Source organism: Pelobates fuscus, chromosome 6, assembly GCF_036172605.1.
Source record: "Pelobates fuscus isolate aPelFus1 chromosome 6, aPelFus1.pri, whole genome shotgun sequence".
NCBI classification, from domain to species: domain Eukaryota; kingdom Metazoa; phylum Chordata; class Amphibia; order Anura; family Pelobatidae; genus Pelobates; species Pelobates fuscus.
In genome coordinates, this window is record NC_086322.1 from 289,270,908 (window position 1) to 289,415,086 (window position 144,179).

At 41.5% G+C, this 144,179-nt stretch overlaps 1 protein-coding gene across 1 annotated transcript; it reads left to right on the plus strand.

The window, feature by feature from the left end:
• Positions 1-56,584: 56,584 nt before the first annotated feature.
• Positions 56,585-118,535, plus strand: LOC134615054 (thyrotropin-releasing hormone receptor-like). The gene is made up of 3 exons (XM_063459415.1): positions 56,585-56,742; positions 57,993-58,907; positions 118,119-118,535. The coding sequence occupies exons 2-3, from the start codon at positions 58,104-58,106 to the stop codon at positions 118,527-118,529; spliced, it is 1,215 nt and encodes a 404-aa protein (XP_063315485.1). The 5' UTR covers positions 56,585-56,742; positions 57,993-58,103; the 3' UTR covers positions 118,530-118,535.
• Positions 118,536-144,179: the final 25,644 nt, after the last annotated feature.

A 144,179-nucleotide genomic window follows, 5' to 3' on the forward strand; every position in this document is an offset into this window, starting at 1 on the left:
ACTTAATGCATTTGATAGACGTTGGCCTCCTTTATATGCTGTATATTTTGCATGCTCAAAACATCACACAACATGCACAAAACATGCACAAAAATAAAAGAAATGTTTTGCAGAATTCTGCACCATAAGCCTGCCTCTTTAGCCACGCCCCCTCATACCAAAAAGACTTCCTTATCAAAGGTATGCACACAGTCTCAGCCACTAAAGCACTGAGTGAGCTGCTTTTAATTCACAACCTGGCTGCTGACATTCAGAGAAACTACAAACAAGTAGTGATGAACTTACTATATGCCTCCCTGGGTGTCCTCTACTAATGCAGGCTGTTTTGTTGTCCGGATCATTCAGTATTGTCACTGGCTGAGCTGTGTACATACATTTGATAAGGAAGTATTTTTTCTGGAGTGAGGGGGTGTGGCTAGCCTTATGGTGAAGAATTCTGCAAAATATTACATTATTTTTATGTAAAAACTATAAAGATTTGAGCATGACAAAAATACAGTATATTAATGAGGCCGAAATCTATCAAATGTATTAAAGCAGTATTGGTACCCATAGTGTCCCTTTAATTATACTTATCTTATTGATTTAGGGAGTGTGAAAGGATGAGTTGAACTTACCAGGGGTTAACTAAAGGCACATTGAATGGGTTAACTAAAGGCACATACACAATATATAAAATACCTTTAAAAAAATGTATATTTACAGTGTATGAAGGCAAATTTAAAGGTTCGGTCTAAATTAAAGTTTTAAGAATTGACATGTTGTTTGGTAATTACCTGAACACTAACCCAAATCTGTGTATTTGAATAACAGAGGTGTTTTGTTTTTGTTTTTTAAACCACTGCAATGGTCATTAAAGTGTAAGCTCAACTGCCAATGTCTAGACAATTCCAAGGCAAGTCTTGTACTACCATATCACTTTAGTGGTTCCAGCTAAAAGCCACCATCACTAATAATACCGAAGAGCGTATCATAAGTAATTTAAGGGAATGGCTTTAATGAGCTTAAGCCATGGATCTGCATTCTCCAAACAAGCCACAATACGATAAACCAGGGATAGGCAACCTTCAGCACTCCAGATGTTGTGAACTACATCTCCCGTGATGTTTGCCAGTATTACGGCTGTAACAGGACTATGGGAGCAACTTCTGGAGTGCTGAAGATTGCCTAGCCCTGCCATAGACGATTTTACAGATGAACTGTGGTCACCAACAATTATCATGGCACTATGTTTTTTAATAATGTCAGGTTAGATTGCCCCTATCAGCACCTGGCATAACTCCAGAACCAGGGCTGGACTGGTCCACCGGGTGGCAGCCTCACCGGGCCGGGTGGCAGCCTCGCCGGTCCGGCGGCACTTCTAATGCTGAGGACGGAAGGAGGAGGGAGGAGCATGTCTCTCTACCATGCTCCCTCATGGTTCCTGTGCTGTGAATTGGGAACCGCGATGGCCCCCTCTGACTCCTCTCAGGTAAATGTAGGGGATGGGGGGGAAGGTAATATAGAGACACAAGGGGAGGGGGAAAAATAAAACAGAGAGAGGGTGAATAGATAGACGCAGGGGAAGAAAGAGACAGTGGGAGAATAGAGTGAGACAGAGGGGGAGGGAGAGTGCCACAGGGAAAGGAGGGAGAAAGAGACAGAGAGGGGAGAGTGAGACACAATGGGAGAAAGAGGGGGAATAGAGAGATGGTAGAGAGGGAGAGAGAGACACAGGGAAAAGGGGAAAAAGAGACAGAGGCGAAGAGAGAGATACACAAGGGGAGGGGCAGAAAGAGGCAGAGGGGGAAGAGAGAGACTTGGAAGGAGAGGGGAGACATGGACATAGAGGAGCAGTGAGTCCAAGCACCATGTGCCTTCACGGACCGGAGGGGGGATCAGAGATCAGCCTGCAGCTCATCTGGGTCCTTCTTGCGCGAGTACAGAGCGTTGCCGCGGTTACAGTGGCAACGCTCCAGCTCTCGCAAGAGTGAACTCTAGCACTGAAGCTACGGGCTAGAGTTCACTTTCACCACTGCGACCTCTAGCCCCATACACACACTGCCCCCCCCATACACACACACAGAAGACCCCCCATACACATATTGCCCCACACACATACACACACACACAGCCACCCAAACACACATTGCCCCACACACCCTACACACTGAACCTTTCACACAAACTGCACCCCTCACACATTGCACCACTACTCTTATACCCTACTACAGCCCCATATCCCAGCAGACCCCAGGTAAGTTGTCAAACTGTTCTTAAACGGTTTGACTACTTACTCTGGGAGCGGGTCTTGGCACTCCTGTCACCATAACCACTACACAGAGCAGTAGTGGTTATTGTGCATGGATTATTTCTTTAAATAATCTATAAGTGCCCCTCCCGAGATCAGGCTCTGGATCCGCCACTGGTGTATGTGTGTGTATATATCATGTATATATATATATATCATGTATCATGTATATTAATGTGTGTATTAGTTATATATATATATATAATTATGCCTATTATATTTACACATATATTAATGTACATCTATATATGCATAATACACAGAGAAATGTCATTAATATATAACATATATGTAATGAGCACGTATTGGCCCAGTCTTGTTGCTAGGTGCATACTCCAGCACAATAACATATTTAAAGTGAAGAGCGCACCAACAGGACTTCAAAATAAACAAGATAACGTCATTTTTTACAGTTATGCCCTACATACATTCACCATTTCAGTCACATTACCAAGCTTTCCTTAATATGTCAAGGTAGTTGGACTGAAACATTGATTACATGCACGTCTGCTTAAAATAAATCTGCACTCTAGTTTTTTTTGAAGCCTATATGAGCTTTTTTTTCACGTTGGAGTAATAATTTTTAATTTTAAGTTATCTTTTCTAACTCTGTATCTGCACACTATGCTGGCGTGACGCATTATGGGGCTGGTAAATAATTTTTTTCCAGGGCTGCTTTTAATTCCCAGTCCAGCCCTGTCCAGAACCCATGTTACCCTTCCAGTCTCTAACGTGTATGCATGATAATTAGGAAGTGGTCTGCATCAAACAGAGAGACAGGCGAAGAGTCTCCTAAAAAAGCCGAGCAGCAAGGCACGAAAAGTAAGACTTCATTTTTACCGGTTTACAAAGTAGAACGGCACCTTGTGTTGGTGACAATATTTTTTTATCACACCATTGAAAAATTTTTGGGGGGTGAGCGATGTAGTGGAAAAAAATATATACATCTTGATTTGAAAATAAAGAAGCAAAACCAATAATTATTTTTTAGTTGGTCAACCTGGTGTAAAATGATCGCTATGGTGACAGATCTTTTACAGAAGGGTTGTCAAATTCCAACTCCCCTTATTTTAGGGGTTGCTTGTCCATGGAGCTTTACAGAGGTATACCATTAATTATGCACCAACCTAAAGAGAGCGCAAGATCACCTAAAGTGTATCCTGATTTGAAAACCACTGTGTTCAGATTTACTCATTTTCACATTAGGTAATTTCAGATGGAAATGTGTCTCATTACAAAACATTCCTTTCTTGTCTGGAGTCATAAATTATAATTTGTATCTACAGGTTGAATTCACATGTGAATTGCAATGCATATGTCTCCACATCTCTCATTTGCATACGTTTTCAAAGTCAGTACTTGAGTAGTATAACAAGTGTGGTTATTTAAAACCCTCTGAATTACTAGATTTAATCAATGTACATATCTTTCGGATGCATCCAGTTATACTGATGAAACAGTCAGTGCATTCTGTAAGATTTCTTTAAAAAATCCCAAACTGAAGGCACTGTGTTTCTTTGTCCAAAGTGCAACAATCCTGGCCTCAAACACACAATCTGGACAAAATAGCCAGCACTCACGAGATTTGTATGTAGACAAAAACAATACAAAAACAATACAAAATAAAATTTAATCGATAAACGATAAACAGCAACGTTTCAGTCCTACCCACAAGATCTTTATAAATGTGCCGCCACTGTCTACGGATATATTAGATTATTTATATTTATCAATCAATTATTATGAAGTGCACCAATGAACAGTTTGCAATTATGTCACATTTATTTATACAGCATGGTGTCAGACACTCGGTGTGTGCCAACATTATGGTATAAATCTGGTGAACACCGCAATGTTTTGTAACTTATATAGTGAGCAATTAAAAAACAAGCTCGGGTCCTCAAGAAGTCACATAGTGTTCGAAACACGTATAAGGACATGCAGATATTCTTTAAGAAGAAAGGAGATGGAGTGTCAGCACAGGGGTCAAGGAGAGAAGAGGAGTCCAAAGAACAGTTTCGTGTAGACTAAACTGTGCTCATGCTGAGTGATGATTTTGGAAGAATCTGTGTCCTTCTATGTGTGTGTTTTAGCTATGGAGATATTTATAGCGTATATCCCAGGAGCAGCAACAATAAGAGGTTATCAAGTATTTTGTGTGATTGACACAATCCATAGTAGTTATCATTACAGCCCCTTTAAACATTGTCTATATATGATAGTAATAGCTAAGACCCTGTCCCTGAAAGCAATCTCAGAGGTCGTAAGTAATATAAATAGCTTGTTGGCAAAGGTTTTACAACCGAATGTCTTAATTGAAATCAATGTGATACACAAATAAAAAAAAAAGAAACCAAGAAAAATCGAGAAAACAAAATAGAGAAATCAAACGATGGCAATCGTCTGATACAGTACTGTCTACAAAGTTACAATGTATATATGTTACCAGGCAGTAAACTAAAGTAATATTTTCTAATATAAACCTTTAAAATGAAATATTTGGAAATATTTGCTGTTTTTTCCCCCCGTTACACTGCAAATTGTAGTGAATTGCAAAATGTTGCCCAAAACCAGCTGATTTTGGAAATTTTCTTCACCTTAGCTATAATCAAAGCTGGACTATTTCAGTTTAGATTCTACAGTCTGGTTTTCAAATCTCTCTAACAATTCTATTTGTAAATCCAACACAAGTACACAATACAGCATATGCTATACATCCTATGAGTGTTGCGTTGCACATATGTGGTTTTAGGGAAACAGAAAGCAGAAGAACAGCATTATAGACTACGAGTATAAGTAAAAAAAATAGGAGAGAATTTTTACTTTTAAAAAGGGTCATCATAATAATTTATTTGTTGGCTTGCTTAGTATCCATTGCTGTGAGCCAACAGACACGTTCCTTGACTGACTTGTGCACAAAAGCGTTTGGTTCAAACTAATTGAATTTCCTTTTAATCTACACCCAAACAAACTGACCAGCCCGGGGTTTGCCGATTTATTTACACGTAGATTAAAAGGCATTTGATTCATTCGAGCCACCTGAAAAGCATTTGTGCACAAGTCTAATTTATATCGCTGTAAATGATTGGGGACATCTACTAACCTAAAAAAAAATTATGAGATTTAAGGGGATCAGAAAACACTGTCAGTGCTACCTACCCCTCTCTCTATTTTTACATCAGTCTGTCCTACATATACCACATGGTCTATATTGCCAGAAGGCTATTACTCCTGTTACCGAAATGTATTCATAAAGTTATTTTTTTGCTAACGCACAATAGTGCAATAAAACGTTTTGCTGTGCACTTTTTGCTGTAAATTAAATGGTGAGAAAATATCACACGATCCTACTTGTTTTCATTTGCCTTCATTTAAATACCCCTATAAAGTAACCCAGTAACATTACACTGGGACCAATTTGATGTTCCATTAACTTGTTGCGTTGACTACAGTGCACAGGTGTGTGTATATATACTGGTGAGTTTTTATAAGTCTATTCAAATGTATAAAATCTTATAATTAAAATACGGAATCGATGCAATGCATCTAGAAGTCTGCTGTTGGCTCATAATTAAATTAGTATTGCATCGCCAAGTCCTTTTGTCTAAATGTGTCAGGATAATTGTATGGTCTAATCATGAACTAATCGGATTTGGATGTAGCAATTAATACAAAAGGTTTATTCTTGCGCCACCCACATCATTTTAAGTGTGAAATTAACCAGTAGCATATTGGATGCTTATTAAGATGTGCTGATAACTTGTGCTATTTGTGTGTAACAATCAACGCAGTAACAGGAAATAAATGTCAAGAAAACAATTGCATTTGGTCAAACAATCAATAACAATTTCCATAGGGCAGTTGAGGTGAAAGTTGGGAGCATGGAGGGTGGCTAAATCATCAATAAATGGTGTGCATGTTGATAATGCGCGTGTTTTGTGATATAAATAAAGTTATTCAGGATCATTGAGGTGCTTTTTAATGTAAAGTGTTTTGTTTTTTTAAATAAATTACTTGTTTATCAAGAAATGAAAGCTAAATATAAAAATATATATATATATATTTTTAAAGTAGAAATTCACACCATTGTAATTAGAGCTATCCTGGAACCTAGTGCCTCCATCTTGGATCAATGTCAATCAGTGTTCTGAGCTACTGGAGAAGGCCTCCCCCCAAAGCTGGCATGCGCTTATGTTGCGGGACGCGCGAGGGAGCACTGTCCCCTGAGCTCTCCCCTGTTCAGCTCCCTCGTGCGCACCGCAGTGATTCCGGAACTGGGATATGATGTCGCTCCGGCATCACTAAGAGGCGCGTGAGAGAGCTAAGCAGGGAGATCAGAGCTCCCTCGCCGTCTCCAATATGAGCCTGCCTGCCCGTCCTCCCGACCGACCACCTGCCCGCGTGCCTGCCAGCCCAGCCAGCAGAAACCCTACTGGACCCCACAGAAGAATCCACTCCACAAAATAGTGAGTGTGTTAGTGTGTGTCTGTTAATATGTCACAGTGCACCCTGAGCCCTGCAGACAGCAAGACATAGCCTCCCCTTTAATAGACCTGGCTGAGTTTGAACTCAAAGCTCCAGCATCCTAGTCTGCTTCTCTATCTTGCTGTCCACTAGGTGGGTTCAGTATCTGCTCTGATTCATGTGCTACCTGATTCCTTTACATTTACTCCCTGCCACTTCACAGCAGCGTGCAGAAGTGTCCTTGCAAACCTCCGCCGACGGACGGATCAGGTGACATGTGTAACATGACCCCCACGCTGCTCCAGGATTCTATTTAAACTCTTAGAATCCTGTGCACCCCAGTATGAGTTACCCGGAGGCAGTGTGGAGGTCAGTGAGTATACAAATGGACATAGCGTCCCGCCCACATAGGGGCGTTGTCTCACCAGACCTCTGGCTACCCTGTCTTTTTATATAGGCCCTTGGACCCCTCCTCATGGGAGGGACCTTATTCCCTTTCCCCTATAAAAGCACAGAACACCCTTGGTTCTTTGCTCAGTTGTTTTGTTCATCCCTAGGAGTAAAGAGCCATCTCCTAAGGCATATTGCCTACCTTTGTTTATGGAAAACCCTTGCTGTGTATCCTGTGTTCCTGTTTCCTGCTGATTTCCCTTTAAAACGACTTTTGAAATAATTACTTTACTGTTCCTTTATTTTCTGCATTTGAAACCTGCATTTACATTACAAATAAAAGTTGATTTGGTGACTGTGCTCACCGTCATCTCTGCATCCTGAGCCCATTCATCTAAACTCGCGACATAGTGAGTGTTAGTGTGTATGTTAGTGTATCTGTGTCTGAGAGTGTGTGTCTGTCAGTATGTGTATGCATGTTTTAGCATGTGTATGTTTGTCTGTCAGTGAATGTTTATGTCTGTTAGTGTGTGTCAGTCAATGTGTATCTGACACTGAGTGTATAGGTCTATAAGTGAGAGTTGTTTATGTGTCTTTGTCAGTGTGTATCTGTCAGTGAGTATATGTGTGTCTGTCAGTGAGTGTGTGTGTGTCTGTCAGTGACTGTGGATGAGTGAGTGCGAATGTCTGTGAATGTATATGTTTCAGTGAAAGTGTGCGTTGACTAAACCGTGTGTGTGACAATTACTGTGTATCTGTGAGTGAATGTCAGTGCATGCATCGGTGAGGGCGTGTGTCTGTCATGAAGAGAAATCTGGAAGGGCGGGGAGGTTGCAGAGTTTTGTTATGCCTAGGGCAGCACAAAACCAGAATACACCACTGATCACATGGAAAGGTTAACACAAGTTATTGGTGATTTTTAAATGATTTTATTCAATGGTGTAAATTCCTGAGAAGTATGGTTCCTCTTTAAATACATACAATAAAAACAAATATATATAAGCAAAACATGAAAACAAAATTGGAAGCGCTTCAGACTAGGTTTTTTGCCTTCTTTTGGATCAACAGCAAAAACATATGCGAGGACGGCTGAACTTGATGGACACAAGTCTCTTTTCAGCTATGTAACTATGTAACTATGTATTGTCCCCTCTGCCTTTGCCTCTTCAGCTTCATTCTCAACTCTGCCTGCAATGTGATTAGCTCTAGCCTTTATAAAGGCGCTGCAGAGTTATCAAGTAACAACATTTTAATATGTAGTGTTTCCATTGCTACCATTATAAGCCCCTTTCAGAGGCTCTTGGGACCAGGTCCATAGTCTGTGGGTAACCGGTTGCCCTTCAAGTCTCTCCAAAAGAGCATGGCATGGGAGCTGCTGTCACATTACCATGGATTTTTTATGTAAGATCAGTCACTGCAATAAAAAAAATGTAATTTGTAAATATATTTGCTCAATTTTAAAACACATCAATTACCTGCTATTTACATGTTACTACAAGTGCAATCCTTAGAAATAAAGTATAATCATTAAATAGGATTTTTTCTTTATGCTCTTTGGCCAGAGCATCATCTTTATCCCCTTTTCAGTACTCACTGCTCTCCGTTATCAACGTACTTGTTACGTGACCCACTACCGCCCTCTCCAGCTGAAGCTCTACGTGTGCAGTTTGTTACCGATTTAATATTTCACTCGTTTTATATTCTGTAAATGATCGCAGATAGCCACCAATAACTAGATCAGTGTATCTACAAAGTTTGAATAAACGTAATCAAAGGTTTTTATGTATAATAAATTCTGTGACTAAATTATAGCATGACTAGCTACTGATGACTATATCATTGCTAATTGATATGCAGTGCTCTGGATATAACATGTTAAATAAACCATTATTCTTACCCAGCATGCCAATGGGTTTCCACACAAACTCACACAGTTGGAAAAATGGTTTGGAAAAACGGTGTGGAAAAACGAAAACAGAAGTGATATGTTAGCATTATACAAATATATTCGGGACCAATACAAAACATTGTCTGGAAATCTATTCATAAACAGGACTATACATAGAACACAAGGTCACACATTTAGACTGGAAGAAAGGAGATTTAGTCTAAGGCAAAGGAAATGTTTTTTTTTTGTTTTTGTTTTTTTTTTACAGTAAGAACAATAAGGATGTGGAATTATCTGCCTGAAAATGTGGTTTAATCAGAGTCTGCACAGATGTGTAAAAAACAACTTGATAAATACTTGCAAAAACACAATATTTAGGAATATTTTTCTTAATTAGTGGGGTAATAGCTTCTTGATCCATGGATAAATCTGACTGCCATTCTGGGGTTAAGATTAATTTTTTTCCTAGTTTGTTGCAAAATTGGAAGCGCTTTTGACTGGGTTTTTTGCCTTCTTTTGGATTAGCAGCAAAAAGAAATGTGAGAGAGGCTGAACTTGTTGGACACGTCTCTTTTCAGCTATGTAACTATGTAACTATGTAATATAAAAAAAAAAGAACTTTTGTTATTTTGATGCTTATGAAGTCTGAGCTACCATTATTTACCTGTTGCCTTTCATTTTGTGTATATGGATTATAAAATGGAGCACTTCATTTCCCTTTTGATCCCACACTGGTCCTCAACTTGCAAATAAACAAAAATCCCTGCAGTCCTTCCTCTATATTCTATACCCAGCAGCCTGGGTGTGGGAAGGAGGGATGGTTCTTAATGTATTACATGTCTTCCTGGCAGACAATCTTATATAATTTCCGTAGATATCATTCAACAGCAGTCTATGCACAATATATTATTTTTTTAACCAATTTTAAAACTTAGTGTTAAAGGGTTAATGGCAATTACGGCACACTCTTTCCTGACTTCTGTTTATAATTCACTTACAGCATTCCCATACCGATCTGCTCGGCATCCTAATACATATTTATAGCATTTGTGTTTTTTAAGAAGCTTTGTGCACTAACATTCTTCTTTTTTGAATCTATTGAGTTAATCGGCAGAGTCAGACACCCATGGTCTGCAAAATATATTCAAATCCCCTTAGCAGAAGAGCACAAATGAGTTCATCCATAGCGTACGTAGGCACTATATAATCTGCATTTAAAATAACTATAATAAACAAACTAAAACTGCATCTAAAATTACTAAAATGTATGTCTCTCATCATTAGATCGTGGAGTATGGAATAGCACCCCTGTCTGTCTTCATTAATTTAAAAAATTAGGGTGATAAAGAATGTGGCTTTTAAATTGATGGGAAAGATTCGCCCACTAGTTATGCATTTTAACCCCTTAAGGACACATGACATGTGTGACATGTCATGATTCCCTTTTATTCCAGAAGTTTGGTCCTTAAGGGGTTAAAAGGACTTTACTAGGATTCCAATAAATTCAGAGCACTAAACATTAATAATAAAGACAGCTATCAAATCAGAATCAGAACAGGAAGCTGAAACAGAGTCAGAGATTCATAGAGAGGACAGGACATATAGACAGACTGTACTTCCTGCTATTATAGAAAATGTACACATGTTGCTACAGCTCCACCTACTGTTTCATTTGCTCAATACACAAATTATAGATGTTGAATGACGTTATTACACCTCAAATGCATTTGGTAAGTGCACCGCTCTTGATTTTAGATTATCTATAACAATTCTTAAGCTGTCTACAGCTGCGGTGGGGGGTTGTTCACCATACTAAAAATTGTACGGATTTGCCAAATTTGGGCTGAACGAGAAAAATAGCATAGTTGTAGGATATATTTAAAAAATTACTATTTTGGCTACAAATGTGCTCCTCAATTATCTACAGGTCACAATTTACTGCATAAACCCCCATATGTCTTCAGCAAATAATTGAGCCCCCTATGTGTCTACTGGGACATTGTTTTATGTAAAAAAAAATAAAAAGAAAAATAGAGAATCCAGCCTGCATGGTTATAGGAATGCCCAGCTATGTACTAATCTCCTGTTTTTGCTGATCACAGCTGGATCATGTATGCAATTTATTGATTAGACTAACTATACAGTTAGATTGACTGGCTGCTGCAAGCTGACAAAATTCTATTAACCCAAGATCAATATGAAACCCTAAGTAAGATATATGGGGTCAAAGGCATGAGACAAAGTCAATAGAAATAAGAACTCTGTGTTAGAGGTAGGCTTACAATTCCAGAAATGGCTCCACAAATAGTTTATGATCGGACAGCCGGAGGTCCCCTGGAATGAAGACTGTACTGTAATTCATGGCAAAGGTATACACTAATCAATATAAATGGTTGAAAGGAAAAACATCTATTCTAGAGTTCAATATCCATATAAACAAGTAACAAAATTTGCTGTTCTATAGATGGAAGCTGAAATATTGTTTGGTATTAAAATTAAGTTGGCTTGATGCATTTAACCTTGAATTACTTTTAGAGAAACAAGGCGTTATCATGTAAACAGCTTTTTTGTGGCACACTATGGATTCATGGGGCCCCTGTCAGCAAATGGTGGTGAAATGTTTTTATTAAAGGGGCCCTCTAAGGCACATAACCAAAATATCTAGGGAGCGCTGGTGTTGTCCCCTGTTTTAATGTCAAACTGTCCCAAATAGTTTGACACAAATTGGGTCTCGTTCTGGCACCCCAAACCTGTCCCCTTCTCAGCACCATTGTGGAATTAACACTTTCGCATTATTAATGCCATTTTTTTTCCAACCAGGACAGCAATGCTTAGCTGTGAGTAGTGGGCTAACACTCTCTCAGCCATTAAGTACCTCAGATTTTCTAACCCTGCATCTAGACCAGTGGTTCCCAATACAGTATTTGTGGAACCGCTACCAGTCCAGGATTCAGGGATCTCCAAGTTGTATCTAAGGTATACAGAAATAAGGTATACAAATTATACCAAACAAGTGGAGCGCTCTAAACAGTAGAGGGGTTTACTCACCCCTTTGGTACACTCACCCCTTTGGTACACTGTATCTAAGGTGTTTTTAGAAAGAAAGAAAGAAAAATAAAACCTTGGACACAACAGAGTGATCCCTAAATCCTGGACTGGTTGGGGCTCCACGAGGACTGGTTTGGGAACCACTGATCTAGACCATTAGGTTTAATGGTTTCCCAGAGAGCTCAGAGCTGAGACATTGTTGCTCCGATATAAGGAATGATCATGTGTGGGGGAAGGCATCCAATTGTATCAGACCAGAGCAACAAGCAAGCAGCACGTAATCCGATTCTGCGATACCGGGTAACTTTGTTTAAACACTCACATTTGATGGATTAATGGCTCATTTCTTCTGACCATTGCAAATAATCTTTACTTTGTATTATGATACAGAGCTGTACAGGGGATGTCCCATAATTATATTAGCATTTAGATTGTCTTCATTTTCCTCATTACCATATTTCTTTGTAATTGCTCGTTGTACAAATTAGATCTCTGTGTAAAAACAGATTTGTATTCGGGTGTCTCTGGGTAAGCAGCATGTCTTGTATTTCGGCTCTGTGTATAAACAGCACACAAAGTATTTAGGTCTTTATGTATAAACAGTATAAACAATATGTATAAACAATGTACAGTATTTCCTGTAACCAGGTATCTGTGTATAAGCAAAAAGTCTTACTCATTTACTATGAAGCTTATGATGCCAAATGAGCAGTACAATTTTGGTGCCGAATTCGCAAAGACATCGATGATGACATCGCCGCTGGGGGTCCGGTGGCCGGGGAGGTGGCAGGTAAAGGTGAGATTTACTTACCTGAACCTTTCCCTTGCAGGCATGGTCATCTTGTTCTGGCAGTTCCTCTTCAGCTGAAGCACCAGGAGCCGATGTCACTTGCCATTGTAATCTCGCACAGAATCTAAAAAAGTCAGGCGGAAGAAATATGTATAGACAAAATGGTTATTAAAATGGGTGGTGGGGGGGGGGGGGGGTTGTGACATTGCCGCTTTAAGGACCAAATTGTAAGGAGTGAAACAAATCCTTTGCCAACCTGTTTAGCATGTATCCGGCATTTCTGTCTTTCTTGCTTTATGTCTTCTGATAAATTGGATCCAATATAAACATCAAGCCGTTGAATGACAGCCTACTGCTCTGTACATCTCCCGTTGAACAAACTGCAAAATATCCATTTTGTATTTAGGAATGAGATACAGTGCCTCAGCTTATTCTGTCAAGAGAGAAATGCCAATCTCAAGCACAGAACCTCAGAAGATTTGATTCTTATTTACTGGACTGTTGTAAGGACGGGCACTTGGATACATTTATGTCCGTCACTTTACATCCAATTATCCTTTCCTAGAAACAGTAGAATGTTCTTACTTTCTTACTTTCCTTACTTTCCATTTGGAGTTTGCAAGTGATTGATAATGTTTTTTGACTTTTGGCCAATATCGCAGAACAGTGATCACATCGAAAATCACAAAACCTTTTTTAACGGTAATTCTATCAAAGTCAGCAAACGTTATTTGCTGTAAAACAACGCCTAAAACCATGATTTAGTTGCCATTTTTTTTATTTACAGTGCGTATTTGTCCTTTAATTACAAAAAAATAAAAAAATCCCACTAATGAGGAACCATAAATGAACGCGGCCTTTACATGTCATCGAGTGACAGGAGATTTTGGTGTTTTCCATTCAGTTTATGTGCTAACATTTATTAGAAAAACAAACTTTATTTTTCGACAAAAGCCAACAACCTCTCTTTGGCCGAATTGTGATACCAACAAATGAATGTTAAAGTAAATATATACCGTACAAACATATTTTCTATTTTTTTTTTTTTTTTAAATGTAATCTGTTCCCAGTACACCTCACTGCTGTACCACCCCCTTTTACGATTAAAAATATAAAGCTAAATAACCATTTACTTACCTTTTCCCCGGCACTGCTTCATCTCTTTTCTTGCCAGCAAGCTTGCCAATGTCTTCCAACGTCTTGTCCAATCCAATGCTTCTCATTGAGAAGCATTGTGGAGGAGAAGCACATGTGCGGCAGGTGGATCCATTCCCTACTCCAAACCAGGGCCGGATTAACATAGGGGCTGATGGAGCTGCAGCTCCAGGCCCAGGCCCATGGAATAGGCCCATTTAAAAAAAATAAAAAAATAAAAAAAAAAAATTTTTTTTTTTTTTTTTTTTTTACACACTACTCTAGGTTTACTCTTAGGTTTGCCATCTGACTGGTATTTTACTGGTTTGCCACCTGACTGGTATTTGAGGCTGCCTGGCCGTGCCAGTATTGCAGTAATACCGGCAATACAAATGCAGGTATTTTTCTCAGAATAAATGGAGATTACTCTGCAATACCAGCACCGGCCAGTAGGGGTCACTGTGTGTGGAGAGAGGCAGGGATAGGAAGTTACAGCATATCCCTGCCTCTCTCTACTACTTACTGATCCGTGGGGGAGCAGCAATACAGCACAGAGTCCAGACAGCAGCTCTACAGCTCAGGTAAGAGAGGGATGGGGGGAAAGGCAGCAGGGACACACGGGGACACTGAGACACTAGGGGACACTGAGGCACTAGGGGACATATGGGGACACTGAGACACTAGGGAAAACAGACACTAGGGGACAAATGTGGACACAGACACTAGGGGACACAGACACTGGGAGACCTGGAAACACTCAGACACTTGGGGACACTGGAAAACATGGGGACACTGAGACACTAGGGGACACTGGGACACATGGGGATGCTGAGACATATGGGGATGCTGTGAAACATAGGGACATTGGGAGACACTGAGAAATTGGGACACAGAGACACTATGTCCCCGTTTCTCCCCATGTCCCCCATCCAGTGTCGCTAGTGTCTCAGTGTCCCCAAGTCTCCCAGTGTCTGTGTCCCATGTCTCTCAGTGTCACTAGTGTCCCCATGTGTCCCAGTGTCCCAGTGTTCCCATGTCTATGTCCACAACTGTCCCCATGTCTCCCAGTGTCCCCAAGTGTCTGTCTCCCAGCCAGTGTCCCATAGTCTCCCGGTGTCCCCATGTCTCTGTGTCCCTAGTGTCTTAGTGTCCCCAAATGTTTCAGTGTCCCCATGTCTCCCAGTGTCTGTGTTCCTAGTGTCTCAGTGTGCCTAGTGTCCCCATGTCTCCCAGTGTCCCTATATGTCCCAGTGTCCCCATGTCTATGTCCACAACTGTCCCCATGTCTCCCAGTGTCTCCAAGTGTCTGTCTCCCAGCAAGTGTCCCCAGTGTCCCCTAGTCTCCCAGTTTCCCCTAGTCTCTCAGTGTCTGTGTTCCCATGTCTCTGTGTCCCTAGTGTCCACAAATGTTTCAGTGTCCCCATGTCTCCCTAGTGTCTCAGTGTCCCCATTTCTCCCAGTTTCCCTAAATGTCTCTGTGTCCCCATGTCTCAGTGTCCCCGGGTGTCTCAGTGTCCCCCGGTCTCTCAGTGTCCCCGGGTGTCTCAGTGTCCCCGGGTCTCTCAGTGCCCCCATGTCTCACTGTGTCCCCAGTATCCTAGTGACATGGGGACACACTGAGACATTGGGACACTGGGAGAAATGGGGACATTGAGACACTGAGAGACTAGGGGACTGGGCGACATGGGGACACTGACACTGTGATACCTCGGGACACTGAGACACTGGGTGACTTGTGAGACTGAGACACTGGGAGCAATCCACCTATACAGCAGAATCAAACTGTGAGTAGTCTGTTGGTGATTTTACAGAATTTTCTCTGATGTCACTCCTTGTGATTATACAAATGATTAAGGCTGGTATTTTTTTCCAAGAAAGGTGGCAACCCTAACTACTCTTCACATACTCTTGTTTAAAGGAGCACTATATGGTCAGGAACACAATCATGTATTTCTGACCCTATTATGTTAAAACCACCACCCTGGCCCCTTCTTGCCTCCCTAAGTATAGTTAAATATAACTTGTATTCAAGTCTGCAGCTGCTGGCTCTGCCTCTGAACTGACTGTCTGCTGACATCATCAGAAGTGGTGGTCTGAGCAAATTACAATACTTCCCCATAGGATTGGCTGAGACTGTCAACTATGCAGATCAGGGGCAGAGCCAGCACAAGTCCAACATAGCCCTGGCCAATCAGCATCTCCTCATAAAGATAAATTGAATCAATGCATCTGTATGAGGAAAGTTCAGTGTCTGCATGCCGAGGGTGGAGACACTGAATGGCAGTGCTGCACACTAGGCAGTACTGCCCCAGGAAGCACCTCTAGAAGCCATCTAAGGAGTGCCCAGTGGAGTTATTTTCTCTGAAAAGACAGTGTTTACTGCAAAAGGCCTGGATGGAATGATTCTACTTACCAGAAAAAAATACAATAAGCTGTAGTTGTTATGGTGACTATAGTGTCCCTTTAAGTTTGGAAGCTTAAGAGGGATGTATGGGAACAAAACTTGTGTGGACTGGCTGACAATAAAATTAGTTTGGGTAATGCAGACGCTGGTCTCTCTAACACTGTGGCATGTCCCCTTTCTTCTACACTCACTACATACACCTTTTCTCTGTCTCAGACTATATACCAGGAACTTCTGCCTGCTAATAAGAAGGTAAGGAGACAAGTGGACATGTGAGTGCTAGGGGACCGCCCTTAGAAAGCATGGAGTGAGCGCATTTTAGGATGCATTTATGTCAAGCTCAGGATGCTGCCTGCATAGTATGCCCTTAGTTGGACAGCCTGCAGGATTGGCTGGCAGCCTGACATGCATTCATACCAGGCTGTCCTTCAAATTCTTTAGACAGACATGCCCCCTTTTTGGGAGGCATGACTGTTTTAGTGTTTTTGGTCAATAAGATCCCGTAATTAGGCCCATCATAATTGTCAGCACCAGGCCCAGTGTGCTCTTAATCCGGCCCTGCTCCAAACAAATGCTTCAGTCTGAGAAGCACTGAATCCACTGCGTCTTCATGAGAAGCATTGATTGAATGTTCGACATCCTCATGAATTAAAATAGCAGAATTCAATATTTTTTTTTTTAAATCAACTATTGTGGCCTAAAATGTGTTATGTGTGAAATCTGTGCCTAAAATAAAAACATATTTTTTTTTTATTGATTAACAAATTCAGTGGTGAACGATGGCTTCTGAAATGGTAATAACATTTAACTAATCTGTATTCCTGTTTCTACTTCGGATTCTCGATAGAAGCCAAAATGCTGTTACATGATCTTTTAAATAATGAATTAAACAAAATAAAGGAACATTTTCAGTGGGAGCTTGTTTAACGCATGCATAAAATTTGGCAGTGGCAATTTGTCATCGCCTTTCTAAATAAATATCACGCACTTTCACAAGTAGCTTGCGTCTTCCGGCTGGAGTTTTGCCACAAAACACAATTTCATTCTGTTTATTTCTCTGTAATATATTTCATAACTGTAAATAGTGAGTCATCGATCTCCTTCGGGAACGCACTTCATCTTGTTTATTACGCCAGGTCTCTCAGCAACACTGAAATTAATTATACAAAGGGAATCTACCACAAACACATTTTCTAATGTCTAGATGTCAAAGAAAAACAAACTTTTCTGAAATCCCAGTCATTAATTTACTTTCAGATGCCCCCATGCAATTTGATCAGGGCTGTTTGTTTTGTCTGGGCTGTTTTGTACATATTTTTTTTAGTCTTGCGCAATTAATTCCAAATTTAAGTTCGTCCGAATTCTTGAATTTCGGCAATTGGGAAGCGCCCAAAAATCCTAATCGACGGAAAACAAAACAAAATGAAAACAAAAGGATCTGTAACGAAACAAAACAAATTGTTTTGATAAGGACAGCAAATAAGGGAGTTATCTACTAAACAACAGAAAGAGCAACATTTTAAACAAAGGGCGTTTCTTAATTTTGCTTTTTCAGCAGTTTAAAAGATAACTCCCGAAACTGGTACTCTTATGTTGGGTTGCCGTATTAAAAGAAACTGAACTATGGTGCTGTTTAGCCGATAGCTCTCTTATTTGTTAAATGGTATCCTTTTGGCAATCGCACGTAAGGAAAGAAAATTAGGGGTTTATCTATTAAACAGCTGAAAGACCATTACATAAAGACTTTCCTTTATTTAGATTTTTTTTCTTTGGATGGACTGAATTTTGTCAAAAAATGTCATTCATTTTCCAGATAACACTATGAATGAAATAGATAGGCTGAGAATGATGGGAGTTGTAGTTCAGCAACATCTGGAGGGCCGGAGTTTGGGGAAGCCTGGTCTGGCAGATAACTCTTTGTAACTCTGTGACAGCTCCCTTCATTCATCCCCCCGTTGAAAATAATCCAGATCTGGAAAATTAATGACATTTTTTGACAAAATTCAGTCCGTCCAAATCAATATTTCCCGAATGTCAGATGAACCGAAATTTGAATATAAACGAAACAAAGCATGTTTTCCCCCTGTGCAAAACTCTAAAATGTTTCAGTTGCAATTTAATAATAATAACACTTGATCTGTGCATCACCTCTGACTTCTTCATTACAATTTCCAATTAATTTCATATATCCCTATAACGTAACTTGAAAACAATACAATGTGGCACTCCAGGGGACAGTAGTGGTGTCAAGAAGAGAATCCACACATTCCACAGGGTAGGTGCATCATGGGGTTTAATTGAAGACAGGAACACAAAACAATACAAAAAAACATCAATAGAGGCCGAAATGGCCTGTCTTCAATAAAACTAAAATGCTAAATCTCGAGACTTGGAAGAAACAACAAAAAAGCAGTTTTGTGAAGCGGTATCAGCTTTCTGATTCAAGTCACGGACTGCGGTGGAAGGAGATGGGCAGAGTAATCAGGCACCAGATTCAGCACTTCGGGGGTTAAACCATTCATTATCAGTTTAACCTCTTGAGGTAAGTTGGCGCACGGGGACATCCTCCCCCCATAACAACTTAATTGCAAGAAAGTTGGTATGGTGCCAAGAATGTCCCACTTATATACAGTGGGACCTCGGTTTACGAATTCAATGCGTTCTCCGGGACATTTCTTATTGCGAAACATTTGTAAACCGAAACGCGGTTTCCCATAGGAATGCATTGAAAACCAATTAATCCGTTCTGGAGGTAAGAAATAGGTAAAATGAGCTGGCATGGAAACCAACCCACAATGCAGAACACACAATAAAAGGCATGCAAAGCAATACGATGCTTATAAGAACCTAAAACCTCATGATGGAATGTAGTGTACTTAGTATTTCATGTCTACAATGTCTTCAAAATGAACACCTTATCTATATTATCTATAAGGGAAACAGGTAGTGTATTATTTTCGTACGCTACAGCCATACACTTGCTTATCAAAGAATTTGACTTTACAAATACTAATGTATCTACAACATGTTCCTCTACGTTAGTTTTGATCCACATGCGCTTGGAGAGTCTGTATTACTTTATTTGTGGAATGCCAATGAAATTATAAAAACTAAAATCTGAGTCATATATAACAATACCAGCGAAGTCAAGATATACTTTCATTCTTCTAATGTTGTTGAAATTGGTACCATTATAATAGCTAATGTTAAACGCCTATTGTGAGAGATATTTCTGTTTGCTTTGTATAGCGCGGTGAGAAAGTAGAGTTATAATGTCTGAATGACTGAATATTTCATGTGAGATCGGTGATTATCGTGAATGGAAGGAACAAAAGCGGCTTAATGTTTTTCTAATGCTAATCTCAAGTATTGCGGCTACAGAAATGACAGATGTGCATTGGAAAAAAAACAACAGTTAATTGTACGGATTAACGTTATAATTTCTTTTTCAAATTTGACATTTTATCCTTTACAGAAATATCGGCTTCATAAAACTGTCACCAAAATGTACAAAAAAAATATGCCTTAATATGTGCACAATTCCTATTTATATTAAGCATAACTGGATATCTGTACAACTGGGGACACAGCAGACTGCTTTTGCAGACTGCAAAGAAAATCTGCAGTGTGTTCAGATACCTTCTTTCCACTACACATGCTAAAATGCAGCCATGTATTTTGAGCCTTAAATGATCTTGTAGCTTAGCAGAAAAAAATTGCATATTAGAAGGTAGTTCCCCTTCTGTTCCAACAAATGTAAACAAAAGTTGATAAATAAATTACCCTTGATTAAGACATCACCCTGGACACTTGGGAAGGGGGATCATGAATGTTGCACACTTGGTTTGGAGGCCTGGCTTTGTGGGGACATGGTAACAATGTTGCAAAATGTTGGCGGGTCTATATAAGGAGAGAAAGGGGGTGGGCTTACCACTTGGTTGAAGAGAAATCGAAGAAGGTTCAGCTATTTTCCGTCCTCCCGTCCAGTGATGAATTTCATTGTTTCAGTTATTGGTATCTGTTTGTTGTCTTTGCTTGTTGGGCTTTGTCTTTGTGTTGTCACAGCAGCTTTCTCCTTGACAACATAGCAGTACAGTCAAGAAGATTCGCCTGGGGAGTCACGGTCTGCAGAGGAGCTGATGGCCACTTACAAGCCACTTTGGACTCATGGAAAAAGTTACTGTAATCTGCATGATGGCTCTCACTCAGCAACTGGCGGGTTGTAAATTTCTTTGGTTTTGTTGGCAAGCTGTGCACTAAAATTAAAAGCTGTGGCCTAAGCCCTACCCAATTTAAGATGGTTTCAGTCTCATTATTGAATGGTGGCAACGGTAATTTGAAATGGTACAATACTAACAGTGTAGCTTTGTCTTGGGTCAGCCGCCTAATTGAAAGCCTACAATTTGTTCATATTTTGTGAAGCAATAAAATACTTGCCTAAATATTGTAAGTGGTGTGGTTTCTACATTTTCCATGGATATCGTTAGGGAAAACCATAAACCACAGGAAAGGTTTGCGTTTGTAGTGGGTATGTTTACCATTGCTTGCATTGGAACTTACATAATTATTTTACACTAACTTTAAAATTTTCCTTTTTAAGGCAACTTCCCCTTTAATCTGTAAGCATTAAAGGGGATCTTCGGGCACCATATCAACCTCATCAGAATTAGGTTGTTGAAGCCAATGGTGCGAAGAGGTCCCCATGCACCAACTTACTGCTAGGGGTAACGAACTGTTTAACACCAAAACGCTAAATCTCGAGACTTGGAAGAAACAACAAAAACACGTAAGTTTTTAAAGCAGTTTTGTGAAGCAGCATAAGCTTTCTGATTCAAGTCACGGACTGTGGTGGAAGGAGATGGGCAGAGTAACCTCTTGAGGTAAGTCAGCTCACGGGGACATCCTCCCACCATAACAACTTCATTGCAAGAAAGTTGCTATGGTGCCCAGAATGTCCCACTAATATACATTGATAATCTATATTGATCTATATCTATATTGTACTATAAACTAAGATGGGTACATATATGCACTTCCTTGCTAGGCTTTATACAGGTGCAATATCAGGGCTAATCATATTTAAAGATTAATATTTTAAAAAATAAGGTCTTTATTCATAAAGGTTATTTGAGTAACCCCTTGCCGTATAGGTTTTTATAGATTTGCTAGTATTATAAATCCTGTTCTGCGGACAGTTTAACATTAAGGGTAAGCATAATTACGTTTTTACTGAAAAATTAAACAAAGAAACGTTGATTAAACTTCTGAGATAAGTAGGCAATCTAGATGGGCCAATTCATTTTCTGCTAATTCCATTTCAGTATTTAAATACAAGCAGGCGAAATATTATATATATATAGAAAAAAGCATTTCAACTAATCAAAGATTCCCACTTATTCCACTTTGATCATAAGCTTTTATCTTTGGACGAATAAAAAAAAAAACCCTTCTTTTCATGACTAATGTTCAGCAATAAAATATAACTTGCATGTTGACACGAATTAAATATTTATTTTCCAAATGAAAAAAATGCACTTTTTTTGTCTTAATAATACTATTCTTTAAAGTAAACTGCAATGAATTTTCAATTATTCATCTTGTCTCCGTTCTATGATATGCCTATGGCTGTATAAGAGATTTTGTTTTGTCTGTACCAGAATCCAGTGTGCATGTATATAGGATATTCTGGCGCAGTGAAATTGATGCTGAATCAAAATGCTATTTAAACTTTTTAACATCGCTTCCTCTGCCCCTTTTTTTTGGTTTCTAATGAGCATTAATTGAATTCCTCTGTATGTAGCATGTATTTAATAGTTTTGGCTAAACTTTTGAAATGATTTAAAATTTTGAAAATTATTTTTATATTTTTTTCATATATTGATTTTATAATGATATACGGTTTGACGTTTTAAGATTTTGTAAAAAAAATATTTAAAAAGCTTATTCAAAAATATTAAGTTGTTCGGTTTGCCTTATCATTTCCGTGTATTTTCATCTTCCTGACTACAGTGGGCCTCTCGCATTGCTTACTTGACTCGGTTTGCCTGTTACCTTCTCTGAGATTTTATCACCTTGGAGATTTCCTGAATCCTTATTAAGACCGTTGTATATGGAATTTACTTGCAACAGATGTTGCTCTCATCTTGCAGATATGCATACAAAGAATGTATTTGTAGTGTAAAAGGAACACTCCGGGAACCATAACAAGTTCATTGAAATTTAGTTTTTATAATGCTAAGAGGTCCCTGGTATTTTTTTTAAGAATGAGGAGCTTTGGTTGGCTTAGAGCATCAGCTGGCTGCAGGGCCGGATTAAGAGCCCAGTGGGCCTGGTGCTGTTAATTATGATGGGCCTAATTACAAATTAGGGGACACTGATACATAGGGGACATTAGAGACTTGATAAAGACCTGGGTACAGGTCGAAACGTTGCGGTGTCCAATAAACCTGCCTAAATCTATCACAGTGAGTGCCTGAGATTTTTTCTTTTATACTAGGGGACACTGAGACACTATGAGAAATGGGGACACAGAGACATTGGGAGACTAGGGGACTTTGGGAGTCTAGGGAACACTGAGACACTAGGGACACTGGCACACTACATACACTGAGAGACACCAGGGACACATGGGGATACTGAGATACTAGGGACAGTGGCTGGGAGACATGGGGACACTGCCATGTCTCCTATGTTTCAAAGTCGCCCAGTGTCCCCATGTCTCCCTGTGTCTCCATGCCTCTCAGTGTCCCCATGTCTCCCAGTGTCCCTTAGAGTCTGTGTCCTCGTGTCTCCCAGTGTCCTGATGTCACTAGGACACTAGGGGACACTTAGAGACATGGGGACACTGGGAGACATGGGGCCACTGAGCCACTAGGGACAGTGGCTGGGAGACATGGGGACACAGACTAGGGGCCACTGGGAGACATGGGGCCACTGTGTCCCTAGTGTCTCAGGGTCATGGGCGTCCGAATGGGGAGGGTAAAGGGGGGTACTTGGCCCTTCCTCCCCCCCCCCCCAGATTTTTCAGCTTGTGCTGCTATTTTTCGTTTTAGTGTGAGAATACAGTGCAATACCAGCGCTGGCCAGTAGGTGGCGCTGTGAATGGAGAAAGACAGGAAGCTACAGCTTATCCCTGCCTCTCTCTCATGACTGAAACCACAGGGGAGCAGCACAGAGGCAGCCTACAGAGCAGGTAAGTGAGGGATGGGGGGTGGGGGAGACCGCATAGAGGAAGGTAAAGTAGAAGGAGCAGAAAGGTTCTGCAAGGGGCAGGAGGGGTCAGCAAGGAATAGAAAGGGGCAGCAAGAAGCAGGAAGGGGTCGAAAGGTTTTCAAGGAGCAGAAGGGTAAAGTAGAAGGAGCAGCAAGGAGCATGAGGGGTCAGCAAGGAGCAGGAGGGGTCAGCAAGGAGTAGAAAGGGTCTGCAAGAGGCAGGAGGGGTCAGCAAGGAATAGGAAGGGGCAGCAGGAAGGGGTAGGGACGGTCTGCAAGGAGCAGGAGGGGTCACCAAGGAGTAGGAAGGGTCTGCAAGGAGCAAGAGGGGTCAGCAAGGAGTAGGAAGAGGCAGCAAGGAGCAGGAAGGGGCAGCAAGGAGTAGGAAGGGGCAGCAAGGAGTAGGAAGAGGCAGCAAGGAGTAGGAAGAGGGAGCAGGAAGGGTCTGCAAGGAGCAGGAAGGGTCTGCAAGGAGCAGGAAGGGGCAGCATGGAGTAGGAAGGGGCAGCACAGAGTAGGAAGAGGCAGCAAGGAGCAGGAGGGGTCAGCAAGGAGTAGAAGGGGTCTGCAAGGGGCAGGAGGGGTCAGCAAGGAGTAGTAAGGGTCTGCTAGGAGTAGGAAGGGGCAGCAAGGAGAAAGAAGAGGCAGAAAGGAGTAGGAAGGGTCTGCAAAAAGCAGGAAGAGTCTGCAAGGAGCAGGAAGGGTCTGCAAGGAGCAGGAAGGGGCAGCAAGGAGCAGGAAGGTGCAGGAAGAATCAGAAGGAACAGAAAGGATCAGCAAGGGGCTGCAAGAAGCTGGAAGGGGCAGGAAGAAGCAGGAAGGGCAGTAAGAAGCAGGAAGGGTCTGCAAGAAGCAGGAAGGGCCATCAAGGAGCAGGAAGAGCCATCAAGGAGCAGAAAGGGATCAGAAAGAGAAAGGAGCAGAAGGGCGCAAAATAAGCAGAAAGAAGCAGAAAGGTAAAGGAGCAGAAGGAGCCTCAGAAGACAAAGAAGACTGTGTCAAATGAAGGAGAAGAAAATGAGATTGGAGCACTTCATTCTGGACACCACATCATAAGGCGTTGGTATCTGGGCCTGGCAGGGACACTTTGGACCTTCTCATCTCCCCAGGTAAAAACAAACAATATCAGTGTTAATGTGTTCACTTTTATTTACTGAATGTCAGGAAACACAGAGGGCCGCTGGGTAGGGGTGCCGCTGATTGGCTAGATGGGTCAGCTAGCACTCTAAGCCAATCAGTAGCTCCCCATTCATAAAAACTTAAAACATTTTTATGAATTGGGAACTAGCGATTGGCTTAGAGTGTCAGCTGACCACTCTAGCCAATCAGCGGCACCCATGCCCAACGTCAATCTGCACTTCCTGACACTCTGTTTCAGAAGTCGAATACCACTGAGCGACCTGGAGATCTGGAGCTGAAGGAAGCCTTTGGGGGTAAACCATTTGAGAGCGGTTTCACCCCTTCAAAGAAAGAGCACCCAGGGGCCTCCTTGCATCACAGCATTTTCATTTAGATAAAGTTGTTATGGTGACCAGAATGTTCCTGTAATTTGATGAAAGGAACACTATAGTGTCAGGAATACAAACATAAATTCCTGACACCATAGTTGTGAAAACGCTATTCATCCTTGCATTATGTGAAAATGACTATGCTCCTTCCTTTTCATGACACTGTCAAAAAGGGGCCAAGCATGGATGTCATTACAATTATGCCCCCCCCCACAGAAAAATCCCTGCGGACGTCCATGCTCAGAGTCCCCATGTTCCCCAGTGTCCCAATGTCTCAGCGTCCCCATGTCTCGGAGCTGCTGTCTGGACTCTCTGTGCAGAGCTGCTCCCCCGCGGATCAGTGAGTGGAGAGAGGCAGGGAGGGAGATGCCGTAACTTCTTATCACTGCCTCTCTCCATACAAACAGCGACCCCTACTGGCCGGCGCTGGTATTGCAGAATAATCTATGTTTATACTCAGACAGACATTTGTATTGCCGGTATTACTGCAATACCGGCACCGGCTAGGCAGCCTCAAATACCTGAGAAATACTTCTTAGAAATGCCTGGCAACCCTAAGAAATACATGAGAAATACCTGGCAACCCTAAGAGTAGTGTGTAAAAAAAAAAAAAAAAATTTTTTTTTTTTTTTTTTTTAAACCAATGGGCCTATTCCATGGGCCTGGGCCTGGAGCTGCAGCTCCATCAGCCCCTATGTTAATCCGGCCCTGGCTGGCTGCTCCAAACCCTTAGTGGCACCTCTAAGTGTGGTGGTCCGAGACTTCTGTTTTGAAGATTTTCAGAAAGCGGATGTTGAAAGGGGCAGAGCGAAATTTTGCATGAGAGAAAATTTGGGGGATAACCTTTCATAAACAGTTTAAACCCTAAAGGTAAGCCAGCGCCAGGGACCTCCTGGAACCATAACAACTTAATTTGAATGAAGTTGTTTTGGTGCCCATAGTGTGCCTTTTAAATGTTATAAAAACATGAGAGTATAACTGGAACATCTTTGGCTTTGTGTTAAATATATTTAAAAAAAAATACAAAAATGTATTAGCTGGTTCTGGCTGGTTCAAAAATGACTAAATAACAAAATAGACCAGATAAAGTAATAGAGAACACGGTGATTTCAATCAATACCAATGTCACACAATTCACATTTATTTATATCCACCACAGACACAGATTTCCACCTGTGTGTGCACGTGATCAGACTGTCCAAGATAAATAGCTGGGCCAAATGTTTTCAAAATGAATGATTCTGCAAACCTTTGTTGGTTGCCCAATTTGTCATTATATGATTTGTAATATACACTAATGTAAAAATAAAGTCTAAAGTACTTGTTCCAATCCATTTGCCACTTGTAATAGAAGATGACCTCATTATGAGGTCTATTTGTTAAACACAAATTGTGATAAATTGACAACGAAATAAAACACAATATCTTCGTGTTACTGCCGTACAGAAAAACATTCTTTAGCTCGAAAACTCAACTCTTTCAAATTTTTTAGTTATTTTCATAAACAATTTTCTCCAATTTCCTGTTTACTGAATAATCTCTTCTAGATTAAAATATCGCTCTATTTTGCCACGTCTTTCTGTGTTTTTCCTCGTCTTGAACATATGTCCTTCCCCGTTCTACCAGAGAAGAATATTTGAAATACTAAAACGCTACTGCTCTGCTGCTATTTATTTTAATTCACCATCAAAGTTAATTCATGTCATGATAGTGCTTTGACTTTTCTATGCAGGTTCCATGACAACCTTTTTTTTGACATAGACACGTCTTATCTCAAGGGGCCTGTTGACTTAGATAATGGATTGTATATCATAACTCGGCCTTTCATCTCGCACGCTACTGCTCTTATAATTAATACATTTTTCCAAAGATACTGTGCTGTAGTAGTACTTGTGTATCTGCTATATGGATACATAAATAAGACACCTAAAATAATCTTGCTTTCATTTGATGTTTTTCCAATTAAAAAACGTGCACTTTTTTTAAAGACTATCTGTATATATATATATATATATATATATATATATATATATATATACAGTTGCAAGAAAAAGTATGTTAACCCTTTGGAATGATATGGATTTCTGCACAAATTGGTCATAAAATGTGATCTGATCATCATCTAAGTCACAATAATAGACAATCACAGTCTGCTTAAACTAATGACACACAAAGAATGAAATGTTGCCATGTTTTAATTGAACACACCATGTAAACATTCACAGTGCAGGTGGAAAAAGTATGTGAACCCCTAGACTAATAACATCTCCAAGAGCTAATTGGAGTGAGATGTCAGCCAACTGGAGTCCAATCAATGAGATGAGATTGGAGGTGTTGGCTACAGCTGCCCTGCCCTATAAAAAACACACACACCAGTTCTGGGTTTGCTTTTCACAAGAAGCATTGCCTGATGTGAATGATGCCTCGCACAAAAGAGCTCTCAGAAGACCTACGATTAAGAATTGTTGACTTGCATAAAGCTGGAAAGGGTTATAAAAGTATCTCCAAAAGCCTTGCTGTTCATCAGTCCACGGTAAGACAAATTGTCTATAAATGGAGAAAGTTCAGCACTGCTGCTACTCTCCCTAGGAGTGGCCGTACCATAATGATGACTGCAAGAGCACAGCGCAGACTGCTCAATGAGGTGAAGAAGAATCCTAGAGTGTCAGCTAAAGACTTACAAAAGTCACTGGCAAATGCTAACATCCCTGTTAGCGAATCTACAATACGTAAAACACTAAACAAGAATAAATTTCGTGGGAGGATACCACAGAGGAAGCCACTGCTGTCCAACCAAAACATTGCTGCACGTTTACAGTTTGCACAAGGGCACCTGGATGTTCCACAGCAGTACTGGCAAAATATTTTGTGGACAGATGAAACCAAAGATGAGTTTTTTGGAAGAAACACACAACACTCTGTGTGTGCGAAAAAGAGGCACAGCACACCAAGATCAAAACCTCATCCCAACTGTGAAGTATGGTGGTGGGGGCATCATGGTTTGGGGCTGCTTCAGGGCCTGGATGGATTGCTATCATCGAAGGAAAAATGAATTCCCAAGTTTATCAAGACATTTTGCAGGAGAATTTAAGGCCATCTGTCTACCAGCTGAAGCTCAACAGAAGATGGGTGTTGCAACAGGACAATGACCCAAAGCATAGAAGTAAATCAACCACAGAATGGCTTAAACAGAAGAAAATACACCTTCTGAAGTGGCCCAGTCAGAGTCCTGACCTCAACTCGGATGTGGGTCCGTGACGTCATTTCCGCCAATTGCCCGAACACAAGCGGACTATTTCCGCCAACCACTGTCCACCAATGAAATTTAAAGGAAAAAGGCGCCCAGTATTAAAACCAATTAAAGAGGTACACATGTAATACACCATACAAGGGAAATGTAACCACTACTATGATTAGACAATATGGACTGCAGCCATTAAAGGGGAGGACCCCTATAAACATTTAAAAAGGAAGATCTAGAGGACCAAACATTACAGCTGACTGAGGAAGCTCCACAGCAAGGAGTGAAACGCGTATTGGCTACCTCAGGAAACCTCAGGAATATCTTCCCAGGGGTAGTGCCATCCCCATTCAAATTGGCACAATACTTTTATACCTAGAGCCGGGACCCCCATTTATTTCTTAAATATTGTGCTTTTACAAACACCTCCTACACATTGGTCTGCTTCTCCCATTCTTTTCTTTTGAGGAATACCCCACACTGAAGGAGACGGGAGGTGCTACCCCAAATAAGCACACAAGCCATAATACGGAGCCAGTGTTCTCATATACAGGCTCCTTTAAATGTGAGTGTTCCATTTTTTAAGATACCACCAATTGTATTATATTTTACTATTATCCTGAAACCATCTGCACTATATTGTACCCTTTATATTCTTTTCTCGATATCTACCTTGCATACCATCATTGAATGAGAGACCATTTGGTAAGCTATATGTGTTAAAGCGCTCCACTTACTGGTATAAGTTCTCTGTCACTTACACCGCACTTATAATTTAAAACTTTTTCTGTGCAATAGAGGATATTTCCACATTAGTGTATTGAGCAGCTTGATAATTATTGTATTTGTTTCAAAAGACACTCTGGTATACACATTCCTCTGTAAAAGGAGGTACTGTCAGGATCCCGCGGGCGGCTGCGAGGGGAGGCTGCAATCCGCTCGCGGCACTCACCCTCCAGCCGTCCGCGGTCCCCTTCCTGCCATGTGTTTGGCGGGCGGCATCCTCCCAGCCACGGGTGCCGCCCGCGTCTTCTTCCGGGTCCCCCGGCGGCAGCATGCATGACGCTGCACGCTGGGAGACCGGCCAATTTGTTACACGCCGGGGTCAGTCACCTGATCCGGCATTAAAGGCACAGTGCCTCAATCACAGTGGGAGGTTTAGATATCTCCCACGTGTGATTGTTAATTCTGATTGGAAATTAGCCAATCAGAATTAACCTTCTGGTTTAAATACTTACCTTTCCTGTTCCTCCCTGCCCTGTTGTGGTCTTTGCTTTATAGTATTGATTCTGAACGTGTGCTTTCTGGTTACGTACTCTCTGGCTTGTTATACTGTCTTTGTGACTTTCTCCTACCCTTTGACCTCGGCTTGTTTCTCGTTATTCTGTTTTCTGGTTCCCCTTACTCGGCTTGTCTCCTGACTATTCTGTGTGTGCTTAGCCCGGCCACTCTAAGGACCGGTACGGCACACTTTCTGTGTGTGTGTCTGTGTGTGTGTTAGCGTGTTGGGTTCCCCGAATCGTGACATTACAACAGGGCCATAATGGAACCTGCTGACATACCACAGCTCCTAGTTAATCAGGAGGCTAGAATGGATGGCTTGGACCACCGTATGGATCAGTTTGCTCAAGCTTTGCAAACCATACTGGCTCGCACTGCACACTTGCAGTCTGCCATTCAGGAGGCTGCTGCTGCTGTGCCCGAGCCCATTCCCACTCCGGTACCCGTTCCTGCCCATGTAGTGCATATGACGCCGCCACAGCGCTACAGCGGTGACCCGGCATTGTGTCGTGGTTTCCTCAACCAAATTGACATCCATTTGGTGATGAATCCACGTTCCTATCCCACTGACAGATCTAAAATAGCCTTTTTGATAAACCACTTGTCAGGGAGAGCTTTAGCATGGGCTAATCCCATGTGGGAGAATGCTTCCCCAATGTCCTTTGCAGACTTTTTGACCGCTTTCAAACGCACATTTGATCAACCCGGTAGGGTTGCTTCTGCTGGCAAAGCTCTGCTTAGGGTACGACAGGGTAATAGATCTGTAGCGGATTACACTATCGAATTCCGCACTCTAGCAGCTGAAGTGGTTTGGAACAATGACGCCCTCGTAACAGCCTTTCAGGAGGGTTTGGCCACTTACATACTGGATGAAATAGCATCCAGGGAATTGCCTGTTCTTTTGGATGATGTTATAGACTATGTGATCCTTATTGATAACCGTATTAGAGAGAGGCGTAGTCAAAGACGGCTGGATACACGGGTGTTACCTGCTCTACCCAGTACTGCATTACTAGCACTACCCGCTCCTAGGCCACCATCCCCTGAACCCATGCAATTAGGCGCTACGGGGTTAACTGAGGCTGAAAGAGCGTACCGTAGAAGGGTTATGCCTTTATTGTGGTAAGAGGGGGCACCACTGTAATGCATGCCCTAAGGTACAGGGAAACTACAGCACCTAAGGCCTAGAGAGGGGTCGGCCTCGGGTGTTATGACTTTGTCCCCTCATGTGTCCATCTCCAGACCATTTATTACGGTTTCTCTTTTGGTCAATAAAACCACCATAACAACTAAAGCCTTGATCGATTCAGGTGCGGCAGACAACCTTATGGATGAGAACTTTGCCAAAACCGCAGCCTTGACTTTGATCCAAAAGGCCACACCCTTGGCCGTTGAGGCCATAGATGGTAGACCGCTTGAGAAACCTCTGGTAACCCATGAAACCCAAGAAATCATTATGTCTGTGGGTGCTTTGCACAAGGAAAGGTTAACCTTTCAAATAATTGACTCCCCTACTGCTTCCATCGTTTTGGGTTTTCCCTGGTTAGTTAAGCACAACCCGGTACTTGACTGGGGTTGTTTAGATATACTCTCCTGGGGGGAATCTTGTCAACGAGACTGTATGGCTCATGTACGTCCTGTTTGTTCACTCAATGTGCCCACGGCTAAACCACTTTCTGTTTATGTCCCTTCTGTGTATGCAGACCTTGCATTGGTTTTTGAGAAAAGGGAAGCAGATAAACTACCCCCACATCGGGAGTATGACTGTGCCATAAACCTGTTACCGGGTACTATGCCTCCTAGGGGTAAGGTCTACCCTCTTTCTGAGAAAGAAAACCAGATCATGGAGGAGTACATACGGGAATCCTTAAGTAAAGGTTTTATTAGAAGGTCCTCTTCTCCTGCTGGTGCTGGTTTCTTTTTTGTGGCAAAGAAGGAGGGCGACTTGAGGCCATGTATAGACTACAGGGGTCTGAACAACATAACGATTAAAAATGCCTACCCTATCCCCCTCATCACTGAGTTGTTTGATCGTGTGAAAGGTTCTAAGTACTTCACCAAATTAGACCTCAGGGGGGCTTATAACCTCGTCCGTATAAAGGAGAATGACGAGTGGAAAACAGCGTTTAATACGCGCAGTGGGCATTACGAATATCTGGTCATGCCTTTTGGACTGTGTAATGCCCCTGCTGTGTTTCAGGACCTCATAAACGATGTCCTTAGGGATCTTTTGCATGTCTGTGCCGTGGTGTACCTTGACGACATACTTGTGTATTCCCCTGATTTGAAGTCACACCATAATCATGTTAGGATGGTGCTCAAGAAATTATTACAGAACGGACTCTACTGTAAGTTAGAAAAATGTTTGTTCGATCAAACCTCGGTGCAATTCCTTGGTTATATAATTACTGAACAGGGTTTCAGTATGGATCCTGCTAAATTGGAAGCCATACTGTCCTGGCCACTTCCCCAAGGACTTAAGGCTATCCAGCGTTTTATAGGATTTGCCAACTATTATAGGAAATTTATAAAGAACTTTTCACCCCTTATCTCTCCTATAACGAAGCTGACTAAGAAAGGTCTACACCAGGGGCGTATTAGCCGCGAGGCAAACAAGGCATTTGCCTTGGGCGGCATTTTCCAGGGGGCGGCAAAAAAAGCCGCCCCCAAATGCCCAAGGCAAATGTCTTGTTAGCCTTGCGGCTAACAGACATGCCGGCGGGCTGCTGGGCGATCGGGCGGCACTGCCTGACTGCCTGCCTGCATGGAGGCGGAGCCGGAATATGACGTCATATTCCGGCTCCCAGCCTCACTCTGAGGCGCGCGAGGCAGCTGAGCAGCAGAAGTGCTCCCTCGCCGGCCGGCCGGCCGCCCGCCAGCCAGGCAGGCAGTGCCGCCCGATCAAATGTGTTAAAAATAATTTTTTTTAAAAAATGTGTTAAAAAAAAGTGTTAAAAATAAATTTAAAAAAAATTTGTTAATGTGGGTGGGTGAGTGTGTGTCTGTGTCTGTTAGTGTGTGTGTCTGTTAGTGTGTGTGTGTGTGTCAGTGTGTGTGTCTGTTAGTGTGTGTGTCTGTGTCTGTTAGTGTGTGTGTCTGTTAGTGTGTGTGTGTGTGTCTGACTGTGTGTGTATGTTAGTGAGTGTGTGTGTCTGTTAGTGTGTGTGTCTGTTAGTGTTTCTGTCTGTGTCTGTTAGTGTGTGTGTCTGTTAGTGTTTGTGTCTATTAGTGTTTGTGTCTGTTAGTGTGTGTGTCTGTGTCTGACTGTGTGTGTATGTTAGTGAGTGTGTATGTTAGTGAGTGTGTGTGTCTGCTAGTGAGTGAGTGTGTGTCTGTTAGTGTGTGTCTGTTAGTGAGTGTGTTTGTCTGTTACTGAGTGTGAGTGTGTCTGTTAGTGTGTGTGTGTTTCTGTTAGCTAGTGTATGCGTATCTGTCAGTGAATGTGTGTGTGTGTATTTAGTATGCACGGCGGGGGGAAAGGTTGGGTGGGGGTGGCGCGGGAGGAGGGGGGGCGCGGGGGGAGGGGGGGCGCCTGAGTTTTGTCCTGCCTAGGGCAGCACAAAACCAGGATACACCACTGGTCTACACCCTAGGGTTTGGACTCCCGAAGCCCTTAAGGCCTTCGAAACTCTCAAGAAGGCATTTGCCTCTGCTCCAGTACTGCACCACCCTAATCCTTCTCTTCCCTTTGTTATGGAAGTAGACGCTTCTGAATCAGGTGTGGGAGCAGTACTGTCACAGAGGTTATCGCATGACGAACCCCTCCATCCCTGTTGTTTCTTTTCAAAAAGGTTGTCCGATTCAGAAAAGAATTACGATGTTGGGAACAGGGAACTATTAGCTATTGTGTTAGCTTTTAAGGAATGGAGGTACTTATTAGAGGGTTCTAGACACAAAATCATGGTTATTACTGATCATAAAAACCTCTCCTATATAGCTGACGCTAGAAGGTTATCTGCCCGGCAGGCTAGATGGTCTCTATTTCTTTCACGTTTTCAATACGTTATTACCTATAGATCTGGTTGCCGTAATGCCAAAGCTGACGCTATCTCCCGACAGCATGAACCTTTCGAATTTGTTAACCTGACTCCTGTACCTATTGTTCCTGCGTCTCAGATAATAGCTGCTACCCGTTTGGTTGTTTCATCTCCTTTTCTTGATAGTATTAAGACATACCAAACCCAAGCACCCCCTGAGACGCCGGCTCGTAAACTATATGTTAAAACAAAGGACAGAAAAAAGCTGTTAACTTTATTTCACACCGCCAAAACTGCTGGTCATCCGGGGGTAGCCAAAACCTATAAGGGCCTCCTTCAACAGTTCTGGTGGCCTTCGCTTAAGCAGGACGTAGTAGATTTTGTACAGGCTTGTCGGGTCTGTACGCAGTGTAAGTCCCCTAATGTGAGACCCCAGGGTCTACTCTTGCCTCTGTCTATACCAAAGAAACCATGGACCCACTTATCCATGGATTTCATTGTAGACCTTCCTCTTTCTGATGGTCAGACGGTGATTTTGACTGTGACGGATAGGTTCTCTAAAATGGCGCACTTCATTCCGCTTAGAAAGCTTCCTTCTGCGGTTCAGTTGGCTCAGGTGTTTGCCAAAGAAGTGTTCCGCTTGCATGGGATTCCTCAGGATATCGTGTCTGACAGGGGTCCTCAATTTGTCTCTCGGTTTTGGAGGGGCTTTTGTGCTGAGATGGGGGTCTCCTTGTCATTCACTTCCTCCTATCACCCGCAATCTAATGGTGCAGCCGAACGTGCTAACCAGTCTGTGGAATTGTATTTGCGCTGCTTCACTAATGCGCACCAGGACGACTGGTCTCACCTCCTTCCGTGAGTTTGCCAGGAATACGGTGTCTCACTCGTCTACTGGCTTAAGTCCTTTTGAGGTTGCTTATGGGTTTCGGCCTTCTGTCCTTCCCGGTGCATTCTCCGACAAGGGAATGCCCGCCTTGGACCAGCACCTCGCCTCTTTGCGGAAGATGTGGGATCAGGTCCATGTTGCGCTGTCTCGTTCGGCTGCTGCTCAGAAGAGGTTTGCTGATCGCCGTAGGGTTGCGGCCCCTTCTTATATTCCGGGTGATAGGGTTTGGTTGTCCTCCAGGAACCTCCGTCTCAAGGTTCCCTCGATGAAATTTGCTCCCAGATTTTTGGGTCCCTACAAGGTGTTGCGTAGGGTTAACCCCGTTTCCTACTCCCTTGACCTGCCTCCTTCCATGCGTATTCCGAACACGTTTCACGTCTCGCTTTTGAAACCCTTGCTGTGTAACCGGTTCTCTCGTCCCCTCGGGCGGCCCGTTTCCCCTCGCGCGGTCTCCAGTGACGTGTACGAGGTGGCTGCCCTTCTCGACTCTCGTGTTTCTAGGGGTCAGTTACAGTATCTGGTGGATTGGAAGGGGTACGGCCCTGAGGAGCGGTCTTGGGTTTCGAGCTCTGATTTGCACACTCCCTCTTTGGTCCGCTCCTTTCATGCCGGTTTCCTTTGAAGCCTTCTGCTTCCCGCCCTCCGGGCGGTCTTCGAGGGGGGGTAATGTCAGGATCCCGCGGGCGGCTGCGAGGGGAGGCTGCAATCCGCTCGCGGCACTCACCCTCCAGCCGTCCGCGTCCCCTTCCTGCCATGTGTTCGGCGGGCGGCATCCTCCCAGCCACGGGTGCCGCCCGCGTCTTCTTCCGGGTCCCCCGGTGGCAGCATGCATGACGCTGCACGCTGGGAGACCGGCCAATTTGTTACACGCCGGGGTCAGTCACCTGATCCGGCATTAAAGGCACAGTGCCTCAATCACAGTGGGAGGTTTAGATATCTCCCACGTGTGATTGTTAATTCTGATTGGAAATTAGCCAATCAGAATTAACCTTCTGGTTTAAATACTTACCTTTCCTGTTCCTCCCTGCCCTGTTGTGGTCTTTGCTTTATAGTATTGATTCTGAACGTGTGCTTTCTGGTTACGTACTCTCTGGCTTGTTATACTGTCTTTGTGACTTTCTCCTACCCTTTGACCTCGGCTTGTTTCTCGTTATTCTGTTTTCTGGTTCCCCTTACTCGGCTTGTCTCCTGACTATTCTGTGTGTGCTTAGCCCGGCCACTCTAAGGACCGGTACGGCACACTTTCTGTGTGTGTGTCTGTGTGTGTGTTAGCATGTTGGGTTCCCCGAATCGTGACAGCAGAGGCGGCTCTCTAATTAGGCGGTTTAGGCGGCCGCCTAAGGCCTCGCGCTAGAAGGGGCCTCGCGGCCGCCTAAACCGTGTAATTAGAGAACCACTTCAGGGCTTTCTTTCCCAGTAAAAAAAAAAAAAAAAAATTAAATACTTTAATGCCGGTCGGCGGCCGCATCAAGATTGCCGCGGCGCCGGCGCTATTAAAAGATGAAACCCTCTCAAATGGGTTTCCCCGTGCAGGAGTGAGTCCCCTCCCCTCCTCCTGCACACTTCCTGGTAATCGGCCAATCCGCGATGTCGATGACGTCACGACGCGGCGACGTCACGACGTAACCCCTCCCTGCATTCCCCCGCCTGCGGTACCAAGAAGAAGAGAGAAGAGTAGCTGCTACTGAAGAAAAGAGAGCAGAGGAGAAGAGAGAAAACTGAGAAAACGGAAGGACTCAGGAGAGCAGAGGAGAAGAGAGAAAAAGGTAAGGAGAGCAAAGGAAAATACATTAAAGAGAAGGGAAGGAGTGCAAAGGAAAATAAATGAAAGGGGAAGGGAAGGAGAGACAAAGAAAATAAATTAAAGGGGAGGGGAGGGGAGGGGAAGGAGAGACAAAGAAAATAAATTACAGGGGAGGGGAAGGAGAGCAAAGTAAAATCAATTAAAGGAGAGCAAAATAAAATAAATTAAAGGGGAGGGGAAGGGAAGGAGAGCAAAATAAAATTAATTAAAGGGGAGGGGAGGGGAAGGAGAGACAAAGAAAATAAATTACAGGGGAGGGGAAGGAGAACAAAGTAAAATAAATTAAAGGAGAGCAAAATAAAATAAATTAAATGGGAGGGGAAGGAGAGACAAAATAAATAAATTAAAGGGGAGGGGAAGGAGAGACAAAGAAAATAAATTAAAGGGGAAGGGAAGGAGAGCAAAATAAAATAAATTAAAGGGGAGGGGAGGGGAAGGAGAGCAAAATAAAATAAATTAAAGGGGAGGGGAAGGGAAGGAGAGCAAAATAAATTAAAGGGGATGGGAAGGAGAGACAAAGAAAATAAATTAAAGGGGAAGGGAAGGAGAGCAAAATAAAATAAATTAAAGGGGAGGGGAGGGGAAGGAGAGCAAAATAAAATAAATTAAAGGGGAGGGGAAGGGAAGGAGAGCAAAATAAATTAAAGGGGAGGGGAAGGAGAGACAAAGAAAATAAATTACAGGGGAGGGGAAGGAGAGCTAAGTAAAATCAATTAAAGGAGAGCAAAATAAAATAAATTAAAGGGGAGGGGAAGGAGAGCAAAATAAAATAAATTAAAGGGGAGGGGAGGGGAAGGAGAGACAAAGAAAATAAATTACAGGGGAGGGGAAGGAGAGCAAAATAAAATAAATTAAAGGGGAGGGGAGGGGAAGGAGAGACAAAGAAAATAAATTACAGGGGAGGGGAAGGAGAGCTTAGTAAAATCAATTAAAGGAGAGCAAAATAAAATAAATTAAAGGGGAGGGGAAGGAGAGCAAAATAAAATAAATTAAAGGGGAGGGGAGGGGAAGGAGAGACGAAGAAAATAAATTACAGGGGAGGGGAAGGAGAGCAAAATAAAATAAATTAAAGGGGAAGGGAAGGAGAGCAAAAGAAAATAAATTAAAGGGGAAGGGAAGGAGAGCACATGGAAAATAAATTGAAGGGAAAGGGAAAGAGAACAAATGGAAAATAAATTAAAGGGGAAGGGAAGGAGAGCAAAAGAAAATAAATTAAAGGGGAAGGGAAGGAGAGCAAAAGAAAATAAATTAAAGGGGAAGGGAAGGAGAGCAAAAGAAAATAAATTAAAGGGGAAGGGAAGGAGAGCACATGGAAAATAAATTGAAGGGAAAGGGAAAGAGAACAAATGGAAAATAAATTAAAGGGGAAGGGAAGGAGAGCAAAGGAAAATAAAGAAAAGGGAAGGAGAGCAGAGCAGAAGAGAGAAAAAAAGCAGGAGAGCTGTACCCCCCATCTTTCCACAGAATAATGGTGGTATATCATGACAATATTACTTAACAATATTAAATATTATTAATAATATAATAATTATATTATTTACTATAATTATATATTATCCTAATTATTATATTAATTATTATCATTAAAGGAAAAATCCAGTGCCAGGAAAACAATCGGTTTTCCTGGCACTGGAGGTACCCTCTCCCTCCCACCCCCCAATACCCGGTTACTGAAGGGGTGAAAACCCCTTCAGTCACTTACCTGAGGCAGTGACGATGTCCCTCGTCGCTGTCTCCTCCTCCGCGCCGTTCCTCCTACTGTCTCCGTCGGCCGGTGGGCGAGACTAATCCCGCCCACCGGCCGAGGAGACCTAATGTGCATGCGCGGCATTAGCGCTCCCCATAGGAAAGCATTGAAAAAGATTTTCAATGCTTTCCTATGAGGAAATGAGCGACGCTGGAGGTCCTCACACAGCGTGAGGATGTCCAGCGACGCTCTAGCACAGATAATCTGTGCTATGAAGGAGGAAGTGACCTCTAGTGGCTGTCTAGTAGACAGCCACTAGAGGTGGAGCTAACCCTGCAAGGTAATTATTGCAGTTTATAAAAATAATAATTACACTTGCAGGGTTAAGAGTAGTGGGAGTTGGCACCCAGACCACTCCAATGAGCAGAAGTGGTCTGGGTGCCTGGAGTGTCCCTATATTAATTGTTAATATGTTAATATTAACAATAATATTATGATAATATGTAATATGTTCTAATCACAGTATAGTATTATAGTATAGTATTGACTCCTTGACTGACATCAAAATTGAAGATCTCAGCCAATCCGATGCTTTCCTATGGGAAAGCATTGTGATTGACTGAGATCATCAGTTTAGATTATGTTAGCCAATTGGGCGGATCCGGCGCTGGCGGACTTGTGCAGCTCTAGAAATTAGGTACGTTTTTACTACATTGGGGGGGGGGTGGGGGCTAAATAGTTAAACACGATAGGGTCAGGAATACACATTTGTGCTCCTGATACTGTAGTGTTCTTTTAATACACTGTTGAACTTTATTTCAACTTTATTTCAGTTTTAGGAGACATCAACAAGAATAACTAAGTAGTCAGCCACAAACCCAATGTTTGTGTATAGGTATTTTGTAGAATAATTTAATAACAAAAATAAGTTTGTGAATAGTGAGATTATGAGGTTTATTAATGTTTGCCTTAAAATATATAATTTATACAGTTCATTTTAATATCGGCTGCTTATTTTTTCTTTTTAGCGCGCGTGGCGCGGGGGGGGGGGGGGGGGGGGCCTCATATTTGATTTTCGCCTAAGGCCTCAAAAAGTCTAGAGCCGCCTCTGCGTGACAGGTACTCTTTGATCGGTATTTAATATACAACATATCTTTACATTAACACATGAACACACTTAATGCCTAAAACATATACTTTTACAGCATACCATGCTCCGCTTGCCAAGGGGGGCAATTTGGGACTTTAGAAAACATTAACATCGACTGCCTTCCCACAAGGTACTGCTAGCTTGCTTGCCATCTCTCAAATCCCATGCCTCCGCGCCGCTCATGGCAGCTTCGCTTACCCCGTCACTGCGAGTGGCGCCATCTGGTCCCTGTCCGCGGTGTACGGCTGTGTTCTAGACTGAAAGTGTTTCTGACGCTGCACGCTCCAGAACAGCATCCTTATATGTGTGCCAGACCCGATCATGTAACCTGGCACACAGTGATGACCTCAGAGACCACAAGGGAGGGAAGAAACACCTCCCACGTGTTGTGGTTAACACTAATTGGAGGTTAGCCAATCAGACTCACCCTGTGTGTATAAGCTAACCTCCCCCTTGCCTCAGTGCCCTGTTGTGGTCTTTTTTTAGCCCAATAGCACGTTATACTCTGTCTGATTAATTGGCTACCAAACTTTGGCTTGTCTTACGTTTACTCTGTTTTCTCTGCTCCCTGACCTTGGCTTGTCTCTTCACATTCCATCTCTCTATTTCCCTTTGACCATTGCTTACTTTGACTATTCTTTTGCAAAGCCCGGCCATTCTAAGGACCGGTATTGCAATTCTGTCTGTTGTGTCCTGTCTGTGTGTTAGGTTAACTACCAATTGTGGCAATCTAAACGCAGTGTCACAGAGAGCTTTTGCCGCCGGATCTAGAGGAAGGAGGGACTACTTGTTTGTACAAGTTCTGGGGCAATGACTCTGGTGAAGTCAGTGCGGAACAATGATTCGAAAATTACTAGCGGACACTTACCATTCCAGCTGTTAACCCAAAGGCATGAGTGCCACACTGCTCTCCAATCATCTCTTCCTCAGAGATCTCCATCCCTTGCAAAAAAAGTCAACTGTACATGTATTCTCGTATCTTCTGGCACATCCAAATTAACAAAATAATCTTGCAGAATTTACCCCTATGAGCTTAAAACCACTGGAGACTCACGGTTGGCCCCTTTGTGGTTCCAAGTGATCCACAAATGCTTTACGTGTTTGTCGACTTTTGTAAATTTTAGTTTGGCTTTTTCACCTGTTCTAATCTATGTTTCCATGACTTATTTAGTTTTTTGTTTTTTTGTTTATTACATTTTATTACATTTTATTACATTTGAACTACGAGCTCATCCTAATAGTCTGGATTCAATGGTAAACTAATGAAGCAATATGAATTGCCTAAATAACCCAAATTTGAAGTTAAAGAACTAATTCCAAGTATGGACATCTGTCCATGTGAACATAATTTGATGTGCTGGCTAAATTTGACTTGGGCATCAAGTTTTTTTTCATTTTATTTTTCAGAGGCCGATTCAAGAAGTTAGAACTGCTCTTGTCTATTCATCTCAGACGTTAATAATTTTATAGCTCATGACGGGGACCCGGAATATGTAATTACTTTTACTCTATGCAGACAGAATGGCACTAATACCAAAATGAAATAAAAAATATCAGAATTATTTCTAAATAAGTAAAAAGTTAAGAAAGAAAAAAAAATGTTTAGAACGAGAAATAAAGTGGTATATAATGTTGCACGGCAACTGTGATTTTCTTAATGTGCATGTTTATATTGCTTTTAAGAATATTAAAATAATCTATTTCACGATGTTAATAGCTTGAATGTCCACTGCGAACAGATGAGCCTTTTCAGAACAAGTGCTGTGAGTACTGGTTTTTGTTTCTATGCTTTTTAAAATTCGGATGACCACTTAATGCAGATGAATGGATACCCCTGGGCCTCGTCTCGTTTGGTGATTCGAAAAAAAGCCTATGAAAATCTGTGTTTTGTTGAAAACTATTTCAAAAGAACTTATATCAGTAAAATGAGTGCACCATGTTTGTCTATACAAAAAATAAAGACAGATATAGATATTAAAGGGATACGTCATTGTTCAAATACAAAACAAAAATCACAATTTAGTATATACACCCCAATGAAAACATGCATGCATTTAATTCTGAATTTTTTTGGGGGGGGCGTATATCTAGAAACAGCTTGCAAAAGCTGCAGATCTCTTGTCTGTAGCCTCTGCAAGCCCTCCCCTTTTAACTCCGCCCAGACTTTCTGTAGCTACCCAATGCAGCTCAGAGGTCTTTGCAAGACAGGTGGTCTAGGCAAATGCTGTCTCTTCAGGAAGTAACAGAACCAATCATCTGATTGACAGCCAAGATAGGTAAACTAGGTTAATTTATAAAAGTTCCAAATTCTATTAAAATCTGCACTCTTTGCAAATCGAAAAAAAAGAGGACACAATCTTCGTGCATAAGGCACATCAGCAAGCAAAAGTGGTCTAGGTATTTGGAGTGTTCCTTTAACTTGATTATAGACCACTGAATGAATGTTTGAAAAGGACACACTGTATTGTGGTGGGATCAGAAGTCAGATTGCAGTCCAACAGCTCATGAACTGACGTAGAACTAAAAGCTATGCGTGACCACAGCCAAAGTTCAACATTCAATACAAGTATGTGATATAAATTACATAGACATACTTTTTCTGTGTAGACCAAGCTAGAAGATTGGAGCATACTCGTAACATGCATTGGAATAAGACATCTGCTGCCTATACACACCAAAAACTGCTGGGCTCCATAAATTATATAGAAAAACAAATGTTATAGAAAGTCAATGGTAAAAAATAATTGTGTAGTAGGAAATGAAGTCTTTGGTAGGAAATCGAGTGCCTAACATTTTTCTTGAACTGGTGATGCAGATATATTTTAGATTTAAGCATTTTTGGCGGATGACTTACTGTGTTGGTCCATAACATCCGATACTACTTAGCAGACAGTAAAAGATGACTACAAAGAATATTCACAGAAGCCTAATGTCACTAATAGAGCAGCAGGACTAAGTTCTTAAAAAATGAAGCGATCACCAAAGAAATGTTTGTTCCGAGATCACTGGTTTCCATCGTGATTGTTTTACTTTTAGAACTTTGTCTAGTTTTTTTTTTTTATTAGCGATACTTTGAATCTCAACTAATGAGTCTTGTGACTTAGGGGACTTTCACGTGACAAGCCATTTTCTGCGTTCCTCTTATTTTCATACTATATACATATTCTATTCATATGTTGTTGTGGCAATATCTCATATATCTATTTTTTTATTTTATTTTTAACTTCACAATAACATACTAGCACTCTCAATTTTTGTTATTGACTCTAACAAAGGACCACGGCAGGAACAAACGTTTGGTTGTCCTAGTTTGGATTCTGCAATGCTGGACAAATCACCGCATCTCAAACGTCTACAGCAACAGCTGCTTACAATTTTATGGACACACCATCATCCTCTATTCTTTCATCCCAGCTGCATCACAGACTGCAAGCAGGGGAGAAGGGAGAGTACACGACAGATGGATAAACCACCCACCTCACCCACAGCCTCTCGGTAAACAACGCTGAATCTTGTTTATCCCAGAGCCATTTAACTGCTTCCTGTTAACGACACTTAGGATGAGCACGTGTGTTCCCAAAACATCACGTTGATGTGAATATTGAACATCCTTAATGGATGTGTTCTTTGGATTGCTAGTTTTTCAAGATGTTTATATCTCGGCATGGATCGTAGTAGATTCTTTGACGAACCTGCCCATCCTTTTCCTCTCCGTCACCTGCAAATTTACTACGTCCTTGGGTGTTATGTTATGGGTGTTATGCTACAGCTCGGGGCTTGGTGGCTTAAACTGGGCATCCATTCTCTTGAATGAGAAATTCATTACCCAATCACCTTTAACTCCTTAAAGAAAAACTCCAGACCCCTAAAACACTTTAGCTTGCTGTCAATCAGACAACCGACCATGTTACTTCCTGGTTATTTAGCTCAGTTGAGCTAAACTCAGGGGGCAACAAATTGCCCATAGCACATGCCTTGCAAAGACTTCTCATTGAGCTGCATTAGGAAGTCTGTGATTGGACAGCCTCGGAAAGTCTGGGCGGGTTTAGAAGAGAAGGTCTTGCAAAGTCTTCAGACAAGATATCTGCAGCTTTTGCAAGCTGTTTTTAGACACCACCAATGAACAAATGCATACTTAAATACATGCATGTTTTCATTGTGAGTTTATTTACTAAACAGTCATTTTTATTTGTTTTGCATTTGGAGAATGGAGTGTCCCTTTAAAGATCAATAGAAACTTTTTTTTCATAACAGTGCGATCATGGCAAACCGTGTGCCAGTGTCAATTGTCCTGCTAGCTCTACTGAGCCCTATTCTCACTAAATGCATAGCACGATACTTCTCTATGTAGAATCTTTAGGTATTACATTATTGTGATGACTGGGCTGTCATTGGTCGTTAGCAGGGGTCAAGTCCTGGGGAAAAAAGTGTGGGAACTCACCCAAGATTCCCGCCCCTCCCCCTTAAAAACATTTTTTTTTACACTCCCATGCATATAGTGCAGTGTGTGTATAATGAATGTAGTGTGTTTGTAGTGAGTGCATAATGTGTATAATGAATGTAGTGTGTGTAGTAAGTGCAGTGTGTATAATGAATGTAGTGTGTTTGCAGTGAGTGCAAAGTGTGTATAGTGAATGTAGTGTGTGTGTAGTGAGTGCAGTGTGTATAGTGAATGTAGTGTGTTTGTAGTGAGTGCAGAGTGTGTATAATGAATGTAGTGTGTTTGTAGTGAGTGCAGAGTGTGTATAAGGAATGTAGTGTGTTTGTAGTGAGTGCAGAGTGTGTATAATGAATGTAGTGTGTGTAGTAAGTGCAGTGTGTATAATGAATAGTGTGTTTGCAGTGAGTGCAAAGTGTGTATAGTGAATGTAGTGTGTTTGTAGTGAGTGCAGAGTGTGTATAATGAATGCAGTGTGTTTGTAGTGAGTGCATAGTGTGTATAATTAATGTAGTGTGTTTGTAGTGAGTGCATAATGGGTATAATGAATGTAGTGTGTGTAGTAAGTGCAGTGTGTATAATGAATGTAGTGTGTTTGCAGTGAGTGCAACGTGTGTATAGTGAATGTAGTGTGTGTGTAGTGAGTGCAGTGTGTATAGTGAATGTAGTGTGTTTGTAGTGAGTGCAGAGTGTGTATAAGGAATGCAGAGTGTGTATAGTGAATCTAGTGTGTTTGTAATGAGTGCAGAGTGTGTATAATGAATGTAGTGTGTTTGTAATTAGTGCAGATTGTGTATAATGAATGCAGTGTGTGTGTGCTGGATTATGTGTGTGTGTGTGTGTGCTGGATGATGTGTGTGTGCGTGTGCTGGATGATGTGTGTGTGCGTGTGCTGGATGGTGTGTGTGTGAGTGTGTGTGCGCGCGCTGGATGGTGTGTGTGTGTGTTGGATGATGTGTGTATGTTGGATTATTTGTGTGTGTGTGTTGGATTATGTGTGTGTGTTGGATGATGTGTGTGTGTGTGCTGGATGGTGTGTGTGTGTGTGTGTGTGCTGGATGATGTGTGTGTGTGTGATGGATGATGTGTGTGTGTGTGTGTGTGTGCTGGATGCTGTGTGTGTGTGCTGGATGATGTGTGTGTGTGTGCTGGATGATGTGTGTGTGTGCTGGATGATGTGTGTGTGTGTGTGTGTGCTGGATGATGTGTGTGTGTGTGTGCTGGATGATGTGTGTGTGTGTGTGTGTGCTGGATGATGTGTGTGTGTGTGTGTGTGTGCTGGATGATGTGTGTGTGTGTGTGTGTGCTGGATGATGTGTGTGTGTGTGTGTGCTGGATGATGTGTGTGTGTGTGTGTGTGCTGGATGATGTGTGTGTGTGTGCTGGATGATGTGTGTGTGTGTGTGTGCTGGATGATGTGTGTGTGTGTGTGTGTGCTGGATGATGTGTGTGTGTGTGTGTGTGTGCTGGATGATGCGTGTGTGTGTGTGTGTGTGTGTGCAGGATGATAGGGGGGGGAGCATTTTTTGTTTTAAAACTTTACGTGTGTATATTTTTTTTTATTCCCCCCTCCCTGCTTCTTACCTTGTCAGGGAGGGGGGAGATCGCCTGGTGGTCCGGTGGAGGGAGCCAGCCGCTGCACACAGGGCCCATCACACGCTGTGTTCCTCTCCAGCACTAACTCTCGCGAGACTCGCCTGTGCGGAGCGTTGCCATGGTAACCCGTGGCAACGCTCTTACAGCCGCGGGTCTCGCGAGAGTTAGTGCTGGAGAGGGAACACAGCGTGTGATGGGCCCTGTGTGCAGGTAGCAGGGCCGGTCCTGCAGGACTGGGAACGGGAACGGCGTTCCTGCATTGGAAAAAGTGCAGGAACGCCGTTCCCATGCGTTCCTGCAGGACTTGAGCCCTGGGACTCGTTAGGCAGTTAAAGCACACTAGTTAATTACATTACCCTATATGGCTTAATTTTCAGAAAACACAGCTCAGGACATTTTTTCTTCCTGTTGTTATTTTATTACCAAGATATCTAGATACACCCCCTTTTCTCATTTAGAAAATAAATAAATAATAATTAAAAAATAAAATATTCAGGTTAATTAACTGTTTAAAGGGAAACTCCAGTGCCAGGAAAACAATCCTGGCACTGCAGGTCCCCCTCTCCCTCCCACCTCCCAATCCCCGGTTGCTGAAGGGGTGAAAACCCCTTCAGTGACTTACCAGAGGCAGCGACATGCCCCACGTCGCTGCTTCTTCCTCCGCCGCCGCTCATGGGCATGCTCATGCGCATGCTCATGCCGTGCATGCGCATTAGAGCTCCCCATAGGAAAGCATTTAAAAGGCTTTTCAATGCTTTCCTATGGGGAATTGAGCGACGCTGGAGGTCCTCACACAGCGTGAGGATGTCCAGCGACGCTCTAGCACAGGTTTTCTGTGCTATAATCCAGGAAGTGCCCTCTAGTGGCTGTCTAGTAGAGTTAACCCTGCAAGGTAATTATTGCAGTTTATAAAAAAACTGTACTAATTACACTTGCAGAGTTAAGAGTAGTGGGAGTTGGCACCCAGACCACTCCAATGGGCAGAAGTGGTCTGGGTGCCTGGAGTGTCCCTTTGATGTTATTTGTAGCATTGGACCACATTAGAGCTGAAAAAAGAGATCTTAGGTTAGTAAACATTCATAACAAGTTAATTGACATGCTTTGTCCATTTGACACTCTGCAACCAGGAGTGACATTTTGTCGGCCTGTTATAGAAAGCACAATCTGTTTTCAAAATATAGATTTTTCCAGTTCTTTTTTTATAATCAATTAACACTTGATATTGTATGCTATGACTAGCACCAGCTGTTAATTTTTATAGTTAAAGTTTGCGTCTTTTAATTTTTTAGTTGAAATATTTATGTATGTATTTATGTATGTATGTACGTACAGGTGATACTCGAAAAATTAGAATACCGTGCAAAAGTTCATTTATTTCAGTAATGCAACGTAAAAGGGAAAACTAATATATGAGATAGACGCATTACATGCAAAGCAAGATAGTTCAAGCTGTGATTTGTCATAAGTGCGATGATTATGGCTTACAGCTCATGAAAACCCCAAATCCACAATCTCAGTAAATTAGAATATTGTGAAAAGGTGCAATATTCTAGGCTCACAGTGTCCCACTCTAATCATATTTTTCGAGTATCACCTGTATGTACAGAAATCTTTCAATGGAAGAGTGTCAAAGCGAAGTGTGAATGCTGAAATTGGGAGTAAATATTCGCCACAAAAGGCACTCGAAAGGACGAGGGGGAGTTTTAATAAAAACAGCCGCTTTTTCTGCAAATCTCTTCATCTCTATAAAATATAGGGAAATTAAAAACGCAAAGAAATACTATTAGAGTAGGCAAATTTAGCAAGTTAAAAATGTCAAAAGTAACAAGTTCACTTTGAACAATGAGAAGGAGTTGATCATTTTTTTCAAAACATTTTTTCCTCGTAGTTTTACAGGTTTATATTTATATGAAACTGAAGCTAACGAGTTTTTGACTAAGGCCTAAATTACGATCCAACTTTGTTGACCGATAGATATTCTTCTGACTTTCGGCCTGAACTAGGCAGCGGTTGATCAATACAATCAAAATCCACTTATCACAGACTTTTTCTCCATTGATAATGCCACCAAATGAAGTGTATAAAAAAAATGAATTTCTGTCTGACAAACAGACCCATAGGTATTCTTATTTTTTCTATCAAGCAGGGCCAGACTGGGGATACAAAGCAGCCCTGGAAAAAAATCTATGCCAGCCCCATAAGTCATTGCGCCATATATTGTCACATGTAATATGTACGGCTATGTCTTGCCACCCCAGATGATTGAGTAATATATAAACACACACACACATATATATACAGTATCTCACAAAAGTGAGTACACCCATCACATTTTTGTAAATATTTTATTATAACTTTTCATGTGACAACACTGAAGAAATGACACTCTGCTACAATGTAAAGTAGTAAGTGTACATCCTATATAACAGTATAAATTTGCTGTCCCCTCAAAATAATTCAACGCACAGCCATTAATGCAGGGGTGTATCCTGGTTTTGTGCTGCCCTAGGCAGGACAAAACTCAGGCGCCCCCCTCACCCCCCCCCCCCCCCGCCACCCCCACCCAACCCTTCCCCCGCCTTCTAAATACACACACACTGACAGATACGCATCCATTAGCTAACTGTTAGCTAATGGATGCGTATCTGTCAGTGTGTGTGTGTGAGTGTATGAGTGTGTCTGTGGGTGAGTGTGTCTGTTAGTGAGTGTGAGTGTGTCTGTTAGTGAGTGTGTCTGTTAGTGAGTGTGTCTGTTAGTGAGTGTGTCTGTTAGTGTGTGTGTCTGTTAGTGTGTGTATGTCAGTGTGTGTGAGTGTCTGTTAGTGAGTGTGTGAGTGTGTCTGTTAGCTGCTAACAGACACACTCACACACTCACTAACAGACACACTCACACACACTGACATACACACACTAACAGACACACACAGTCAGACACACACACACACTCTAACAGACACACTCTCACACACACACACTCTAACAGACAAACAGACACACTCACACTCACTAACAGACACACACTAACAGACACACCCACACACACTAACAGACACACTCACACACACTAACAGACACACTCATACACACTAACAGACACACACAGTCAGACACACTAACAGACACACACACACACTAACAGACACACTCACTAACAGACACACTCACTCACATTAACTCATTTTTTTTTTAATTTACCCCCCCCAGCCTCCTTACCTTTGGGAATGCTGGGGGGGTTCTCCCTCTCCCTGGGGTCTAGTGGGGCTGCCGGTCGGGCTGCTGGGCTGGTTGCTGGGCGGGCGGCTGGCGAGGGAGCACTTCCTCTGAGCTGTCTGCTCAGCTCCCTCGCGCGCCGCAGAGTGAGGCTGGGAGGCGGAGCCGGAATATGACGTCATATTCCGGCTCCCAGCCTCACTCTGCGGCGCGCGAGGGAGCTGAGCAGACAGCTCAGAGGAAGTGCTCCCTCGCCAGCCGCCCGCCCGCCCGCCCAGCAACCAGCCCAGCAGCCACCAGCCCAGGATGTCTGTTAGCCGCAAGGCTAACAAGGCATTTGCCCTGGGCGTTTGGGGGCTGCTTTTTTTGCGGCCCCCTGGAAAATGCCGCCCAATGCAAATGCCTTGTTTGCCTCGCGGCAAATACGCCCCTGCATTAATGTCTAAACCGTTGGCAACAAAAGTGAGTGCACCCCTAAGTGGAAATGTCCAAATTGGATACAGCTTTGTATTCCGGGCACTATAGTATCCCATTAAATAAATAAGCGTGTGATAACGGAGTTTAAAAATAAAAGTAATTCATGTATAAATCAATGTTTGCTTCTGAATTGTCCCCTGTCTTTTCCTGCAGTGAAATAGCCACTGTAAACTCTTTATTGGTCTCACAGAATAAGAGCATCAAATAAAACCGTATTAAGCAGGAAAAAGCTCAAGCCAGTTTTTTAAATGAATGTATCTGTTCAAATAAAATTGTACATATTAATATTAGGCGCGGAATAGCGTGTTATACTTGGTGTTATTGGAAAATAGTTAATTGTCTTAATATTTCAAAGGAGTCACATAATTTAATCTTATTAGAAAAACTTAAAAAATTATGTATGGGTGGATAAATCTGGCAATTAGTGAGCATGGGATGTAGAAATAAAGCAAATTCCACAAGTTTCTTTACATTGCATATTCCCAAATACATGTCCAATGGCTGCGATTCACTGTGGCGTAACCAAAATTTCCCATGATGCTCAGACAGCCTTAAAGGGATACTATAATTGCAGAAATACAAAGCTGTATTCCTGGCACTATCGCTCCCCCTGCCTCCCTCCTCCCTCGCGCCCCCACCAGTAAATAAATGGTAAAAAAAACCTTATCCCAGCCGCAATGTCCCTTGGCACTGGGCTGATGCTCCACCCCCTCTGATGTTCCACGACGAGCAGGCTCTAGTGCGTATGCATTAGACCTCCCCATAGTAAAGCATTGAATCAATGCTTTCCTACGTGGATTTTCTCATGCAGAGTGTCCAGCATTAGATACCGGAACACAGGTCCTCAGATGGCCACTGGAGGTGCTTCCTGACTCAGTGCTGCACAGTAGGCAGCACTGCCGTTCAGTGTCCCCAACGCTCTGCATGGAGACGCTGAATTTTCCTCATAGAGATGCATTGATTTAATGCATCTCTATGAGGAGGTGCTGATTGGCCAAAACAGACTTTGGCCCCGCCCCTTGCCGATTTCAGCCAATCCAATGCTTTCCCCATGGGAAAGCATTGGATTGGCTAAAAATCTGAAATTCTGATGATGTCATCAAGGTGGCGGAGCTAGTGCCGGCGGACCCGCGCAGTGCTGGAAAGGTGAGTTTTATTAACTTTTAAGGGGGCTAAGGGGCGGGGCAAGCACCCTAAATGGTGGGTTAAACACTATAGGGTCAGGAATACATGTTTGTGTTCCTGACCCTATAGTGTTCCTTTAACATTGTAGCACTAAGTGCAAAAGGGACAGAGCACTCAGACAACTTCAATTAGCTTAAGTGGTCTGGGTTCCTGCAGTGTCCCTTTAAATCTGACTGAGCATCATGGGAGAAATAGTTCAGAAACCTCTAATGTGCTGGTATTAATCATCAATAAACACTTCAGTAGGAGTAAATAAACTGAATAATCACATGCCAAATTGTCTGATAACTTTGAAATCATTGTTAAAGGAACACTATAGGGTCAGGAACACAAACATGTATTCCTGACCCTACAGTGATAAAACACTGTCTAGCCCCCCTTGATCCCCTGTTGCCCCCCTGAATATAGGAAAATCTTATCTTTATTGAAGTCTGCTGCTGGCTCTGCCCCTGGTCTACCTGCTTTGCTGACATCATCAGAAGTGTTGAACAAAAGCCAATCACAATACTTCCCCATAGGATCGGCTGAGACTGTCAAGGAGGCAGATCAGGGGCAGCATAGGTCAAACACAGCTCTGGCCAATCAGCATCTCCTCTTAGCAATGAATTGAATCAATTAATCTCTATGAGGAAAGCTCAGTGTCTGCATGCAGAGGGTGGAGACACTGAATGGCAGTCACACTGTGCAGCACTGCGGTAGTGGTTATGGTGCCTTGACTGTTCCTTTAAGACCAAAATACCAGAGAATCCAGAATAACTAGCTATGTTGGATTTGAGATTTTTCACAGTAGCATGCCAACTAATCTCTGAGTGCTGTCTAATGAATAGATCATTCTTTTTTAAAACTGTGTAATAGTTTTAGCTACTTATTTTTCCACCGTACAGCTCTCCTCCTCCCTACACATATTTTCAAGTAATCAACTGGGAAAATAAATAATAAATTGAGGCGAAATTATGCAAATCTGTCCCAGACAGCTGCTTCCCTAGGTGTGAGAGTTTGGGGAGGCGAATTATTTCGTTTTAGAGCTGCGACCTTTAAGTTGTGTTTATAAGCTATTTAAAATAAGATTGTTTTTGGAGTAAGCATGGCTGACAGTACATGTCTCTAGGGAAATAAGTACAATACAGGAATAAAGAAATTAAAAGATCTATCATTTCTGCGATTTGAGACTTCAGTCTATCTTACATCTTAAAGCGGCACTGTCACCGAAATTACCTTTCCCCAATCATTTCCTGTTCTCTTCCTCTCTCAGAATCTTTTCTTCCTATCTGATCTAGTTTTCTGTAAAACAAAAAGACAAAGTAGGGGCTACTTTGCCTTGTGCATTTTTCCTATTTTTCCTTTGCCTTATTTATTTTTCCTATTTTTCCACTGCTGTGTGTATTTTTTACTATTTTTCCTTTGACTTATGTATTTTTCCAATGCCTGACATTCTCTGACATTTCCCCCCACAATACTTACCCTTTTCCATGATCTTGCTTTGCTTCCTTTTACAATTCCTGAGTTTCCTGTCATTTAGACTAATGAATTGACTGAATTTCATTCTAACAGAATGTCGAATGTTTGTGCATTAACTTTAGGCCGAAATTCGGGCATCATTTTCGGCTCCGTGCAGCAGTTGCAAATTGCAGCCGATTAGTGGGTAGCCCCCTTATTCCCACAAGAGTGCTATCTACTAAAAAGCTGAAAGACCAACATTGGTCTATCAGCCTACTTTAAAGTGGCGAATAGGGGCAGAAGGGTGATTTTAATCTCCTTTATGCTAATATGGGGTCATATTGACACCCATAGAGTGAGGAGTGGCATGGGGGTGGGGGAGTTAGGAAGTGGCGGGGAGCACAGCTGCTGTTTCTATTCTTTTTACAAATTACAACGAAGGAGCCGCGAGCAGTATTAAGCATTCGAACAAAAACTGAATTTCTATTTGTTCATTCATCTTTCTGACGAATGAACAAATAGCCGAAATTCCCATACGTATTTTGGACATTAGCGAATACCGAAGTGTTAAACTGGGCATATACGGGAGTTTCACAGTGCTATCTAGTGTGGGTAGATGACATGTCCCGCAGGGCCTTTATCTGCTCACACAAAGATGGCGGCGCCAAGAATCAAGATCCGGGCAAGATATAAAAAGGGTGAAGTGGGGGATCTAGAGGCATATGGGGGTAACTAGGGGGGTCAATAAAATGTAGTGGAGTCGGGAGAGGTTTTAAAAAAAACAACCACGATAGTGCTGCTTTAATGTTTTTATATGTTACGTTTGTGGTTACGTTTGTGGTTCACATTCGCAGCATTTAAGCTTTAAAGCAAAAGGGTGCCCAAAAGGTAAATCTTTAGATGTTTTTAAACTACAGCTTCAATCATGAGTTATAGGGCCAGTCTGGGCACTATAACCACTACAGTCCATTGTAGTGGTTATGGTGCCCGGAGCAACCTCTCACCATCACAAATTAGTAATCACAAAAATTATTGAATTGTTTGACATTAGCCTGGGTGCTTCTGGTCCAACCTCCTTTTTCTGATATATATACAGTGAACACTGCCCTTGTACACGTTTTCCCCATTTAGATGAAATTGAGTAGTCGAACACTGTGCCTAAACACAGGTGTAATTGTTGTCAGTCTTGTGGCACTTCGCATAAGTGATAGCAGAAGGGAGGGCTGGACTGGAGTTGCCCAGTGGACCAAGGTATATAACTTGGGATGGCACCAGGTAACTCGTGCCACCTTAATCACTATAGCAGGCTGCAGCAGTGATGGTGCCTAGACTTCCCCTTTAAGTTTCTGCCAAAGTAGCAATTTAATGCTTTCCGTTTTCAATCCACACAATTCCCCATGCAAACATTATATATATGTATTAAAGCATATCCAATAAAAGTTCTGTTTTATTTTGTTATAAATAAATTTGTGTTTGCCATGTCAGGGAATATATAGATACGTAGGGTTTAGATTTGCAATGCAAGAAAATAAATAAATTACAAGATGAGCAAGGGTAGCTGACTTACCTTTTCTACCAGTGCATCGAGTAGAACTGGAATTGTATCTTCCTTGGGAAGCCATTCTAGAGGTGTCATCATTAAAGGGACACTTTGTTCTGGAATTGCCCCATTGATTTATTGCACTGTAATGTATTAGATAGATCATGTATTGGAATTTCTCACAATTGAAGTTGCTGCATTTGCAAGATATCCCCACACTTCAGGTTAATTATCCTTGACCTCTGCATTAACCAGGAAGTATCTCAGTCATTGATAAACCTTTTATTCAATTCCGAGGACTCTGAAGTGCTGGACACCTTTAAGATAAGCACTGCAAGGTTAAAGTGCATAGCAGGTACTAACTGTTTAACTAACTCTCTTTGTAGAGTCATAATTAGCCTACCCGGGATAACTCATAAGTTAAAGGGACACTTAGAGCAGCAAAACAACTTTAGCTTAACCCCTCATGTGTCCTTAAGGGGTTAAAGGACTGCTAAAGTCACCCAATGAAGTGGTCTGTGTGTAGTGGTCCTGTCATTTTAACCCTGCAATGCAGAAAATGCAGTGCACGTCTAGTGGTTTTCTTCCACACAATCACTAGAGGCGCTTACATGCAGAGAACCAAGTCTCTTCCACATGCACACTGTGGGGACGCATTTGATTGGCTGAGATTGTCAAGATTGATGACCTCAGCCAAGGAGGTGGGGTGGCCAAAGAGAGAGCTTCACAGCGAGGGAGAAAAGTTAAAGGGATCCTATAGTGCCAGGAAAACTATAGGGTTATTAGGTCCCCCCTCTCCCTCACAGCACCCCCCCCCCCAATTCCTGCAGGGCTGAAGGGGTTAAATCCCCTTCAGCCAGTTACCTGAATCCAGCACCGATGTCCCTCGGCGCTGGTTCAGGTTCCGCCCACGCTCCTCCACCGCCTACGTCAGCTGGCGGGGGATACCTAATGCGCATGCACGGCAATGGCCGCTCGCGCATTAGACCTCTCCCTAGGAAAGCATTATTCAATGCTTCGTATGGGGGAAATCTCACGCTGGAGGTCCGTGAGGACGTCCAGCGTTAGATAACTGACCAAAAGTCAGTTTGGATTCTGAAAGCCTTCTAGTGGCTGTCTGGTAGAAGGCAGACTTAGAGTTGCAATGTAAACATTGCAGCACTAAGTGCAAAAGGGTCACAGCACCCAGACTACTTCAATAAGCCGAAGTGGTATGGGTGCCTACAGTGTCCCTTTAAGTAAATATCACCTTTCTCAAGCACTCCAAGTGCTGGACACCTAAACGTCTACAGGACAAAGAATTGGGAATACACGTTTGTACTCCTAACGCTATAGTGTTAATAATTTAGCTACACAGTTTTGGTGTATAGATTATGACCCTGCAATCTCACTGATAGGTTCTATGCTTTCTTAAGCAAGTAGAACTGTGTTATTGGACAAACACTAATTAAAAAGGTGCCGCAGAAATAGCTAGCTTACAAAGCTCTGATACCAAAGGTGCAAAGATACAACCGATTATATTGCCAGAAGCTATCAAATACCGTATTTTTCGCTCCATAAGACGCACTTTTTTTCCCCTCAAAAGTGAGGGGAAATGTCTGTGCGTCTTATGGAGCGAATATGAAGCTTTACTTACCTGTCTTGCAGCGTTGGCCGGCAGCACAGGGCGCACCGCGGTAGTGGAACTTGAATTTCATGTTCCGGTTTCCGGCTGGACTGAAAGGAAGGAAGGGAGTGCGCACTTCATTTCAGTCCCGCCGGAAACCGGAACATGAAATTCAAGTTCCACTACCGCGGTGCGCCCTGTGCTGCCGGCCAACGCTGCAAGACAGGTAAGTAATTATGGGACAAGGGGAGGGGGACAGTATGGGAGAGAAGAATATGGGGAGGGGGATGAAGTCTATGGGGGGGGGGGGAGATGAAGTCTATGGGGGGGGAGATGAAGTCTATGGGGAGGGGGGGAGATGAAGTCTATGGGGAGGGGGGGAGATGAAGTCTATGGGGAGGGGGGAGATGAAGTCTGTGGGGAGGGGGGAGATGAAGTCTATGGGGAGGGGGGGAGATGAAGTCTATGGGGAGGGGGGAGATGAAGTCTATGGGGAGGGGGGGAGATGAAGTCTATGGGGAGGGGGGGGAGATGAAGTCTATGGGGAGGGGGGGAGATGGAGTCTATGGGGAAGGGGGGAGATGGAGTCTATGGGGAGGGGGGAGATGGAGTCTATGGGGAGGGGGGAGATGAAGTCTATGGGGAGGGGGTGGGTGAAGACTATGGGGAGGGGGTGGGTGAAGACTATGGGGAGGGGGTGAGTGAAGACTATGGGGAGGGGGTGAGTGAAGACTATGGGAGGGGGGGACACTATGGGACAGGGGAGAAAAAAAATATTCTGTACAAACTGTCCCATAGTAAGAAACACTATGGGACAGTTTTTTCTGGGTTTCTTCCTCTAAAAACTAGGTGCGTCTTATGGTGAGGTGCGTCTTATGGAGCGAAAAATACGGTACTTAAAAGTGTTGGTGTCCAGAGTGTCCCTTTGTTACAACAAGAAAGAACCAGGCTTTTTATTTTTACATTAGGCTGTATAAACACAGTATGGCTTAGGTTAGGTACTGTGCTGCAAGATGCCTTTGAGTGACATCCTTCCAAGACTATCCCCTCGCAACACCCAATCTCTCCCCCCCTACCCCCCCAGCATTCGGTATAATTTAGGCGTTTAGTTTCCTGTTATCCCTACATATCTATCCAAATTCGGATGAGCGATTAATTGGTGTGCTGGGTGCGGTTTTGTCCTGTAATTGATGTCCAAATTCTGATAAATGTTTAAAGATAATGTCAAAGAACATTTCATTTCAAAACTCTAAAAAAATAAACAATTAACAAAAAATAGGGGAAACACCCCCCAAAACACCTCACATTATAACTATGATAAATTAGAAAAATATATATACATTTTTTTATCTGAACCAAGATGAATATAGAAGCACATTTATGACAATATTGTTAAAGAATTAACAAAATAATAATAATAATAATAATAATAATAATAATAATAATAATAATAATAATAATAATGTTCTATAGCTTTCTGACACCTGTACAGGAGTGGAGAAACATTCTGTTTATTTACCTCTCCCTGTGTGAAACAAAACACACCCCATATTAATATTTCAAACTGTACCTGGCTATCATGGCACAAACTAGCTCATACACACCCTGGTCTGTGTTTTTTTTTTTTAAATTGCATTATTAAAATTGTAGAGTTCAGTGTAAGGACACAGCTGTGCTGAATGCAAGGTAAATCTAAGCTCCTGTCTTTGCAAATCCTGAAACACAGCAGGGGAAGGCTGGGGGACTTCTGGGAACCTCTATGCAGTGTACCAGCACTCCAGAGGTTAATCCATGTGTGTTGCCTAAAATCATGGGTAGAATCAGCCTGCATCACATTGCTCAGCCATTCAGCTGGAGGAAGAGCTAAAAGAGAACTTGCATGCTGGTGCAGTGTCTCTGGTCCCTTTGATGCTTAGAAAGCCTCTGATACTGAACTGCTGTTCCTCTTGCAACTGTATCAATCTACCAGAAGATCTTACCTTCCAATCTCTGCATAGAGGGAGGCTGATCAGAATTACTTACCTGGAGATCACACTCTTTGGCTGTCTTTTAACAGAAGTACACCTGTATCTCCAATCATCCTCAGCATCTTCTAATGGTAATGCCAAATAACCCTTTATATACAGAAAAAGATTTTTTTCTTTCTCATTTCATTTTCTAGTGCATGTTTAGTAATGGCTTTCTGTGTGATTTGCTATTATTTGACTCTTGTTTTATGCATGTTTTGAAAGAACAAGAAAACTTGTTTTTTTCCTATTTAAAAGTGATAAGAGCTTGAATGCGCAGAAAGCAACTGTCTATACTTTAAAAAGGTTTTTGAAGAAGAATTTTTTGCAAGTGTGAAACAAACTGGGAATAATACTATTGGAAAATGTGTCTTGGTAGTTTGGGTTAAAGGTGTCCATTTATCCTGCATCCATTATTTATCCGTGGATCTCTCATCTATCCATGTCCACCTACATCTATCCCTTCATCTCTCCATCCATCCATCATCCATCCATTCCTTCATCTCTTCATCCCTCTACCTCTCCATCCATTCATCCATCCCTCCATCTCACCATCCATCCCGTCATCTCTCCATCTATCATCCATCTATCCACCCCTTGATCTCCCCATCCATCTACCTCTCCATCCATCCCTACGTCTCACCATCTGTCCATCGATCCATCGATCCATCCATCCATCTTTTCATCTCTCTATTCATCTACATTTCCATCCATCCCTCCATCTAACCATCCACCCATTCATCTCTCCATCCATCTATATCTCCATCTATCCATCATCCATCCATCCCTTTATCTCTCCATTCATCTACTTTTCCATCCATCCATACCTTCATCTCTCCATCCCTCCATCTATCCATCCATCTTTTCATATCTCCATTCATCTACCTTTCCATCCATCCCTCCATCTAACCATCCACCCATTCATCTCTCCATCCATCTATATCTCCATCTATCCATCATCCATCCATCCCTTTATCTCTCAATTCATCTACTTCTCCATCCATCCATACCTTCATCTCTCCATCTCTCCATCTCTCCATCCCTCCATCCATCCACGTTTTGCTATTCTTAGATATCAGAGTAAGGAAATTGAATGTTTGGATTTATTTTTGTCTATTTTAATGAAAAACACAACTCCATTTAAATATCTATTGTATGGCATTATTAGCTGACAAAGATGCTGGACACAGGGTCTCTCTGGCTGATGTTACACTCAAACACATGTGGTGCCTTTGTAGTGAATTAGTAAGGAACAGGGCACATCAGGCTTGTCAAAATAATAATAATAATAATGTTTGTTATTTCTTGTGTTTTTTAGTTAAACTGTTTCTTTTTCCAACAGGAAGCTTTGATGTAAGGAAAGTGTAAATTAGTTTCATATCCATCTGTTCTACCAGAGTTTCATATTTACCCATAGGAAAATAAAGTGGAAAAAAGATTTTGAAGGGCAAACATGGCAAATCATACATTATCTTTGGAAATGCATTTACTTAATGAAACAGGATTAAATCAAACACTAGACAAAATGCCTCAGAATGCCCTCGAGGTCCAGGTGGTCACCATTCTCCTTGTACTTTTGATCTGTGGAGTAGGTATTGCTGGCAATATCATGGTCGTTTTAGTGGTATTAAGGACCAAACACATGATGACTCCTACTAACTGTTATTTGGTTAGTTTGGCCATTGCTGACTTGATTGTACTACTGGCTGCCGGTCTACCCAATATTTCTGATGTGGTGGCCTCTTGGGTCTTCGGTTATGCAGGTTGCCTCTGCATAACTTATCTTCAGTACCTGGGGATCAACATTTCGGCTTGCTCCATCACTGCGTTTACTATAGAAAGATATATCGCCATTTGCCATTCCATTAAAGCTCAGTTTATCTGCACTGTCTCCAGGGCCAAAAAGATTATTGCCTTTGTGTGGATGTTCACCTCGATGTACTGTGTGATGTGGTTTTTCCTGGTGGACACCAAGGAAGTCAAGTTTGCCGATGGGGTTCAAGTCAACTGTGGTTATAGGGTCTCTCGAAACTTGTATATGCCCATCTATTTCCTGGACTTTACCATATTTTACGTGATCCCTCTGGTCCTGGCCACAGTTCTTTATGGATTGATAGCGAGAATATTATTCATGAATCCTCTGCCTTCGAACCCTCAGGATTTGAGCCGAATGAGCTCAAAGCATCATGGGAAACCGTATAATTCCATCAAACTTTCTTGCAAGGGAAATAAAAACACAGTGAGCTCCAGAAAACAAGTGAGTATGGAATCTGGCCAGTTGAAAATCCCACCAACATATACATCTCCAACTTAAGATTTATTTTTAAGCGTTTGTTTGTTTTTAAGGACATGTAAAGGGAACATGGTCAAATTATATGAACCTTTAACATTTTATTTCTAAATAAAAAATATTAGCTCTTGAGAACCAGGGTTTAAGAAAAATTCTTTATTTCATAGCAAATATTTGGGGGAGTTTACCAGATTCTGCATGAGGGTACTGTTGCTTAAAGATTGAAGTTTTAATAATTACCATATTATTATTTTGTCCAGAATGTAGTTGTAACCATCGTCAGGTAAGCTGGATAAGTCATTATAGGTGTGTGCTGCAAATTATATTGACATCTCCATATACCATAACCTAAAGTAACATAAGGAAAATTGTGAAATCTTACCCATTATTTATTACGTTTGAGAAAAAGAAATACATTTTATAAGTATCCTATTCTTAACGTGTTTTTCTATCTATTCTATACTGATATCAACCGTGTTACAATTAATTCTATGTTGAGATATGTTTCTTTTCTGCAGATTAGCCCAATGCTCAGTCTACACAATAGTTTAGAGAAGGCATAGGCAACCTTCGGCACTCTAGATGTTTTTGACTACACCTGCCATGATGCTTTGGCAGCATTATGGGTGTTAGAGCATTATGGGGGATGTAGTCTACAACATCTGGAGTGCCCAAGGTTGCCTATCATGGGATCTATGGAAAAAACATCTAATTTTTGGTTTCCTTGCAGACTCAGACATCAGTTACAGACTGTGAGTGCTGGACTAAGACATACACAGTGCTCAATGAATATCTCTGCCATCCAAATTTGGATAGATCTGTAGAGATATTATTAAAGTGATATGTGAACATTATCTTGGTGTCAGCTCAGGGCTTTGAGTATTGGAGTAGAATCCCCTACCTCACCCATAGTTTATCTCCTCGAATGGTGAATATGGGATCATGGAAATTAGCTTCACAAGCCCATCTGTAAGAAGCAAGGTCTAACCATCCTGCTGGCTGTTACAGACTATAACCTCTAGCTGAGCGAGATGAGAGTTATGAAGGAAGAGAGGAAGGGAATTTTGCCATGCTTACAAAATATCCCTCAATGTATTTTATTTAACTAAAAGATTATGGATATCACAACTGTGCAAAGGAGCATGTATTGATAAGTGTTATAGCACACCAAAGGTTATTTTTAATGGTAGATCACCTGTAAATTTGGTTCTTGATACGATGTAAAGCAGGTGGGATAGAGGAGGGGCAAAGAAGGAAGGAGGGGGCAGGAAGGAACATACTGAATGGATTCTGTTTGATGGAGCCCAGTGAGAGACGCTACCTCTAATGACATGTAATACTTCAGCCTAGCCTTCAGGGGTGTATCCTGGTTTTGTGCTGCCCTAGGCAGGACAAAACTCAGGCGCCCCCCTCACCCCGCCACCCCCACCCAACCCTTCCCCCGCCTTCTAAATACACACACACTGACAGATACGCATCCATTAGCTAACTGTTAGCTAATGGATGCGTATCTGTCAGTGTGTGTGTGTGAGTGTGTGAGTGTGTCTGTGTGTGAGTGTGTCTGTTAGTGAGTGTGAGTGTGTCTGTTAGTGAGTGTGAGTGTGTCTGTTAGTGAGTGTGAGTGTGTCTGTTAGTGAGTGTGAGTGTGTCTGTTAGTGAGTGTGTCTGTTAGTGAGTGTGTCTGTTAGTGAGTGTGTCTGTTAGTGAGTGTGTCTGTTAGTGAGTGTGTCTGTCAGTGTGTGTGTCTGTCAGTGTGTGTATGTCAGTGTGTGTATGTCAGTGTGTGTGAGTGTCTGTTAGTGAGTGTGTGAGTGTGTCTGTTAGTGAGTGTGTGAGTGTGTCTGTTAGCTGCTAACAGACACACTCACTAACAGACACACTCACACACACTGACATACACACCCTAACAGACACACAGTCAGACACACACACACACACTCTAACAGACACACTCTCAAACACACACACTCTAACAGACAAACAGACACACTCACACTCACTAACAGACACACTCACACACACTAACAGACACACTCACACACACTAACAGACACACTCACACACACTAACAGACACACTCACACACACTAACAGACACACTCACACACACTAACAGACACACACAGTCAGACACACTCACACACACTCTCACACTCACTAACAGACACACACACACACTAACAGACACACACACTAACAGACACACACTCACACACACTAACAGACACACACACACACACTAACAGACACACACACACACACACACTAACAGACACACACACACACACACACACACTAACAGACACACTCACAAACAGACACACTCACTAACAGACACACTCACTCACATTAACTCATTTTTTTTTTTAATTTACCCCCCCAGCCTCCTTACCTTTGGGAATGCTGGGGGGGTTCTCCCTCTCCCTGGGGTCTAGTGGGGCTGCCGGTCGGGCTGCTGGGCTGGTTGCTGGGCGGGCGGCTGGCGAGGGAGCACTTCCTCTGAGCTGTCTGCTCAGCTCCCTCGCGCGCCGCAGAGTGAGGCTGGGAGGCGGAGCCGGAATATGACGTCATATTCCGGCTCCCAGCCTCACTCTGCGGCGCGCGAGGGAGCTGAGCAGACAGCTCAGAGGAAGTGCTCCCTCGCCAGCCGCCCGCCCGCCCAGCAACCAGCCCAGCAGCCACCAGCCCAGGATGTCTGTTAGCCGCAAGGCTAACAAGGCATTTGCCCTGGGCGTTTGGGGGCGGCTTTTTTTGCCGCCCCCTGGAAAATGCCGCCCAAGGCAAATGCCTTGTTTGCCTCGCGGCAAATACGCCCCTGCTAGCCTTATGTAGGAGAAATATGTGGTTCTTCCGAATTGATATGGTTCTGATTAAAGTATATATTGTTTTGGTTTTGAAGAATTTTGATTTATAATTTTTCAGTTAAATCCAAAATTTTGGTTCAAAGCGAAACATTTAAGATCAATACGAAAATTGCCAGGGATGTCTAAAAATGAGGGGGAAAAGCTGCCTACAGTGTCCCAAAAACAACTCTCAAACTGCAAATTAGTGATTGAAAACTGACTCGTGAAATTTGTTAATTGTGAAGAATTTCATTTGAAGTTTGATTTGAAATTCTGTGATTAAAATTGACAGTAAATCTGATGAATTAGGCTTCTCCCTGATCCGATTCTTCATGTCTACTTCAGCATTTGGGCAAGATTTATTGAACAGTTGGGGGAGATTTATCAATTGACAACAACACTTTTATGTCTACGTTTTTGTGAGGTTGGTGCAATTTATTAAACCTACTTTTTTCATTTGTTTTATTTCTTGCCCCATAAGTATATATTTTTAAAATGCGTCATTTTGGGCTTTATACATTTTTCTGTCCTTTCCTTTTCACTACACGAGCAGTTGGCATAAATAGCTAATCTTCATTGTCAGCTGAAAATGTCTTTCCATAAACCATTTAAAAATAATTGGTTGAATAAGATAAATTTCATCTTGTTAAAGGATCACTATAGGGTCAGGAACACAAACATGTATTCCTGACCCTATAGTTTTAAAACTTCCATCTAGCCCCCCTGGGCCCCTCATGCTTCCATAAATATAGCAAAATCTTACTGTATTCAAGCCTGAAGCTGTAACTATGCATGCTGTTTGTCTCAGAAAAACAAGCAGTCTGCTGACATCATCAAAAGTGGTAGCCTGATCCAATCTGAGAAGTGGCCAGTGAAGTTATCACTGGGCTGTAATGTAAACACTGCATTTTCGCTGAAAAGACAATGCTTACAGCAAAAAGCTTAAAGGTAATGATTCTACTCACCAGAACAAATTCAATAAGCTGTAGTTGTTCTGGTGACTATAGTGTCCCTTTAAACTATAGGACGTTGAGTTTGAACACTTTAAGAACTGTCAGTGTTTCAGTGTGGAGGCGGCCATTTTTGAATTGCATCACAATAGTAAGCACTTACTGATGCTTATTGATATAAAGGCTGCAAAGACCATGTGACTTCAGTAGCCAATCAAAATCTTGGATTTGCAGAGAAGCTCCCCAGTTTGCTGGTTCATATTGTGTTTTAAAGAACATGGGTCTCTATTTAGTAATTTTGAATATGCTTTTAAAATTATTTAATATTTTTGAGTAAACTTTTAAAAATATTTTTATTTTCAAAATATTAAAAGATAAAAAATATATATAATAAATAAAAAATATGTATCAATGTATAAAATGAAAAATCAATATATTAAAATAGTTTTCGAAATATTAGACCACCCAGACCACTTCATCGCCTCATTGAAGTGGTCTAGGGGTAGTGTCCCGGTCCTTCTTAGTCCAGTAATGTGAAACATAGCAATTTTAAAGAAACTGCAATATTTACATTGCAGTACTAAGACTGCCTCTAGTGGCTGTCTCCCAGACAGCCACTAGGGGCGCTTCCTGGAGTTTCACGCAGTTTGACTCTGTGAAACAATGCTGGACGTCCTCGTGCTCTGCATAAGGACATCTAGTTTGTCATTTTTGTATTTATTACACTAAAGTGTTCCTTTTACCCCTTAAGGACCAAACTTCTGGAATAAAAGGGAATCATGACATGTCACACATGTCATGAGTCCCTAAGGGGTTAAAGGCGCGTATGACAATGTTTCAAACAAGCCCAGTGTAAGTTGGAAATATATTATTTCGTTTTTTTAAAAATATATAAAATAAAAAACTCTAAACAGATTTAAAATGACCAACACGAGGTATATTTGTGTTTAAAAGGCTATATGATAATACATAGAAATTTGATTCGATTTTTGCCACTTCAGGGTCATTGCACGAAGGTTAGACATGGTGTGGTTAAATGCTAGCATTCTTTACGTATAAATACGCCGGCAAGTGTTTCAGAGCCTGTATAAAAAACAGAATAAAGTTTCCTTATATTCAGTCACTATTTCATTGTCTGAAAAGACACATAATAATGGCAAGCTCATCGAACGGAATAGAATGACCTGGCGGACATTAAAGGACAATGCTGTATTAATATGTGTCCACATGTTTAAGTCAATCCTACCTATACACAGTCCATTTGTATTAGTGTCTCACACTTTGTAAATAATGGAAACGCCACTCAGAATTCCCTAAAGGTTCAAACTTAGAATGTTAAATTGGTTCCATAATTCTTCCTTTAGAATTCCACCTGGATACTATAGATTATTATGTGAGCCATGATGAAGTTTCAGTGAGGATTTATTGATTGTCTACATTGCTAAATGTTGCCAGCCTTGAGTTATGGTAATGATAACGTATATATACGATCCGTTAGCCAGCAGTAAATATTCCTGTGTGTTTCGTCTCTGGTAAGGTGATGGGTAACCTTAGCCTGTCACAGGTTTATAAAGTACATTTCCCATGATACCCCGATAGCCTCAATCTATCTCTTCACTGGTTTTTGACTTGGGTGTTCTGGCATGGAAGCTTTCAGAAACACTATGGGTGTATTTACTGAAGTGAGAATTTTAAAGGACCACTATAGGCACCCAGACCACTTCAGCTCAATGAAGTGGTCTGGGTGCCAGGTCCCTCTAGGGTTAACCCTGCCTGCTGTAAACATAGCAGTTTCAGAGAAACTGCTATGTTTACATATGGGTTAATCCAGCCTCTAGTGGCTGTCTAACTGACAGCCGCTAGAGGCGCTTCCGCGCTTCTCACTGTGATTTTCACAGAGAAGACGCCAGCGTCCATAGGAAAGCATTGAGAATGCTTTCCTACGGACTGGTTGAATGCGCGCGCGGCTCTTGCTGCGCATGCGCATTCAGCCGATGACGTTGGAAGGAGGAGGAGAGCCCCCAGTGCCGAGGAAGCCCGGCGCTGAAAAAAGGCAAGTGTTTAACCCCTTCCTCCCCCTAGAGCCCGGGGGAGTTGAACCCTGAGGTGGGGACGACGACCTATTAACACTATAGTGCCAGGAAAACAAGATTGTTTTCCTGGCACTATAGTGGTCCTTTAACCCCTTAAGGACTGGACTGTTTTTGCGACCAGGCCTCTTTTTACACTTTTGTGGTGTTTGTGTTTAGCTGTAATTTTCCGCTCTCTCATTTACTGTTCCTATACAAATTATATGTTGTTTTTTCAGGACAAAAAAGGCTTTCTTTACATACCATTATTTATATAATCTCATGTAATTTAATTTAAAAAAAAATAAAAAAATATGATGAAAAAAATACATGTCTTTTACTTGAAAAATCTTTTAGTTATCTACAAAAGCGAATAAAAAAAACTGCTAAATAGATTCGAAATTTTGTCCTGAGTTTTAAAATATCCAGTGTTAACATGCTTTTTTGCTGTTTTTTTTGCAAGTTATAGGGCTATAGGTACAAGTAGGATATTGTGGTTTCAAAACATACATTTTTTTCAAATTTATTAATAGTGACATTGTAACACTATTATCTGTCAAAATTCTCTGAATAACACCCCACGTGTACATATTTTTTTTAAAGTAGACAACCCAGGGTATTCAATATGGGGTATGTCCAGTCTTTTTTAGTAGCCACCTAGTCGCAAACACTGGCCAAAGTTAGCGTCTATATTTGTTTGTGTGTGAAAAAGTAAAAAACTAAATTGAACGCTAATTTTGGCCAGTGTTTGTGACTAAGTGGCTACTAAAAAAGACTGGACATACCCCATTTGCAATACCTTGGGTTGTCTTCTTTTGCAAATGGTATGCCATCATGGGCGTAATTCTCCTTCCTGGGCTACCATACGCTCTCAAAGGCAACGTAATCAACCTGGCCATTTTCAATGTAAAAATATTTGACCCATATATTTGACCCTGTAACTTTCAAAAACGCTATAAAATCTGTACATGGGGGTACTGTTAAACTCGGGAGACTTTGCTGAACACAAATATTAGTGTTTCAAAACAGGAAAACGTATAACAACAATTATATCATCAGTAAAAGTGCAGTTTGTGTGTGAAAAATTTGAAAAAAGTCACTTTCACTAACAATATCATCCAGGGGAGGGCTGGCAGCCTTAGGCCTGGGGGGCAAAACCAGTCAAGTGGCCCATTGCGCCACCAAATCAGTTCACCATCCATGCCCACCTTTTTCTGGTTTTATAATGGATATTGATGTTATGCTAATCAGTAGCTCTTTGCCATACCCGCTCCTTCACGGCTCTGACTTTCAATGTTGTCAGAGCACAGGCTGAGAATCTCTGAGCCTGTGCTCTGACTCACTAACTGAGCACCGGAACCACGAGGGAGAGGATATGATCTGACTGCACCTACTGCTGGTGCGCACCAGTGGACCACCAGCGAATCGTTTAAATTAAATATGCTGGTGTACCCAGCTTGTGAGCTGTGTTGGCCGCCTGGCGCCTCTGTTGTCATGGCACCCTGCGTGACCGCACAGCTTGCCCACCCTAACGGCTGGCCCTGCTGACACACACTGATGTTACTACTTAGACATCCCTCAATATTAATACAGAGATGAGAGTAAACACCAATAAACTGTGGAAACAGAGCTGATCCCCCCAAATTTATAAAGGTTTGCTTAGAGGATTTATTCAAGATTAAATCATGCCTCCTCCTCTCTCCCCCATGCGCTGCTCTGTAGGCTGGGAGGAAGTGAAGAGTAATCACAGTCTCCCAGCACAACGCCACCTGTGGCTGCATGGGGAACAGCTGTTTAATGTAATGCTTGCAGGACGGCCAGCTGCCGCAGAACCTCTTTGTTTCCGTCTCTGCAAAGGGCTCTAGGCACTGCTTGTTGTGAGTGTGAGCCACTGTAAATTAGGGGCAGAGGGCACTTGCACTGCGGTCAAGACGGGTCTGGGCAGGAGGAGAGTGCAGTGCAATCAGTGCACTCCCCTCCTGTGGGTCACCAGTAGACTGGTGCACCTGCCCAGGATCAGAGCCGGTGCAAGGATTTTTGCCGCCCTAGACAAAATATAAATTTGCCGCCCCCCCCATGTGACATCACAATGCCCCACCCATATGATCTGCCATATTAACTAACGCCAGTGCTGCACACAGTGTGTGTTTACATTAAAAAGCCTGCAGGGACCAGCTATAGACACCAGAACCACTTCATTAAGCTATAGTGTCCCTTTAATGTGAGGTAAATTATAGATTAGTGTCACTAATAATATACTAGATTGCCTACTTACAATTAGATGAGGATGATGATGGGCTGCAGTTTGGCTCCACTGGTCTGGTGTAGAACAGGACCTCTGGAGGCTGTTTGCAACTGTGGTCACAAAATTCAACGTTCTGGGAGAATTGGAAGCAGCTCCATTTTTTGGGGGCCTCTTACACAGCTCAAGGTCTGGGCCCCAGTGCCTGACGGTGAGTATGCCCATAAGGCCCACTCATAAGTCCACTTATATGTTCCACCCACCCATGAGCTCGCTCACAGGGAGTGGAGTGTGTAGGGGATGTGTTATGTGTTATCTCATATGTGTGCTTATGGTATGTAGTGTATAGGGATACCAGTTTGTGCAGGTGATGCAGTGTGTTTGTGTGTAGTGGAAGCAGTGTGTATTTGTGTATAAGGGATGTATTATGTGTTTCTGGTTGTGTGTGAGGGATGCATTGTGTGAATCTGTGTTTGTATGCATAAGTGTCTGTATGTGTGTGCATTGAGTGTAAGAGATGCATTGTGTTTCTGTGTGTATGTAAGAAAAACAGTTTGTGTGTTTGCATGTGTGTATAAGGGTTTGCAATGTATGTTTCTGTGTATGTGTGCAAATGATGCATTGTCTTTGTGTGTAAGGGTTGCATTGTGTGTGTGTGTAATGGATGCATTGTGTGTTTCTCTGTGTGTAAGGGAAGCATGTTCTGTTTCTGTGTATGTATAGGGATGCATTGTGTGTTTCTGTGTATGTATAGGGGTGCATTGTGTGTTTCTGTGTATGTATAGGGATGCATTGTGTGTGTGTGTGTGTGTGTGTGTGCGCGTAGTGTTAAAGAGCTCCCTGTCTTGCCCCCTGTCCTATAGAGCTGTCCCTTCTGTCCCTTAGAGCTCTCCCCTGCCCCTTAGTGGTCTCTCCTCTCCCCCACCCTCCCCTAGCGGTCTCTTCTCACACTCACCCACCCTCCCTGTGCTCTTCTCATCCCCCCTCCACCCTCCCTGTGTTCTTCTCACTCCTCCCTCTGTGTGTTCTCACCCCCCTGTGTTCTTCTTACCCCCCTCCTCCCTGTGTTCTTCTTACTCCCCCCCTTGTTCTTCTTACCCCTTCTTCTTATTACTCCCCCCTTCTTCTTACCCCCTTCTTCTTCCTAACCCTACTTCTTCTTACCCCCTCTTCTTCTTCTTACCCCCTCCTTCTTCTTCTTACCCCTTCCTTCTTCTTACCCCATTCTTCTTCTTACCCCCCTTCTTCTTACCCCCTTCTTCTTACCCCCTTCTTCATCTTACTCCCCCCTCTTCTTCTTACTCCCCCCTCTTCTTCATCTTACTCCCCCCTCTTCTTCTTACTCCCCCTCTTCTTCTTACTCACCCTTCTTCTTCTTACCCCCCTCTTCTTCTTACCCCCTTCTTCTAATTACTCCCCACTCTTGTTCTTACTCCCCCTTCTTCTTCTTACCCCCCTCTTTTTCTTATCTCCCCTCCTTCTTACTTCCCTCTTCTTCTTACTCCCCCCCTCTTATTATCCCCCCTCCCCTCTTCTTACTCCCTCTCTTCCCTCTTCTTACTCCATCTCTTCCCTCTTCTTACTCCCCCCTCCCCTCTTACTCCCCCCTCTTCTTACTCCCCACTCCCCTCTTCTTACTCCCCCTCCCCTCTTCTTACTCCCCCTCCTTCTTACTCCCCCCCTCCTTCTTACTCTCCCCCCTCCCCTCTTCTTACTCTCCCCCCTCCCCTCTTCTTACTCTCCCCCCTCTTCCTACTCTCCCCCTCCCCTCTTCTTACTCTCCCCCTCCCCTCTTCTTACTCTCCCCCCTCCCCTCTTCTTACTCTCCCCCCTCCCCTCTTCTTACTCTTACTCCCCCCTCCCCTCTTCTTACTCTCCCCCTCCCCTCTTTTTATTCTCCCCCTCCCCTCTTTTTACTCTCCCCCCCTCCCCTCTTTTTACTCTCCCCCCCTCTTTTTACTCTCCCCCCTCCCCTCTTCTTACTCTCCCCCCTCCCCTCTTCTTACTCTCCCCCTCCCCTCTTCTTACTCTCCCCCCTCCCCTCTTCTTACTCTCCCCCCTCCCCTCTTCTTACTCTCCCCCCTCCCCTCTTCTTACTCTCCCCCCTCTTCTTACTCTCCCCCCTCTTCTTACTCTCCCCCCTCCCCTCTTCTTACTCTCCCCCCTCCCCTCTTCTTACTCTCCCCCTCCCCTCTTCTTACTCTCCCCCCTTCCCCTCTTCTTACTCTCCCCCCTCCCCTCTTCTTACTCTCCCCCCTCCCCTCTTCTTACTCTCCCCCCTCCCCTCTTCTTACTCTCCCCCCCCTCTTTTTACTCTCCCCCTCCCCTCTTTTTACTCTCCCCCTTCACTCTTTTTACTCTCCCCCCTCCCCTCTTTTTACTCTCTCCCCCCCTCCCCTCTTCTTACTCTCTCCCCCCCTCCCCTCTTCTTACTCTCCCCCCCCTTCTTCTTACCCCCTCCCCTGTAGGTGGCCGAGCTGCACTCCGGTCCGCGGTCCCGGCCGCAGTGATAGGAAGGTGCTCAGTGTGCACCTTCCTGTCAGTCCGGCCGGGTACAGGAAACAGAAACTCCTGTTCCACGCGGAACAGGAGTTTCTGTTTCCTGTACCCGGCCGGACTGACAGGAAGTGCACACTCAGTGTGCACCTTCCCATCACTCCGGCCGGGACCGCGGACCGGAGTGCAGCTCGGCCACCTACAGGGGAGGGGAGGGAGGGAAAAGCCGCTGCAGCCGTCTGAGCGCTCTTTACAGAGCGCTCGGCGGCTGCTGCATTTAAAGGGCCGGCCCGCCGCGGCCGGTTCTAAAATAATTTCGGGCGGCCTGGGGGGCAATTGCCTCCCTCCCCCCCGGCCCAGCCCGCCCCTGATATCATCGCTGTGATAGGATTTACTGTTTGGAATCACTAATATTTGTGTTAAGCAAAGTCTCCCGAGTAAAACGGTACCCCCCATGTACAGGTTTTAGGGTGTCATAGAAAGTTACAAGGTAAAATACAGTGCTAGCAAATTAAATTCTCTGCAATTTCGGCCTGGGTTGGCAGGCAGGTCCCTCAAATTGCAATTAATAAAATTATTTAATTATGTAAAAATATTACATAAATACGCACGTAGAATTTAAATATATATGCACATTTATATATTTGAAGTCTACGTGTATATTTATATAATTATTTATGTAATTTTGTATTTAAACAAATGTATATTTTGTATTATTTTTATTTATTTATATATACATAGATATATATACAATTTCATTCTAAGTGTATTTTGATATAAATGTATATATTTTAATATCAAAATACAGTTAGAATAAAATTTCATATAGATATATAATTGTTTACATTTTTTTATTATTTAAAAAAAATTTAATTCAATTTAATTTACTTATTATTTGTATTTTATAATAATATATATATACAATATATATAGTTATTATATATATTATATATATACGTGTGTAATTTAATTATAAGTGTATTTTTATATTAATATATGTACATATTGATATAAAAATACACTTAGCATGACATTATATATATGATATATAGACATATATTATATAGATATAATATATGTCTATATATCATATATATATACACATATATATATATATTTTTATTAACATTCATTTTATTTTATTTTTATGATTTTACACTAGCAGGGAGACTGCCTGTCAGCACAGACAGTCCCCCTGCAGGCAGACACATGGACACCTATTGTGACCATGTGGTCGCCCTGTTGAGCGATCACATGGCCACAGGGGTCCTAATTCGCCATGGGGAGACTGTCTGGGCTGCAGGCAGTCTCCCCACAACGGGAGCACCGCCGATCGCCGCTGGGGGAACGACGGCGATCGGGTAAGTACATTGAAAGTTAGGACGGTTCAGGACCGTCATCGGTCGGCAACGCAAAAATGCTGATGACGGTCCTGAACCGTCCTAAGTCCTTAAGGGGTTAAGGAATTTAATCGGATTAGAAAAGTTAGGCCAAAGTTTCTGGGTTTTTCTTATTTATCTATTTTGACCTAAATGGGGGTCACTCCACTGCCCAAAAAAATGGGGGGGGGGGGGGGGGGCGGAGGGTATATCTAAAAACTGCTTTTAAAAGTTACAGATATCTTGTCTTTAGCCTTTGCAAGCCTCCACCCCCCTGCTAGCCCTGCCCAGACTTGGTTGTCCAATCACAGACTTCCCAATACAGCTCAATGAGAAGTCTTTGCAAGGCAGGTGTTATGAGCAATTGCTGCCTCTTGAGTTTAGCTCCACTGGGGAGGGGGTTAGTTACATTTTAAGGAACAATTTAAAAGGGAATTCTAGGCACCATAAGCACTACAGCGCACTATAGTGGTCATAGTGCCAGGCGTGCTCGCTTTTTCAGATTAACTGAGACTGGAAGACTGCAGGCACACATCATTTCAGGGTAAATGTAAAATCATGAATAATTGGTTTGACAATATATGGAGCACTGGGATTTCTGTCATCATACTGCAGTGTGCTGAAGTGGTGTTGGTGTGTGGCATACGTTTTTTTGTTGTTTGTGTTTTAAAAGGTTTCAATGTGCTCTGGCTGTTAATTAAGGTCTCACCCATGCCTCTTGATAAGTAACTGCATCATAATTAAAAATTAAAAGGTAATTGCTAGGATAATACCTTAATTCTAAGTTTTTTTCCAGCTATATGAGCTATTAACCTATAGAGGTCAGGCTGGTGTACCTGTGGACTTTGGGGATTGTTCTATTCTTTAATAAACTGACTCCATTCCATCATCAACATCACATCACATCATCAAACTTCCTCTGGAGCTTATTCTGAAAATGGGGCCAACATCTGGATATGATCAAATAATGCATCATTTCCTTGTCAATTCTCCACAGTTTCTCAGTTAATGAATGGACCCACCTGTGCAAGATATTCTCAGGATAGATCATGATGACACTGGTGTAGACTGATTTGGTTCACAACTAAGGAGTGTGTGGTTGATTTAGTCAATCCCAATAATAGCTAAAGAAGATATTAAAGGAACACTATAGTGTAAAACAACGCGGTTTTCCTGACACTATAGTGCCCCCACCCTCAGGCTCCCCCCCCCCGTGGCGCTGAAGGGGTTAAAACCCTTTCAGCCATTTACGTTAATCCAGCGCCTGACTCTCTCGGCTATGGTGACCTCTCCTCCCCATCCGACGTCAGCTCCCCCGTCCGACGTCACTGGACCCTCAATGCTTTCTCAATGCTTTCCTATGGATGCTCTGCGCGATGGAGGTGAAATTCGCCTCCAGCGTCGCAGATGTGCCTCTAGTGTCTGTCCGGAAGACAGCCACTAGAGGCTGGCCTAACCCCAAATGTAAACATAGCAGTTTCTCTGAATATGGAGACCATATCGTCAGAAGGATATTGATACCTTAGAGAGAGTTCAAAGAAGGGCTACTAAACTGGTTCATGGATTGCAGGATAAAACTTACCAGGAAAGGTTAAAGGATCTTAACATGTATAGCTTGGAGGAAAGACGAGGGGGGATATGATAGAAACATTTAAATACATAAAGGGAATCAACACAGTAAAGGAGGAGACTATATTTAAAAGAAGAAAAACTACCACAACCAGAGGACATAGTCTAAAATTAGAGGGACAAAGGTTTAAAAATAATATCAGGAAGTATTACTTTACTGAGAGGGTAGTGGATGCATGGAATAGCCTTCCAGCTGAAGTGGGAGAGGTTAACACAGTAAAGGAGTTTAAGCATGCGTGGGATAGGTATAAGGCTATCCTAGCTATAAGATAAGGCCAGGGATTAATGAAAGTATTTAGAAAACTGGGCAGACTAGATGGGCCGAATGGTTCTTATCTGCCGTCACATTCTATGTTTCTATGTTTCTATGTTTCTATGAAGGGTTAAAACCTGAGGAACCTGGCAACCAAACCACTTCATTGAGCTGAAGTTGTTTGGGTGACTATAGTGTCCCTTTAACCCCTTCACTACCACCTAGTTAGCATATTACATAGTTACATAGGCTGAAAAGAGATATGTGTCCATCAAGTTCAGCCTTCCTCACATTTGTTTTTGCTGTTGTTCCAAAAGAAGGCAAAAGAAAAAAAAACAGTTTGAAGCACTTTCCTATTTTACAATAAATTAGGAAGAAAAATCCTTCTTGACCCCAGAATGGCAGTCAGATCTCTCCTCTGATCAAGGAGCTATTGCCCCTCAAATTAAAAGTTATATCGCTGAGTATTGTGTTTGTGCAAGTATTCATTCATTGCAGTTTAAACATCTGTACAGACTCTGATAAAATCACCTCTTCAGGCAGAGCAATCCACATCCTTATTGTTCTTACCATAAAAAAAAACAAAAAAAACCCTTTCCTGTGCCTTAGACAAAATCTCTTTTCTTCCAGTCTAAATGCTTGGTCTTACCATTGATTTATAAAGAGGCAAAATTGTATTTTCATCCCGAGAATTTATGCCCCTTTTTATACATGACAAAACCTTACTGACCTTAGCAACTGCTGATTGATATTGCACGTCGTTGCGTAGTTTGTTGTCTATAAAAATTCCCAGATCCATCTTTTGTGTTGTTATCCCTATTTCACTACCGTTTACATTCTTTACCCTGAAGTGTGTAACTTTGCATTTCTCTACATTATATTTCATCTGCCATTTAAGTGCCCAGTTCCCCAATCTATATAAATCTCTTTACAGCAAAACTATATCCTGCTCACATTTTATTGCTCTACAGTTTTTTGTCATCTGCAAACATTGAAACATGGCTTTCAATGCCTATTTCAAGATAATTTATCAATATGTTAAATAGAAGCGGTCACAAAACAGAACCCCGAGGGACACCACTTACCACCTCTGTCCAGCTTGGAAATTTACCATTAATGACAACTCTCTGTGCTCTACCCTTAAGCCAGTGTTCTACCCAAGAACAAGAATTTGCATCTTAACAAATTTCTTGTAGTTTGAAGACTAACCTATCATGTGGAACCGTACTGAATACATTGGCAAAATCCAAATAGATCACATCCACTGCAACTCAGATCTATACTTTAGATGCAATTTAGTTAGTTTGACATGACCTATGTTTCATAAAACCATGCCAATGAATTCCTGAATATTATCCCTTAAGAACCCTTCAAATACTTTCCCAGCCACAAAAAAACACCTGGTTTGCTTTTTCTCACTGACATGGGCAGGAGTAAGTGGTGTCCCCTAAATTAGTGCAAGCTTTTGGACTCCATGAGATGATGAACCAGAGGGCATGGATGATTTCACAGGTGCAGGAAAACATGTTAGCTTGCCATCTAGCTGTCCAGTTTACAACACCCAAAATGCGTTGTCATCAACAAACCAACTTTCTGTGCTGGAATGTTTCACACCAGGGAACTGCAGGAAACCTAGCTTTGGAAGAAAGGCATAAATTAAATAATTGAAAATGCACCCAAAATACCAGGCGTCTGTCAGGGTACCTGTTGTCTCTACCTCAGAGGAGGTGAGATACTTAGACGTTCATCCTCTCAGAGGGGTTGACTCACTCGTTCCTCGCAGTTCTCTCGGCCGTTTACACGCCGGCCGCGAGGGACCCGCTTCCTTTTATGACGCGGCGCTCAGTAGCCGACGTCATGATGACAATCCGTTCCGACCTGTCAATCAAGTCCTGACCACGAATCAGGACTCGTCGGGGGCGTGATTACCTATCTAGAACCAGGGTATAAAGTAGGGCTTTATGCATTTGCTCATTGCCCTGTCGTGGTTCTAGCTTGTCTAGTCACTCAGTGCTCTTGTTTTCTATTTGTCTCTTTGGTTTTGACCCGGCTTGTTTGTTCTACCCTGCTTACCTCTATTACCCTTTGACTCGGCTTGTCTCTCGCTTATCTGCTCTCTCGTTCCCTCGACCTCGGCTTGTCTCTAGACCATTCTTTGCTTACTCCTTACGTTAGTCCGGCCATTCTAAGGTCCGGTATACGTACCTACCTCCTGTTTGTACTTTGCGTGTTGGATCCCTGTCCCGATCCTGACAGCGTCACTTGTGTCACGTTTTATAGTAGAGGATGTCTTCTTCATCTCTGGGCTTCGAGATAGTCATGGTAATCATTAAATTAATTGTTACAAGTCTGTATTGGTTTAAAATTGGGTGGGTGACAAATCTAACTTCCCACTCAATCTTCACCTGGTTGTTAGTTGTTAGACTTGCAGTAAGATAAACAAGGGACTTGTAATAATAAAAGCTCATTTTGGAGTCTTCAACTCAGTTGAGATGTTACCAGGTCGGCCCATTGCTTCTTCCGCCACTTTGTGGAGGTCTTTCAAGAGATATTCTATTCTAGACTATAATATCCAGTCTTTTATCTGTACATTTTTCCTTTGCAAGCTAGTTATTTCAGAATGGTTTGTAGATAGGTGGAATGCAGCAGATGTAGCCCAAATGATTATTGCTAAGTTAATAAAATGTGACTGTTGTATGGTACTTGATATATTCGTAAAGTGCACTTTTTATACGTTCATCATCAAACTATTTCAACTGACCAGTCTTCATTAACATATTGTATTTAAATATCTCAACTATATATTATAAATGACAGCAAGTAGTTTTTTTTTTTCTATAAAATCTAACATTTAGCATCCATACAGAAACATAATTACCTCCCTGTATATCGGCACCAGGTAGATAAAGATACTTAATAAGATCAGAACTGTCACTCAAGACGGCAAAATATGAAAATTAATCCATTCTGTATTTGTCCTGCCACGTACCATCTCTCTAATGCATCCAACCTTATTATCTCTCACTCCTATCAATTTACTGTGATCTAGGGAAAGAGTCACAGTAAATTAAAAGTAAACATTGCATTTATAGAATGTAAAGACTCAATTTATTGTTACTATTTGAAGAATATGCCTACCTGGTTCAGGGTTTTGTGAGCTATAGAGATTTGTATAGCTCTTACCCTTTTATGAGGTAGTTTAAGATTTGCTTAGTTCTTTTGTTTTCTTTCAATGAGTTTTATAATACTCCCCCCTCATTCCTCAGTCTTCTCAGCAAATGCTACATAGTATAAAATGCATAGGGCAGAGGTTGAATGGGTCAGAATGTGAAATGCATGGGACAGTGGGAAATGCATGCAGCAGGGTGTGACTGCATGCTTTAGGTCTGATGAACCATCTTCCATATTCAAGGTTACCAACATTTTAAAACCTTGTATCTTTACTTAAGTTTTTTTTTTAGTAGATGTCAGTGATTGTCATGATTCACTTAACGAGGTTGGAGAACAAACCACAAATCGACTTTATTGGTGACTTCTTTAAATAAATCATTTGAATTTGTGATAATTTGAAAAGCTTATCCAATTATATTAATTTGAGGACATAGATGAATTAGTGGTAATGCAAAGTGGATTACAATTTTTTAGACAAAAAAAAATGGTGAACTGAAATCATAGTTATTTTGAATAATTTTTTTTCCGGTTTAGCTATTGTTGTCCGAAATATGACACCCCGAATGCCTAAAAGCGCATATTTTTGAGAATAACCCTGCAAGTGTTTTTGGAAAGTTTTGCTATGGAGATATTCCAAGCTAGAGATTGTCTATAAAGAGATCTTTAATATAAAATCATTATCTTGTTTTAAGTCATTTTTTCTAAATTGTTCAAGTACGGCACGTGAATAATTATCCCCTTAATACCATTCATTCTCACCTTCTAATTCTGTTACTTTCCCATCTATCTGAGCTGAAGTGGTCCGGGTGCCTATAGTGTCCCTGTGAGCACACACTCTGACAGTTACACACACACACTCAATGACAAACAAACAGACAGACGTCACTGACAGACAGACTCACTGATTTTATACACACACATTCCCCAACAGACACATTGGCAGAGACGTCACTGACAGACACTGACTCACAGATCTGACACACACTCATTGACAGACACACACACTCACACTGACAGATGCGCACACTGACACCACTGGATCCAATATTCCAAACAGTAAGGACTCACCCACATCTGACGGCTATTAGAGGTACATCCAAATCTTCTTTCTGCCTCCGATAGTCCTCTTGGGGAAATCACTTTCGATGCAAAGAGCTCCCATTTCCGGCAATTGTGACTCTCACCGTCATGACGTAATGACGTTCAGAGTGATGATGCGATGCTTCGCCCCCGTCTCTCGGGGCTTTCTCAAGCATGGATGAAGTCCTGGATCCTTCTCGGCCTTTATATAGCAGCAGCGTATGGCAATCCGCCACAATAAAAGTTCGTAGTCCTGTATAAGTCAAACTGATAATGTCCAAAAAGTATATGGATTAAAAAGGGTAGATAGTAACGTTCTGCAAGTAATCCTCGTTATTACATCCCCTTTTTAAATCCATATACCTTTTGGACATTATCAGATTCCACAAGAGGATAAAAAAGGGGAAATCGGAAGTGGAAAAAAGATCTGACTGTAGCTCTAACAGTCCTAGAGATTTTGGATGCATGCTTAGGAGCGAATTTGAAAGTTTTGTTATTGCTTCAATATAAGTTTAAAGTGGAGACTTTGCCAGTGTGTGAGTCCTTACATTTTAGAATCTTGGATACCACGCACACAAGGGGCTGATCCTCCCCATGCCGTATTGTGTTGAGTGACATTCTACCAGCTCTCGCTTTGTGAGTTCTGGTCCTATAGGTAGCTTATTTTATTTTATATTGGTTAAACAACTTTGCACTAGACTCGTTCCTTGGTTTTTGTTTCTTTTATAGATCTGCTGGGCTCGAATTAGGTAGATTGTGAAAGTACATTAAGTTACGGGTTGTTTATTGTGAACACCTAATCACAGTATAGGTTGTGGCATTTATTATATTTTTGCACTTTTCTTAAATTGCATAAAAGGATTGTCACTTTTGTACACATATGAAGTAGTGGGAGTTTGCAGTTTTACCACGTGACATGTATATGATCTAGCACTTTATTGCAGTTATTGAGAGGGTGGTGATTACTAATTTTATTACTTTTTTTTTTTAACTGTTTTATATTTATCATTGTGCACCATTTAAAAAAAAATATCATCAATTGGGAATTTTGACACCAGGGTTCTGTTATGGTCGCTGCATATTCATGATATTTCTATTTGTGATACATTTAATTAGAAAGGATTGTGAACTATAGCACTGAGTCACTTTTTTAATATATTTTTTTTAAATGTATCTATCACTGTAAATTGCACTGAACCTTCTTACTTTTTATTCACATTTCTAATACTTGTGAACCTATAGATCTTCATTCACTAAACCATGAACTACGAAGAACGGACAAGGAAAATAAACGGTTTAAGAGAAAATAGCTGAAACGAGTTGGGCAGTTATTCCATTTCAAATACGTTGGCCTAAAAATTGCATTTCAGTTGTTAAATTTCCAAAGGAATAAACGCCTGTGATTCAATTTTAAGACTCACACTTCTACCTCTTCTTTGGATCCCTACGCAATCATTAGAACATAGATTACTGAGCGATGGCCATTCTAGTAATGGGATTTGGAGATTCCACTGCTATACGTAGATATTCTGCAATCGCTAACTTACTATTAAATTTCCTGTTCAATCTCTTCACAGCTTGATAAACCACACACATCATTTAGCTACAGAGCATTAAATTGACGTACGTTACGAATGTTCCATTGCAATTTTTGATCTGTAGATTGCCAAATTCCAAAGCCATGGAAGCTGCATAGTTAATAAGATCGGAAGGCCATTAGGTCTGAGTAGTTAATAAGATTTGAAGGCTTATCATAATGTTAAGTAACCCTTATCTGACCTGAGTCATATGGAATACACTCTTAGAGGATGGATCGATGCATGCTTATCACATCACAGCCTTGAAGGATTAGGGTACTCAACACGGCTTGGAAATTGTTGAAATATATTTACTATAAACATAATAGTGACTGCATCTAAGTATGCATTAACTGGCAAGCGACCGAATGTTTTTGCCGACAGAGCGCCTCATGCAATTTTAAAAAGAAATCCCCCAATTTAGGCGTAAAATGTCTATTGAAAAATGGGGATTAATTAATCACTAAATATTAAATGGTGATTATTTGAAAATCAAGTCAAAGGAAGGTCAATATAATACATTTACTTTCTTATTTGGTTGGAGGGGAATTCTCTATTTTAAAAATCTGCTGACCCTTATTCTATTTTGCCAGGGGTAAAAAGGATGTTCATTCAGACTTGCAGAGAATTGTGGGTATTGTAGTTGTGACTATAGCTGAATTATAGAATCTTGTTGTAGTAAATCAGGGGTTTCATATTCTATGACTACAACGCCCACAATTCTCTGCATTTGAATTCTACAATGCTATATTTGATTCACTCGATAATGTAGAAGTGTGATTTTGTAAAACTGCGTCAGTACTGATTTTAATGTGCAGGTGCATACATTTGTAGCACTATAGCCACTACAATGAGCTGCTGTGGTTATGGCGCTTAGAATGCTCCTTGAAATGCTAGCGGAAACTGCGGAACTAGCGGAATAAAAATCGCCTTCTTTCATTACTTTCCCGTAATGGGCGGTTACATTTTTTTGAAAAGGGATTGAAATATTTGTGCCAAACAGGTGTTTGGAAATAAATCTATCAATGGGTGTGAGTAGATCACAAAGGGTTAAAAAATACTGCACGCCTACTTGTATACGAGAAGGTAAATGAAAAGATTTGCGCTATTTTCGATCCATTTTAGCTCTATCGAAGGGGTCTGCACCACTGACATGAGCTAAAATATTCTCTGCCTTAAGTAATTGGAACTCATCAAAATAACACGGTACTAAATTTGAAAGGGGGGCATTTAATAATTTAATGTATGGCTTGCGCATAGAAAATTCAATTACATCATTTTTCGCTGGCAAGATATCTGCGTTAATTACAGTGCTTTAACTAAAATAGCTCAACGTACGTCAGTCTATTGGCAATAAGCGTGTGTAAATAAGCCATTGGAATGTTTAGGTTAATATCTTAATTACTTCTCACAACCAGACGTAAGGAAAAAAGCTTGGCAGCAACAGAATTGCAGACTCATCACCCCGCTGACGTGAGCCCTATTGAGATATCTGTTCATTTAGAATTCGGAAGTATTTATGTATTTATCTACAAGGCTGTTTTATATTAAAATTTGCTTTAATGCCTGTGCAATTTTATGTACTCTACGCCTTCTTTTGTATTCTGCGTCTTGTACATCTGGAAAGATTTGCTGCATATGCATTTTAAAATTAGTTTTTTTTTTTTACATCACTCCAGTTCGGTGCCATTTTCATGACGACTCTTCTCCGTTTTTCACCCAGCCTAATGCACCTCATAAAGGAGCGTTGGGGACAAAAGGCTCATGTCCGTCCATCGCTGCACTTATCAAATGAAATGCCTCTGTTCTGGCAGCGGAGGTGCCTTCAGTGGCTGTCAGGAAGACTACCCTGCAATGGAAGAGAGATGGTATCTAAAAAACCTGCAGTGTTTACATTGCAGGGTTAAAGCCAAAGGAACACCGGGAGAAGGGAGGACCGGTCACCTTGGAGAGTAGCTCCTGAGCTTTTTGATATGTTAGCTAAAATTACGGCAAAAATACTCACCTTGTACCAGTGGGCTGGGCTCCTTAGCATATTGGTGTGTTGATACCTCCTTTTATCCTAACAGACTGCAGCTCACCAGTTATCCAATGAGGAATATCACTGCCCTTCATTCTTCCCTCTTTGGACCGCTGGGTATTTTCCCGGTCTACCCTAGAGCCTTTCCATCGACTGACATCTCCATCATTACCACAAACATGAATATGGCCGCCAACAGGGCTCGAGTCCTGCAGGAACGCGTGGGAACGGCGTTCCTGCACTTTTTCCAAAGCAGGAACGCCGTTCCCAGTCCTGCAGGACCTGCCCTGCTAACTGCACACAGGGGCCATCACACGCGGCGTTCTTCTCCAGCTCTCTCAGCTTCAACTCTCGCGAGACCCGCAGCTGTAAGAGCGTTGCCACGGGTTACCATGGCAACGCTCCGCACAGGCGAGTCTCGCGAGAGTTGAAGCTGAGAGAGCTGGAGAAGAACACCGCGTGTGATGGGTTCCTGTGTGCAGCAGCTGCTACCCTCCACCGGACCACCAGGCGATCTCCCCCCTCCCTGACAAGGTAAGAAGCAGGGAGGGGGGAGTAAAGTAAAAAAAAACATAAACACATAAAAGTTAAAAAGCAAATGCATCCCCCCCATCATCCAGCACACACACACACATAATCCAGCACACACACACATAATCCAGCACACACATAATCCAGCACACACACACATAATCCAGCACACACACACATAATCCAGCACACACATAATCCAGCACACACACACACATAATCCAGCACACACACACATAATCCAGCACACACATAATCCAGCACACACACACACATAATCCAGCACACACACACACACATAATCCAGCACACACATAATCCAGTACACACACACACATAATCCAGCACACACATAATCCAGTACACACACACACATAATCCAGTACACACACACATTATCCAGCACACACACACATCATCCAGCACACACACACCATCCAGCACACACACACATCATCCAGCACACACACACATAATCCAGCACACACACACATAATCCAGCACACACACACATCATCCAGCACACACACACACACGCACATAATCCAGCACACACACACTGCATTCATTATACACAATCTGCACTTACTACAAACACACTACATTCATTATACACACTCTGCACTCATTACAAACACACTAAATTCACTGTACACACTGCACTCACTACACACACTACATTCACTATACACACTCTGCAGTCACTATACACACTCTGCATTCATTATACACACTCTGCATTCACTACACACACACTACATACACTTCATTCATTATACACACTCTGCACTCACTACAAACACACTACATTCATTATACAAACTCTGCACTCACTACAAACACACTACATTCACTATACACACTTTGCACTCACTACACACTATATTCATTATACACACTGCACTCACTACACACACACTACATTCATTATACACATTCTGCACTCACTACAAACACACTACATTTATTATACACACTGCACTCACTACAAACACTTCATTATACACACTCTGCTCTCACCACAAACACACTACATTTATTATACACAATCCGCACTCACTACAAACACACTGCATTCATTATACACACTCTACACTTACTACAAACACACTACATTCATTATACACACACTGCACTCACAACAAACACTACATTCATTATACACACTCTGCACTCACTACAAACACACTAAATTTATTATACACACTGCACTCACTACAAACACTCTGCATTCATTATATAGACTCTGCATTCATTATACACACTCTGCACTCACTACACACTACATTCACTATACACACTCTGCATTCACTACAAACACACTACATACACTACATTCATTATACACACTCTGCACTCACTACAAACACACTAAATTTATTATACACACTGCACTCACTACAAACACTCTGCATTCATTATATAGACTCTGCATTCATTATACACACTCTGCACTCACTACACACTACATTCATTATACACACTCTGCACTCACTACAAACACACTACATTCACTATACACACTTTGCACTCACTACACACTATATTCATTATACACACTGCACTCACTACACACACACTACATTCATTATACACATTCTGCACTCACTACAAACACACTACATTTATTATACACACTGCACTCACTACAAACACTTCATTATACACACTCTGCTCTCACCACAAACACACTACATTTATTATACACAATCCGCACTCACTACAAACACACTGCATTCATTATACACACTCTACACTTACTACAAACACACTACATTCATTATACACACTCTACACTTACTACAAACACACTACATTCATTATACACACACTGCACTCACAACAAACACTACATTCATTATACACACTCTGCACTCACTACAAACACACTAAATTTATTATACACACTGCACTCACTACAAACACACTACATTCACTATACACACTCTGCATTCATTATATAGACTCTGCATTCATTATACACACTCTGCACTCACTACACACTACATTCACTATACACACTCTGCATTCACTACAAACACACTACATACACTGCATTCATTATACACACTCTGCACTCACTACAAACACACTACATTCATTATACACACTCTTCACTCACTACAAACACACTACATTCACTATACACACTTTGCACTCACTACACACTATATTCATTATACACACTGCACTCACTACACACACACTACATTCATTATACACATTCTGCACTCACTACAAACACACTACATTTATTATACACACTGCATTCACTACAAACACTTCATTATACACACTCTGCTCTCACCACAAACACACTAAATTTATTATACACAATCCGCACTCACTACAAACACACTGCATTCATTATACACACTCTACACTTACTACAAGCACACTACATTCATTATACACACTCTACACTTACTACAAACACACTACATTCATTATACACACTCTACACTTACTACAAACACACTACATTCATTATACACACACTGCACTTACTACAAACACTACATTCATTATCCACACACTGCACTCACAACAAACACTACATTCATTATACACACACTGCACTCACAACAAACACACTACATTCATTATACACACTCTTCACTCACTACAAACACACTACATTCATTATACACACACTGCACTCACTACAAACACACTACATTCACTATACACACTTTGCACTCACTACAAACACACTAAATTTATTATACACACTGCACTCACTACAAACACACTACATTCATTATACACACTGCACTCACTACAAACACACTACATTCATTATCCATACTCTGCATTCACTACAAACACACTACATTCATTATACAGACCCTGCACTGCACTATATGCATAGGAGTGTAATTTATTTTTTAAGGGGGGAGGCGGATTCTTGGGTGAGTTCCCACACTTTTTTCCCCAGGACTTGACCCCTGGCCGCCAAACCCTTGTGTGTTTCACACGGACAGGCAAGTATAGCAGCATCTCTCAGCGCCTTCGATGCCCTATGTAACATATTTTGACCTAAATTAAGTCAACAAACTGGGACAGCGACCCACCACAGCCTCCCACAAAGTATAACGACTATGGCAGGAGCGCTTTAACCCCTTAAGGACACATGACATGTGGGACATGTCATGATTCCCCTTTATTCCAGAAGTTTGGTTCTTAAGGGGTTAAACGCACTAACTGGAAATGTTGCTTGTCACAGTTCAAATTCAGCCGGTGTTAGAATTACAAATGAATTAGTAGCCACTCTGTCTGCAACAGGGGGTCACCTCTTTGCAACAGAATTATGGGAAATAGAGTGCACCGTCATCTGGAGAGGTGCCTGCCAATTAGGCTGCCTTACAGCTAATTCAATTCTGACAGATAATATAATAAAGCAAATTCAAAATGCATCATCTCTTCACTTTCTAATGGCCATTCACATGTTAAAAAAAACAAACTAATAATGAGCTTTTTACATTTTGTCTAAAGTTTTACTGTTAATGGGTTTGCATTATATTTAGCCTAATGCAGGGTCACTGACCAGATCTGCTCGTTAGCAGCGACTGTCATTGTGCCTTTGTGTGATTACATACAGATGTACGCTAGACGTTTTGTTTGTCCAGTTACCTAGACTGAAACCGAATAATGCAGGTTGGAGTTGTTTAATGTGTCCTTTATTTAAGTTAATAATAGTCATGTCTTAAACGAGGCATTGGAGGAAATAGCTCTCTCTGCACTCAGGAAAACACATCCAAACACTGAAACACATCTTTTCTCTGGATTGTATATAACTATCCATTAACCCCTTAAGGACTGAGCCAAATGTACACGTTGTGAACAGAACAAAACGTAAACAAAACCTGGCATTTGCGCTATATGTCTGTCCAACCGTAATTCACCTCTTTCATATTAAATGCACCCCCCCTTATTATATATCATTTTATTCAGGGGAAACAGGGCTTTCATTTAATATCAAATATTTAGCTATGAAACATAATTTAATATGAAAAAAATGGGAGAAAATAAGAAATGTTGTTATTTTTTTAGTTCTACATGACATTTTAACTGTCAATGTCATAATACTGTTTGTTTTTACTGCAATAAAATACACATATTTGTATTCAGCAAAGTCTCACGTGTAAAACAGTACCCCCTATGTACAGGTTTTATGGTGTTTTGGGAAGTTACAGGGTCAAATATAGCACGTTACATTTGAAATAGAAATTCGCCAGATTGGTTACGTTGCCTTTGTGACCCTATGGTAGCCCAAGAATGAAATTACCCATATGATGGCATACCATTTGCAATAGTAGACAACCCAAGGTATTGCAAATGGGGTATGTCCAGTCTTTTTTTAGTAGCCACTTAGTCACAAACACTGGCCAAAGTTAGCGTTAGTATTTGTTTGTGTGTGAAAAATGCAAAAAACGCCAATTTTGGCCAGTGTTTGTGACTAAGTGGCTACTAAAAAAAGACTGGACATACCCCATTTGCAATACCTTGGGTTGTCTACTATTGCAAATGGTATGCCATCATATGGGTAATTTCATTCTTGGGCTACCATAGGGTCACAAAGGCAACGTAAGCAATCTGGTGAATTTTAATGTGAAAAAAATGAAACACAAGCCTTATATTTGATGCTGTAACTTTTGAAAACACCATAAAACCTGTACATGAGGGGTACTGTTATACTCAGGAGACTTCGCTGAACACAAAAAACGTCACTTTTACTGGCGATATCATGGTTGTAATACATTTTACTGTTTTGAAACACTAATATTTGTGTTCAGCGAAGTCTCCCGAGTAAAACAGTACCCCCCATGTACAGGTTTTAGGGTGTCTTGGAAAGTTATAGGGTTAAATATAGTGCTAGCAAATTAAATTCCCTATACTTTCGGCATGGGTTGTCAGGCAGGTCCCGCTAATTGTAATTTCATTAGGATACCTAATTATGTAAAAATATTACATAAATATATGTGTAGAATTAATATATGTATATATATACATATGTGTATATATCTATGTATATATATATATATATATATATATATATATAAATTTTGTAAAAATATTTTTATTTATATATAGGTATATATATAGTGATATATACGTATATATTTATGTATATAGATAAATATATAATTTTTATCTACGTGTATTTTGATATAAATATATATATATATATTAATATCAAAATACAGTTAGAACGAAATAACACACATCTATATATTTTTCATAATTTATTTTTAATTATTTTTTTATTTGATTTTTTTACGTATTTACATATTTTTTTATATTATATATAAATATATATATATATAACAATAATTATATATATATTTAATCAGTATCAGTCTACGTGTAATTTGATATTAATATATATATATATAATTATATATATATTAGTAAAATTCACCTAGACAGTGTATGTGTATGTGTGTATATGTGTATATATATACTTAGATCATATATATATAGTATATATATATATATATATATATATATATATGATCTAAGTATATATATATATTTTTTACACTTGTTTTAATTTTACACTTATTTTAATTTTATTTCCAGCCAGCAGGGGAACTACCTGTCATTACAGGCAGTCCCCCTGCTGGCAATGCCTGAGCCAGCTATCCCGGCCATGTGATTGTGAGATCCTTGCAAGGACCTCACTCTCACATGGCCGGGGGGCTCCCAGGAGGAAGGACGTGCCGCGGGGGGCTCCCTGGGAGTCCCCCCAACCGCGATCGCCGGCGTGGGGTCGCCGGCGACCGGGTAAGTAAGAAAAGAACGGAGGGCGTACAATTACGCCCGGCGGCGTTTAGAGCCGCTTAAAATAGGGCATAATTGTACGCCCTCCGGTCTTAAAGGGTTAATGGCAAGATAATTGCAAATGGTATGTGAAACCTACACCGTTGACCGTATAAAAAGAACAGTTAGGTTTAACTCTTTGTCTGTTAGAGGGGCAGTCAACATATTGCAGAGCTGAACAAGGAAACGAGCAGCGCTAAACATATTAAGAACACTAGGATGGGAGGCAGCGCACTTGATAATAGGGGAATCCCTCCAACCCCCAAGAAAACTAGAACAAGTCAAACAACAATATACAGGTAGCGCCAAAAATACTGCAAACACAATAGTATATAATAATAAGAGCAATAAAAGCAATAAGAGCAATAAAAAACCCACAGGATATAAAAAGAGTCCACAATAAAACTTGAAAGAACAAAAAATACCAAATGGTACGTCACAGTCTCAAAGGTGGCAATAGATCTTCTAGTCCTGGTGTGGGACTTTATTGGTAGCTTCGCTTAATAGCAGAATATGAAAAGTAAGCAAAAACAGAGGCAAACCAATAGTGCAATATGGTAGCACGTGGTAGGACAAACAACAGTTAGATAAGACGTCAACTCACATATGGTAGAGCTATAACTAGCTCTAGGTAAAACAGCATGCAGTGGTATACAATCCCCACTTGCAGGATATCCCTCTGGTTTTGGTACACAGTAGAATGATGGTAAATCACAACTGGATAACGATGAGGTAGATCATATGGAATGACAAAAAAAGCAGCCAATAGTGCTCTCTAAAGAGATAGGTAAGCAACAATAAGGTAAATAAAAATATACTTACAATAGAGTGAGCTCTAACCGCTCTATGTATCAAGCCTAGGTGGTATAATCCCCACCAAGGATTTCTTTGGATGGTTGTCCACAATAAGTGATGGGTCCAGATGTCAGGTAAAAGTATAAAAAAACAATAATAGGTTCTAAAAATATATGGCTAAAAGGTAGGTAGTGAGGTAGCCAAAATACTTTATTTTAACAACAGCATAAAAACCACAACGCGTTTCTCCTCTTAGGGCTTTCTCAAGTGGTAAAACCCAAAATCCAAAATTACTATTATTATTATAATAATTTGCTGTAATTTGTTTATCTACCTCCATTAAATCCCACAGTGGAGATTACAGCATGTATAATGAAAAATAGAATTTGACAAATAGAGACAGATTGAAATGGCAGGATTTGAATGAACCCTGCTACAGTTAGGTTGAGAACGAAAAGGGATATGTGACACACAAACCAAACTTAAAATACACATTTTAATGTGTCTGAGTGTATAACCGAGCTCCACAGCAATAATACTCCCAGTAATGTGTCTGAGTGTATAACAGAGCTCCACAGCAATAATACTCCCAGTAATGTGCCTGAGTGTATTACAGAGCTCCACAGCAATAATACTCCCAGTAATGTGTCTGAGTGTATAACAGAGCTCCACAGCAATAATACTCCCAGTAATGTGCCTGAGTGTATAACAGAGCTCCACAGCAATAATACTCCCAGTAATGTGTCTGAGTGTATAACAGAGCTCCACAGCAATAATACTCCCAGTAATGTGTCTGACTGTATAACAGAGCTCCACAGCAATAATACTCCCAGTAATGTGTCTGAGTGTATAACAGAGCCCCACAGCAATAATACTCCCAGTAATGTGTCTGAGTGTATAACAGAGCTCCACAGCAATAATACTCCCAGTAATGTGTCTGAGTGTATCACAGAGCCCCACAGCAATAATACTCCCAGTAATGTGTCTGAGTGTATAACCGAGCTCCACAGCAATAATACTCCCAGTAATGTGTCTGTGTGTATAACAGAGCCCCACAGCAATAATACCCCCAGTAATGTGTCTGAGTGGATAACTGAGCTCCAAAGCAATAATACTCCCAGTACTGTTCTAACATAGTTAATTAAATAGCCATAACAATGCTCTGCATTGACAGAACTAATGTAGAGAGGGCCGTGATTCAGGAAATATTTTTGCGCTCCCTGCAGTGCAAGGATGGCCAAATCTGTCTACAACACCCACAATTTCTTGCTAGTGGGTGATCTACCATTTGCCCATCACTGCAGGGTTGTATCTATATGTTTTTGTGGCCCCACAGCAATACTACTACCAGTAATGTGTCTTTAAACTACAATAAATGTGTTTAGAAATCAGTCTGTACATAAGATACTTTGTTCTTCTTCTATATTACAATTTAGTTAGAGACCTTGTTATTAGTAAGTTACCTAAAATTTCACAGAAGAGCCTCACCCTTGACCAGATACCCCGCGTCAGACTCCTAAAATTAAAGTGTCCCTCTCTGTCCATTTCAGAAGTTAGGAGGATGCTCAAAATATATCAGAGACACATGTTGCCAAGGTATGACTGCCCAAAGCGCGGATCCTTATGTAAATAGGCATAAATAGTTTTTTTTTTTACTTTTTATTTCACATTTCATTTAGTCACCTTAGTCACTTATACATAAAGGATTTCATATAAGAAAAATATTTGTACAAAATTGGAAGCGCTTCAGACTGGGTTTTTTGCCTTCTTTTGGATCAACAGCAAAAACATATGTGGGGAAGGCTGAACTTGATGGACGCAAGTCTCTTTTCAGCTATGTAACTACGTAACTATGTAAAATATATATTTATAGATACCAAATATTTTAGGTGTATAAGACTGTGTTTTTTTTTTAAATTTGTCTAAAATTGAGGGTCGTCTTATATAGGAAATGTCACTGCAGGGGTTAAAAATCCCCCACTTGTGCGGGGGGCCTAAGTTAAGATGGCACCTGACGCATTTCAGTGTGCCATGGTCCACACACATACCTGGCCTCCCTCCCGCGGATCCGCTTTTGAATGCTGTGGCAAGGAGGAAGAGGTTTGCTCCACCTCAGGTAGGTCTTGCTTTCTCTTTTATATTTATGGGGGAGGAAATAGGGATCAGAGAGCAGAGGTAATACTACGGTGATGTCCCAGCATGCCCTCACACAACCTGCTGTATTGTGGGAGCTGTAGTCTCCCAGCATGCACTATCGAGCCATTAACTCCCCCGAGTACCGTAGCTCAGGGGAGGCATGATAATCGGAAGTGTGTTGTTCTTCTCAGAAGTCACCTCTAAAATATCAGAGATGTTCTATTTGATATTTAAAATATAAATTTCTTAATTTTGGGCTAAAAAAATAGGGATCGTCTTATACATGGGATTGTCTTATACACGGAAAAATACGGTATATAAACGTTTGTATTGCACAATCAAACGGAGCATCATTTAAAAAAAAAACTGCTTTTAGTTTTATTTTTTTTATTAAATAATCGTTTTAACCATCTTTACAAAAAAATGTATAATCTCCATTTTCTTTGTCTTTGTATGCTAAATATTTGTTGGTCTCTTGCGTTCATATTTAACATTGAGGTTTACCCCACCCTGGGGGCAAACGCTGGTGGGCAAATCAATCCAAATAAACATAGTCTGTCTGATCATGGATATAGGTTTTAAAATATGTAATAAGATTCTCTGTGATGGATATTGAATGTGAACTCAAAAACATAATCTTTGGGACTGGATGTCTGTGTTTGTTTAATAATATAAATACTACATTGGTTTTAATCTTTAAAGTTTTATGTGTAACATAAGTGAAAAAATAAGCAAATCTAATTACGATCTTGTGATGTTCAGCTCTGCTGGTGAATCATCTGGGGCACTTAGCATGTTCAAAGTGTTTTTTATTTGTGAATCTAAGATTCGTTGAAAACCAGTGTTTGCCTCCCTTGTCTTATACATATTGATGGGGGAGCACAAAAAATGTTGTCCTCGGCACTCGAGATGTTCTGGACTACATCCCCCCTAATGCCCTTACAGCCATAATGCTGGCAAAGCATCAGGGGAAATGTAGTCTATCTGGAGTGCTGAAGGTTGACCATCCCTGCACTAGATATTTGCGTGCCGGTAAATACAAACTTTGCCTGTATCCTATCTTCCGCCAACAGTTAATAAATTATATATGTGATAATTTGATTAATATTTAACAGCCCATTTCTATATGGACTTAGCTTCAGGCTATATGGTATGTACTTTTCAGTCAACAGCTTCTAATTAAAATCTCATATCTAACTTGCAGGAACGCCTAGTAATATGCGATTGTCAATCTAAATCAACTAATTAGGTTTGCCACCTATAATTCCACCAGGACGTGCACAAATCATCTGTTATTTTAGCTAGGTGAGGAGTAATGGTGGTATTTCCTATGGTTTTTGTATTAACGATGATGACAGGCCATCTACATTTTCATACAATGTTTCCAAACACGAGGATTCCGTTGTAACACAAAGTGAATTTCAGATGTTCGGATAAAATAGACAAACTAAAAACATAGCTGTCAACTGAGAATAAGCTGAGAATTATTTCCAATTTTGACTATTTCTGTCTAAAATGTAAAATGCACTCGAGGTTCACTTGCAGATGTTGAAAATTCCCTTGGGGAATAACTCTGCAATTGTTTGTAATTTAAAGGGACACTATAGTCACCAGAACAACTACAGCTTATTGAATTTGTTCTGGTGAGTAGAATCATTACTTTCAGGCTTTTTGCTTTAAAAACTGTCTTTTCAGAGAAAATGCAGTGTTTACATTACAGCCTAGTGATAACTTCACTGGCCACTCCTCAGATGGCTGTTAGAGATCCTTCCTGGGTCACGGCTGCCTAAAATGCATCCAAACATTCAGTATCTCCTCCCTCTGCATGCAGACACTGAACTTTCCTCATAGAGATTCATTGATTCAATTCATCTCTATGAGGAGATACTGATTGATCAGGGCTGTGTTGGAATTGTGCTGGCTCTGCCCATGATCTGCCTCCTTGTCAGTCTCAGCCAATCCTATGGAGAAGCTGATGTCAGCAGACAGCTTGTTATTCTGAGGCAAACATCATGCAGAGCTACAGCTTCAGACTTGAATACAAGTAAGATTTTGCTATATTTATGGAGGCATGAGGGGCCCTGGGGGGCTAGATTGTGGTTTTAACATTATAGGGTCAGGAATACATGTTTGTGTTCTGACCCTATAGTGTTCCTTTAAATAAATACTTCAAAACTTGGGTAGTTTAGGTGTTAATGTGCAGTGTGTTTGGGTTATGTTGTTGTTAATGTGTAGTGTAGTGTGTTTGGGTATGTAGGTGTTAATCTGCAGTGTGTTTGGGTTATGAAGGTGTTAATGTGCAGTGTAGTGTGTTAGGGTAGTGACGATATTAAAGGGAGGACCTTACTGGAAGGGCAGCCCCTACCCTCATTATTATAAGAGTGAAGGTTATGTGGACAATTTTTATTGGGGCCCAAATTGTTTTGTTGGGATAGGTGGCCAATGTCATGGCCTCCACCTTTTTTACTTCTTAAATAGCCCAGACTCTCCGCCCACTAGTGGGGGCTGAGGGGAACAGTTAAATGTCACCCTCTTATTCTGTTTTAGCCCCCACCCACTGCCTATGGGTGGGGGACGGGGGAACTACCATGTTGTTTTTAGTAGAGTCGACACTTGGTGGCCATGGGTGGAGGTAGTGGGTGGACAGTGACTTGTGCACCCTCCATTCAGGGCTGGACTGGGGATACAAAGCAGCCCTGGAAAAAAATTTATGCCAGCCCCATAAGTCACTGCGCCATATATTGTCGCGTGTAATATGTAAGGCAATGTCTTGCCATGACAGATGATTGAGTAGTATATATATATGCATGTCCCTACAGGCTTTTCAACGTAAACACTGACTTTTCTGAGAAAAGGCAGTGTCTACATTGCTTCAAAGTGACACCGCTAGTGACAGTCACTCAGACGGTCACTAGAGGTGCTTCACGTGTCAGTGCACCTACATTCAGGGCCTCCACACTCTGTAGGTGCTGAACGTTCCCCATAGAGATACATTGATTTAATGCATCTCTATGAGCAGATGCTGATTGGTGTAACGTTTTGCAGCCAATCCAATGGCAAATCATTGGAATGGCTGAGATCATCAAGCTTGATGATCTCAGCCATAGAGGCAGGGCCAGTCGAGGGGAGACCAGCACGCTACGTGGGGGAAAAAAAGGTGAGCAAAAACACATATACACCATGACAGACACAGAAACACACATATACCATGACAGATACACACCCCATGACGGACACACACACATACCATGATACAGACAGACACACACATATATACCATGACACACACACAATGACACAGACAGACACACACCCCATGACAGAGACACACACACCATGACACAGACAGACACACCATGATGGACAGACAAACACACACCATGACACAGACAGACAGACACACACACACCCCATGACAGACAGACACACACGGACACACCCCATGACAGACACACACAGACACACCATACAGACAGACACCATGACACAGACAGACAGATACACATATACCATGACACAGACAGACACACACATATATACCATGACACACACACCATGACACAGACAGACACACACCAAAACACAGACTGACACACCATGACGGACAGACACACCATGACACAGACAGACACACACACACACCATGACACAGACAGACAGACAGACAGACAGACACCATGACACAGACAGACAGACACGCACACACCCCATGACAGACAGACAGACACACACACACCATGACAGATAGACACACACACACACCATGACAGACAGACACACACACACCACACAGACAGACACCATGACACAGACAGACAGACACACACACACACCCCATGACACAGACACACACCATGACACAGACAGACACACACACACCATGACACAGACAGACAGACACACACACACACCCCATGACACAGACACACACCATGACACAGACAGACACACACACACCATGGCACAGACAGACAGACAGACACACACACCATGACACAGACAGACACACACACCATGACACAGACAGACACACACACACCATACAGACAGACACACCATGACACAGACAGACAGACACCATGACACAGACAGACAGACACCATGACACAGACAGACACACACACCATAACAGACAAACAAACTCACACTGACACACATAACTCCTACCATATTCACATAACTCCAGGGGGTAGTACAGTGGCTGTCTGTGCTGGCGGCCGCTGGGGCACCCGTGCTGGCGTCCGCTGGGGGAGCTATGCTGGCTCTGCTCTCCCGCCCTTGCGCACTGCTGAATGAGACCGGGGCCGGAATATGATGTCATATTCCGGCCCCGGTCTCATTAAGCTGCACGCTGGGGAGCAGAGACAGCGCAGCTCCCCCAGCGGCCGCCAGAAGACCTCCCCCAGCGGCCGCCAGAAGACCTCCCCATGCGGCCGCCAGCACGGGTGCCCCAGTGGCTGCCAGCAGACCCAGGTGTCTGCCCGGCCCCAGGTGCCGACGGCCCACCTGGAAATTTCCCGGTATCCCGGTGGGCCAGTCAGGCCCTGCCTCCATTATTTAATTTATGCAGTCATCTGATGACAGGTAGATTGTAGATATGCCCTCACAAGTAGGATATTAAACCTTCATTATACTATGGAACACAGAATGACCAAACCATTGAAATAGCTTGTCCATTGTTTGTTTTCTTTGTTTCATTATACGTCCATATGCTGTTTCAGTGTATCCTGATGAATCGCTGATCTCACAAATAGACAAGTCCAGTTTTAATATGTATTGGGATAAAGAAGAAAACAGTTATGGATGGATGGATGGATGGATGGATAGATAGACAGACAGACAGACAGACGGATAGATAGATGGATAGACACACACACATAGATGGATGGATGGATGGATGGATGGATAGATAGATGGATGGATGGATGGATGGATGGATAGGCAGACAAACAGATACATTTATATACAGACAGAAAGATAGACAGATAGATAGATAGACACACACACAAAGATAGATAGATATATAGATATATAGATAGATGAATAGACAGATAGATAGACAGACACACACATAGATAGATAGACACACAGATCTATAGATAGCAGGATTGACACATGGATGGGAGAAAGATGGATGAACACAAGGCATTCATGGAAGGTCAGTGAATTATTGGACCATAGGATATATGGTGGGACAGACAGACATAAAAATGTAGGACCATACCTGTCATTGTTCCCTGCACACATTCTGAGATGGAGGTGGGTGTGTAATAGAGCAGGCTGCACAGGGGTGGGCCAGCACCTACAGAAGGTGGCCAAGCTGACTGAGAGTCTGTCCCCATTAGCAGACCATGTTGAGGCATTGCTGAAGTTCTCTGTGTGTATGGTCCTAGTGCCCAGTCCCCTCCTGCATTTTTGAAAAAAAAAAAAAAACTTCAGAATACGGGAGAGGCCCCCAAGACCTATTATTGTTGATACAGTACACCAAAATGTGGGACAGTACCGGGAAAATTGGGAGTGTTGGCACGTATGGAAGACTAACTGGACTGGCAGACGGATGGACAAACAGACAGGCATATGGATAAAAATGCCAGCACGCACGGGAGATAATAAGGGGGCGGAAAGTGCAATAGATTGTAGGACAGACAGATAGAATGCTAGGTGGACAGACAGATAACTGAACTCATAAACAGGCGCACAGATAAAAAGAGATAGCAAAGTGTTTCGTTAATGCTGTTCAAATCATGTTCTTCTTAATCTCAAGTTAAAACTATAGTTAAGAACTTCATTACAAACGCTCTACATTACTGTATGAATTCTACTCGGAGTGTTTAATATCTCATTTTATTCCGTATGTTTCTCTCTGTAAGCACACACATTCTGTTTGTCTGGCAGTCACCGTTTATCTGGTAATTAGTATAATTTATATTTTCACACTTTCACAGACGTTCTGCCGAAGATTCTCTACTATTTAAATCTCTAAGTGGACAGAAGTTTATCGCAGCTGTACTTTTTGCATGCTGTTCCCATTATAAACTGTGGGGGGAAGAAAATATTAACGCAGAAAATAACCACATTTTATAAAAATTTAAAAAATCAAGCTGTTCTATTTAATTATACATATGGAGTCATATTTTAAAAAAAACTTGTCACCAGCCGCAAGACAGAAGCTCAAAAATAACACAGCAAACCACAGTTACTGCAACAGGATCAAAGGTTCTTAAAAAGGAACTTTATCTGAAATAAACATTGTAGAAAAAAACCTCATGTTTACTAAGCAGCAATATTTAAAGTTTGGAATTTTACACTCCGTGAAGTGGTTATAGTGTCTGCAGTCCCCTGTTGCAATCCTTCCATTCACTGTTAAACTATTTGTAACATTTTAATACTAAACTGCTTGAGATAATGAGGACGCATTAATCTGAGCAGCAATGGATGCCAGTGATTGGCTTAGAGTGTCAGCTGACTGCTTTAAGCCTATCACAGCTCCCATTGCTGGTATGAATTGGTATGGTTAGATGGTAGTGGGTAATCTCTGCTTTAACCACACCTCCAGTGTGGAGTCGGGCTGTGGGCGAATTGTGGGACAGTGCCAAAGGAATCAAAGCACTATAACCAATTTAATGGAGAAATTGTTCTAGTGCCTACATTGTCCCTTTAAGGAAAGTTAAAGGTACAGTGTCTAAAACAATAGTATAGAGAGAAGAGAACATTTTCAAATACAAAATATATGCAATAAACATGTATAAACATTAACATTAACCCTTCCCATTTTATATAATTTTTTTTAAACTAACTCAACAAACCAATAAAAAAAGAGGACCCAGAATAAATGAACCACTAAATTCACACAGACCACTTAATCTCAATGTCATTTAATCCTGCAATGTAAAACTACCTGTCTGTCTGTCCGTCCATCTATCCATGTTCTTTCAGAGGTGTGTGTGCACGTGTGAACGTAATTCTTTCAGATCTTATGTGAATGATCAAGGAAATATCAATGGCAGATTTATTGCGACACAAATAACATTGTAATAACAACAGTAACGTCGTCCTGGGGCAAAGCAAAGACAGCAGAGACAGACAGATAGCACACAATGCTCTTTCCTCTTCGAGAGGAGCTTAGTCATAGTCAGCAAGAGACAGATTGAAAAACTTGACATTTATACTTTCCTTATAATAACTCACACCTGCATGAGATCATTAGCATCTACAGTTCTTAATATATAAAGTATTCAGGAAAAACATTGGCCAATTAAAAGATAAAATGAAAAATGTTGCGCATTAGAAAAAAAGGGAAAGTATAAAATGGAAATATGTAAAGCTAAAAAGAGAAAAACAAAAATATGGAAGAGTGTTATTGTCATAATGGAATAACAATAGCATTGCGAAGTGGAAGAGTCATGGGCATTGGTAAGAAGTGGCTTTAAGGGCCACTTTAAGGGTCTCTTTAGCAATGTATCCCTTTAGGTGGCATGATAAAAGTGGGGGTTATGGAGATGGATGCGACGGAGTTCCAATATTCTGATTGAGTATCTCCGCCAAGTATTTCCTCTCTCTGGAATAAGAAGATCAGAGTGAGTATAGCTAGACTCCCAAACACCAGCCGAGCCTTGATGAAGATTAGAGTAGATACAACCTTTATTCAGCAGGTTTATATTCAAACATTCCCAAGAGGAGATCATCAAGGCACACAATGTAAGCCCACCCTGGAGCCTTTGTGTCTGGGAAATAACTGAAAACAGCCAGATAATGTCATTAACTTTCACCTGTGCTCCTTGCAACAGTATCCGCAAAACAAATTGTTTTACCCGAGTTAACCCCAAGTGTCATACAGCCATGGAAAGCTCTGGATATTGGGTCAGACTGTCCAAAAAGCACCCGAATCCGATATTCTCTCAAAGAGAAGTTTGACCACGCACCTGAATTCCATGCCGTTTGGTTTGAAGTCCCGGTCACTAAAACGGGCTGCCTGTGACTCCAGAGAAGGGAACAAATCCTGCATGTTGTTGGATGCTCCACCACCTCCCTGATTAGCCCTCCAAATAGCTCCCTGATTAGCTCTCCAAATAGCTCCCTGTTTGATAGTTCTGGGACTGAGTAATAACTGAGTGAGGTTTCACCGCGGCATACCACAGATCTGACGCACAGTTCCATAATGTTTCTGGGTATCTTCTGGTCGGTGCACTTCCTGATGGTAGCTTGTTGGCTTTTAATGCCTCCAGACATCTAGCATTGAATAGGCACAAGGTGGAGGGGTTGAATTAAATGATTATAGTCCTTTAAGGAGAGATTGACCTGGAGTCCACCGCCAGTTGTAAGAATGGCAAGGCTGGTCTGTCATAATGTGTTTTAAAGAGACAGAGAGGGGGTTAGATAGATATGGTGAAGCATACACGGGAGGAAATACAGGGACCTAGTGAGAAATTCAAGGTTGGTTGAGGAGAGATAGGGGGTTAAAGAAATGCAAAAGAGGGTTTGTGGACCAGATGCAGTATTGAAGATATTCCAACAAGTTTGCAATGGTTAAAGGATGAAATTGGGCAATGGGTGATTTGGGTGCTGCCTTGAAAGATACATTATTGTGTCCTGCTATGGGTGAAAGCACAGGTGGATTTGGAACCCAGCAACTCCCCAACGGGAAAATATTATGCTGTCAATACATTTCCTACACTGTAACAGTATCACGCCATAACGGCTCACGCCAGAATGAATCATAATAACCACAGGTCCCCTAACAGCTATATTTAATTAAAGTAATTAATTTATTGACAATTTAAGAATAAAGTATGTTTTATCTAATATATAGTCAGAAACACACAGATTTTTGGGTCTTTTAATATGTATTCTTAGAGAAAACAATTCATATCTTAAATAAATAACTGGTAGCCAAGGAATACCATTTTGTTCATTTTTAATCATAATAACAGAGCTCTAAAATCGAACATAGATTTCTAAATGTATTACACTAATTGTACTTGCAAATTCTACAATTTAAATTCTCTTCCACAAAGCTATTGGCTCATGTTATCGTTCCAATTAGCCTTTCAGCACTGCATTAGCCACTGGTCATTGCATAATCCTTGTTCAGCTCTCAAATGGTTTCTTTTCCAATCAATACTACCCCGTAGGATTCTTGAAGGTTAAGACTGATGCGAAGCATAATGAAAACAGACAAGTTTTTTGTATTGAGAACAGGTTAGCAAATGATCACAATACCCAATGCTGTAGATAATACATAGTTGCTGTTTATTTTTTTTTATCAATGTAGGTTTGCTTAATCAGAGCTAATACAATGCAATGGTAATAGGGTGCTGGCATCATAGGCTACTGATTCTCAAACTTGCTTGGCCCCACCTGCCAAAAAGTAGAGACTGGAGAGCCATTAAAAGTTAGATCCATCTTCGATTGTCTTTGTAATGAGTTTAACAAGTGAATGAAAGCGGTAATAAGCGGTTTCACTGACTTAAACGTTTTATACCTCCTCTGTACCCCGCTCTCCATGTTGCAAGTGGGGGCATGTATGCTGCTCACTGTAATGGACAAATGAACCGAATTATATTCTGTCAGTGAGACATTCGGACATTTGATATAAGGAAAATTTTAATTCATTCTCTGACTAAATGACTGAAACATTTTAGGCTATTTTGTCATTCTTAAGTATACATATGTACATGTCTACTAATAAAAAGTCTTATTAGCACTAATTCAACATCCTTATAGTAAGCCTTGGTAATGGGGTTAGAATTATTTAGTATTTAATGGTCTAGGAACTCTCATGGTACTATAGATAAGAGAGGTGGCATTTTAATGGGCCAGTGGAATGTGGGCTGTGGTGAAAGGGACCTCGCCACTAGTTTTTGGAGGGGACTGATTGCCAGCCTCATGCCTTGGGACTATGGCCCCTGGGAGATTGGGCACTTTAAAAACAGTATTGGGGCTTATGGACTTGTATTGGTGTCTAATTGGAACTGGCTGCTTTGTCCCTCCTCAGTCTCTATATCAGCCCTTGCTAAACTCAGTGGTGTATCCTGGTTTTGTGCTGCCCTAGGCAGGACAAAACTCAGGCACCCCCCCCCCCCGCGCCACCCCCACCCAACCTTTACCCCGTCCCACATTCTAAATACACACACACACACACACACATTCACTAACAGAAACACACACACTAACAGACGCAGACACACTCACACTCAGTAACAGACACACTCACACTCAGTAACAGACACACTCACACTCAGTAACAGACACGCACTAACAGACACGCACTAACAGACACGCACTAACAGACACACACTCAGTCACTAGCAGACACAAACTAGCAGACACACACACTCACTAACATACACACACACACACACACAGTCAGACACACACACACACACACTCACAGGAAAACACACTAACAGACACACACTAACAGACACACACACACTGACACACACACACACACACACACACACTAACAGACACACACACACACACACACTCACTAACAGACACACATTCACTAACAGACACACTCACACACACACACTCACACTCACTAACAGACACACACTCACTAACAGACACACATTCACTAACAGACACACATTCACTAACAGACACTCACACTCACACACACACTCACACTCACTAACTAACAGACACTCACACTCACACTCACTCACTCACATTAACACTTTTTTTTATTTTTTTTTACTTCAACCCCCCCCAGCCTCCTTACCTTTGGGAATGCTGGGGGGGGGGGGGCATCTTTTTTCCCTGGTGGTCCAGTGGCTGCTGGGCTGCTGCTGGGCGGTCGGGCGGCGCTCTTGGGCGGCTGGCGAGGGAGCACTTCATCTGAGCTGTCTGCTCAGCTCCCTCGCGCGCCGCACAGTGAGGCTGGGAGGCGGAGCCGGAATATGACGTCATATTCCGGCTCCCAGCCTCACTGTGCGGCGCGCGAGGGAGCTGAGCAGACAGCTCAGATGAAGTGCTCCCTCGCCAGCCGCCCAAGAGCGCCGCCCGACCGCACAGCAGCAGCCCAGCATGTCTGTTAGCCGCAAGGCTAACAAGACATTTGCCTTGGGCATTTGGGGGGCGGCTTTTTTTGCCGCCCCCTAGAAAATGCCGCCCAAGGCAAATGCCTTGTTTGCCTCGCGGCTTATACGCCCCTGGCTAAACTTAAACCCCATGGCGATTTGACTGTGTTGGTGGGATCTGAGCGCTGTTCAGATATATTGAGCGCTCAGATCCAAGCTATCTGTGGGGGTTCTGTTCAGTATGATAGGAATTATGTATTTTTGTGTATTTTTGCTGTTGTTGTGAATAGAGATATTTTCTGTATGCTGGAGATAATTGGCTTACCACACCCAAGCCATGTTTGCAGTCGGTCAAATAGGATTTCCATCTAACTTTTGAACCACTGGACCAATTTGTATGATTTTGACATATGTTTGTATTTGGAGTATGCTGATTCTGAATGTGATGTATACTTCTAAAGTTATGAATATTGTGTAAAACTGTGTATTTGCCTGCCTTGTTAGCCCATTGTGTTCAGTAATTATATCACAGGCAGAGGAGTTCGTGGGAATGAATGGGAGTGTTTTTCTATATATTACATGGTTGATTGGTTGTTTTTCAAAACCCTGTGGGCGGTACTAGGTGTGTAAAATGTGCAGAAAAGCAGAGTGTTTCATTAAAACTTCAGTTCTACTTCACCCTCAATTTGGAGTGCCGTCTCTTATTGGGGGAATCTGCTACAAGGGATTGCTATGCTAGTCACACTCTCTTGCTATATCACTTCTAAGCTCTTGTAAGAGCTTGTTCCTGTCTTGCTCTCTGAAGGAGTCTATGGTGGTTATGGTGTCTGCTGGAGTGCTTGGAGTCCTCAAGAAGCGCTCGGAGCATCCTTCAACGGAGGTACCCAGTCAGGGTGCCAGGTGATCCGTTACATGGGCATTCTGTCTTTACTATAATAGTGACAAGCTCACCGAGCAAGTCCCTTGACTAGTCTATAGTTCTATGGAACCCAGTCTTAACATATCACTACACATCACACGTTGGGCAGGCTCATGTCTTAAGCCCATGAATTTAGAATTAGTTTTTCAATGAGTGGATGTCCACATACTTTTGGTCAGGTTGTCATCTTTGTATACACTGTTGCTCTATAGATTATTGTAGTCAGGTATGCCATCAAAACTGTTAAAGCTACATGCTGGTAGTCTGGGACCCACATGTGCACGAACACACACCCTTCCCCCTCTCTCCTCCTCCATTAACCATCTCATCAATTACATCCATCCTGTCCTTCTTCCTCTCCATACAAGAACATCAAGTAATGCTTTGTAACAGGAGGCTTGCTGAGTGCCCTGTAATTGAGTTGTGTGCCCTTGTTTGCATGGAAGCCAGAAGGCTTAGTTGCCTTTTTCGGTCGCTTAAAGTTGCATGATCTGTGCTCCTAGTTTGTAACTATACACAATGCATTAGACAGTGTTAAAGGGATATGCATCACTTTGAATGAGACAGTTGCTTCACTCACTGCAAGCTGAAAAAAGCAGATAAATGTGATTTATTTTTTTCATACTTACTTCATCTTTCTTATACTTTCTACACCCACTCCAGCTGGGAGACTGATCTAACCAATCAGTGTCCTATCCCTAGGAATACTGAAAAAGTGCAATAGTCATGTCTGACAGATTTACACATGTGCAGTTGGAAGATCTCCTCATATTACAACATCCTGACAGGGGGAGAAGAGAGATAGTCTGATTAGTGTGTTCATGCAGAGCAGGCTCCGTAGTCGGAATTATATCTCCTGGTGCTGCACAATTATGTTTTCTTTCCCCCACTAGTGGATTGGCCTGAAACTGAGGTGGTGGCACTGAGTAAACTCCCTTAGCTGAGAGGTGTGCCCAACAATGCAGTCTAACCAAATTTATGATCAGTCTATAAACATTTATTACATACTTTTCACATTTTTTTTTTCTTTATTTTGGGTTGTATATTTATGTTTATAAGTGCTTCCATGCTGGTTTGAAATAAATAATTGTCAAGTGATGCATGTCCCCTTAAGTTACCTCAATAGTAACGTTACCTCCTGGGAAGAATTTAGAAGCATTGTAGAAAGTGCAAGAGGGCATTCTTACACATAATGTGAAAAAAATACTTACCATTAAAGATGGATTGTAGTAAATGGAAAGTGAAAACCCAAAAACTGTTAAAAAAAAAAAAAGTTTAACATGTCAATTTAGGACAGGATAAAGGTATATAATACAGATTTTTCTATAAATGAATTTTATCAAGTTTCTTCTGAAAGAGTCAATACTTATAAACAGAGCATGTTTGAGCGTAGGAGTAGAGAGAATAAAAGAGACAAAGAGTTATTATCCGGTAAATAGACTCTTGTAAATCATATTGTAAAGAAAATGGATTCAAATAAATGCCAAGTTTCAAATTATACTATATGTGTCGCGAATGCCAAAGAAACCCCAGAGGGAAATAAATGTGTGAACGAAATCTGCAGGATCACAAACTGTTCAGGCAAACAAGTCCATGTATAAACTAAAAGTGATAAATGCAAAATCAAACATTTACATGATTTTTTTACTTAGAAATATAAAAACACTGTTTTTAAAAAATATGTATCTTTCCCGTGTTTATTTTATAAAGCCCTTATGCAGAGATTTTTTTAAAAATGTAAGATTTTAGAACATCCGTAATGAGATGTATTTACTGAACGTAAAATTCGCAATTGAAAATTTGGCTGGTTGTATTCAGTTCAGTTCTCCTATATTCGGTTGTTGTGGTTCGCTATAACAACTAATTACCGAATGCCGCACGAAAGAAGTCGAGTGGATCCCAGCTATTTTCAAACTGATTTAATTGCTGCAGTGAGATTCATTAGAAAGTAACTTAGCTCTACTACAGCTGAATTTCACTGCAGTAAGAACAGTTCAATTGGATTGGGAGTAGGGTTACCCATTGACAGATATAAAATACAGAAGCATATGCAGGCATGTCTTTCAAAAGGCTTACAGGAGCTGACGGCCGAATGCAAGGCCAACAGGGGACATCAGAAATCATGTATTCCTAACTCTTAGGGTGGAGTTAAAAAGGTGTTTAAACTTACCTTTTTTCCATCACCGCACCAGTCTCGTTGTGGCTGGCCCCTCCTCCAATGCTGAGAACATCAATCTTGATTATCTCAGCCAATCCATAATTTTCCTATAGGAAACCATTATTAGGCTATTGCTCATGGGCAGCAAAACGCTGCGCCATTCGGCATCTCCTAATAGAGATACATTAAATTAATGTGTCTCAATGGGGTGCTTTCAGCGTCTCAATGCAGAGCGTGGAGACACTGAACGTAGGTGCCGCACATTGTGCAGCACTGAAATAGGAAGCACCTCTAGTGGACGTCTGAGAGACTAAGTTTCTAGGCATCAATGTAAACACTACATTTTCTTTGAGAAGGCAGTGTTTACATTGGAAAGCCTGCAGGGACAGGCTATAGATACCAGAATGTAGTGGTTCTGGTGACTATAGTGTCCCTTAATGAGCTACATAGTCATACAATGGGCTATTTCTATAGAAAGAATTCCAGCTTCCACTGCAAGGATCACACAGGAACGGACTGGCAAGTTATGAACAGGCCAACAGGACTGCAGACAAGCTGATAAGGACAACTGTCACCTCAAAAATATTTTTTTAATAATCCTTTCATTAAGTATTTTAATTTTTTACAATTAAGTGTATGTAAAAAAAAATGAGAACAACTATTTGTTGTGAGGAAATCATCTGTATAACCTTAAAGGACAACTTTCACCTCAAAATAGGTTTTTAATATAATAATCCATTCATTAAGTAATGAAAGTAAATACCTTTTTAAATGAAGTATATGTAAAAAAAAATATGAGGAAAAACTCATCCCTTCCTTTAGTATATACCAGGATCCTTCAGTCATATACATGCGCCTTTGGTCGGACAGTGTTTGAAAACCTGTGCAGTAGGCGAAGCAGGAAAGACCATCAAGGCTTAATTCTTGACCCAAGGTTCATCTATATGGCTGAAGGATCCAGTTATATGCTGAAGCTAGGGATAGGTTTTTCTCATTTTTTACATATATTTCATTTAAAAAAATCTATTTCCTTTCATGACTTGATGAAAAGATTGTTATATTAAATTATTATATATTATTATTATATTAAAAAACATTTTGAGGTGACTGTTGTCATTTAAGGTTCTGAAGATGATTTCCTCGAGGGAGCGTTTTGCCATCAATGACAGAGCTGAAGAATCCTGCGGACGGTGGGGTCATATTGTTCGAGGAGTTGGATGGGGCTTGAGTTGCAGAAACCAATGATTGGGAGTTCTGCTGTGTAGGGCTTTTGCAGCTATATATATCCTCCTACCTCCATTAATTATGGTTGAGTTTCAACTAAACTCCTCTTCGAGTAGAACAGTCCTTGCATTTAATCAGCCTCTATTAAAAAGCCAACCATTTCATGCAAATTGGCAAACTGCTAATTACGAAGGAGAGATACATACTTCACAAAGAAAGACATTTAATTTACAGCCCGTATCAAATTGGGAAAACAGAATGAATATCACTTTACAGCGTGTTCTATTGAAATTTTAACTGTTTAAATACCAGCCAACGTCAAGATTATCCACTAAAAGTTTATTTCTCAGGAATTCCAAGTTCACGATAAATTTTTAGGACAAAATAGACAAATTGGAAGAATTCCAAATCCTAAAGGCAGCTGTGTTTTCAGTCGAGCAATTTTGGCATTGAATTTAAAATTCACTTTGATTCTTGACATTTTACACAAGTTAAGCTTGTGCCTCTTAACCATGCAATGGTAGCAATGTACAGGGCATTTATGCACGTTGACAGCCAATCATTCTTTTTGGCGCGTTTTTTTTAAATACAGAAGTGATAGTTATCTGGTATTTGTCCAAATAATATGACCTTTTTAGTGTCTTGAAGTGGTCGTTGTGCCTGGAGTCTGTATGTGCAGTGTTTTTTGATTTTTTTTCATTCAAAGTTTTCATTGTAGAGTATCTATAGTGTAGAACAATTAGTTATCCCTTGGTTCAAAAAACTGTTATATCTTTACACCAGTAAGTAAATTCACATGGGATATTTGGGAAATAGCACAAATGCACATAGATTATTCTTCACAAGGCTGTCCTAGACATAAGTATGGAGGATACAGTACCGCAGGATTTACCATACATCGCCTGTCTTAGTCGTATCGAATGAAGAATAATTGAAATACAGATCCATAAATAATTTATTAATTAGGATTTCTATAGTGTGTTCTGTGTATTCTGTTTAGTGTGAGAAAGTTTATAATCCTCTGCAGGGTATGAAATTTTACTCGTAGGCAGCGGCCTCCCCCGGCCTTTAGCCCTCCCTTCCCGATCACCAGCCAAGGATCCCCCCGGCTCCCTCTACAGTGCGAGGTTCATTAGGAAAAGACTGTAAGGCTGACCTAAGTGGGTTCCCCCCACACGATGGGGAGGGTCTCTCCCCCTCCACCCCCAATGTACAGAAGGATAAAAGAGAAAGTCGGGAGCCAGGGAAGGAGGAGGAAAAAATATATTTAGGGGGAAAGGTAGGGGGGAGGTCAGTAGTAGTACCTCACTCTGGGTTTTGTCCCCGCCTCGTCTTGCTCCACCCCACGAAGTCCACAAACCCCATCTCCGAGCGAGATAACGTCGTTGGCAGGAAGAGGTTAGTCATCATCTACTCGCCATTACTTCCATATGACCTGTGATTCGTATCCTTGGATAGCCATTGCATCCAATGATGGAACCATATCTCATGACACAATTGGGCTTTTCCAACCGTCATGAGATTGAGCTCAATCCTTCTTATCTCCTCCACCCTATTTGCAGTGTTTTACTTTTGTTGTACCAAAAGCCAAAAGATGGAACTGCACTCAATCCATAAACAAAGCCTGGGTGCAACCAAACCTGGGGCCAGCACCAAGGCCCAAGAAGTAGTTTGCGGTCACTGAAGAAAAAGGTCCAGGCACTCTAAGATCAGCATTTTATTGAACTACAGTGTCCAGCAGCAACGTTTCGACACTAGGGTCTTTTTTAAGCTTGAAGACCGCAGAGAGTGGTCAGCGGATGTTGAAATGGAGGAGACAGAAGCACCGTCAGCAGAGGAACTTGGAACCTCTGAGCCAAGTGGGGACCCAGGTAAGAAAGCTTACTGTTGCAATATGGCTTGTCCCATTACCGGGGATCCAGACCAGGGTATTCTTGGCATTATAACCACTACAGCTGCTAACACTTTAATGCAAGATGAGATTTGTATGACAGAAACTGCAATCAGATTGAAGCTGTTTTATGACAGATTCCCACTTCAACTCAATGAGACAGGATATGTCATCTGAAATGAAATGCCTTACAGACATTTCACATAGGAGAGCAATGAGCAATGCAGTAAAAAAAAAGAAACACTGGACAAATTCTATCGGACTTTTTATGATCTTTATTATATTTTTACTGCTAAACTCTTCCGCTACAAATATTTCTGCTGAGAATCTAGTCGTACGTATACTTCCTGCCTCTCTCTAAATCACCATGACAGTCCTTTCGATCTCTGTGTCAATGTCCCAAGAAAAGCGCAGCGTGCATTATGATATTGTTATCATATTCTTTTTTTTTATAATTTTATGTATTTATTTTTTACTTGTTACCTACACACACAGTAAGCGGTTGTAGTTATAAATGGCTTAATTTTTTTTTTTAAAGAAATATAAAGGTATATATATAAAGCTAAATGTTACTTATTACAGGATAGTCAGATACGGATTCCTGTAATAAGTAACATATAGCTTTATATATAAACCTTTATTTTGGCTGTATATTTATCTACAAACGTAACACTGACTTCTGAGAACTAGATGTGTTGGTTGCTGTAGGTTCCTAATTAGAACAACCATATAAATAACATTTCATTAATAATAATTAAAAATGCTGCCGTGTGATTGGCTGTTAAAGAGCAACCAATCAAACTGTCCACTTTCGTAAATCCATATCACTAGAAGAGTTCCTTCTGCCCGTGTCCACTTGTATTTAATTGCATAGGGAGCCAAGTAGGGATTTTCTAAATTGTAATTCCTGTGTCAAAGTATTGCACACCATATTGCTCTATGTGTTGGTTGGTTATACGGGCACTTGTAGCACCAGTGGAGCTGGCCACGCAATAACACTGTAAATTGTGGGCTTGTTGGAATCTTGTGACCTATCCAATAGGTGTGCTAAAAGAAGTATGGCCAGTGGTCCTCACTGTGATTTCCCTGGCCCCTAAATAAAAAAATAAATAAAAAAAATTAAGTGTGTGTGTGTGAGAGGCTGTGTGTGTGCATATTAATGTTTGTGTATATGAGTCTCTGTGTGTGAGTCTTTATGTGTATATGAATCTGTGTTTGTGTGGGAGTTTGCAAATGAGTCTGCACATGTGTATACATGTGTGTTTGAGTCTTTGTATCTGTTTAGGAATTTTTGCGTCTGTATATGTGTCTGTGTATATGACGCGACGCATGCGCACCAACATCATGACATTAATGACAACACAGCCAGCCAAAACGTTTGAATTCAAATTTGTGGTTAAAGAAACAGACTATAAAAGGGCTTTGTATGGCATGGGCCATTGCCCTGTTGTGGTTCTAATTTTAGTTCCCAATAGTGCTTGTATTTTCTGTGTGTTTTTTGGTATATTGATATCGGCTATTCTGACTATTCTCCTTTCTGTTATCCCTGACTTGGCTTGACTTTCCTGATTTCTGGTATCCCTGACTCGGTTTGTCCCTGACCATTCTCTATCCAACAAACGTAAAGCCCGTCCACTCTAAGGACCGGCATACATTTACTTACGTCTATTATCTTTTACACTCTACGTGTTGGGTCCATAGGAAATCGTGACAGGTCCCTTGTCAAAGTCTCTCAGATGTTTCACTTGCTCATTTTTCCTGCTTCCAAGACATGAAATTCAAGAACTAACTGTTCACTTGCTGCGTAATATATACTACCCATTGACAGGTGCCATCGTAACAATATAATCAATGTTATTCACTTCGCCAGTCAATGGTTTTAATGGCGGGTCAGTGTAAACTAGCAGTGGGTTCCATGTGTTACTAAAAAAAAATACAAGAACGATAAAAATATAAAATATTGTTTTTTTGTTGCTTGCTTTTTTTTTAAGTTTAATATGTAAATATTATATATTATTGTAATTACATAAATTCTCAGGTGAACAGCATGTACACAACATAAGGGGAAATTTACAAAGAAAATGTCCCTGACATCTTTCCCAAAGTGGTCTGGGAAATATGCAAATTACCATAGACAGAGCATAGACACATTGACATTTTTCTGATTCCCAATCCCACATTTCTGTAGGCTTATTTTGCCAAAAAAAATGCTGTTTTAGAACATTTCATGCCAATGCATGAGTTAGAATCACAGCAAACCAATATATTTGTGTTTTATGGGGCTCTTCAGTGTGATACTGGATTTAGTTTGTAATTACAAATCTTTCTAACACTATCAAGCTTGTAGTGAGAGAAAAAATGACAAAAACTGACTTCATACATTTTCAAATAAAATATTTTATATCTTCCTTACACCATAAGGCAAATTAGGAATAAACTTGCCCAGACACATCAGCTCTGAAAGATAAACCAGTTAATGTGATACAGAAAATTATAGTATAAATCAATGTAAATGTAGAAATCAGTGTACACGAAACATAAAATGCTTGTAATGAGTATAAAAAAATAATAATTTTACTTTGTAAAATTTTCTTTTTACTTATTTTTGCTCTCACACAGTGTTTTTTTTTCTGTTACATAAAATATTCTTTTATAGAAACCAGATTGGATTTTCCTCTGTAACAGCACGCTAAAATTTAGTTTAAAGATCGTGTACTTAAAATTCTGATCAGTCTCTATGTTTATTATTTTCATATTTTTGTTCAGCTCGGTCCTCAAAGAAACTCGCGCTCTCGCGCATGTGTTTTTTGAAGTCGATTTTCTACAAAGTAATGTAGTTCAAAAAAACAATCCTACTGGAATGTGTCTAAACAAGTGTATGGGATATCACGTTTGAAAAGATGAATGCGTATAGTATCTCAGCAGCTGTTGCATATGGGCTCGGCTAACACTCGTAGCTTCAAAAACAGTGCTGTGCTCGATGCTATAATTTCCACCCACATATTTTCTGAATAACAATTTCAAATGTTTCCTCTTTTTCTAAAGCAGAACAGTGATAATGAATGTATTATATACACAGATTATATCGCTACAGTTGTTTAGTGTTTGTTTAACTATTAACTCCTTCAGGGCCAATTCTGTTCAATCAAAACAATATGTTTTTCAAGATTCCTATTCAATAGCAAGCCAGTGCTATATAAGCATGAGCAGAGACATACCTAGACCCCTCTACCTCTCCCTATAAAAGAATCCTTGGTGGGGATTACACCACCTACACCTGTATCGTAGAGCTGGGTGCCTGCTCTATATAATGTGAGTAATTTGTTGTCTTTTATTTCCAGCCTGATTATACAGAGAGCACTATTTTTGTCCCGTTTTCTTTTCTTTTGGCTTTTATTGACAATACCTTGATGTGAAGTTAAGCTATAATACTCCCATTTGTGCCCGGATCCGAAGAATTTATGATGCTGCTTTCACTACTGATTGCGAGTGTATTTATTGGACACGGCTATTGTGTGCGGTTACCTAGCAAGTTGTACTCCAGCTTTATTATTTACATTTTTGGACTGTAAACTGTAGACTGCCTGATAGCTTAAAGTTATTTTAAGTTATTTTGGTCTGTGTTTTTATGTCTATCATGATATAAAATTAGACAAATTTTGCGCAACCTTTTTTTTTTTCTTTTTGTTGTTTCATACTTTTTTCGGGCTAGAGGGTATACCATATCCTTAAATGTGCTTCCTTTAATCTTTTGTTTTGGTCACTTGGCGCTGATCTACCTTTCCTCTTTTCTTTTAGCTTACCGCTACCACCCGCAGCCACTGAACCATATAATTTTTTTTGTGTATCACAAAGCACCCCCAGCCCTTTTTGATATGGAAATTACATGCACATATTGACATTCATAGGAACATACAGTGAGGGAAAAAGTATTTGATCCCCTGCTGATTTTGAATGTATGCCCACTGACAAAGAAATGATCAGTCTATAATTCTAATGGTAGGTGTGTTTTAACAGTGAGAGACAGAATAACAAAAAAAGAAAATAAAGAAAACCGCATGTCAAAAACGTTACAATTGATTTGCATGTCAATGAGTGAAAAAAGTATTTGACCCCTTCGACTTAGTACTTGGTGACAAAACCCTTGTTGGCAAACACAGATGTCAGACGTTTCTTGTAGTTGGCCACCAGGTTTGCACACATCTCAGGAGGGATTGCTTTCCACTCGTCTTTGCAGATCTTCTCCAAGTCATTAAGGTTTCGAGGCTGACGTTTGGTAACTTGAACCTTCAGCTCTCTCCACAGATTTTCTTTGGGATGAAGGTCTGGAGACTGGCTAGGCCACTCCATGACCTTAATATGCTTCTTCTTGAGCCACTACTTTGTTGCCTTGGCTGTGTGTTTTGAATCATTGTCATGCTGGAATACCCATCCACGACCCATTTTCAATCCCTGGCTGAGAAAAGGAGGTTCTCACCCACAATTTGATGGTAAATGGCCCCATCCATCGTCCCTTTGATGTGGTACAGTTGTCCTGTCCCCTTAGCAGAAAAACATCACAAAAGCATAATGTTTCCACCTCCATGTTTGACAGTGGGGATTGTGTTCTTGGGGTCATAGGCAACATTCCTCCTCCTCCAAACACGGTGAGTTTAGTTGATGCCAAAGAGCTCGATTTTGGTCTCATCTGACCACAACACTTTCACCCAGTTCTCATCTGAATCATTCAGATGTTCATTGGCAAACTTCAGACGGGCCTGTACATGTGCTTTCTTGAGCAGGGGGACCTTGCGGGTGCTGGAGGGTTTCAGTCCTTTACGGCGTAGTGTGTTACCAATTGTTTTCTTGGTGACTATGGTCCCAGCTGCCTTGAGATCATTATCAAGATCCTCCTGTGTAGTTCTGGGCTGAATCCGCAACATTCTCAGGATCATTGAAACCCCATGAGGTGAGATCTTGCATGGAGCACCATACCGAGGGAGACTGACAGTTATTTTGTGTGTCTTCCATTTGTGAATAATCGCACCAACTGTTGTCACCTTCTCACTAAGCTGATTGGCGATGGTCTTGTAGCTCATTCCAGCCTTGTTTAGGTCTACAATCTTGTCCCTCTCCACCTTGGCCATGGTGGAGAGTTTGGAATCTGATTGATTGCTTCTGTAGACAGGTGTCTGGCTCCCAGGCGTCTGGTTCCCAGGTGTCTTTTATACAGGTAACAAGATGAGATTAGGAGCTTGTTTAGGAGCTTTAAGAGAGTGCTCCTAATCTCAGCTCGTTACCTGTATAAAAGACAATCAATTTATAACTTTTTTTTAAAGGTGTTTTTCTGGTTTAGCTTTTTGTTATTCCGTCTCTCACTGTTAAAAAACACCTACCAATAAAATTATAGACTGATCATTTCTTTGTCAGTGGACAAACGCTCATTTGCAGATTCATAGATTCCTATACACACACAGGCTCATACACAAACACTTCTTTTTCATTTTATTTTATTTTTTTTTATTTTGTGGGTGGAGGAAATTACAGTGAGGTCCACGTAACCTCCAGTATCTTACTTTGAAAGGGAGAGCTGGAGTGGAACCTCATTCCTTGTGTCCAGTCAATGCAAAGATCTCTCTGCCATGATTACCCAGCTCCCTGCATGCTGGGATAAGCCAAGAATATGTATATACAAAAAACCCACAACCTTACCCTCAGTGTCAGTGTTAGGTGTGAAATAAAAACACTTATCTTGTAGAGAAATGTACAGCCTTCCCCGATGCTATCCTGGAGTGATGTAACATACCTGGGGGGAAAATCAACACAGACAGCGGCAGAACGGGCACCTCCTGGGCTACACCCTTGCCAGCAATGTACTGGTAGGCAGGTGCCTCCTATGGTTAGAAGGAACACCACTGGCAAGGATACCTCATAGTGGTATAAAGTGTTTAGGAATCGGACTGTGATGGTAGCAAAACAATTACAGGGATCCATAAGAGTTTAACATGGCCAGATTTATACTCAGGGTTTTTCTATATATATAAACAACTGAGGCATCTATTATGTTCAATATTTAGTTTAAATTAATCAAACCAAGATCAAACATATTTGCGTTGTTAAATAATTGAGATGCAGGGATACACTAATAAATCTATGAATGAAAATGAGTGGCATGAATAGAAATGGATCAGGATTTAGAAGGTCTAGTTTCGGGGCCATCCTGCCTACTACGCACTCCCCCAAACAACACATGTTGCAGACACTAAACCTGTTCCTATATTCCTCTAGCCAAACCAGGAAGAGATACCAGATATATCGGATAAATAGTGATTACTCAGAGATCAGAAGGTCATAAGAGGTCCCTTAATATGATTTATATAGTACATATAGCTTCCTCTTTAATGAGTAGTATGAATTTACTGCTTGTTGTTATTTTTGGAAGAATTTTAGCAGAATTCAACTGAATGCAGGACAGTAACTTTTACTAGTAGACAAGTATTAGATTAACAGAACAGTGAATGGCTACAGATATAGAATCCGTAACATCTTGCTACAGCTCCACATAATGTCCAGTCTGCCAAACACACATATCATGTATGATGATCAAAAATGTTACTTCAGCATTTATCCATTTTTTAAAACTGACTTGCCTATCAAAGGACTTTGTGAGGGACACCTTAAACATGTAATATTATTGCTGAGACCAGTAAAAAAAAAAAATCTAAACATAATTTCATGCATAATTTAATTTATGTTTTGAAGAGTTTGTTGAGGTAAGTCCAAAAAACAGAAGTCATTAAAAAAAAAACAGTAAACAAACGGCCAATACCTAAATTACAAGGCTCCAATCTCAGAGTCACGCAGAGCCAAACAGGACTCCTAACAACCAATAGAAGTAGTCAGAAGAGTAATTTAGAACAGTACTTATGAAAAGCTTTTAATATCCAATTTTACCTTTTTCCATGGTATTATTATTTTATTATTTATCTAGCACCATCGGATTCTGTAGCGCTGTACAATGGGGTAGAGAGTAAAATATGATATAAATTAGATACTTATTAATCAAAACATCCAGAATAGTAGCCTTTGTTTGTTAAGTTTAAAGAAGGTAGACATTTTTTTTGACACACAGATATGGACCATAGTGTTGATTTTCTCAGAATATTGTTACAACTCCTTTGTATGTGATAATACCTGTGTATTGTATATACTGATGATTATATGATGTAAATCATCAAGGTTCTCTCTTTTGGCTGATGCTACACCCCTCCGTGCACCTCGTTCACAATTTCTTCTTCTTTCTCTACCCTCCTCCCCATTCCATCTAGGTTCTAAAAATTCAACAAAACTTCCAAATTTAAACAGTAGCTAACCTTGCATTAAGCTGAAAATGGCAGAACACTGATGAGGGAATTGCAAATGTTAATGGAAAATCGCTAAACTGTAAAATAGTTGAGTTTCAGTATTTGTTCCAATTTGGTTACAAAAAAATACTTACATCTTTCTTGTTCATTTAAAAAAATGTCCAGTTTTAAAAAAAAATGCCCCAGTTGGAACATCCACAAATTCCAGAAACAGCTAATCTAGATAGTTTAGAAAAGGGTTAATGCCTTGCAAAAGAACATTTTTATAATCTTAAGACGCTCTTATAAAACTAACCCTAGGCTGTCTGGCCGCATTCAATCACAGCGTACAGGAATCGTGCTGTAATTAAGTGTACCACTGGAGTATCCAAAACATAAGCGCCCTGTATTTTGTAATTTTGCCTCTAGAGTCTTTTTCTCGCAGCAAGGTGGAACAGTGTTCCATTCTTCTAGCCAAGTCACGAACAATGCTGTTCTCTGCTGCAATCCCAGTTACTCTTCGTGTATACACAAGCTACGACGGGATAGTGAATTGGAACAGCTGGTATTATGAGCAAACCGCTGTGAGCACGCTACAGCTAAGCCAGACTTTTATGTGGATCTTGCTGTGTGTTGATTTTGTACTTGGGTACTTTAATTAGTCTGCTGTCTTGTTTTAGATAATAGCTTCTGCGAGAGCATAGCGAGTTTCTGTTTCACGAGCGCTGTTACGGTTTGTGTTGTAATGCCCAGGCAAAATGGATTAGACGACGAAGGAATTATTGCAGCAATTGCAGTGATTTATGATATTTGATTGCATCAATTATAGTATGTTTGAATACTATAATCATCTTGCATAATAGAACTCTAGTGTTACATAATTGCACAATAAAATCGCTTATAAAGATTATGTGTTCCATGCCCAGAGCTCAATACTCAAGCAGTAGAGGATTACACTGCCGGAGAAATTGGACAATCTACTTAGAGCTTCATATACATAAACATATACAAAGACCCGATTGACGTTTCGACCCCAATTGGGTCTTTCTCAAGATCCAAGAAAGACCCACTTGGGGTCGAAATGTCAATCGGGCCTTTGTATATGTTTTTTTGGAATTCATTAAAGTAACACAGAGATTTTAAAAAAATCCCTTGGAGTGCACCCTAATTTTAGGACTATCTAGTATAAGCGGATTTCCACCAGGGTACCAATTTATTCTTATGATTTACGAGGTGAGTGCCAAGCTTTCTCTCTCTATATACATATATATTTATACATTTTGCACACTTCTCAATTGATCTCTGAATAAAATTAATATTTACTGAAAGTCCTGACCTATTATCTTTTTTTCAAATTAAAATTATTCACACACACACACACACACACACACACACACACACACACACACACACATACCCTCCCCCTAGATTATGTTGGACATTTTTGATTACTATGTAACATATATATATATATATATATATATATATATTAGCTCAGAATTCAGAAATGCTGTTGAACACTGATCGGTCCAAATTCAGCCACATTGCATTTTGGTCTCAAACAAATCTTCATGTCTAGTTTCAATGTTTATGGTGTCCAGAATTTAGAGGTATGGTACAGGTAGAAATATGTGATATGTGTAAGAGATTAGTAGAGAGATCACAGAGATCTAACTCACATTCTCCCTGTAAGGTTTAGTTTATTATACACAGGATGTAGTAATCTAGCTTAGTGGGTTAATGCACCTGCCATAGAAATCTATGCGTATCCTTCACCGACCTATGTACTTTGGAATATTTGTAGTATTTGCTGTCTAGTCATTACATGACTTAATTCGATGACTTTTTTTTTACACAGTTTGATAACCGCAGCTCTAAAAACACAGAATTGTTTTTTGATCTTGGCACAATGCTCATGAAAGAAGGAAGAGGAACAAGACTAATGGAAGCAAAAATAAAAAATAAATGCATACATTGAGACCTCCTCCGCAGCCAATCACTATCAGTTTGAGGTTCCCCAAATAGTTGCAAATAGTCGTACAGAGCTGAGAGAGGCATAATGGGTTTGAGTGGATGAGGGATGGGGATGGTTTTGATGACCTTTGTGCGTTTTCTTGCTTTACCACAGCTCACCATGTGCAAATATAATGTATTTTACTCTTTTTAGGGACATTGAAGTTCTTGATAATGCACCATAACATTCTTATGGAGTTAATGCTCATTTCACAGGATTCACGGAATTCACAATGACAAAAGGCCATTTATTTTACCTGCTGGCTTTTAAACCTGTGACTTTCAGGTTACAAATCTATTACTACGGCAAGAGTGAGACACAAATGAGCAATTTTATCCACTACACGTGTGTTTAATTACCTAATGGCAGAATAACTTGTAGTCTGATAATTACCAATTAACAATAGTAATAATAATAATGGGAAAATGCTAAACTTTTCATATAGAACTTTTATACTTTGTAGGACACAAAGTGCTTGGAGTACACTCTCAAGTTTAACCCAATCAAAATTTAACCCAATTTAGAAATCAATAAAACGGGAGCACAATAAAACATAAAAAAATGCATAAAAACACCAGGTAATCAATATGTCTTGCTTGGCTGATGAAACGATAGAAACTAGCATCGTAGTTTAAGCTAAGATGGGTCTCCTAATGATGTTTTCCCTGTAAATGGAGCGTGTCACTGCTAAGTGCTACAAATCGCAATGTTTCTTGTGCTCCCGGCATTCTGAATAAACCAAACAAGCTTAGAAAGAGTATCAGATCGATGTGTGGAGAGGATCATATGCTGAGCCTCTGCTTATATAGTCAACACGTATGACAGATATCCAGTGTGCTGTCCCTGACTGCTGAGATATATGGTCAAGTCGAGAGAGAGAATAATTAGAAAAGGAATCGACATTTTCATTCGCATGTGGCACAGATATGTTATACAGATCAATACATTTTATCTCAGGAGTTATAGTCTGCCGGAGGGAAAATGTCTTGCACGGGTCGAGTAAACCCAGATAGGTCTTCATCTCATTCTTATTTAATTATTTTCTTTACTATTTATATAGCAATATAGTTCAGAAACATAGCAATTAATTTCAATATTGGCTCTATCTATGGATTGGTCAATTGATTGACTGGTCTGTCTGTCTGTCTATATTGTACACAAGGATCGTATTGGTATTCATATTTGTAGCTCATATAACCCAGCTGATTGAGGAATATAATCAGATTTTATACAAATTTCTGCTTGCAGTTTAACTAAATCACATACACGAATGATGTTTACTGGGAGGAATACAATCTGAAGTATCGAAATGATGCTTTCTGTGCCTCAAAAGGTATCAGATACATATCGCTAATGAGAGTAACGAGGTTTTGCAAAAAGAATATCACCGGCCTTGTTTTGATCTAATTGATCTGTTACTATCATCGATTACTTATTTTATCACTTCTGAAATGTTTCCATTTGCGATTGAGTCAAGCAGAGATCCATACTTTGTCATAGAACTCTAACCGATAACTTCCTGTGATAAATAAATACAATCTTGACTTTTCCATAATTAAATAATGAATTGCTCCTACTGTGAAGCATTGATTGATAATTCAACATGGTCTTCTTAATTCTCACCAACAGGTAACCAAGATGCTGGCTGTCGTTGTCATCCTGTTTGCTCTTCTGTGGATGCCATATCGTACCCTGGTAGTGGTCAACTCTTTCATGGACCCTCCATATCTCAACGTGTGGTTCTTGCTCTTCTGCCGAATGTGCATCTATCTTAACAGCGCCATCAACCCAATCATCTACAACCTCATGTCTCAGAAGTTCAGAGCTGCCTTTAAAAATCTCTGCAAATGTGAGCAAAAAAGGACAGAAAAGGCAGTCAAGTACAACGTTCCTGTCTACTATAGCGTGATGAAAGACAGTTCCCACGACAGCCCGGATCACGACCTTACCGTACAAGAGGACATCAATGGATTCCCTTCTAAAAAAGTAAATTTCACACAGAAATGCATAGACACCACAACAACTTATAGTGTGGCGTAATATTTCCCAGACCCTTGTACAATAAGTATTTTAATCGTTAATGTGATGTATTCAGATAGTGTTGTAAAAAAAAAAAATCTTCAAAAAAAAAAAGAAAGAATGATCATAATTGCCTGAAGCAAGATGGAATGAAATTAAGTGACTATTGAACTAATCTTGATCCGGATGTGCCAAATCTATACAGTGGTTTGATTTTTCGCTGTCTCTAAAGAATTGTTAATTTTTATTGTACAAATATATTGATATATAAGAAACAAGGTTGCCGCGGGATTATCTAAGAACTCCCATTATCGACTGCTGGCAAAAAAAAAAAAAAAATCAATTATCATTCCTTATTTCACTGTTTTAAGAAGCCTCTTTAACCCCTTAAGGACCAAACTTCTGGGATAAAAGGGAATCATGACATGTCACACATGTCATGTGTCCTTAAGGGGTTAAAAAAAGAGTGCAAAATTAAATTAAGGCAGCTTTTACTGTTTTCTGTAAATATAAACATTAATGAATGATTTGTAGATAGTTTTGCCATGAAAACATCCGATGTAAAGTAAATTAATTTATGGTTAAATTATGTAAATTATTTAAAGGAGCAGGTAATAATAATTGTTAACCTGGTGTTTAATATATTATTCGAGTATTGTTACAAAAAATAGAGATCAATACTCTAAGGTTTGTTATAATATGTTTTTTTTGAAAAATAAATGCAAGTTATATCAGGGTCTGTGTGTGAAGTTGCGGGGGAGGATTTAAATGCATGTTTCTTTTTTTGTATTTTGCTATAATCTGGATATATTTTACATTTTACCAACTAAATAATTTATAAAATAACAGTGACAATCAAATTTAGAATTTTTTTGCTGCAGACATTTAACAGCGTTATTCAAAACAGTGGGAATTCAAAATGAATTTCACATTTAAGGCCAAAGTAGTCAAATTTTATTATATACTGCTCCATACATATTTAAGCTTAATAAATATATAGTATATAATATTGTATGCACCCTAGTTTCAGTTTTGAGATGAACATCCTTTCAAATATTAAGTTAGGTACATATGACGGACCCCAAAATCTCAGGATCTTTCGTGAAAAAAAAGTGATTGATGAATAACATATAACAGCTTCTTAGAATGCACCCTGTGAATGTGCCTATTTTAATGTGCACCCCGAGAATCTGCCCCTTCATATGAATGTTTTGTGAAGAAACCTATTTATTTTGAGATACCACCTGCTCACCTTGACAAACGTTTCATTCACCCCGTCTGCCCAGTGAGGATCTGATCTATCCAGACACCTTATGAATAAGAGTTTCTTGCCATTCATGCTCAGTTACATAACCCCCACAAAATCTGCTAATTTGCTCTTATAATATGCCTGTTCACTCTGAGATTGCAGTAAATATATTTAAAGTATCAAGTTAAAGAGGACATCTAAGCAAAAAAACTTGTTCTGGTGGCATTAGACTGTAGGCCGTCCCCTGATTCTAGGTCAAAACATTTTATGGGGCAGCATACTAATTTTTATCCATATTTGGATGGGAACCATTGTGGTGACATTCTGTCATCAAACTAATATGGTGACCAGGGGTCATGTGACCAAGCTCATGTATGCCTTTCTCACACTGGGATAAGCTGTATCCTTTGATATGGTAATTCAAGTACATAATAATTTATAGAGTTTGGTAATACACCACAACCATAGGCAATTTTAGGGGACAATCTCAGACTATCACTGCTTTCCAAATATGACCAAAATTGAGATTATTGACGTGAAATGGAAGTTCATATTGGTAATCGTTGAGCAGGAACCTGATTTTGGTCAAACTGTTTCAAAGTGGTTTGACCAAGAACCTGGAAATGGTGCCTGCATCCTAGTAGAACCATAGCCTCTAACTATATAATATTTTTCTAGTAAAAATAAATAAAAATAATTCAGGAATGGAAAAAAAATATTGATATAAAGATATGTCTCAATTTTGGTTTTCAACCCGTTTCATCGGCTTAGCAACTAGCGTAATTAATTTGTGTTTGATTGGAAATTTTACGTCTTTTATGGCTCAATGTCCAGGAATTTTGAGTACCCAACGCACCTATCTTTTACTGTTTTTCACCCAAACCTCTAATATTACGTCCTGGTCCATTAATCTTCATGGGACGGAGTAGAGTGAATGACGAACTCAGTAGTCAGTGTGCCCATTTAAGCCCATCTCATTGATGCGTCATCATGACAATATCAATCTTAGATAGCTCCTGATAAGTTTGACAGTTTGATTCCACAGTCTCAGGCAATGATGGATATCCTGGAACGAAAACAATGTTTTCAAACCACATTTCCTATGACACTTAGCCAGCCCTAAGGACATTTGTGGCTAATCTCGGAAGCTCAGATGTTTCAGGACTGCGTTTCCCATGATGCTTAACCAAAGGTATTGATTATAGTTACATAGTTGCGTAGGTTGAAAAAAGACTAAGGTCCAACAAATTCAATCCATTATTTTATGCTGCTAATTCAAAAGTATGCAAAAGAGCCAATTATGCCACAAGAAAGGAAAGAAGTTCTTCTGGACTCCATAATGGCAATCAGATTTCTCCTTAGATCAAGAACCTGTTTATATACATATCAATTATATCCTTAAATATTCTGTTTTGGGGGGGAAAAAAGCACCCAAGCCTGTTATATCTATAGAATCTGAAAAGACAATTCTTTATGCAGAGAATTCCAAAAGGTTATTGTTCTTACTATAAAGAACCCTTTTCTTTGCTGTAAGTAAAAACTCCTTTCTTCCAGTCTCAATTGGCGACCTCTTGCCTGTTGTGTATCTTTCTAATGAACAGGTTAGCACATAGCAGTTTGTACTGACTCTGTATATATTTGTATAGTGCTATCATATCCCCTTTTTCTAGCCTTTCCTCATAATTAAAGAACCACTATAGTGCCAGGAAAACATGCTAGTTTTCCTGGCTCTATAGGGTCCTTGGGTCCCCCTCACCCTCATGGTCCCCCTCCCGCCGGGCTCCAGGGTGAGGAATGGGTTAATCCCTTACCTTTTTTCCAGCGCCGGGCTCCCTCGGCGCTGGAGACTCTCCTCCTCCTTGCCCGTCATTGGCTGAATGCGCATGTGCAGCACGAGCCGCGCACGCATTCAGCCAGTCCTCAGAAAAGCATTCTCAATGCTTTCCTATGGACGCTGGCGTCTTCTCACTGTGAAAATCACAGTGAGAAGCGCGGAAGCCCCTCTAGCGGCTGTCAAGGAGACAGCCACTAGAGGCTGGATTAACCCATAGGTAAACATAGCAGTTTCTCTGAAACTGCTATATTTACAGCAGAAAGGGTTAAACCTAGCTGGACCTGGCACCCAGACCACTTCATTAAGCTGAAGTGGTCTGGGTGCCTATAGTGGTCCTTTAATGTTTCCACCCTCTTACTAATTGTGTAGTTCTCATCTGCACTGTTTCTAATTCTGAAATCCTGCAGTATCCTTCTTTCAAACTGATGACCAAAATTGTACTACAAATTCAAGGTGGGGTCTTATCATTGATTTGTAAAGAGGAAAAATTACATTTTGATCACGTGAATTAATACCCCTTTTTATAGATTTTTACGATTAAAGAGAAGTGGACTCCCTTCTCTTGGACTCCCTTGGAACCCTGAGCCACTCCACTTACCACTTTTGTATAATTTGAAAGTGTTCCATTTACAGCTTTGCACTCTATTGATGGCTTACCATAGATCTTTCTGAACATTATTTACCATTTTGTCTGGCTAAGCATCATGGGAAATGTAGTGAAGAAGCATTGAAGTGCCAGTGCAATACTCTACCTTATTCCTGCGCATTTACTGTGATGTAAAACTAAAGGGGTAATTCATTGTTCATATGTGCTGGGATAACTTAATTTCTTTACCAAATTCTGACATGTTAATCCACTTATTTTAAGGTACCTGATTAACGTAATTTCACACAGAGATGTACGTTACAATCCAGCATCAGTAGCTGATGAGTTAATAATAATGTTAATAATGTTTCATGACTTTTGGAAACTATACTTCTACAGTGTAATTTTGAACAGGAGGAACCTGTACAAAAATATTTTCAAACAGTGTCTCTGAAATGAACGTGACCTTGGAACCGTTGTAAGAGTAAGTCTAAAATCAGGACTGTTTCACTTAAAGTGGGACAGTTGGCACCTATACTGCAATAACGCAATTCTATTTAAAAAAAAAATATTATTTAATGGTCAAATCCGAAACAGAAATTGTGAAGAAACATGGTAAAACATGTACTTTAAAAAAAAAAAAATATTGTGTCTTCATTGTGATCTTAATAATGTTAAAGGAACACTCCGGTTACCATAACAACATCATGTAAATGAAGTTGTTATGGTGCCAGGAGACTCCAGGCGCACAGATACGAGATTCAGAAGCCGGATGCCACCTTGGGGAACCTGCAGATCAGAGCAAGAGGCACAATTTGGAGTTAAACTGTTTGATAACGGTTTAAGTCCTTAAGGTAAAAGTGCGCCCTGGACCTTCCTGGCACCATAACAACTTAATTTACGTGAAGTTGTTATGGTGATCGGAGTGTCCCTTTGAGCACACATTAAAGAGCACGGGATATAATAGAAGATAGAGAGTCTTATTCACATCACAGCGAAGTGCAGTGATTTAAAAACTAAATTGCAAAAGCTATGCTAAATTAACTATTTTGGAAAAAATTCTCCAAATCAGCTGCCGTCACAGTTTGGCTACTATAGCCCAAATTTAGCAATTCGGTTTTCATTTTTTTTATTTACAATTTGATGTTGAGTGAATAAACCTTAAAGGAATCATTTTCTGTTCTTTTGAAGTTGCTTGCCCTAGATAAGAAAAAGTGAAACCGTTACAAAAGGCAGGAGGATGATGTAGGTCATTGATAAAGCATTAGACCGTGTGATAAATATCCCTTCGCTTGCTTCTCCAGGTAGTCTATTAATTATTAGAGCCTCGCGTCTCTTACGGGAGTCCTGCAAATTGAATCTGGTGTCCAAGCTCTAGAAAAATGACTGCTGAACCTACTCTGTCAGTTGACATCTGTTTGGAGTGGACAGTTAGTCTCATTCATCAAACAACGTATCACTTTCACAGCATCCCAGCATTTCTCTCTTTCCCTGCGGCCAAAAATTGCAGATGTAAAAAAAGAGTTTTTAAAGTATTCTTTAAATGTAGGGGTTCATATAACTTGTAGTTAGAAAGAGATATATATCGTGACTGTATTTAATATAGTTATATTTAGGGACAGGCAACAGTTCAATTGCTTTTACTGATAATTCTCACGTTTTGACTTTCTTTAGCTATTTTTGCGAAATGTTAACTTTAGGTGAGCTGATTTTAGCTTGAATATATATATATATTTATATATATATTTTTTTTTCATTTTGACACTCAGATTTAGAAATTACGAGCTGGTCAGTTTTTATTCTTGTGTATCATCATTGTGTCAATTCCCCAGTGAAAAATCTATGATGCTGAAGGGAATTGGAAAACGAATGTGACCATTTTATTTGCTGCGATCTTTGTTGTTTTTCACTCCCTCCTTCCCTTTTCCTCACCCCTTTTTCCCTTTTTCCCTTTTCCCGTCAGCTTCCTCTCGATTTCCATTATCCCAAACTTATTTTGAATCTAATAGAGCGTTCAATTGTAATTCTATTAAAAGTATCTATTACAAATACGCTGACGTAGAAAATCAAACTTCATTCACACAACCATTCATACCTGTCCCGGCGTGAGAGTGGAGGTGTTAGTTGGAAGGAGTCTCAGGCAAGTCTGTAACCAGAGGCCAGAGTCTCCAAATGTCAATATATAACCCCAAGACTAACATATACTTCCTTCTCCGTGAATCTCTGATAGTTAATCTGATAGCTAGAGTATATTTTAATAGATACAAAGTTTGGGCTTGTTCTACCCAAGAACAAGAATTTTCATCTAGACCGATTTCTTTTAGTTTGAACACTAACCTATTTTGTTGAACTGTATCGAACGTCTTGGCAAAATCTAAGTAGATCACATCCACTCCAAACGCCCTGATCTATACTTCTACTTACTTCTTCGTAGAAGCATTCTTTGCTAATGACAGCAGCATGCTAATTATATTAACAAACTGTACATGACACTGTTTAGCTTTTAAAGTCAATATTTAATTACAATTAGTATTGTAATATGCTTACAGTGTAGATAAGATGCCCGTGCGTTAATTAAGTTAGCTTTCGTAGAACGCACACAAGAGAGAGTTAAATCCATACATTCTTAGCTAGCTGATAATTTAATCGAGGCCATTTTGACTAGGCATGGCTGTATTCCCCAATGACTTTTGTGACTTAGTTAAATAATTGAAAAGTATTTGTGCTAAAATATGCAGAAATGCTGGCCATATTTCTGAAATAATTGCTGGAATGGTAATTGTAATAAGAAAACATATCTCTCTCTACATTTGCAGGTATTCAGAAGGAGCAGATCAGGGTATGTGGATGTAATGTAAAGTGCTGCGGAGTAAATTGGAGCTATATAAGTTCCAAAAATAATAACAATGTAGACTTCATCGTTAATATTGTGTACATATGCCCATGCACAGAGCACTGGTGAAATTATCTTGTATTGGCAGAATTCCGTGAGTTAGCTTAGTTTAATGAAACACTATTACTGCTACTGTCCGATGACTTGTTAATGGCTTCCCCAGACGTGGACAAAGGCCCAAAGTTTCGAGTGTCCCACCGAATTTGAAACAGTAAAGAGGCATGAGAACAAGATAAAAAAAATAGCAGCACTCAAGGATGTAAAACAATGCACAAAACAGCAAGACAGTCACTTCAGCAATGCCAAGGTTAAAGAATATCGTTCACTTTTAAATGACCCTTGATTTTTCTCTGTCTATGATCTGATGAAGAGTTAATTCAGTTAAAGCATTTCTCAGCAACTGAGAACGCAGATTCATCAACAGAAATACACTGATCAGCCCCAACATTAAAACCACTGGCAGGGGAAGTGAATAACATTGATTATATTCTTACAATGGCAACTATCAAGGGGTGGGATATATTAGGCAGCAAGTGAACAGTCATTTCTTGAATTTCATGTGTTGGAAGCCAAGAAAAAATAATTGGCAAACGGAAAGATCGAAGTGACTTTGACAAAGGCCAAATAGTGATGGCTAGTCAACTGGGTCAGAGCATCTTCAAAACTGCAATTCTTGTGGGGTGTTCCCGGTATGTAGTGCTTAGTACCTACCAAAAGTGGTGCAAAGAGGACAACCAGTGAACTGGCATCAGGGTCATGGCACCCGTGGCTTATTAATGAACGTGGGGAGCGAAGGCTGGCCCGTCTGGTCCAATCATACAGAAGTGCTACTGTAGCTCAAAATGCTGAAAAATCGAATGCTGGCCATAATAGAAAGGTTTCAGAACACAGGATGAACTATGGGAAAAAGGCAGGCCATCAAAGGCAGTGTTATGCTTTAAGCAATGTTCTGCTGGGAAACCTTGGGTACTAGCATTCATGTGGATGTTACTTTGACATTTACCACCTACCTAGAGATTGTTGCAGACCATGTACACCCCTTTATGGCAATAGTGTACCCTAATAGCATCAGCCTCTTTCAGCAGGATAATGAACCCTGCCACACTGCAAACATTGTTTTGAAGAACGAATGCTTTGAGGAACATGACAAAGAGTTCAAAGCGTCCAAATTCTCCAGATCTCAATCTGATTGAGCATTTGTGGGATGAGCTGGAGCAACAAATCTGATCAAATCTGATCCTTAGAGGCCCCACCTCACAAATTATCGGACTTTCAGTATCTGCTGCTAATGTTTTGGTTCCAGATACCATAGGAAACCTTTAACCCCTTAAGGACCAAACTTCGGGAATAAAAGGGAATCATGACATGTCACACATGTCATGTGTCCTTAAGGGGTTAAAGGCTTTGTGGAGTCAATGGTGTGACGCATCAGAGCTGTTTTAGCAGCACGAGGGGAACCTACACAATATTAGGCAGGTGGTTTTAATGTTGTGGTTGATCAATGTATGTCACAATATATTTAATCAATATTATTTTTTTCAGAGATTTAAATACAATTATTTAAAATTATGCTATATGCAACATTTAAAAAAAAAACCACAAAAACATGGATTTCATAAACTGATTAATTTCTCTATGAGTGATCATTAAAATCCCCTTCACATGTTACATTCTGTAAATTCGAATTTATTTTATTTTTGGTATAATGCTTTATATGATGGGAAACTCCAATATTTATCTTTTCTGGATAAAAAAAGTTCTGGTACTCTATAATGCGGTGATTTGGCAGCACTCAGTATTAGTGAGTAGCCAAAGAATAATTGCCCTGCATATATAATTAATTTGTGCTTCAACAAAGATGCATTTGGCCCGACTAGCCCAAAATTGGCTAATAAATCAACATCTACTCTAAGGTTCATTACAAGTTAACAAAATGAGTCCTTTGTTAATGATTTCTGTTAATTATCTTTGAAATTGTTGAACATGAGAGTTTAAATCAATAAGTAGCTATATATGTTACATGCGAGCTGCCCGATAGGGACACTGTGGATTTGAAGTCAATAAGCAACTGAACACAGTACAGACAAGCTATATTTGAGGATATTGTCACTGTCCCTCGACAGCTGACAATATTACTACAGAGGTAATGCATAATGCAATGTGCAAGTTAGTGTTAATAAAGCTTCCTCTGAATTGAATGTTGTTGTTTTTTAAATTATTATTTTTAACAGTATTTCCACTACCAGCACAACTTTATTACTGCAAAAACAAACAGACAAAACTGCAGTTAAACATTTTACTTTTGAGTATTAAAGGGACACTATAGTCACCCAGACCACTTCAGCTCAATGAAGTGGTCTGGTTGCCAGGTCCCTCAGGTTTTAACCCTTCACATGTAAACATAGCAGTTTCATAGCAGTTTACATTTGGGGTTAAGCCAGCCTCTAGTGGCTATCTTACGGACAGCCACTAGAGGCGCATCTGCGACCCTAGAGGCATATTATGCCTCCATCACGCAGAGCGTCCATAGGAAAGCATTGAGAAATGCTTTCCTATGGACTGTTCGAATGCACGCGCGGCTCCGCTGACACACCTTGAATATGCTGTGCAATTTTGGGCACCTGTTCTAAAGAAAGATATCATGGCACTAGAAAAAGTGCAGAGACGAGCTACAAAATTGATAAAAGGAATGGAGCATTTTAGTTATGAAGAAAGGTTAAAAAATTTAAATCTCTTTAGTTTGGAAAAACGGCGCCTTAGAGGGGATATGATAACATTATACAAATATATCTGGGGCCAGTACAAACCATTATCTGGAAATCTATTCATAAACAGACGAGGTCACACATTTAGGCTTGAAGAAAGGAGATTTCATCTAAGGCAAAGAAAAGGTTTTTTTACAGTAAGAGCAATAAGGATATGGAATTCTTTGCCTGAAGAGGTGGTTTTGTCAGAGTCTATACAGATGTTTAAACTGCAATTGGATAAATACTTGCAAAAAAAAAAACATACAGGGATATTATTTCTAATTAGTGGGGTAATAGCTGCTGGATCCAAGGAGACATATGACTGCTATTTTGGTGTGAAGAAGGATTTTTTTCCTAGTTTGTTGCAAAATTGGAAGCGCTTCAGACTGGGTTTTTTGCCTTCTTTTGGATCAACAGCAAAAGCATATGTGAGGAAGGCTGAACTTGATGGACGCAAGTCTCTTTTCAGCTATGTAACTATGTAACTATGTTAAATAGAAGCGGTCCCAAAACAGAACCCTGAGGGACACCACTTACCACTTTTGTCCAGCCTGAAAATGTACCATTAATAACAACTCGTTGTACTCTATCCTCTATTCACAAAATGTATCATTGTCCATAATATAATGCAATCATAAGTCATAAGGTATCTAGTCACTAAACAGCAATTTAACAACTGACTTTTGATTTGTATACTGAAGTAGCTAGTTTATTAAATATATATATTTTTTAAATAGAAAATAAAATCGAAATTTTAAAACACTGCTCTGTTTTCTTAAATTTTGCAAGTGATATGTTAAGTCGGGGCAACCCACTATTATCCAGGCATGTCATATTACTTTGGTGTCTTCTGAGTGATGGTGAGCTGAAAAATTGCAATATTTAAGCCAAAATTATAGAACAATCCAAGTATACCCCATACCAAAATCGAGTCACAAAAAAAAAAGAGTTCTGAAGCCCATGGAACAGTGAAACAGGGGAGTGGGCCTTGACAAGGCCAGGAAGTAGGCAGGTGGAAAGTTATGGGATGTTCAGGGCGGGGCTAAGTAGGGGAGGAGTCAGGTAGTGTAAATAGGCGGCCATCTTAAGTGAGGAGCCAGTTAATCTGAATTGCACTGACCTGTCACTTGTGGCTGGTCGGCGGAGTTCTTTTTCTTTTTCTCCCTCTGCAGGTAATGGCGTCCCTAGAGGAGATTCTGGACGGAGTTCGGGCGGCGGTTCGTGACAGAGGGCTGGCGTGGCTGCATGAACAGATCGGGGCTGCTGCCACCCACGCGGAGGGACCGGAGAGGAGGTCGGCGCGGAGGACCAGGCCGCCACAGAGGTTGAGCCCGGGGGAGGCCCCTGCGGCCCGGCGGCGGAGGAGCCCTTCAGCGGTCGGCGGGTCGGAGGCCGGACCGAGTACAGCGGCGGAGGAGGGAATGCGGCAGGCGCCTTCGGGCGGACCCGCCGGGCAGGCGACTGCGGGCGCAAAACGGAGGCCACGAGGTCAGAAGGCGCCCCGCGTAATGGCGGCCGGCAGGACAGCAGGAAACGGGAATGCTGCAACACCAGCGGACCATGCGGCTGCGGATGGCTTCACCCACGCGGCCAGTGGGCAACGGACTGAGCGTCCCGGTGAGTCAACCTCCAGCGGTATTACTGAGGGGCAAAGTGGGAATGCTAGTCGGGTTACCACAGCACCAGCGGTCCGCCAGGCATTGCGGGGAGACCAGGCCAGCAAGGGATCCGAAGGGGCGGCCGGAGGGAGGGCCAGGACTGAGCTCAGTAGAATAGGAGGAGAGGACAGCGGAGCGGGTCGGGCGGCTCAGAGGGTTTCTGGAGCTAGGAAGGCGACAGGCGGCTTATCCTTAGGGGTTATGGCGGAGTCAGACGGGGCGGCCGGTGGGGGGCCAGGCGCAGCGGCTGTGGGAGAGCCTGTGGTTTCAGCACGATACCGGGGAGCACGGGGTGGCAGTATAGAGCGGGGGGGCCCATCCGGCTGCCCTCAGGTACGGCCTAGTGACAGGGATGCGGCAGTAAAGGGCAGCGCCAGGTGCAGCAGTGACAGGAGCTGGTCAGGAGGACGGGAAAGCAGGGACAGGAGCCATTCACGGCTAGGCCGCAGTGAGTCCAGGTTCAGCGTCAGGGAGAGGAGAAGGAGGTCCAGGTCAGAGGAAGGGAGGCGGAGCAGAAGGCACAGTGCATCGAGATCTTCAGAGAGGAGCTTCAGGGAGCAGCGACAGGGAGCGCCCAGCAAGGGAGGTCGGAAGGAGCAGTGGAGAGGATCCAGGGCAGTCGGAGAAGAGCGTAGGGAGGAAGGGCGGGTAGGGAGCTACTCGGGCAGACTACCCAGGATGTCTTCTCCTTACAGGTCGCGGAGTAACTCACCAGCGGTTCCGAGGCGGGACCAGGCGGGCAGGAGTCGGCGACTATTGGGAGCTCCAGTGTCAGAAATGGCGGATGGAGGGACAGCAACCCCGCGGCCTGCGGCGGCCAGGGGCATCAGCGGTGAGTCTTCCTCTACACCACACCCGGGGACATTCATACATTGTTTGAAGTCATTCATAGATTCATATTCAGAGGATAGGGAGCCGCTTAGGTTCGATAGGGTTTGGTCAGCAGGTGAAGGCAGTGGGTCGGGGTTGGTGGGGGTATCCTCAGGAGTGACAGGTGGTAATAGGGAGGAAACGCGGCCCACTGATAAGCCTGACGGATCATCGGTGGGGGACGGGGTACTCGACGTGACGGGTGGGGACATTACGGAAGCAGCGCGTCAGAATGTACATGTGTCCTTCGCGGGGCCGTTAGGTTGCCATTTGAAAGGGGAGGTGAAGGAGAAGATTGCGAAAGGGGAATTCGTGGAAATATTTTCCCTTCTTCCCCTGGAGGAATTCTTAGATTTAAAAGAGGAGGACAAGAAGGACGCCAAGAAGGAAGAGGAGGAGAAAAGGCGGAGGTATCGCAAGATACCGAAGACCTTCGGCAACTGGCTGCGAGCTTTTTGCATTTTGGCCAGTGTTATTGGGGAGAAGCGGCCGGAGTGCTGCTCTCAGTTGTTTTGTTACTTGGACGGAATCGGGGACGCATACCGCACCTATGGGGGGTTGGCATGGTGGAGGTATGATGAGCAGTTCCGTCAGCGACTGGCGGCCAACCCTTCCATGCGCTGGGACCAAATGGACCTGCCGCTTTGGATGCGGTTGATGATGGCGCAAAAGAATGCGCCCTTTCCAGGGACTGCCGGCACCGCTCCCGGGGGGGCGGTGGCGGCAGGTCAAAAGAAAGGTACCTGCTGGGCCTTCAACGAAGGACAGTGTAAGTGGGGATCCGCTTGTAGATTCCGGCATGAATGCTCAGGGTGCGGCGGGAACCACGGGGTCAACAGGTGCTTCAAGAAAGGTAAGTCGGCCGCAGGGGGAGGAGCAACGGGAGCGGCCGTTCCCACAGCTCCCGCTGGGGGTGTCACCAGTGAAGGTAGGCGCGATGTTGCCTTGGCTAAGGCAATACGCTGATCAAGCCGTGGCAGAATTCCTTCGGGCGGGCTTTGCCGGGGGTTTCAAAATTCCCTTCAAAGCCACGGGGCCGGGGGCACCTTGTGAGAACCTCAGGTCGGTCAGGGAACACCCGGGGGTGGTGCGGGAGAAATTAGCCAAGGAGGTCCAAGCAGGGAGGATGGCGGGGCCATTTCCGGCCCCGCCCTTGGCGAATCTGAGGTTGTCACCATTGGGGGTGGTCCCCAAGAAGGAAGAGGGAAAGTTCCGTCTGATTCATCATTTATCGCACCCGAAAGGGTCTTCGGTGAATGATGATATCGACGCCGACCTATGCTCGGTCTCCTACACGTCATTCGACAAAGCCGTCGAGCTGGTTAGGAGAGCGGGGCGTGGGGCGCTGATGGCCAAGGTGGACGTGGAGGCGGCTTTTCGGCTGCTGCCCATACACCCGGACTGTCACCACCTGTTGGGGTGCCACTTTGAGGGTGAAATCTTCGTGGACTTGTGTCTGCCTATGGGTTGTTCCATCTCTTGTGCTTACTTCGAGAGGTTTAGTACCTTCTTGGAATGGGTGGTGCGCACGGAATCGGCGGGGGGTGCCGTAGTGCACTACTTGGATGATTTTCTGTGTGTCGGCCCGCGGGACTCTGAGCGGTGTGCTCAGGTACTGAGGGTTTTTCAGCGGGTGGCGCATACCTTTGGGGTGCCGTTGGCGGGGGACAAGACGGTGGGCCCCACCACGTGCCTTAGCTTCTTGGGTCTCGAAATTGATTCGGAGCTCGGGGAATGCAGGCTGCCTAGGGATAAGCTGCGGCATCTGCGACAGCTAGTGGACGTGGTCAAGGGGGCGAGGAAGGTGACCTTGCGGGGGCTCCAGTCCCTCGTAGGGAGCCTTAATTTTGCGTGCAGGGTGATCCCCATGGGGAGGATATTTTGTCGGAGGTTGGCGCAAGCGACAAGTGGGGTGCGGCGGCCGTCGCACTACATTCGGGTGTCGGCCGAGATGAAGGACGATTTGGGGGTTTGGGAACAGTTTTTGGGCAACTTTAACGGGACAGTGTTCTTTCGGGAACCGACGGTGTCGTCGGCCGCGATGAAGTTGTTTACAGACGCTTCCGGCAGTATTGGTTTTGGGGCCTACTTGGCAGGTAAGTGGTGCGCGGAGGCGTGGCCGGAACCGTGGAAGGTGAGTCCTCTGATTAAGAACTTGGCGTTCTTGGAGTTGTTTCCCATCGTTGTAGCAGTGGTACTCTGGGGTACGGAGTTGGCTGACAAAAAGGTGGTATTCTACTCCGATAACATGGCGGTAGTGCAAGCGATCAATAGCTTGACCGCCTCGTCGCCCCCGGTAGTACGCCTGCTTCGACAATTAGTGCTTAGTTGTATGTCATTCAACATAGTGTTCAGGGCTAGGCACATCCCGGGGCTCCAGAACGTGGTGGCTGACTCACTGTCTCGTTTTCAGTGGGAACGCTTTCGGGAGGCTGCGCCGGACGCGCTGGCCCAGGGACAGGAGTGCCCGGGTGTGATGTGGCAACTCGGGACGGCCTGCTTGGAGACTGTGTGAGGAGGTCACTGGCGCCGAGCACGTGGGCGTCTTACGTAAAGGTTTGGAAACTGTGGGACGAGACGGTGGCTCAGGTGAGTAGCGCCCCTACGGAGGGGCAACGCTTGGATGCACTTTTGTGGTTGCTCTGTCGATTGTTCGCGGCTCAGGCGTCGCCTGCCATGGTGGATAGGCATCTCTCTGCCTTGGCTTTCCTGTTTAAGTTCAATGGCTGGGTTGATGATACCAAACACTTCCTGGTCCGTCAGGCAGTGAAGGGATTCAAGAGGGGGAAGAAAACGGTAGACACGCGTAGACCAGTGTCCTTTGAATTGTTGCAGGAGCTAGTGGGGGTTCTACCGGGCATTTGCAGCTCCACATTCGAGGTGTCGTTGTTCACGGTGGCATTTGTGTGGGCCTTTTTCGGGGCTTTTCGGATCGGGGAGTTGGTAAGCGCAAACAAGAAGGGCCTTGGGGGTCTTCAGCTCACAGATGTGGAGGTTCGCGAGGACAGGGTGCACATTCAGTTACGCCGTTCGAAGACGGACATTTTTGGTAAAGGTTGCACAGTTGTGCTGTTCGGGTTGCCTGGGTCAGGGGTGTGCCCAGTTGAAAAGGGGTCGGAGTACCGGGCATTGCGCCCGGGGGGTGATGGTTGCTTCTTGGTGCACCAGGACGGCTCGGCCCTGTCGCGCTTCCAGTTCGCGAGGGTGTTTCGGATGGGGGTAAGTAAGCTGGGCCTGGAGCCGGGGCAATTTGGGACTCACTCCTTTAGAATTGGGGCGGCAACCGAGGCCGCACGGCTGGGACTGGGGGACGAGAGGATTAAACGCATAGGGAGGTGGGAATCCTTGCGTTTTCGATCATACGTTAGACCAGATAGGCTGGTGTGAGCGGGGCAGTGTTATGCTGTGATGGAAGTGGAATCCATCTGTTTGGTATTAACGTGTTTTTCTTTGCAGGATGGAGAGTGTGGATCTGGGGCCACTCGTATGTCTATTGGGCTCAGAAGAGGGCTGCTGTTCGGAGAAGTGGAGCACAGCTGGGTTTTACTCAAGGAGAAGTGTCGATTTCTTGGTTCGGCTTTAGGGGGTTTAGCTGGCAAAGCCTCAGTAGTACGTTGTTTAGCAGGTTGGCCGGAGGGTCTGCACCAGACATAGTTTTATTACACGGGGGTGGGAATGATTTGGGTCTGATTCCGCAAAGGGAGTTGGTTAGACGGATGAAGAGAGACGTTAATCGGCTGTTGGACCTGGTCCCTGGCGTGGTGGTGGTGTGGTCGGAAATGGTCCCCCGTTTCACGTGGCGGCACGCCAGGGATCCAGCTGCAGTGGCTCGATGCAGGGGCAAGGTTAACAGGGCAATGGCGAGTTTTGTGCGGCGAATGGGGGGCATTGTAGTTCGGCATAGGGAACTGGAGGATATGCTGCCGGGCTATTTTAGGAGAGACGGGGTACACTTGTCAGACGTGGGTTGTGACTTGCTCAATCTAGGCTTTCAGGAAGGGATTAGCTTGGCCCTGTTTCAGGGTGGTGGGGGGCGCACATGTCCTTAAGGGATCAAGTCATGTGCTATGGCGGAACAGGGCGTGTTAAAGCCAGGAGTTAGCTGGAATTGGGAATGGACAGGCCAAGGCCTAGGCTGGAGTAGGCCAGATGGATTAGAGTGTTTGTAGGTTCAAGCTCTTCGGTGGCTACGAACCTAGGGGGTAGGGGTGTCTGGGTACACCCCTACAGTTAACAGATGGTTTTGGGGCCTCTCTGGTAGGCCGTGTGTTACTGGTTATATGTTAAGTGAATGTTAATTATTGTTCAAAAGATAGGGTCATTGTCAGGGGTATTGTGCGGGGGGATAGTAATATAATGTTAGCTGGACAATGACCCTAAATTGTTAATTTATTTATTTATATATTTAATAATTAATAAAGCTGTGGACGTTATAATCCAACAGATAAATTTGGTGTCAGTGTTTTATTTAAGGTAAACTAAAATAGCACCTGCCGAATAACGACGGTGCATATGTCATGCATTGCCAGGAATACATATAGCTGTCCTCGTTGTAACAGTAAAGCCCCACAAAGGCATGAAACTGATGTCTTGTCCTCACTGAGTGTTTGTGGTGTCAGTGTCCTGTTCTCAACTGCATTCAGTGGTGACTTCTGAGGTCGTCTCGATTCACTGACCTACGAAGGTGCTTTTAAGACTGAACCTACATCCCATATACAATACATTTTCAGCTATGTGGACCTGAAATTTGATACACACTTTAAACTTCCAAAAATTCACATCAGGGAAATTACTTGACAGATAGACAGACAGACAAACTTGCAGCCATGATGCTTTAGCATACAGGACACATTCAATAACAGATATAACATGAGAAAATGGAAAATTATATTTATCTTGCATTTTAACTTTTTGTTGTTATTAAATTTTAAAATACAGTTTGTTTGTTTTTTTACATTATTTTTATAAATACTGTTTCATCAACATAAGGAATAAACGCATCACATCCAGTATAAATTATATATAAAAGGTAGGTTGTCGCTCATCAGGGCAACCTGTACGATTCTTACTAAAACACTCAGGTGCTTTGGGTGGGAATAAAACAGTTTGCATATCAACAAGTGCAGCTATTCTAAGTGCAATGTGTGCTTATTAACTTCTATAACAAGCAAAAGTTATAAAGGAACTAGTGACGATTTAGTATTCATTCCTGCCGTCTCGTTTAACTGAATTTCATTTCGCTGTCACTGTGTCTCTTTACTCTACTTCTGAAAACATGTCGCAATGTAAAACAGAATAATTGTGCGCGCATGAATAGAATCAAGACAATGGGCTCGTGCATCATGAAAATGCAGAATATCCGAAATTTATCTGCAAGGTCTAATTTATACTATCCCTTAAATCAGTTTCAAGGATGCAGGAAGGATAGCTTGAAATGTTTTCATTAAGCCCTCGGTAATTGTGCTGGATCACGCTTGACAGCCAACAATAGCCAGTTGGCCCATCTAGTCTTGTACTTTGGAAATTGCAGCCTGCGTTTTAAATTTTATATCCTTCTCAGAAATGTCTGCTATCGACGCTCTCTGCTGGAAGGCTAGTCCATGTACACACTACTCAGTTTCTTGCTAGAGGCTAGGTTCATTTATAAAAGATACATTTAACGGGATGAACAGTGTTTATCCCCGAAAAAAATATTATTTTCTTGCTTTCAAAATAAAACTTGATTCTAATCAAAGAGATAAAATCTTCAGAAACCAATTTTATTGCTTAATTTAATATCTCCCCCTTCGTTATGCCGCTGTCTTGTGAGACAGAATTAACAACAACGGAAATCGGTCTCTCTTAACATTTTGACAGGACTCGTTTTTTGTTTTTTTTTTGTCATTTCCTTACTAAGAAAATGAAAAGAAAAAAAATATATGTTTTTTGCCCCAGAGTAATTTTCTGACTCTGTAACCATCTGCACAGTGAGGAAAGTACTTAGAGTACTGGTAAAAAAAGAAATCAAATTACGGTATTTACTTTAAACAACTTTAATAGATTTAATAGGTAGCTAATTTTTTACAACTTTCTCGTAAAATGATATTTCTAGATACCACTCTATGTCTTTATTCTCTCCTCTGTCTCGTCTTATGGCTAAAATGTAGTCGCTGGATTCTCCTAACAGCGTGGTCTATTCTGCTTACTTACTTAGTAGCAATCCCTCCTTCGAAATGAATGGGAAAATTGTTATTCAGTAAGCAGAGTAAACCTTGAAGATTCGAAACCTTGATGGGGCAGTAAGGCACCTGTTTCCAGAAACTAGAATTCTGATTAAACTAAACGTTCAAGGGTTTATGCCCTTAAAGTTATAAAATTAGACACATCCACTCAGCAAATAATATATGAGCATGAAAAAGAAGGAGAGGAAACGCATTAATACAATTTGACACCTCTAAATTAAAGGGTGCTAATTAGCAGCGTGTCAGTAGCTGATTGTTTCCAAGGTCAGATAATTGATTGGATTTACTTAATGACCCGGCATGAGAAATTAGTTTGGTGTATGTGCAGTAACACAGAAATATGAAACGCATGCTAGAATATGAATTTAATTATAGAACAACTGGAGGTTTGGCTTAGAATTCAGTCAATAGAACCATGGTTTTCGACCCATGTGCCGTGGCACACTGGTGCCTTGAGCCACGAAAACAAGACTTCACGGCTGTGATAATTGGAATGCAAGGAATTGTTTCTGTTGTTAGTGTCATCATTAAGACTGAGATTCAAATCAGGCAATTAATTAAAAGTTACTTAGGCTAGAACTTATGTCAAGTAAATGTGACATTTAGAGGAGGTTAAAAGACTAAAATATGTTTGCAATAGTCGTGCCAATTAAAAGACCAGAATTCTTTCTGCCTACCATAAGCTTGCAAAGCACATGTCATGAGGACGTGCGCTCAGAGAATATTTTATAAAATGTCAATATTTATTGTGGCCTAAATCCAAAAGACATTCATTTCAATACATTACTCAAATGTAAACATGTTTTACAGCCTTTTTTTGTCTTCTTAAAATGTTTTTAAAAAAATGCAAGATTGGATTTAGATGGCGTATAGGGAGGATGTTGGCCCCCGTTTGGACATGCCACGGCATAGCTTGTATACCCCTTACACGCAACCGTGGTGCCTATTGCATGCATTAGGGTTAAATTAACTGATCGCCTAATCTCGAAAAAGTTAACTTGTAATTTTTTTCAGACTAACCTATTTTCTGAACTTCCTGAGATGCTGGTGAGAGTAGGCCTTGGCAGCCATGACACTCAGCTTTATTTTGGTCTTACGGGGTAGATAAGCAAACATGTACATAAATGATGTCATGGGCATGCTCATTCTCCTAAGGAACTAACCAAATTCCAAACTTTCATGGGAAGAAACTGAAATCTAGGCATACGTGAGTTCAGTTATCACTGGAATTTCATTAAAGGGTTACTCCAACCACCATGACCACTTTTGCTTTTAGAAGTGGTTATGGTGATATGAGTAAGTATTTCTGTTTGAAATGCTGCACATACAGAGATATCTGTACTTTTGTGCTGGGGGGGGGGCTAGTTGCACCCCCAGCACACGTGACATAGGCAGCCTGGAACTCTCTTCCAGACTGCCTAATGTCTATTCTGCACATAAAACATGTCTGTCATCATTGCGCACTGCACTCTGGCAACAGAGGTTATCTGATTCTTCACATTGTAGGCAGAGCGGGGAGCATCCCGGCAAGGAGTGTTCATTTTAGGCGTCAATTTTAATTTAGTTTTAGTCATAGTCTTTTGGCTGAAAAAAACATTTTAGTTTTAGTTGTATTTAAGTCATCTGAATTGTTTCAGTCTAGTTTTAGTCGACTAAATCTCCAGTATATTTTAGTTGACACAACTAAAATCTAACTCAGTTAAAGCCTCTGTCTGTCTATTTTGCCCCTTCCACAGCCTCTCTGTGCAGTGTTAATTTTGGCAGCAAATTAAATTTTTAGTTAGTCCCATTGTAAAGCGCTACGGAATTTGCTGGCGCTATATAAATAATAAAATAATAATAATAAGTCGACAAAATAAATACTGCCTGCAAGTGAGGCCCTCTCTCCCCCTCCCTTTACATACATTACAGGCAGGCTGATCTCTCTGTGTGCTACCCCCTTCCCCTTCACATAAATCACATTACCTGGGTGAAACCTCTCTCTGCTTTACACAGATTAGCGCTCTCTCTCTCTCTCTCTCTCTCTCTATCTGAAGTCCCCTGCTCTCTCCTTTATATGGAGCTGTAATCAAAATTATTCAACCCCCCATTGAAAATCAGGTTTATTGTCAAAATGTTCAGACATTCAGCTGTTCACAATGAACAAATCAAACAAAAGCAATCGAATTAGCTCTACACACCGAATGCTTCAAGTGGTTTCTCCAAATTCAACTAAAAATGCAAGTTATAATTACTTCTCCAGTCTTAAAATTATTCAACCCTTTCATGGGACCATCTTTAGTAGAGCACCCTTTTTTTGCTGTATGACTTGCTTCAAACGAGATGCATAGCCAGACACCAGCGCTTGGCCCAGTGCTGGATTAAAGGTAAGTCTGTAGCTTTTTCTACAGATTTTTCATGTGATAAAACTCAGAGGGACCAAGTGACAAATGTCCAATAAGGCATTATGAAGCCAAAATTCTAACAATGAAAAAAGGGTTGGAGTAGCCCTTTAACCACTTAAAGTCTGCATGACGGTGTATGCCACCATACAGTGCAGGTTTTAAGGCCTGGTAAAGGCACAAATCCTCATGCTTTTCCCAGTGACAGGGTATTAGGACCTGTTAGCTGGCTGCACAATCCCTCTAGCCCTGGGATAAATCACAAGCTAGGCCTGAGAGACGCAATCTCGGCAGAGGGGATGATACCTGCCTGGAAGAAGGGCTGCAGTGGAATAGGCAGAGGGGACGATGCCTGGCTGGAAGAAGGGCTGCAGTGGAATAGACAGAAGGGATGATACCTGCCTGGAAGAAGGGCTGCAGTGGAATAGGCAGAAGGGATGATACCTGCCTGGAAGAAGGGCTGCAATGGAATAGGCAGAAGGAATGATACCTTCCTGGAAGAAGGGCTGCAGTGGAATAGGCAGTGGGGACAATGCCTGAATGGAAGGAGAGCTGCTGCTTGGTCGGTTGAAGAAAGGAAAAAAGCCAGTGGCCAAAGACAACCAGCCTGTAAGTGTGTCAGGGGGATCCTAAAAGGGGGTAACCCTTACATACGTTTAAAGAAAAAGACAAGAAAGGAAGACCTAAAGAGAGAAGAGGAAACTCCTCATCCCTACACTAGGTCAACCAAGAGAGGAAACCCCATCCTTAATGTAATGCTAAAACTTAACCTTTAATAATAAAGAGATAAAATAATGCAAACACAAAAAATAAAAATAATAAAAAATGAAAATAAGGAGTGCCACCACAATCACTGTGGATGTGGACAGTAGAAATTAATCATATGTTGTCCTCCAAAACCACCTATATATAAAGGTCAAACATGAAAGCTAGTAACTAGATAGGGAAGGTTGTATAGAGGAGAAAAAAGAAAGAAAAAAGGAAATCCTCTGAGTCACATGGAAATCTCCTGAAACTAAATTGCACTTGTAGCAGTAGTGGTAGTTACACTATCCAGTTTGACTATCCCATATAATAGGGACTACTGCTACAAGTGCAATTTAGTTTCTTTTGCACTAGATATTTTGTTACTGTCTGCCATCGTGCATACTAGGATCTCCCTTCTTTTACAGGAGATTTCCTTTTTTCTTTCTTTTTTCTCCTCTATACAACCTCCCCTATCTAGTTACTAGCTTTCATGTTTGACCTTTATATATAGGTGGTTTTGGAGGACAACATATGATTAATTTCTACTGTCCACATACATTAAGGATGGGGTTTCCTCTCTTGGTTGACCTAGTGTAGGGATGAGGAGTTTCCTCTTCTCTCTTTAGGTCTTCCTTTCTTGTCTTTAGCTTGGTCGGTTGAAAGAGCTCCAGAGAGACCCCTGTCAAGCTTTGGAGACTGGGGCTGAAGCGTATCAGGGTCCCTGCAAGTGGTTAGGAAGCAGATTGGGTGGAGATACTCGTTTGGAGTACAGGAGCTCCATTACAGGGCCCTTAGTCCATGATTGATCCATGGACCTTGCTCCATGTTACATCATTGCTTCTATTGAACCTTTTGCAACCTATTTTACCTGAGATAGAAATTATTGATTCAATGTCCAAATGTAAACGTGTAGGTTAAAACAGAATTTTTGCAAACCAGTTATTATTGCCCAAACTTTCAAGTCAAGTCAGTGCTTTGCTTTGTCAATAAACCCCTATAAAAATCTTCCTGTAATATTTGAGTGTTCTTAAAAAACAAAACAAAACAAAACATAATTTGTATCTCTATTTTTAAAAACTAATCTTGTTTATTTTATTTTTATTTTGTTGTCTGGAGTCTGCCTCTTGCTCCAGAGAGCAAGTTTGCAATTACAGTCCACCATGTCTGCATTATCCAATTTGTTTGTTTTCTTTGTCTTTGAGATGCAGGGGGCAAAATCAATTTATAGTTCCCATCCCACGAACTTTTTATTATAACTGTACAATGCTGCATTATTAGGATTTGGAATCTTGCCTCATGTAGAGTGTCCAGCCATCAATAAGGATATTATTATTGCCTTCACAGAATATCTGTTAAATTGTAGGAGACAGTAAAACTTGAAATCGCACTCTTGTACTGTAAATAGAATTGTGAAACAGAATAAAGTGTGTGTATGAAGGGGCAGTGTGTGTGTATGAAGGGGCAGTGTGTGTGTGTATATGGGGGGCGGTGTGTGTGTGTATGAGGGGCAGTGTGTGTGTATGGGGGGCAGTGTGTGTGTGTGTATATGGGGGGCAGTGTGTGTGTGTGTATGAGGGGCAGTGTGTGTGTATGGGGGGCAGTGTGTGTGTGTATATGGGGGGCAGTGTGTGTGTATTAGGGGCAGTGTGTGTGAGAGTGGTTCACTGTGTGTGGGGGCAGTGTGTGGGGGGGCAGTGTGTGTGTATGGGGGGCAGATTGTGTGTGTATGAGGGGCAGTGTGTGTGAGAGGGGTTCACTATGTGTGGGGGGCAGTGTGTGTGTGTGTGGGGGGGCAGTGTGTGTGTGGGGGGGCAGTGTGTGTGCATGGGGGGGCAGTGTGTGTGTGTATGGGTGAGAATTATTGTGGGTCTGTGAGGTTGAAGGGTAAATGAATAAGTTATACTTTTTTTTTTATTAAACAAAATAAATAATCATTTTGATATCCCCCCTCCCTGTTTACCTTTGCCTGGGAGGGGGGACAGTAATATTCACTGGTGGCCCGTGGGGAAGCCCTGGTGGTCCAAGTGGTGAGAGTTCACTCTCATGAGATTTGGAGCATTGTCGTGGTAACCGCGGCAATGCACCAAGCTCGCAAGAGGAGAACCCGGTGGAGTTGCAGGTAAGAGCTCTCCTGGGTCCTCTCTCCCTCCCCTGCCGGCTGTCAGTATAAAACCTAAAGTGTCGTCCTGTGGCAAGACAGCAGGAGTAAGCGTCCAGAGTTCAAATCCCCTGTTGGGCACTTCTGGGGCGACCATGTCTGGATGTCACAGTGAGAATAAGGCAGTTACACAAAATTTGCAGTTCCCACCCTGACTAGATATAATGAATTATAAACATTTAGACCCAATCCATGTTAACCACAGTCTTGGTGGACTTGCCCGGTCCTGGCAGCCTCCTCTTTGCCCAGCCCTTGCAGATTTCTTCCTCCACGGAACTCAGTGGACCATGCACTGGACTGTTTCACCTTACTTCACAGCTCACTATGCAATTTTGTTATATTATTACGAGTCACAAGTTATACCATTCCTTTAAAAATGTATCCAATTTTTGAGCAGGTATCATCCAATCTGCCGATTCCTTCTTATGTGGTGAATTTTAAAACAGATGAACCAATGTGATTTTCGAGAAATGCAAAAAGGCTGGGCTCGAGTCATTTTTATTTTGAAAATTTTTTACATTTACTTAAAACTATGTTTTTTACACTACATTTTCGCCTTGACATTACTATGAAAACTTTTAATATTATATCACGTAATAAACGTAGATGTTTTTCAAAATATTTCTTACCCGTGTCTTTTGCAATTCAAAATGAAACATTAATATCTTTACCCAAAACATTTGCTTTTATGAAAGAATTTACATTATTTATCGTTTTAATTTATTTTGTTATTTTTCCTACTGCAATCAAGAATTAGAAAATTAATGGGGAGATATCGCCCAAATGTCAGGGTTTTAAAACATATTATTTTTAGATACTAACATCGCAGATTATTTTTAGACTCGATCCTCCATCAGAAATTAGACTCCACTGTCTCCGAGCTAGATAAATAGGAGGGTTTACAATTAGCGGATTTTTAACAAATTATTCAGACCCGGAAAAGCTAATCCATTAAGTTCAAGGAAAATCTATAATGCACTCACTCTTTCAAATTGTGACTGTCACACTCCACTGATTCTGACAGATAACTGGCTTATTTTTAAAGCAATGTAGACAGACATTCCTAAGATTAGAGAGCTTGCTAGGTCCTTCGTGAATCTTACCATGCAGCCAATGTCTTCGGAGCCATTTTTGCCACAGATACAAAGTAGCATCTAAATGTTCTTTGAATGCCAAGTGACAGAAATAAAATAAATAACATATAGCAGATTTATTGTCACCTGACGTTTTGGGATGTTTTCCAGTAGAATTCTGTTCAAAGAGTTTAAAAGAGAATTTGTCCAATTGTCAAATTGTTCAAATGGATAATACTTGTGGATACATTTGGATTTGTTTTATTCTAAGTTGTTTTGATTATATAGCTATTGATAGTTAATGAAGGCCTCTGTCTGGACTTAGAGTTTGGTTAATTTTAATTGTAAATTGTAACTCCAAGCATAATAACCATTACAGCCTGCTGTAGTGGTTACGATCTTAGAAGTAGCTTGGCGCAGTTTCCCGGTAATGCCTGTGTTCTGCAAGGCACTGAGGGTTCCGGGTTGGCGGTATTGGCATATCCTGCTTCTGCAGAGTTTAACCCCTTAAGCACACAACTTTTGAAATAAAAGGGAATCATGACGGAATAATTCCGTCATGTGTCCTTTAGGAGTTAAGAAGCCAGAAACCAATCCTGCTGCTAATTCATGGGCTGAAAGCATCAGCTGAGTACAGAATGGACATTTATCAGTCCATAACTATATTAATTATAGTACAGTAAATTATAGCAAACTGGAAAATAAAAAGCAACATTTTGATAAAAAAAAAATCCAGGGTTGTAGTTTGGTTATGCTAGCTTAAATTAGTTTTATAGTATGGGTTTAGGGAACAAAAAACATTAGCATTTCCATACACATGACATACACTTTACAACTATTTGAGAACTGCATTTATATTCGATTTTGTGCTTATATATAGGATAAATATGTTTTTCAGGATGCATTGGGAGTTCCCAGTCACTCACCTGTGTTTCCTACATTCCCAGCCCCCCATTTGACTCAACCCTTCTTTTATCAGAACCACCTTTTCCTTAAATGCCCCCCCTGGCCTCACCAGACCGCCACCTATAATAGATATTAACCAGCTACAGTTTCCGTGCCCCCTCTCTATACAGTTGTGTGTACCACAACAAATACAATGTAACTGTTTTTTTCCTATAGATCCTGTGGGGAAGAAAAAGGTAAAATTGTGATTTCTACGTACGATTTCTGCCATACTTTTATATCCTTGTAGAGACCTATTCAGAACCCAAATTTAAAAACTACATTTATTTGGATTATGTTCTTTTTCAA

Bases quoted from the DNA above. Each gene is read 5' to 3' on its own strand.
- LOC134615054 (XM_063459415.1), top strand. From the start codon at position 58,104: ATGGCAAATCATACATTATCTTTGGAAATGCATTTACTTAATGAAACA. The intron at 58,908-118,118 runs GTGAGTATGGAA...TCTCACCAACAG, and splicing joins CAGTGAGCTCCAGAAAACAA to GTAACCAAGATGCTGGCTGT.